The 144,179-nt window shown below is 39.0% G+C and overlaps 2 protein-coding genes and 1 pseudogene across 2 annotated transcripts; 2 read left to right on the top strand and 1 right to left on the bottom strand.

The window, feature by feature from the left end:
• Positions 1–33,809: 33,809 nt before the first annotated feature.
• Positions 33,810–33,903, top strand: LOC121485981 (annotated as a pseudogene).
• A 1,750-nt stretch (positions 33,904–35,653) lies between these two features.
• On the bottom strand, positions 35,654–85,483 carry CCDC186 (coiled-coil domain containing 186). Its single transcript, XM_041743806.1, has 16 exons — positions 85,300–85,483; positions 74,544–75,230; positions 69,818–69,944; positions 64,589–64,717; positions 60,112–60,324; positions 59,062–59,181; positions 51,208–51,312; positions 50,682–50,780; positions 50,424–50,510; positions 49,013–49,155; positions 46,094–46,349; positions 44,997–45,186; positions 43,965–44,045; positions 42,285–42,495; positions 40,533–40,752; positions 35,654–39,894 (listed from the first exon to the last, which is right to left on the bottom strand). Exons 2-16 carry the CDS (start codon positions 75,167–75,169, stop codon positions 39,811–39,813), a joined length of 2,691 nt encoding a protein of 896 aa, XP_041599740.1. The 5' UTR covers positions 75,170–75,230; positions 85,300–85,483; the 3' UTR covers positions 35,654–39,810.
• Positions 85,484–102,374: 16,891 nt separating this feature from the next.
• TDRD1 (tudor domain containing 1) lies at positions 102,375–143,395 on the top strand. Its single transcript, XM_041730868.1, has 24 exons — positions 102,375–102,503; positions 102,908–103,232; positions 105,641–105,699; positions 116,692–116,836; positions 119,077–119,182; positions 120,065–120,128; positions 121,123–121,227; positions 121,450–121,632; positions 122,122–122,265; positions 122,794–122,965; positions 124,032–124,118; positions 126,026–126,193; positions 126,317–126,424; positions 127,295–127,465; positions 129,430–129,672; positions 130,048–130,185; positions 132,922–133,032; positions 133,777–133,947; positions 135,659–135,931; positions 136,650–136,769; positions 137,848–137,964; positions 141,336–141,503; positions 143,174–143,220; positions 143,303–143,395. Exons 1-24 carry the CDS (start codon positions 102,375–102,377, stop codon positions 143,393–143,395), a joined length of 3,447 nt encoding a protein of 1,148 aa, XP_041586802.1.
• Positions 143,396–144,179: the final 784 nt, after the last annotated feature.

Below are 144,179 nucleotides of genomic sequence, written 5' to 3'. Positions count from 1 at the left end.
TTTTAAAAGTAGTAACAATAATTATTTTAAAAAAGAAAGATTTCCAGTTTCTCAGACTCCCAGTTTCCCAAGACTGGCTGGCTCAGTCAGAAGAACATATAATAACTCTTGATCTTGGGGGTTGTGAGATACACATTGGGTATAGAGATTACTCAAAAAATAATAAAATCTTTTTAAAAAGACTTCCAATTCTTTGACATCCTTGCCAGCATATCATATTGTCATTTAAAAAAAAATTAGCCATTTTTTACAGGTGGGAGGGAATATCTCATTACAGCTTCAGTTTCCATTTCCCTAATGACTAATGATGTTAGGCATCATCGCACTACATGTTTAGTTCACTACAGCTATAAGTAACCATTCCACCAGCAGTTCCCAACTGGGAGCAACATTTGGCAATATCGAAATATATTTTCCATTGTCACAACTGGGAGATGCTCTGGCATCTGGAGGGTAGAGGCCAGGGATAGTTGCTGTTAAGCATCTTACGATGGACAGGACAGCCTCCCATGACTCCAAAGAATTACCCATTCCAAAATGTCAGTAGTGCCAAGGATAAAAAACTCTGTACTTGGGGGTGGTGGGCCACCCTGAAGGCTATGGGAGCTCATCATGGTACATTACATTTATACTAAATAAAAAGGGACTCAGAAAATCATTTTCCAGGGGCATCTGGGTGGCACAGTTAAGCATCTGACTCTTAGTTTCAGCTCAGGTTGCGATCTCAGGGTTGTGAGATCAAGCCTTGCATCAGGCTATGTGCTCAACACAGAGTCTTCTTGGGATTCTCTACCCCGCCCTTCTCTCTCTCTCTAAAATAAATAAGTAAATATTTACAAGAAAGAAAGAAAAGAAAAGAATTTTCCAGTGGACCATGAACCTTTTTTTAACTGCCAGTGTGCCCTCTGACCCTGAGGTCAGTTTGCTAGTTACTACAATACGCATTCTCTCTCAGGTTGAGACGCACACTCTTGCCAACGTATGTTTTTGGCCTTCCTCTGACCTGAATAAACGTCAAATCACTAAGGTTTTCCTTTGCAACTGTGTTCATTTTAGTGGTAAGATTGCGTATTATTAAACTTTGGCCCAAAGTAAGTTATGTTTGCATCGTAAATCGTTGAAATGGGTTAAAATTTATAACCAGAAAGGCAAGTCACTTACTTTATCTGAATCTCAATTCCCCTGCCATGAAATCTGAGAATCAGAGAGGTGGGTGATTGCTGAGGCCACTTTGAGGCTTTGGTTCCTATCGGAGGCATTACTACTATCCAGCTGCATAGTGAAATCATTTCTGTGCCAACTGCTGGCACCAAAGGTATGTATTTTTTTGAGAACCCTTGACTCCAGTCACCAGCCACTTCCCCACCTCTAAAATTTTAAGATAATCCACAGATAAGCCAGACCACACGATTTGCCTAGCAAGAGTTTGGCTTCCTTCAAAGACTCCTTATAGAATCCAGACATTTTTAGATTTGGGTTGTTATTCAAGTTCAGAAGTAGAGTCATTTTCATTCCATATTTGTGATCACAAAAGCTTATCTTTAGAATGGGTATAGACAGAGTAGGGAGACGGAAAGGCAAGAAGCCACCTACTTGCTGTAGCCACACACAGCTGTCAAATTTTTATCTCATTTTTCTTACTATGATTGCAAAATAATAGCTTTATTCAACACATACTTATTGTGTGTCTACTTTGTTCTTGGCACTGTGCCAGAGGCTTAGGTGGACACCAAAGAAGATTGAGATGTGGCCTCTTTTCTCTGGAATCTACCTTGACACAAGGGAAGGCCAGACTACCACCCTCAAATCACTAGTTAGCCATACAAAGCCCAGACTGCCAACCCTAGAGCTGATACTGGGGCGCCATAGGCCCTAAGTAAACATTTTGTTGATGAGTGATAGAGCATGAGCAGCACTTCTTAAACTACTGTGAAAGGGGACCAGTTTTTTAAGTTTCCGATCCATTGGAAACCCAAGCTTTGGTAAAACACGATCACAATGCACTTGGATGTCACAGCAATGCCAGACTGTTATGCAAGTTTTTACAGACTTTATCCTAATTTCTGTGGTTATCTCATCGTGGGTCGTAAAAGAAAGAAACAAAATGAAGAACACCCTGCAGACCAGCACTGGTCTATAGACAGCACTTTGGGAATACAAGGGAAAGAGCAAAGAGGGGGATAAGGTGTCAGAAGTGAGCCCACAACTCACACTGATTTTACCTCTCTCTCTCGGCTGGATGACCTACCAGTGAAGTGATTAAAATGACTCCCCATCCTCAAACCTCACCCCGATTTCATCTTGCTTCTCACATCTTCCTTCTTTCAAATCCATTTTCTATTCAGACACTGGAGGAAAGGCAGGAAGGAAGAAAAGGAAGAAAAGTGGCTGTGGGGTGCTGGGGTAGCTAACATGCATTCAGAGTGATGTGCCGAACAGGTGTTCCCAGAGGCCCAGCTAGGCTCTCCCTACCTCAGTGTATTCCAATCCTCCTTGACAGACTCCGTTTTTGTGAACTCTCATCACACCACTGCCAGCTGCACTTGTAAACTGGAGCTTCTCACGCTTCCCTGACAAGTCACCAGGCAGTATCTGTCATATAACATCACAGTCAGGCCACTCTCTGAAGACATTCCAGCCACTGACCTACAACCTACTGGTTCTCTAATTAGTGCTTCTAGCTCACTGAAGCGGCCCGTTAGACTGATCAAAGACTCCTCTCCTCCCCTTCCATCTCACCCCCGGCCTCCACCAGCCATGGGCACCCTAAGGTGGCTTTGACTTTCCTTCCCTCTCAGTCTGGCCAGCTGTGAAGCTGTGACCAGGAGAGGAGTCACCACCTCCTAAGAGCAGCCCCAAGCATTCAGCTCTCAGTGGAAAGAGCACTTTCCTTTACGAAGCAGAGCAAACTGTCATTGTAAGAGCTCTTCCACAGTTCAGGGGGAAACTTCATCATGAAACCAAGTGCCTGGCAGGAATAAGAGATCAAGATTCTGAATTTCTTGGCCAGCCAGGTTTGGGTCGGGCCATCTCCTGATGGCTGAGAAAAAAAGTGGTATGAAAATTCTTGTTTCAATACTTGCATGGATGATGCTGCATATTTTGCAGGACATGGTACCAGAGACACTGCTAAGGGAGCCCTCCCCAAAACCAGTCTCATGCACAGAATGCAAAAACCAGACTTCGGTCACTGGTGCAATGTTTAGTAGAATGATGGCAGCAGCATGGCGGTTTTTTTGTTTTGGGTTTTTGTTTTTTTTTTTTAAGTTCTCAGGAAGACAGGAAATTAATTTGACCTAGAAACAAAGTTGACATATAGAGGGACCAAACTTCACACTTCCTGACACCGTGGCATCAAACTCTGAGTAAACAATATTAAAGTTGAATGATATTATTTTAAGAAACAGTTACTAGAATTGCCTCGTAGCTGTTCTTCCCAACTTGAGTCTCTTCCTACTTCAATCTACCCTGCATATTCAATTAATCTTCAAATACTCCTCTCATGTCCCACCATTGCCCATGAATCTGCTACAACAGCAGCCAATAATTTATCTTCCAAAGGCCACTGCCTTGCCAAGGAGAAGGAATCTTGACCATTCCATCCAGACTACTTATCTGCAAAGTGGTGAAGCAAAGGTCTGGGAAACATGATCTACTCAAGGTCACTCAGCTAGTAATTGACAGGAATAAGAACTAGAACTTCAAATCTGGGGCATGGTTGTTTTGTTTGCCTTAATTCCCCTGATAAACTTTCAAGGCGTAACCCGATCCTACATTCCCACAGAACATGGTTTCTCGGCCCATGTTCTCAGCTCTGCTGCACTACTGTGCTACGGACCTTCCCCTTTGCTTATGCTGGATCTTCTGCCAGAAGTCTCCATCACCCCTCCCCAACCTCCATGCTATGCCACCCACTTCCCCATGAAGCCCAACCCCAGGACTCTACTGCTGTTTACTTGGCTCCTTTGGCACTCATTGGCTATACTTCATCACATGTCGTTTTGTTCATTAAATGTTTCTTGGGGCTTATCTTCTTAATCAGCATCATAGAGTCATAGGAAATTAGAGGTGGAAGGTATCTGGAAGTGATACAGTGTGACTCCGCACCTGTTACATGATTGTCCTATACCATGGTGCTGGCCAGCTCTTCCAGCCCACTGCTGAGAAGATAATTAATACCCGATCCCAACTGGCCATTCCCAGATAGACAACTCTATTTGTCAGAAAGCCCTTCCTTAAACTGGGGCAAAGATGTCCCTTGCACCAATCTCCACCAAAATTGACCTTATGTCTGCTCCCTGGGAAGACGTAAAGTAAATCCAATCCTTCTTCCACATAGCATCTTTCCAGATATTTAAAGTCAATTGTTGTGCATCTTCTTTTCTCTTGGCCCCTTTCCCTCCCAGGGAATCTCTTTCAGTCCACCCAATCCCATTCATCCCATTCCGCTCATGGCAGGGTTTTGAGCATGTGGATCACAATTCTCTTAAATCATAGTCAAAAATATTTGAATACAATACCAAAAAAATCAAATATCAGGAAATAGTTTGCTGAAGGCAAATAGATTGCCTAAGCACCTCCTTTGTTCTAAACACTATACCTCTACTAGCATGTCCTGCAACCTTCCTTTCTGAAGGATATATCACACTATGGATCCACAGGGCGCTTATTAAAACCAAGATTTATCATTAAGGAACATCTGCCCTCTTTAGTATGTGTGCAGTCAGATTTTTGCGGAACACTGATTATTCTTGTTAAAATATTCCTTTCCTTCTTCATTGAACAAGTCATTATTGAATTCCTGGGTACCCTGTGAGAAACCAAGAAGGATCTGACATTGGTCCTTCATTAAAAAGTGCTTATATAAGGTAAGACACTCATATGTAACTTTATTCTAAGGCAAATGTTAATGTGTTTTTAGTGAATCTGTTATAGAACCATGGACATTCAGAGAAGAAATTACTCCTGGAGAGTAGAAGATAGAAACTTCTGTGGAGAAGAGGTAAGGTTTCAATATACCGAAGTGATGGGAAGGAAATTCTCTGTGACTGGAACAGGATGGATGGAGGTACAGAGGCAAGTGGTCCAAGAATAGAAACAGAAGCTCAAGGGTTAAGAGTAGAAATCACAGGTTTCACTGACACCCTGGATCCCAGACCCTTCTCAGAGCTCTTCCTTGCATTCCTCCATTCTGTATTTGCACACCCCTTTCTTCACCATGAGGCCTCTGACTCCTAAGATATTGACCTATTTACTCATTTGCTCAATTCCACACCCCACTACACAAAATAAATCTACTAAAAGGAGTTCAAGACTCATTGGCCATTCTTTTTTTTCCATCCTGGACTGGGGATAGGTAGTCAAAGTATGATGTTCCAAAATGACTTGTCCTCCTCCTCCCCCACATCTACTCAGTGGTGGTTGTGTTATTCCTTTGAAATACACTTGGGCTTATTTGTTTCTAGTTACATTTAGCTTCAGGTTCTTTCCTCTTATCGTTCTTGACTTTTTCCCCCACTAATATGTAGAACATTCATGTTCTTAACCAGAGACTTTATTTCATGCTTCTTTGATAGCTTACTACGCCTAGTAAACCAGATCATTCATAATAGGCTGTTGTTTTTGATTGACTCATTACTAATGATAATAAATAGATAGATGAAAATAGTGAGTAAGAGTCTCATTATTGAGGGGGTCTGATGATGAATGCCCAGAGGTCGTGTAAACTCAGGCTCTGATGTCCCACCGTGGCAGTCTGGAATGCCCAAAAGCCTCAAGTTAACCAAGGGCACACACCCAGAGGGCAGCCCCAGGACCCCCCAAAGGCAGGTACTCCATTTGGTATACCGTTCAATGTCACCCTGGGGAAACATGTCTGGGGCTTTCTCCTCACATCCTAGTAGCTGTTGAAAGATTTTTAGAAGGAGACCTGCACTACAAACTACCTCAGATGACTGCTATTACTTCTCTTGAGGGCAAGGCTGTAGGAAAGATGAAAAGGTTAGAACCTTCCTTAGAGGTTAAGACAGATCTGTGCATGCAAGGCATGTCTTGGGTGCAAGTAGGGCACCCATTTTTGAGAAACCTGACAACCAAACTGCAGCCAGATTGGCCTTTCCATGGAGAAGACATAAGAAAAACAGGATTCATCAAATAAATCATTTTGAGAAAAAAGGCTCTAGTTAACAGGACCTGTTTCATTTTTTTTGTTTCATTTTTTTAAATGATGCTTATTAATCATTATAAATATAAACATTAACAAATTACATAAGTAATTGGCTATAACATGCAAACGCAGGGTCAAAAGACAAAAAGCCTCTTTGAGAGTTACCCAAGACTATACTTTGAAATTTCAAACCTCTTCTCCCCCTGTACCCGCCCCTCCAAAAAAATTCAGAAGCAGTTCCATACCTTAGACATGACTTTCCTCCTTTCCTCTCCTCAGGAAGGGAGGAAAACATGCAAGTTCATCAGTGGCCTCTAGAAGCACTGCCTGGTAGGTTCTTGGGGAGGGACTCAGCCCAGGAGGCTTGGGGCTCCATGATATGAAATTTTTGGTAGTTCAACTGGGACCCAGGCTTTTCCCCCAAACTCCTCAAACTATCTCCCTGGAGAGAAGAACACAGAGAACTGGGTAAACTTCTCTCCTTTGGAAGTTGAAAATCCATTTCTGATCTCCTGGTGCAATTAGAGGAGAAACAGCATTTTTACCTAAACCTGGTGATGTTGGACCTCCAATCTAGAGATAAACTGGAGTCACAGGGAGATTAAATGCTTAACCCTAACTATACCGTACTATTTTTCATTCTCTTATCCTGTCCCTCTTTCAGTAAAACCTATAAGAGGATTGGTTTATTGGCAGAGCAAGGTGCTAAATGCAAGTGTAACAAGACATCTGACACCATGTACCAGTTGCATACTGCCACGTGATAAACCACCTGAGACTTTGTGGCTTAAAACAACCATTTAATTTTCTTAGGATTGTGTGTGTCAGCAGTTTGGGCTGGACCTAGCTAGTGCTGCTTCTGCGGATCCTACCTGAGTCATTCATGCTGCAAAAGGTATCTATCAGGCAGTTCAGCTGGGACAGGGTGGCCTAATATGGCCTTACGTGTCTGGAAGTTGGTATTGACCGTCAACTGGGTCCTGAACAAGCAAGCTTGGGTTGCTCCACATGGAGGTAACATTCTGAGATAGCATCCATATTTGCTGGTATCTCATGGGGTCAGATCTGGAGTCCCTATGGGAGGAGACTACCAAGAGCACAGACGTGGAAGTTTCTAAGGACAATTACTAGGGTGATCTACCACACATGGTCTTGTAAGGGGATGAACTGTATGAGTTAAAATCAAAACCACAGTACAAGGCTTACCTGGGCTTCTCAAGGCTGTGGGCCAGGACTCTTTCTCCACCTCCCACTTTCTCTGTCCTCACAGTCCCGCTCCTATGTCCTGGTGAATGTACCATTTACATCAGGCTCTGGTACGCAGGGATCTACAACACTTAAAGACCAAGTCTCCAAGCCTAGCACCTCTGTGTTCTTGGCCAGGAATCCCCCTTTGTTTTTGTTCTATTTTGCTTTTGTCTTGTTTCTAACCATCTTAAAAATACAGGAAAACAAAATATGTAGCTGACTGTTAAAAATCTAAATAATATACATATATATATGAATAAAAATTAAAGTGGGAGTTCCTCTATCCTTTCTATACAATCTGCTTTTCTAGATTTTCCTTCTGAAGACATTCCAGCATTATCTGAGCTCGCAAATGCTTCTCATTTCCTACTTAGGACTTCAAAGCTCCAGGAATTCTCTGGGTTTGCAAACGTGGGCAGGTTTTACCTCGAGTGGGTTTTCAAGCCTCTACAGATGTTCTGAATCTCCTGGTTAGGTCTTCATGACTGGCCACTAAGTCTGAGTTTGTTAAATTCAGAACTCCTGAGCAGGGAGTCACCTCCATCACCCTGGAGCTCATTCTCAAGGGGAGGGTGACAGGCTTTGGGTGCTGACGCAGCACTGAGGATGCTTCTGTATCCACGTGGACTCAGGCATGAGTTCCTCGTGGGAAACCCCAAGCTGCAGCAGCCTGGAGGCTGTTTTAAGATGCTACATGGGGAGCACAATGGAGCCCAGGTGTCTGCCACCTAGAGACACCTCTTCATCTCAGATTCCAATTAGGAATTTATTTCCCCCACCAAATGCTGCAGAGTTAACTCCTCCCATTGGCATAGTATACGCAGGAGGTAAAGAGCTAAATATTGCATCCTAGAGCAAGCGGGCGTGGGACAGAGCACCAGGGGAGCTTATGCACCCACAGGTGGAGACAGCAGGGACAGACAGGCCGGCACAGCACCCACCTTGGTGGGAGATTGTACCAAAAGAAACCCCGTGATTTATTTGATAACTGGACGTTCATCACTCTTAATCATCTTCACCTATTTTGCCCATATTTGGAAGCTGCAAAGAGAATAGATCTTGAAAGTTTTCATCACAAGGAAAAAACTTTTTTAAAAATTATATATATATATATATTTTTTTAACCATATAAGATGATAGATACTAGCCAGACTTACTGGGATGATCATAATGGATACAAATAGTGAATCATGATGTTGTACACCTGAAGCTAATACAATGTTATCTGTCAATTTTGTCACAGTTAAAAAAGAAAAGAATTGCTGTATCTCAACCCAGAACTGACGACAGGTAATATAATGCAAAAGGAGACTCTAGTGGGAGCACAGATCCTAATGACAACTTGCATGTGAAAAGCTTGAATAAAACAATCCCCTGGAATGTAAAAAAGAAAAAAAAATGACCTTGAATGAGGACATCAGAAACGATGACCATGGCCTCTCAGACCAGCACGGGACCTGCAGAAGCGAGGAGCAGCCACATCCTGTGGTCTTGGGCAGCAAAGGATCCGGACTAGAGCAAAACGAGTACTTTTCTCTCAGCCACACCAAACAGAGGGTTTTTGCCATTCCCCTGTGCTCAAGAAATTAATATAAGAATCATCTAAATCAGAAGTGCAGGTATACGTGTACATAAAATGCACGTGTGTAATATATATTTTTCTTCCATTCTTTGCAATAAACTGCAATTCTCAATAACAATGGATTCCAGTTATGCTTATCAGGTCCTTTTGATTGTCTTCTTGCTGCAGATTAGAGAACTTTTGCTGGTAGTGTTGGCGGAAAATGTGTGGGCTATATAGACCTCTCCAAATATTGCTGCTGGGCAGAGTGGGCTTGGGCCCAGGCAGGCCTCACTCTCTGCTGAATCTTGCTTTTAATAGGTTTATTTCCGCCTGTTCTCAGGACACGTTGTACTTCCTCATTAGGTCTGAATTCATCCTTTCTAGGAAGATCCTCATTCCCTTACTACCTTTTTTTTTTTTTTTTTTTTTTTTTAACTATAGCAGTTCTGGGTATCTTTCCCCATCCCTTTCTGCTTCCATTCCATGCTCTTCTACTCCCCAACCTCTTTTTGAAATAATATTTATTGTTATTAAACTTGCTCCCATAATCTCTCTCTCTCTCTCTCTCTCTCTCTTTTTTTTTTAATTTTTCCTCTGGGTTCTGGGAGAATGTCTCAATTTTATCTTCTTCACTGAATTGCAATTCTGTGGCATCCAGGGCCTCCACTGGGGGTTGGCAATGTGGCAATCACAGTTCTCATCTCCAGGTCTTCTCTCTTGCTCTCAGAAGCCTCCTTCTCAAGATCACCTGGGCTGTTGTCCCAGCAGTGGTGTCTTCTTGGACCTATTAGTAGAATTCAAATTAAACCTTTTTTTTTTTTTCTGCACTGAGTCTATTTTATTGTTTATTTTGCATGTTGGCTTGATTCCTCCAGTGGTTTCCCTTCTTTAAAACTTGGGGGTCCTCTGTGTCACATGTATCTACCTGTCTCTGGAGTCAACCCTTCCAAAGAGAGGTGGATGGGCTATTGGGAGTGGAGATGCAATCTTTCCAAAATGAAGGGGCTGCCTGTTGCATTTCTTACACAAGAGATTCAGTCCAGTTTCTCAGCGGTCCAGGAGCCTCGGCAGAGCATATGACAGGGCTGGGGACAAAGGCAGCATAGACTCTCGCGAAGAAGGCTTCACCTTCATGCCAGAGACTGTCCGTGACTATAGCATCACACATGCTTTGCCTGACGCCGTCTGCCTCTGAGCAAAGAGCCCTAGGGTCCCTGACTCTGCCTGGCACCACTGCCCACTCCACGTGCTGGTGCAAGAAAGTGCTGTTCCCCAAAGACTGGTGGGGGTCTATGCCTCTTCCATTTCCCAGAGAAGTGGCTCTGCCCCATGTGTGTGTAATAGTTGTGGGTGGGAGAGGTCGCATTGACCAGCCTAGACAGAGCCCTGTACTTAGAAGAAACAATTTGATGAGCTGCTTGGCAGAGTGGATTAAACTCCAAAGATATATTCATATCCCTAAAGGTGATGGCTTGACTGAAGACCATGAGGCAGGGAGAGGGATTTGTTTTGCTCCTGAGAAGTAAGGGGCTAGTGGAGGGGGCAAGGGGGGGCAGAGAAAAATAAAAGAAGGAAGTAAAGACAGAGAAATGACAGGAACCCATGCGCTGGCTGAGGTCACCAGCCTCACGACCTTCACATCTTTGGTTCGGGCACAGTTTCTCAACATCAACACTATTGACATTTGGGGTAAGATAATTCTTTGTCATGGTAGGCCAGCTACCCTCTAGATGCCACTGGCATCCCTCCCCCCGTGTGACAACCAAAACTGTCTCTACACACTCACAAATGTCCCCTGGGAGGCAAAACTGCCCCAGTTGGGGGAGCAACTGACTTAAAACAACTAAACTCATGACGTGCCTGGTCTGAGTGGATTCTCTGTGAAAAGTGTTGAAGGTTTGGAGTTTCTGGCCTGGCTGATATGGGGCCAATTAGGGGTGGTGTGAGGGCCAGAGCGGCCAGAGGGGCCAGAGGCAGAAGGGATCGTGAGAACATGAGCCCCAGGAATTCACAGATACAGGGAGTCGGGCTTTGAAGTTTTCTGGGCTGTGTTCTCGGGGGGCAGGGAGTTTGCCCAAGGTCTGCATTACACAGTCAGCCTCAGATGGACTCATCTCTCCCTTAATCTGCTCAAGTCTGAGTGAGTTGCAGAAGACAGAAATTCCTGCATGCTCCTGACACGGGGCAGCAAGTCTTCCTTAGTTTGCAGCCCCTAGGACTGGCTGTTCCCGTTTTTGTAATGGGAATCTGGGAGCAGCTGGACATCACCCCACCTGGGAGCTGTCCTGCTAACCAAGTCTCTACACCAGTTTTGAGTTTCCTCCATTAGGCAGAGACACCATGAGCCCTTACGTTGACAGAAGTGATTATGTCTCGCACAGGAAGATGGGCACTGCTGACTGTCGTCTCGGTTTTTTTCAGGCTAAGGTGGAGCAAGAGTTGTTGGTGGCTTCCTTCAAGATAGATATGCCCTGAAAACTTATATGGTTAATCTTTTTTTTTTTGCCTAGGCTGATCTGTACTTAGCTCTCAGGGGTCTAGAACTTCTATTTCCCACCAGGCTCTGCTTCCTTCTCCCGTGGGAGCACTTGGACTAGTTTCTACTGCATGGTGCCCACTTTGCTCCATCACGCACCAAGATCCTTCAAATTTTCCAAAATTCCTTCCTCTCTCCTCCTCTGCCAGATTCTTGTTCTCTCCCAGATTCCTAAATGGATAATAGTAGTTGCCCTGATTATTCAAATCAAATCAGCAAATGCATGTTGAAGAGTTGGATCAGAATGATGAGGACATGGAAACCATGACTCCACCACTCATTGAGCAATTATTATGTGCCCCCCCATACTTAAGAGAATTAATCTAACAACAAGATCTCATTTTAAAGATTAAGAAACTGAAGGTAAGAATGGTTAAGTAACTCTTCCTGTTGTTACTCTTTTAGTGACTCAATAATCTGACTACAACCCCCCCCCTTTTTTTTTACAATATTGTAAAATGATGTGAAAGAGAAGAGCTATAACTGGTAGGTTTACGCCCCACATACATTAATGGAAGGAGAGTTTGCTTTTAAAAATGGGGGTGTTGGGGCACCTGGGGGCTCAGTCGGTTGAGCACCCTGCTCTTGATTTCGTCTCAGGTCATGATCTCGGGGTTGTGAGATTGAGGCCCACATCCAGTTCTCCGCTCGGCGGGATGTCTGTTTAAGATTCTCTCCCTCTGCCCCTCCTCCCTCCATCCCTCCCTCTCTCTCTCTTTCTAAAATAAATTAATAAATCTTAACCAAAAAAAAAAAAACAGTTATAATTTTCAAAATTCTAGCCTTCAGATAGGTCTCTAAAGGTGTAATTTAGGGTCAAAGGTGATGAACACATTTTCACAGCTCATGGTATGTATTGCCGGAGTCCCTTCTTTTAAAATATTTGCTGCTTGGATAGGTGAAAATATGCTCTTTTCGTTTTATTTATTTTTATTTTTTTTTCTAAATTATTTTTTTTATTTTTTTATTTATTCATGAGAGACACAGAGAGAGACAGAGAGGCAGAGACAGAAGGAGAAGCAGGCTCAATACAGGGAGCCTGACATGGGACTCGATCCCAGGTCTCCAGGATCAGGCCCTGGGCTGAAAGTGGCGCTAAACCGCTGAGCCACCCGGGCTGCCCCCTCTTTTCATTTTATTGTGCATTCTCACATCATCTCCAACGTTGAACATCCTTTAACTTTTATTGGGTGTATACACTCCTGTTCGTGTCCTTTGCCTATTTCTCTGGTATATTTTGTAAAGTTTGCCTGTAAGAGAATACTATTAATCTTTTATCATAGCGTTAAAATATTTTTGCCAGCTTGTCATTTGCCTTTTTATTGCTGTTTCTTTAGATACATAAGAATTCCTTTTTGTTTTATTGATAAATCTCATTCTTCTTCATAACAATTTATTCTATCGAAGTGGTACTTAGAAAGTGCTCAATTCTGATATTTTCTTCTACATTTAAAAGGCTTCATGTTGGGGTTCCTGGGTGGCTCAGTGGTTGAGCATCTGCCTTCGGTTCAGGGCATGATCCCGGGGTCCTGGAATTGAGTCCCACATCGGGTCCCCCACAGGGAGCCTGCTGTTCCCTCTGCCTGTGTCTCTGTCTCTCTCTGTGTGTCTCTCACTAATAAATAAAATCTTTAAAAATAAGTAAATAAATAGAAAGCTTCATGTTAGGGGCACCTGGGTGGCTCAGTTGGTTAAGCATCTGCCTTTGGCTCAGGTCATGATCCTGGAATCCTGGGATCAGGCTTCCTGCTCAGCAGGGAGTCTGCTTCCGTCTCCTTCTATCCTTCCCCCTGCTTGTGCTCTCTCTCTCTCCGTCAAATCAATTAAATAACATCTTTTTTTTTAATTAAAAAAAAAGGCTTCATGTTTTATGCTAATCCAACTGTAACATATTTTAATATATCAGATGAGGCTGTAACTTCAATCTTTTACAAGTAACCAATTTCTCCACCACTTTTTGAATAATTCACATCTTCCTCCATTAATTCCTTATGATCTAGTAAGTACATAAATGTTCTGGGGTCTCTTTTAGGTTAACTGTTCTGTTCTATCTACTTATCAGTTCTTATGCCCAGAGCATAGTGTTTTAAAGCAGCTTTCTGGGAATGCCTGGCTGGCCCATCGGTTAAGCGTCTGCCTTCAGCTCAGGTCATGATCCTGGGGCTTGGGTTTGAGTCCCTCATCGGGCTCCCTGCTCAGCGAGGGTCTGCTTCTCCCTCTGCCACTCCCCCTGCTTGTGCTCTCTCTCTCTCTCTCTCTGACAAATAAATAAATAAATAAAAATCTTTTAAAAATATATAAAGCAGCGTTCTGATCTCCTTTAACATTTAAGGCCTCTTCCTCTTCCCGTTATTGTTTCTCCAGATTTCCTTAGCTTTGTTGGCATGTTAATTCCAAATGAACTTTAATGTGTTATGCCATTTTTTTTTTAAGAGAAGCAAAATCCCGTTGTTTCCATGGAAGCTGGTTAGTTTTAGTTACCTGCAGTTCTCCGAGCCCGCCTCTGAGCCTTTTAGCGCCCCCTGACTTTGCCTAGAATGCCCTTCCCGTCCCACTCCATCTCATCACCCGGTAATTCTGGCCAGTGTTCGTCCATCTGTCTCTCGTCCTCCTTCCCCTGTGGCCACCCCCTCCAAACTGTGAGCCTCTCAGGACTCAGAGGCAGAACCTCGTTCTAATCCTCTGCCCTGCAGTCCCATTTCCAGCAAAAGGGTTGAATAAAAGAAAAGGTTTAAAATGAGGTGGATGTGGGAGGCTTGCTTCACCCTTGATCTTGAGTTGACCCTAAGGTGCCTTTCTGGACTCAGAACCACCCCCCGCCCCACTGAGGCCACTTCCGAATCTTCAATCCCTTGAAAAACCTTCCATCAGATCTATGCTTTGCTCTCACCTCCTGCAGAACTGCTGTAACACAGCCCACGTGAAAGGATATTATGAGATGGTTTCTGTGAAGGACCCAAGTCGAAGGCTGATGGAACTGAATTTTAATTCTGACAGCACGAAGTGTGAACAAACATTACCATCCTTTATTGCTCTAAATCTGTTGCTAAATTCCTTGTTTCTCTACGAGTCAGAAGCCCAATAAACAACTTCTGCAATGTTCCAACAAGGACTTTGTCATTGCAGAGCTTCTGAATGATTCATAGTCTTTCTGCTGATCCCAACCACAGAAATACTTTCTGTCTCAAGCTTTAAACCTGAAAATCCATAACTCTCGGGGTCAAAGGAGGCAGTTGAGAAAATCAGAGATGCTTGAAGTCATATCCGCAGCTGAAACTGGCTGCAACAAGTTCAAAGGATAGACACAGCATCTTAGAGGGAGCATGAACACCAAACACCGAAGCTGGGGGTTATACGCTTGTTTCCATACCTATCTCCAATTTCAAAGATGGAAGGAAGTGCTTACTCTTGCAATGGAGTGACTGTCTCATTGGGAGCAAGCTGGACTTGAAATAGAAAGGGAACCATATTCCTCTCTAATTACGCTCTCGATCAAAGATTTGCCCTGAGTAAACAATCATCACCCCTTCTAAATCTGCATTTATCCCCTGTGTTAAAAAATAAGTGGTAGGATAGTCCCTCAAATGTGTGTGGGTGTGTTAAGTGTTCAAATCTGTACGAAGATTTTATGAACAGGCTACTCCATGCTCCGGTCCTATATATAGGCAGAGGAGCAGGGCACTGCCTGAGCGGTAGGATTGAGAACGCTGCTTGCATTTATCACCCAGGCCCACACGCCCACACCCAACTGTCACAGAGCCTGAAATTCCTACCATTAGAGTTGCTACTTTTGGTCGAGGCAGAGGGCTTCAAGAAAACCCTTGCTCAAATATAAATATAACAGGCAAGAACTGTTCCATGACACTCTGTTGCAAGTAGCATCATATTTCTTTGTTTTTCCATTGCAAATAAAAAAGGGCTGGGTGGCTTTAAAAGAATAGAACAGGGAAATGGGCTTCGTAACTTTACGGTGGTGAAAGCTGGCGACACCACGTCCACCAAGTAATGAAGGCTGACATGATTAGTGATGTCATGTGGGTGTCCTGGACCCTCTGATGTGAAGTGATGTGATGTGATGAAAAGAGCACTTCACCCTTGTGGTATTCTCCCCCAGATCCCACAACCCCAGTCTAATCATGAGAAAAATGTCTGACAAACTCAGTTTGCGAGACATTCTACAGGATAGTTGGCCAACACTCCTTAGGATCATTAAGGTCACAGAAAAATAGGGAAGACAGAAAAGCTGTCATACACTGGAGAAGACTGGAGAGACATGATGATTAAACTCTATGTGGTCCCTTTGATTGGATCCTGGAACAGAAAGAGGACATTAGTGGAAAAACTGGAGACATCCAAATAAAGTTTGGGGTTTACTTAGCATAACACGATGTATAAAGCAACAACATTAACTCTGTGGTGTCTTTGCAACATTTCTGTAAATCTAAAATTATTCCAAAATCAGATTTTGTGAGGGTCAGGGAGAAGTCCAATAACCATTTTATACTTTGGGCCTCCAGTCTTGGAGGTTCTGTAACCTCTTGGGAATATGATAGCGTCCAAACTAACTCTCTAAGTCTAGGGTCAATGCTCAGTTGGTTCACCTTATATCACCTTATATACAGTTGACTCTTGAACCAGGCAGATATTAGAGGTGTTGACCTCCCACCACTCAAAGATCATAGAAAAATTTTGATTCCTCCAAAACTTGACTACTAATAGCCTATTGCTGACCAAAAGCCTTACTGACAACATCAAAAGTCAATTAACAAATATTTTGTATGTTGTACACATTATGTACTATATCCTTACACTAAAGTAAGCTAGAGAAAATAAGATGTCATTGAGAAAATCATAAGGAAGAGAAAATACATTTACAATACTGTACTATATTTACTGAAAAATCTTCACATATGAATGGACTTGAGAAGCTCAAACCTGGGTTGTTCTAGGGTGCTTGTGCTTGTGGGTACGGTCTATGGCCATCTGTCCAGGGCTGCAATTCCATCTGAACCGAGCCCTGCTTACTCCATGAGGCCAGGTCAACTGGTGCAGGTGCTGGCAGGCAGTTAATGCCAAGTGCACCACTCCTTGCATGCCAGGCTCAGCACCAGGGGACACTCACCTTAGCTGTCAGAGCAATGCACAGCAGTACCTGATGTTTCACTGCCTCCAGGTGACCATCCCTTGTCCAAGGTGTCTCCTTGCAATGAGGTAGTGTCCGCAGGCTGGATGGGTCTTCACCATTTCAAGACCTCCCCTCCTTCCCTTGGGCCAGCCTTGGAGCTCCCCTTCAACCCACAGAGCCCTTGCTATACCAATGGGTTGAGTCCTGTCTCCTGGACCGTTGAAAATAAAGGCATCAAATGCTTCCCTGAGACAGGAGAAATCCTGACATCCAGAACACAGAACCTGGCTCCTCTGTTGGGAGAAGGGAAAAATACCTCTCATTCTTTCCTGATGAGCTTACGGCTGAGAAATATAGCTGTAGCCAATCCTCACGCTGGTTATTCTGCTACATTAAATGTTCAATATACAGCCTTGTGTCACTCATACATGGAGGGTGACACATGACACAGTAATGGGAAGAAGTAGCACCAGGCCCTGTACTGCCTTCCACCCCCAAGAGAGAGATGGAGAAGGACAAAGGGATGGATGAGTCCTTTCCATAAATGGTCAGCCAGGAGCTCTTGCCAGAATGGCAATGGGACTAGCCCACAGAAAGTACTGTGGGACCTTTACCTATCTTGGACTACTCCAAGGTGACCACTCAGCATAGAAATAAGGCTCACTGTGTCGGAAGGAAAAGAGCCTTGACATGTACATAAGAATTGTCTTTCTTACATGAGAGACTCCTAACTCTGGGAAACGAACAAGGGGTGGTGGGCTGGGGGTTGGGGTGACTGGGTCACAGGCACTGAGGGGGGCACTTGACGGGATGAGCACTGGGTGATATGCTATATGTTGGCAAATTGAACTCCAATTAAAAAAAAAAAAAGAACTGTGTTTCTTGCTAGGAGTCTACACTATTCGGCCCTGTAAGACTTATTACTTATCCAGTCTTCGGAGGTATGCATGAGCTTGCTCTAACAGGTCAGTAGTCAAAGAATCAGGAGTGCCTGCCATCCCCATGACAGACTGGGGACAAGGAGACCCAGCCTCAAAGATTCAGTGATCATGGGGTCTGGACCACCCTAGGTGGCTACTCCAGACAGAACAACTCCAACCTGAGAAAAAGCAACTGGGGTACATTGGGGTGGGTGGTTCCAGAGCACAAGCCCCTTTCCATTGGATAAGTTTGGGTTCCCCAAAAGGGGTTTGGGGCAGGGAGTAGATTTGCACAGAGATCTCTGGAGAAGGAGGAACAACCTGAGAACCAGAGGAGGCTTGTTAGGATTTGGGGGCATGCTGGCTAGGACGGTGGTCACTACAACCAACTTATAGATGATCCAGAAGTTTGCCTAGTGAGAGAAGAGGTCACAGCACAAGGAGCAATCTCTTGGCCCAGGGAGAAGGCAGTAGAACAGCCCCCAGAACAGCTCAAGAATTGATTTTGGGGATTGTTGTTGACTGCATAGCCTCCAGGCTTCATTCTCTGGCCCTCCTGGGATTCTAGAAGTTATCTAACACACTTCAATAAATTCCTTTCTGCTGTAAGGGACCAGATTTGGCCTCTGTTACTTGCCATTAGGAACCCTGATGGACACATGTTAACTCCTTTCATCCCAAATCTATGTAGATAAATGTCACAAGGATATAATTCCCTTGAGCCTGGAAACAGTAAATTAAATGGATGCAATAGAATCGGGCTGCTGTTTAGCAAAAGAGTAAAAATGTGTTTTTGTTTCCTCCCTCCGTAATACATATTAAATAAACCCATATTACATTACTTCTGAGCCTCAGAGACTCGGAAACCACTAGCAAGCACATGAAGGCTTGTGAGTTAATTATAACAGCCTTTGCTAAGTTCGGCCTGTGGTTTTCCTCTCATAATGAAATGTTAAGAATGGGGGAGGTGAGCTCTGTCGTGTGTTGCTGCTAATGTTTTTAACCAAGGATCTAAGGCTGTTTGATATTTTTGGCTTCATAATGTCCATTTCCAGTCCCGTTTTGGACATAAAGCAAGGTTGGAATCCAAAGAAAAGGAGTTTCTGGGCTACAAAATAGTCTGTTGGTCCAAAGTAAAAAGTTAAATTCCTTAGGTCCTTCTTCTTCCCATTCTTTTGAATTGGCTTTTTTCATGCAGCAAGCTATACTTTCCTGATGCTTTTTTGTTTTTTCCTTCCTGCCTTAGGGCTGGAGGCCCATTTCTGCCTCAGTTTATCACAGTATTTATTTTGTGGCTCTAGGCTTTGCATTTCTTCTTGGCACTCCTACACTTCAGAATGGGGACTGGGCACCAGAAAGAAACCAAGGTGTCACCGCTAGGCTTTTGGACATCCAAGGAGGGTATGGCTCCATTCCCCATCTTGCCCACACCCCATCATATGACATTGAAACCAACAGACAAGGGATTCTCATGGCTGACATAGCAGACTTGGGTATTATGCTCCTCATTTAGTGTTAAAGTTTCAAAATTTGAGGAAAAGAGATCCAGGGTGATGATGGTGTTATTTTACCCTCTACAGACTAAGGGCTTTCTTCGGCACAGGTTGGCAATCCCTAGTAGTAAAAAATAACCAATGCTACTTTCTTTATTCAAGGATAGTTGGTTTCTGTGCACGTGTGTGTGTGTGTGTGTGTGTGTGTGTGTGTGTGTAATGTATATAACCGGCCCTTGTTTTTCATAGAACCCAGGATTGCCTCATTGCATCAAATGTTCAGCCTCTAAGGCGGACAGAATCTGAATTTTTTTTCCAGCCTGAGTTTAGCCTGTCTGGCCCTAGTCTCAAACCCAGGGTGACCTCCAACTTTTTCTGAACCTTCAGATCCTCAATAGCCTCCTGTGATTGAGGAAGGAAGAGTCAGAGGGAAGTTGTTGGAGGCAAGAGATATTTTTGGCAAAGCTCCCCAGAAACTACATAGGAAGACAAATGAGGAGTCTTCTCCTGCTTAACAAAATATCCTATAAGATTCATCCGGCCAACTTGGTATTTTGCATCATCTGTAGGTAATGGATTACACTGACCCCATGCCCAGTGGAGTAAGTAGTTAAGTTAAAATGGGGTCTTGAGGGTCATCCTAATCCAGTAGGTTTGGTGTCCTTAAAAGCAGAGGACACTAGGACACAGAGAGAAAGGAAGCCATCAGGCTTGTGCACGCACATGAGAGACAGCAATAGGTGGATGCAGCAAGAAGGCGGCCATCAACAAGCCAAGGAGAGAGGCCTCAGAAAAGAAACAAACCTACTGGCCCCTTGATCGACTTTAGCATCCAAGACTGTGAGAAAACACATCTTGTTAATGGCAGCCCGAGCAAACTGAGACAGGCTCAGGGAGGTGAACGCAAGAGGCAGAGCGAACTGTAGTCCACATGCCCCAGTGTGAAAATCCTTTACAAAGAAAACCATTTACTTGGGGTGGAAAGCCCTGGCTTCAGAGCTGCTAATGGGTGATGGGATTCTGATTTACTATTTGCTTTCTGTTTAGTTGCCCGAGGGGTTATACACACAGACACAAATTCATGTTCTTTTCATTTCAGGTGCCTTTTGGTTCAATTCGTATTAATAGTAAAATGTTCCTTTGATCCTTGGCAGCAGTGGAAAATAATTCAGGGTCCCCTGTTCCCACTCTTTATCCCTCCCCTGCATGGGAAAGCTAACACGTCCCTCCTTATCTGTCTTGATTTACCCAATATTCACATCCCTATTTGAGAAATCGGGCAGAGAGTGAAATTCTGAGAAAAACTTGACCTCTTCTTCAGGTGGACCAAATTCCAATTCAAACAGACCCTTGGCTCCCACTCACTGCCTCTGGGGAGAACTGAAGTGCGCTGCCCCCGCTGCCCAAGCAGGAGGGGCTGTGCGCCTGGAGGGGCTGCCTTCTTGCTTCTCTTCTTGCTGCTCTCCGGGCCCCCCACCCCGGCCCCCAGTCCTCTCCGAGCCACCAGAGCACCCTCGCCTCCGTCGCTTCGCCTTCTGAAACGGAAGTGAAATCTGGGTGGGAGCAATGTTTTGCTCCACAAGTCATTTCCCCTTTCCTCCCTGCCTCTGGAGGGGACGCTCACCGAGTCCCAACTGGGCCTGACCTCTGGGGAAACTTCTCAAAGCAGAGGGAACAGAGCCCCCCAGTCACCAGGACAGCTTTGCAACTGGTGGCCCAGAAGCCAAGCCCTATTCTGGCCAGAATACTTCCTTGCCGAAAGGGCTGGAGGTGAATTTGTCACTCATGGGGGGGGGGGGGGGCAGGGGACAGGAAGGAAGGACACGGTGTGGCTGACTTTTCCAGCAGGCAGAAATCAGGCTACCTGGTTAAAATAGTAACTGCTGGACAGCCTGGGTGGCTCAGCGGTTTAGTGCTGCCTTTGGCCCAGGGTGTGATCCTGGAGACTTGGGATCGAGTCCCACGTCAGGCTCCCTGCATTGGGCCTGCTTCTCCCTCTGCCTGTGTCTCTGCCTCTCTCTCTCTCTCTCTCTCTCTCTCTCTCTCTCTCTCTCTGTCTCTCATGAATAAATAAATAAATAAAATATTTTTTTAAAAAAAGTAACTGCTGAAAGTGGCAGTGACACAGCCCATGTGTGCAGCCGCCAAGGGCGCCGTCACATGCTGGGTTCTCCATCTCCACCCTGGCTAAAGGGTGGGCCTCCATGAGGATTTCATACCCTGCCTGGTTCTAGAACCAAAACCCAAGAGTCCAGGCTCCTGGTCACTAACATTCGTACCACATGTTAGCTGGATTTATCAGAAATATGCCTTTGTGTTTTCTTTTGGGCCATCTCTGTAGCTTTCAGGATGATCACTAGGTCTTTATCAATACATGCACAACTGGCAAAGACTCCAATCATGCCAGTAAAGGCCAGCCTTAAACCTGCAAGCTTCGTGCCAAGGGAAGTCAGCATCCCCTACAGACCGTCACCTGGGGGCTCTTCCCCCTCCTCCAGGGGCAAGTTTAAGTCTGCTGGTCCCCCAGGCACCACAAAATGAGGCGTGGGGACCCCAGAGTGGTGGGCACTTGTCCATCCTCTAAAGAGCCCCCACCGAAGGGTGCACTACCCCTCCCAGGGCAGCGCAACAGAGCCCTTAACAGGAAAAACCATCTTTTTCACTCACCACTGAGAGCAAGTTTGCAAATTTCTGGGTAAGCACCAATATTCTTCTCAAAGCTTCAGAAGTGTACCTAGCTACAAAAGCAAGTGTTCTGGGACGCCTAGGTGGCTCAGCCATCGAGCAGCCACCTTGGGCTCAGGGCCTGAGTCCTGGGTTCGAGTCCCACCTGGGGCTCCCTACAGGGAGCCTGCTTCTCCCTCTGCCTCTGTCTCTGCCTCTCTCTGTGTGTCTCTCATGAATAAATAAATTTGAAAAAAAATGTTTAAGCCAATATTCTTTACGAGGAAGGGAAACAGCTCCTTGGGAAAATCTCTCCTACTAACCAAGGAGAAACCATCCAGCAGGGGAGGGACCGAAATGAGAAATGAGGGTGGCTTTCCTGTCCAGGGAGGCAAGCAGAGGGGAGAGACCTGGCTCCCAGGGGCGGGGAGGGAGCGTGGTCTCAGCTTGGGGAGGGAGGGGAGCTGCATGGGGATCCCCAGGGAAGAGATGGCTCCATGCGCAACCAGGGGGAGCTGGGCTCCAGAGGGAGAAGGCAGGCCGGGCGCCGGGTGCAGCCGTGGGGAGTGGGCCAGGGACGGAGGGGCAGGGACTAGTTGGGGGGGTACCGATCCAGTGCGCTCTCCCCTTCCAGGGCACCCTTCAAAGACACGCCTGGTGGCAGAGATGCGAGGCTCAGGAAGCAGGCTGTTCCCCTACCCCGGGCTCTCCACCCAGTAACCCCTTGTGGGATGCAGGGAGAGCCCAGCGCCCAGCTCCCCGCCTACAAGGACAGAGGATTTCTTTAGAGAAGAAAGGAGTGTGCAGGCATAATTTGGAAGCCCCTGAGTTTGATGTTTCCTTTATTGGAAAACTGGATTTTTCTCTCCCACTTTCTCCCCAAAGCCAAGAAATAGATCCTTTGCTGGAAAGCTCCACTCACAGAGCAAGCGAATGGCCACGGTGGCAGTCACCTGCAGAGATGCTGGATGGACATAAATGCTTTGCCAGCATCTCGGCTAACATCAGAGGCTACTGGCTCATCAGAAAGAGAACAAGCCTGTGTCTGGCAAAGGCCCTGGACAGATCTGGAACACGCAGAGGGCTTAGGACACAGGTGGGAGGAAGGGGGTCCTGTAGGAGGATACATTCTTACTTGTCACCTCTGAATCCAACTCCCTGTCACCTCGATAAGATGTCCTTTGAGACTGTGAGGTCCTCATCATATCTCTGCATGAATCCTTTTCAGGCCACATGCCCTGCTGTCATCTCAGCTGGCCCTGCTCAAATCTGCAGTAGGCATCTGCCATGTGGAAAGAAAAGGGGAAGACTTTTTTTCTGAAACCAAGGGCCTCAGTTAGCTACCTTTGGTTTCTCTCCAGAAATTATAACAATTACCTGGTTATAAGTAATAGAGGGAAAATATAGTTGTTACTATTAGCAAATTATATTGAATATAATAAAATTCCAAATCGTAAAGCAGAACCTGCTAGATTTCTGCTTCATGTGCTGGGCACATGACATTAAGGGGGCTCTTTTGGGTGCCTGGGTGGCTCAGTGGTTGAACATCTGCCTTTGGCTCAGATCGTGATCCTGGGGTCCTGGGATTGAGTCCTGCATCAGGTTCCCTGCAGGGAGTCTGCTTCTCCCTCTATGTCTCTGCTTCTCTGTGTCTCTCATGAATAAATAAATGAAATCCTTGTTGTTGTTGTTGTTGTTTTTAAAGAGCTCTTTTCCAGGAGGGTAGTTCCTTTCTGTTTATGAAGACTCCTTGATCAAACCCATCCTGAACTCCCTCCAGATAGGGTAAAACTGAGCTAGACCTCGGGATTAAAAAGAGTGCCTTTCATCTGAGACTCAGGACCTTATCTTTTAAAAAATGAAAATAAGGGCAGCCCTGGTGGCTCATCAGTTGAGCGTGTGCCTTCGGCCCAGGGCGTGATCCTGGTGTCCCGGGATCGAGTCCCACGTCAGGCTCCCTGCATGGAGCCTGCTCCTCCCTCTGCCTGCCTCTCTCTCTCTCTGTTTCTCAAGAATAAATAAATAAAATCTTAAAAAATAATAAAAATTAAATTAAATTAAAAATGAAAATAAGAGAAATTGATTAAATCATTTGTGCTTAGTCCAAAGCCTCCCGAATTTTGGAGCACCAGAAATGATGCTCTATAGCCCAAAAGAATGATTTCTGAAGTTAAGAAGTTAAAGATTTAGATAAAATAGAGTTCCTTGTCCCTCCTCAGAGTGGAAGAAAGGGAGGTTTGAGAAGTGGATCTGCGTGATGTAAGGAAGAAAGACAGTGTCCCAGTGTGTTGGGCTCATCCACTTTGACAAGTGTCCTGCAACGTGCCTGCAAGATTGTTGTCCTTTCTTCCAAATGTCCAGACTTGAAAATAAAATTTTCAAAGGTTGGGAAGCTTTTGCTATTTTTGGTTTAGGGATCTGGGCAACAGTAGAATTACACTCGTGATCTGCTAGATGATGCTAGTGCCTGCGGTCCAGAACCACAGACTCTTCTGAAGGCTGAGTATGTGGAAGAACAAGGAAGAAAAATCCACATTACAGAAAAGTTCTCTCAGGGTCCTGCGGACAGGCCACCCACCCAGTGATGAGAAGGAAGGGGGGATGCACCGTTCTCGGCTGGTGAGGGTTAGCTGGTTTCATAACATTCCTCTGCCACCTAGTGGCATTTAGAGCATAAACTTAAGTCCCTCAGAACTTTCTAGGAGCTTCCATGAGGATTAATCTGCAAGGCTTTTATGAATTATCTTTATTTTTCACATAAACAATTTCAAAAAACACCTCATGAGGCTCATCAGAGAGAAGGTGGATAAGAATGGACTCGGGTCTGTGCCAGTGTGTTGGGTGACGACCCCAAACCACTTTACCATGGGTACTGTGCCTGATAATTTGAGTGGGTAACAGCTTCTTCTTTCGCCATAATGTGATCCACAGTGCAGAGACCACACACACACACACACACACACACACACACACACACACATAAAAAAAATCCTTATTATCATTATCACTAGAGGCAAGGAGTTCTACAATAACTCTGTGACTATGCCTTTATAATTTGTGCTTCTTTGGGAATTCTTTTATAAGGATAAGGCCAAGTCTTTAATTTCATCATGCCATTTGCATGATTGCAGTCTTTTTCCTAGTGCCTGTGACCTTGCATTGTTCCCAAGCTTAGAAGAGCCATGTTTAATGCATGTGTTCTGAATTATATGTTACAACAGCTAACACTTGTTCAGTGCTCATGCTGTGTGACAGTACATGGCGTGCCGTATGCTATTATCTCATTTGGATCTCATGACAACACCACAATCTGCCTCTCTCACCATCATTAAGCATATGAGGAAACTGAGGCAACTAGATCAAACAGTTAGATCAAGTGATCAAACCCAGGTAGTCTGATTCCAGAATATATACTCTCTACCCATTTCACCATAGCTTCCTTCAAGTTCATATGAGATTCTTGCTGTTGGAGTTTTTGATGGTACAGAACTTCTCTTTATTTTTCTGGCTGGTTAAATTGTTTGTCCAAGCATGTCACTACACAAAAATATAAGCTCTTGCACCCTAAGAACTCCAACTTTATTCCAGGAGATGGCTGTCATATTTGTATCACATATCACATGATGTCAAGGTCTTCCTAGCACAAAATCAGTGGCCTGGAAATAAACAACACATGGGAAAGACTTGTTGCACATTTTCGACTAGCAAGACTGGCTTAAGATTTCCCAGAACCATTCCAGGGGAAGAACTTGTCAGTGGAAAATGGTGTAAGGAGCTGAAAATGAGCCCAGATCCGAAGTCAAACACTGAGTCCCTTGTATGCAAGCAAACAAATTAGGAACCTAACTTTTTTGATTACTAAAACCCATTCTTTTGACAAAACTAAAAAACAAAACAAATAAATATTAAAACTCAAAACCTTAAGCAAAGGGTGATAGCATAAGAATAATTATTCAATTTACACATTTTCAAGTAAGCACAGAATGGCTCTTTAATGATTTGACATAAATGAAATAATTCAGTTTTGTGCTTTTCAAACTTTTAAAGCCATTCGCGGGTTTAATGCCAAGTGTCACTAATTCTGTTAGATGGTCTTGTCATCTCAGGGTGCTCCTTAGACTGTCTGAAATTCATCTGCATTTAGAGAAAGTACGCTGAGGATAAAGTAACAAGAACAGTCAAAATTGATAATATTAAGGGGACCATACTCCAGAAAAACTTGTACTCCCATCATTTGAGGTTATTTAAAGGTGTTTTTTTTTTTCCCAAGTTTCCTCTTTAATGATTAGGTACCAGGCAGTAATTCGTTGCATTCATCTGATGAATCTGTAGCTCCCTACTTGACTATTTTTTTTTTTGTACTTTCCATGCATCTTTCAAAACAGGTATTTGATCCATGTCAATTAATTAGATTAGAATAAGAAATGTCAGTAAGTAAGCAACTGTACTTGGCCTCGAAATCCTGAGTCTATCTGGAGAATATTTTTATTTTACGACATGTAATGGAATTTAGAAATGATAAACCATACTCCTTTCACATCCAAAGAGCATTAAAGCTCAGAGAGTTTTTATCATGGGTGTTGGGAAATCAATCAACCAAAGTAGTCAACACAAAAATCTTTTCTATGTCACTGGATGTTTAGCAAAATTTCTGCCAAGGGAGTTTTCTGTCACAGGAAACAAATTTTTTTTAAATATAAAAATATATTTATAAGTAGAATATATCATTTAAAAATAGAACTTGAGGCAGTGCTAAGACAATATCGTTTTCTGAGATGCATTAAAATGTGGTGACGAAGCTCTGCTTCCTTTCAGTTAAAATGTGGCCAAATATCAAAAGGCAGTCCACTGCCAGGACAGGTCTTTGTCCTTGTGGAAACCAGTATCTACTTGCATATCCTTCTAGCGAAGAAACCGGCAAAGAGTGGAAAGCTTTCCTAGAGACTCTAATACACTGGCAAGAAATACATGCCATTTTTGTATATTATAATTATCATCATGTGGTATATTCTTTTTCAATCACCTGCAGAGTAAATTGTATCTTAGGCTGCTCAAATTAATCTGAACCACCCAGAGAATTTGTGACCAGTACAGAGATCTACTGTGATATTGCTTATGTGCTGTGTTACTTTTTCTTTGGCATTGTGTAGTTGGCCTTCCAACGGCTTAGACAAATGGTAGTTAAGAGAACACCGAATGATTTATAATTCATTCACTTACTCGACAAGTGGTGGTTGTGCATTCTTTTTTGTGCCCCGACTGTGTCAGGACTGAGGATCCTGTTGATTAGGAATTTGGTGTCCTGGCTGAGACCATGCAGTCTGTCTGAGGCCATGGTGCAAATTCTGACTCTGCCACTTGCTAGCTCGGTGACCTCAAGCACATTGCTTAAACTTACTTAGCTTGCTCATCTGTAAAATAGGTTTTTTGCATGAATCAAATGAGTTAGCAAACATAAGTTATTTTTAAAAATTGATTTATAGTAGTATCTGCTATTTGCATTAACACAGCAATGAAGTAGCCCAGTTGGAGGTAAGGCATTTATTTGCCTCTATCCTTGTGTAAGCCAGCAGAACACATAGGTAGATGTAAAATTGCTCCTAGTCCATTGTCAGAGGGGGTTCATTTGCTAGTGTTGTCATATTTACTGATTTTATTAAAATTGACCTGTTTAGAGAACCTGGGTGGCTCAGTTAGTTGGGTGTTGGGGCTCCTGATGTCAGCTCAGGTCGTGATCTTTGGGTTGTGGGATTGAGCTCTCATTTGGGCTGGCACTGGAGTCTGTTCGGGATTCCCTCTCTCCTTCTCCCTCTGCACCCCTCTTCAACTCACATGCACTCTCTCTCCCTAAAAAGAAACAAACAGGGGATCCCTGGGTGGCTCAGTGGTTTAGTGCCTGCCTTTGGCCTAGGGAGCGATCCTGGAGTCCCAGGATCGACCACGTTGAGCTTCCGGCATGGAGCCTGCTTCTCCCTCCTCCTGTGTCTTTGCCTCTCTCTCTCTCTATGTCTATCATGAAAAAATAAATAAATAAATAAATAAATCATTATAAATAAATTAAATAAATAAATAAATAAATAGAAACAAAAAACTATAATGGATCTGTTCAAGGCCTTGATCAATACCACTGGAGCTCTTATCTCACCCAAGTCTCTTAGGGTAGCGCCTGTGCCCTGGTGGACCTTGCAGGGTGAATTGGCTGCAGTTTGATCTGCCTGATTGATAGGTCACCTCAAAACGCCTTGTTCTGACTCCACTCCAGGCCATTTATTGAAGACACCACACTTGCTAAGTGCCATAATTTCTCACAACACATTTCTATTTGGCTCACATGCTTCCTAGATTTACCCAAATGCTGGTCCTTTTGCTTCATGGTCCTTAAGAAAGCAGTAAGGTGGAAGCATGCTCAGAGGCAGATTGTCAGAGGCTGGATTTCCTAACCTGGTCCTGTTACCTCTTTTACTGTTCTCTAGGTCCCCGCAGTCTAGATCCAAGTCACCTAATTGTCATCTTGGTTGTTACCATATTCACATTCTATCCTCATTTCTCCTTACCCCTACTCCCTGCTACTGAGCCACTTAGACTCTAGAAAACACTGAGCATTTAGACCTCACAGTTTCTTGGTATGTCAGATCAGTAAATGAAAGCAGCTCACGCAAGCACTCCACTTGACATGGGGTGACAACCAGTTTCCAACTAAACTTAGAAAAAAACAAATTCTTTGAGGCAAAAATATTTTGAAATAATTTCTCAAATTATTTTGAAATCACCCTTAGCCTGAATTTATTGCTTCATGCTAGTATTTTAATCTTTACTAAAAATGTCCACTGTTGGTATTCCCAGTATCTAGAACAGTGCCAGACATATTCGGTAAATATTTGTTGAATGAATTGAAGTGCAGTGTGCCTGGTTATGTCAGGTTGGAAATATAAGGTTGTTTGGAAAAGAGATGAAAAATTATATCAGGGATATAATCAGGCTCCTAATAGGAAGTGGATATGGAAGCGGATAGGAACCACATCCAGAGTAGAATTTACTCGTTCATTCATCCATACATGTATTCATTTAATAAACACATATAGTACTTAATATTTGCCAAGCATTATTAAAGGTGATTTATACATAGTAACTAATTTAGCCAATCCTTCCTCTCTATAGGGCTGAATAATCAGATCTTAGAAATTGAAATGAAGTTTGCAAAACAAGAGGTGTATAAGATTTCTATGGGTATCTGGGAAGAAATGTGTAACTGACGACTTGTTTCATAGTTATAACAACTTATTGTGGGCTTATTCATTCTAGCAGGCCCCATGCTCTGTTTTATATAATAAGCCCCTTTCATCCGCACAGCAAACATATGTTATAGGTGTTTTTACAGATACGAAAACTGGGGCTTAGAGTAGCTGTGGGTCCAAAGTCCAAAGTCAATTCTAAGAATTTGAACCCACATATATGTGGCACTGCAAAGGTTTTGCATACTTGGAAATCATCTGTTTTCTTATTTATTTCTTATTTTCTTTCTTCCTCTTCCCATCCTCAACTAGTTTGTCAGCTGTACTCACTGGCAGACAAAACCTATTCTTCTACTGCAGGATCTCAGTGTCTAGATCAGTGCCAGGCATTTGGCAGGCACTGGAGAAATATTTGTTCCATGAGTGAATAAATGGACTCCAAAGTCTTGCAGGGATGCCACACTGTCTTCTAATACCATCAACTTCCACCAAAGTAATTTATGATGACTTACAGGCTTATTTTCCCAATTTAGTCATTTTTATTAGGTAAAGCATATATTTGATATTAGAGACCTCCTTCAGACTTTTAGAAACCAGTCATGTTGAAAGAACATGGGCTTTGTGAAGGCATACGAATGGCTAACAGGTGCTCAACATTGCTAAACATCAGGGAAATGTAAATCAAAACCACAATGAGATATCACCTCACACCTGTCAGAATGGCTATTATCGAAAGGACAAAGAATAAGTGTTGGTAAGGATGTGGATAAAAGAGAGCCCTGGTGCATTGTTGGTGGGAATGTAAATTGGTACTGTCATTATGGAAAGCATGATGGAGTTTCCTCAAAAAGTTATAAATAGAACTACTGTTTGATCCAGCAATCCCACTTCTGGATATAGACCCAAGGAAGATATAATTGGGATCCCATGTTCACTGAAGCATTACTCACAAAGTTGAGGTATGGAAATAATCTAAATATCGATTGATGGAAAAATGCATAAAGAAAATATAAAATTCAGTGAAGTATTATTCAGCCTTAAAAAAGAAAAGAAGGAAATCCTCCAATTTGGGACAAAATAGATGAACTTGGAGGACATTATGCTAAGTGAAATAAGCCAGACACAGAAGACAAATACTGCATGATTCCACTTATATGTAGAATGTAAAATAATCAAATTCGTAGAAGCAGCAAGAAGGTGATGGTTGCCAGGGGCAGGTGGGGAAGGGGAAATGAGAAGATGTTGGTCAGAGGGCAAGGGTCTAGTTATGCAGGATGAACGAATTCTGATGACATAATAGCCATGTATAGCAGAGGGACGATAGTTAACAGTACTCCGTTGTACACAATTTGCTAAGAGGATAGATCTCGGGCAGCCCGGGTGGCTCAGCAGTTTAGTGCTGCCTTCAGCCCAGGGTCTCTAGGATCGAGTCCCGCATCGGGCTTCCTCCATGGAACCTGTTTCTCCCTCTGCCTGTGTCTCTGCCTCTCTGTCTCTCATGAATAAATAAAATCTTAAAAAAAAAAAAAAAAGAGGACAGATCTCAGATTAAATCTTCACACACACATACACACAATCGCAACAATGTGCAGGTGATGGATAAATTATTAAGCTTGATTGCACTGATCTCTCCACAATGTGTACATATATGGAAATAACAAGTTGAACACCTTAAATATATACAATTTTATATGTTGATATCTCCAAATGTTTAAAAAATAAAATTGATATATAAGCATAAAAATAAAAAGAATATGGGTTTTGAAAACAGGCCAACCTGGGATTAAGTCCTACCCTAACTTGACCAGCAGTAAATCCTGGGTGGGTCCTTGAACCTAGAGGGATTCCTGCTTTTCCATGGAGCCCAGAGACCGATCTAATCCCTCTTTACCTAGCAACTCTTCAGTTCTCTGCCAGACACAGTGCTCTTATCTCCCCAGAATTCTCCCTTTTCTAGGTTAAAAAAGCCCTTATTCTTTTCAATAATTTCTTAAGAACATGGTTTTCAGAGTCTTCCTCCGTTGGGTCACCCACTCTGATTGGCCCATACATTTCAGTGTCTCCTTTAAAAAAATAATATCTGTGCTTGGGGCCCCTGGAGGGCTCAGTTGGTTACACGTCTGCCTTCGGCTCAGGTCATGATCTCAGGGTCTAAGTCCTGCATCAGGCTCCCTGCTCAGAGGGGAATCTGCTTCTCTCTCTCCCTCTGCCCCTCCCCAACTCGTGTTCTCTCTCTCTCTCTCTAATAAATAAAATCTTTTAAAAAATTAATGTCTGTGCAAAATAAATGTTTGCTAGGATATAGAGCAACTGGGAATCTTATGCACAGCTAGTGAGTGTACAAATGGTACAACCATGCTGGGAAAATTGGGTAGTTCCTACTAAAAATAGACATGTGTGTATCTTGTGACTCAATATTCTAGTGCCAGGCATATGTGCACTAAATATATATCCATTTGCTTTATCAGAGACGTGTACAACAATATCATCGCAGCTTTGTTCCTAGGAGTCCCAAACTGGAAACTCCCCCAGAGCTCATCAATATTAGTCTGGATAAACTGTGATATACCCACACAATGAAGCACTGCACAGCAAAAGGAATAAATGACCTGCAACAATACCCAACAACATGGATGATCTTTTAAACAAAATGTTGACTCAAAAGAATACCTCCTGTATGGGTACATGCATATCGAGTCCCAAAAAGTGGGGTAAAATAAATCGATGTTATTAGAAGGAGAGTCATCCTTCCAAGATGGGTGATGACTGGGAGCATGAGGAGGGGTTTGGGGTGTATCAGTCAGGATCCAATCAGGAAAAATAAAGCACTGGGTGTTGATTGCACAGCTGTGTTTGGTTTAGCAATTTATTAAGCTGTATTATTTATGATATGTGCACTTTTCTGAAAGTATTATTATTATACCTGTCAATACAATGAGAAGTCAATATATTAGTGTGGATGGGACCCCAACCTGTGGCTTTCCATTGAAGCAACTGGGCAAACCCAGTTACTCTGTTTCTTTTGTGGGACACTCAAGGCTGTTCATGGCCTGGCTGTTGGTAGATACCTTCCTAAGGTCCCTTCCATTCCTATGGGTCTCACCATTGCTTGATAAAGGTTGAACATGATAAAGCCTGGCAATGCAAAATAGACTCATGTTTCTGTGCCAAGCACATGATCCAGATGAAGTGCTAGCCAAACAGAACCACTAGCTATTCCTTCTGCACGTTTCCTGTTACCATCTCTGAGACACCTACAGGACCCTGAGCAAAAAAGGCATGGAGGCTTCTTCCATCTGGACTTTTCTAGTTTTCCTTCCATATGTTGTGACCTATGCATGAAGGCCCTTCTCAAGTGATGTCTCTTCCAGCAGGAATCTTGTCCTCTTCCCACTACTATCAGGGCTATCTCAGGATGCTGGTTCCTTATCATCTTGTTCCAAGCAGGGGACTTGTCTTATCTCCCATGGTGCTTTGCATATAAATAATGATCCCGTATGAATTGTTAAATGATAGTAGAAGCAATGATATCTTTGGTGTGATAAACATTAGGTTTCTGAGGTCAACCTCTTCTCTTTGTGCCTTTTCAGGAGGTTCTACCACAGACGTCACTCTCACCTTCAGTAGCAGTCTGGGTCCAGTCAGGAGAAAGACACCACCTGGGAGGTTCAGCCAGAGTTGAAGACACAGAATCATTACCTATGGTAAAAGAGTAATTATAAGAAAAGTCTAAGTGGTACGCTAGGGCTGAGGAGGGCTACCTGAGGAAGCACAAACTTGGAAGCGGTTCAGATCTTGTTGGGGAAGCTGTGGATCAGCCCACCGGGTAGCAGAGATGTTAGCTGGTTTGGCCAGCCTGGAGCTGGTCTGGAGTTGCTTGGCAAGCAGTAACCAGGCTGCCCTCCGAAGTGCAGACAGCCAGGTGTGGAAGTGCAGTGGCTATGCTGTGGGTGACTCTCTGGACCACAAGTGACTGTGTGTAGTCACTTTAGTTTCCATGTTGAGAACCTTCCATGCAGGAAGGTTATCACCAAGTGCTAAAAGGTTGCAGAGGGATGGGTGGGGCAGGGTCCATGGGGTGTCCTCACAAGTCTGAAACCCAGTCCCTGCCAGAAATTTCCAGAAGCCTCTTCCTCCTGTGATGTACCTCCATTGCCCTCTACCGAGGAATCTTAATACCATGCTTACTTACAGGGAGAAATGGTTAAAGGAATTCTCTTGTTTATCACAGAGTAGAAATTAAAAAATGCATTGGGATCTGAGAGGTAATAAATCAATAGCCCACACACCTTCCATCTTCAGAACTTCTTGAATTCATTTGGTTCCAGGTAGGTACAGAAGCAGGACGGTGTGAGGATTAAATTAACTGTGTTTCAGGCACTATTAGAGTCAACAGTGGCTGAAACTGCAAGAGGCTTTTACTGAGGTGTCACCTCTGGTGAACGAATCACTTCCAGGCCCAAAGGCCTTTTTTCTGATTTTCAAATGAGGAGTTGCACTGGGCAGGGGAGGGTTTGCAACCCAGGCTATAGAGAGCTGAGAAAAACAAATAGAGTGTTTCAAAGAGCTACACTCTTTCAAAGTTTGAACTTTTCAACCACTTTTTATTTTAGTGATAAAGCATCTTGTCTTTTATGATACGATGCTGATAAGTGCCCATTCCTTTTGATCCTCACTTAGCAAATAAAAGTCAATAAGCTCAGAATTTTGTTTTTGAAATTTTACTAGTCTGTGGAACTCTGGGACTGGATGTTCTCTCTTGAAGCACTCTTTCATCTCTGGAATCTGTGCTTCTAAAAGGCCTACCAGTCTCTCCTGCTTTATCATCTATGCTAAAGTAGGCAGAAGAAATAGGAAAGGTGTTCCCTTTGGCAACAGTAAATGTGGGTCACAGAAGATGAGCATGGCCCCTGCACAATGAGGACTCAAAAATACATGAAGCAGTTCATATTTTAAAGATATTTTGTAAACCCTAGGACAACCACTAAAACATTTTAAAATGAGGCCTAACTCAGAAACCAACTGTAGAGATATAATTGCATCATACAAAATATTCAATTAATCCAAAGGTAGGAAGACTGTCTAGGAAAGGATGAAGAATTGACTTTACATGTGTGTCTTCCTGAGCAAAATGGACTAGTCTTAGCGTCAGCAAACAGCCTGAGTTCTATCAAGACACAAATTATTTGCATTAGGAGCAGTATTTGAGCTATCTATACTCAAGAAGAGTTTGTTGTGGGGGCATCTGGGTGGCTCAGTCCGTTAAGTGTCTGATTTTGGCTCAGGTCATGATCTCAGGGTCCTGGGATTGAGCCCCACAATGAGCTCTGCACTCAGTGGGAAGTGTACTGAAGTTTCTTTCTCCCTCTGCCTCTCACCCCACTGTGTCCTCTTCCTCTAAAAAATAAAATCTTAAAAAAATAATAAAATCCATCTGTGGCATTTGTGCTTGACAGCTTTTGGACTGGACCTGGTTTTTGGGGAGCTGAGACCTAAGGGGACTCTGGTGGAAGCCACTGAAAGTGTTTCTCCCATGTGGTTGGGCAGAAACAGCTCAAATCTGCAGCAAGAGTAACAGCAGTGATGGGCATTTCCGGTTGTCTCACCTAGTCAGAGCTCATAAAGGAAACCAGAAATAACAGGTAGTATGGCAAGATTAAGTGATATTTTCTGGGACCAGCAAAGTGGGAGGGTGCTGAAGATACACACACACACACACACACACACACACACACACACACACTACTTACTGCCCTTAGGCCATTATTTATTAAAAACAAAGACTACAGCCAAATGATGTGGAAAATCATTTCTGTATTTAATATATTCCCCAAATTATTGCAACTAGAAGCTGATCAGCAATAATTTACATTTTTTATTTCAGTGGATCCTAAATGGACAATAGGACTATTTTTGCAATGCATTAATGGTAGAGATTCCTCTCTTTTTTGGGAGTATAAATTAAGGGCAGTCAATCTGACAAACAGCATGGCCTTTGGGCATTCAAAAAGTAAAATAAGGCTGAAAATTCCTTAGGAATAGAATACTTAAATGCATGGTTTAAAAAAGAAAAAAAAGGAAAGAAAAACAAGAATCGAGTCTCTTACATATAATGTAGGAATTAAGGGTGCATCTGCCTACAGGGGCATGAACATCAAGTCTGTTCACATTGGTTCACATTGTTCTCAAAGAGAATCTCTAAAACAGCACTGGCACTTGTCAGCGAGAGGTATCCTCTTAAGCTTCTGGCCCTCAAGAAGTGTGTACTTGTTCTACATTCATTGACTGGAGCAGAGTTATTAAGAAAAAAAAAAAACAGATACAGATATAAGTTCAGTAGAATGGTCTTTCCCATCTCATGCTTGAGAGTCACACTGACCAGTTAAGAACTACAAGCCAAAACAAAACAAAAAACAAAAACAAAAAACCACCACAGCCAGTATCTGTTTTCCTCTCTTCCTGGATACATTCTTTTCCTTGCAAACAAATCCATAGGCCCCCCAGAAGCAGACTATCGAGGATGTTAGGCAAGTTTCCTCTATTCTATTAATTTTACTCCTCATTCCGAGGATCCTGATTTTAGGGGATTCTTTCCAGTAGTGAAGTCATTAAGGTATGTGGCAAAATTTAATTGTACCAGAACTGGGAGAGGAACAGAAACCAACACAGTGTGAAATGAAATAGCTACCACACATGCTGACTTCATGAAATTAATGCCATTTTGATCTTTTTATTGAACATATTCAATCTTTATTATTAAAGCTAGATCATTTGAGTGAGTATACAGTTTTGTGGAAAAACGTGAATATATTACTGGCTTTATCAGTACAGCCTATGTGAAAACAGGCATGTGAAAATCTGCCTTTTGTAAAATGCCTAATTTTGTTAGCAATAATTAAAACACAAATTTGGAATAGAACCTGGCATTCAATTTAATCCGCTTGCTATTGTTCATTGACTTTTAATAATAATTGGTATAATAAAGATAATTGTAGAAAGCAAAAATTCCTAGTGTGGTTTAAAAAAGAAAATTCAAGCAATCTGAAGCAGCCTTGCCAACAGTCTGGAGAATCAGTCTGTTTAGCAAGTGGTGTATGTAAATAAATAATCAAAGATGCTATTAAAATACAACTTGGTAAACAAGCATTACCTATTTAATAAGTACAATATATACATAGTTTTCTTGAAAAGCTTCATTTTATACAGAAACATTTACAAAATGAACAGTGTAATCAAATTAAAGATTATCTGTACAATGCACACACACACACATATATATATGTATATATATATATATATACACATATATATATATGAACTTCTGGAAGATAAACAAGTTTTATCATTGTAGTCAAAATGGAGAGCCATATGCATTTTAAAAAAGGATTCCATCCCAGAAAATACATCTTTAATATACAATTATATTTTTCATTTATTTTCCTGAAAATTCTTCGTATTTGGATTCTTTTTCAATTATTTTCTCTTGTTCGGAGCCTTGAATAATTTCAGGTTTCTAGTGCCACCAACTGGCGTTAAAAATTAACAATCTTAGTGTCAAAAAAAGATTGTTTTGTTAAAAAAAAAAAAGGATATTGAAAAACAAGACTACTAGAGTCAACATTCATAAGGCAAACTAACCATACTGAGTAGCAACATGATTGATAAAAATACTTTCACCACAGTAGCATATATAACATTACAATACTAATAGTTTTTAACATTTTGGATTTTTTCTACCAGTAAATCTTGGTCTACCTTTATATGAAAAAAATCTTTAGAAAATAATATACTGGTAAAACAAAGTTTAGGAACACACACGAAAACATGATTAGATTTAGCTTTATGAGCATCAAGTAGGCATTAACAATTTACTAAAATGGCAAAAATCAAATACCTTTTTATGGTCTTTGGATTTTTTCCCCCTTTTTTTCTTAAAGAATAATTAAACCTCAAACTGTGACAGTTAGGGAATGAATGTGTAGACCATGAAAACAGTAATCTGCTCTCAGCATACCCCAGAGCAAGGATTCATTTCCCAAAGTTGCATGCCACAGTGAGATTTCTGGGCCACTATTTGCACAAGTGGATTAACTTTTTTCTTACGAAGGCTGGCTGTAAGGCTGCAGAGGCTCAAAGGGCTGTTCCCACTGCCTCCCCACCACTGTCACTAGCTCCATGAGGACAGCAACCACCCTGTCTGATCTGATCCCCCAAAAGATCCCAATACTCTGGATGCTGCCTGGCAATAGCAGGTTTTCAATACATGTGTTTTTTTAAGTGAATAAATAAAATGCTGGTAGCCTGATAAAACTGAATTCAATATAAATCACTTTAAATGAAGATAGAAAGTTAAAAAAAAAAACACACCAAAGTTCAAATCCATTGCTTCACTCAAATTCACTATTTTCAATCCTTACCACTTAACAGGCTAGAGTTTGAAAAGGTATGGGGAAAAAGGGAGTCACAGTAAGAATTCACTTCAAAATTAAAACCTAGAAAAGCATATACAGATACACACACACAAAAAAGTAATTTCCTGCTCAAAGAAACCAAAATAGTGTAACTAAACAAAACAGCCTTCGATGTGTACAACTCAGAACAAATTTTCCCCCAAATCTCAGGTTTATCCGGACCATTTTTCCTTTTCCAGACACTCCATTCTTCTCTATATATATTCAATACATTAAGAGGAGAAGACTCTCTAAATCCTCACATTAGGAGCTTTTTGTGAATAAGTGTAAAGATCTGATATATGCACATCTTTGTATGTTACTACTTTGCTTGGTTCTAATCCATACACAAAAAGATACAGTAGAAACTGAAGGACAAAGGAAAATAAAGCATTTTCTTCAAAAATTTTCCATAGTTTCTGACATTTATGGGGGGGAGGGAGTAGCAGTGTCAGAATATATTTATAATAGCTTTCCTATAAAGTTGCATCACCATTTGACTACTCCAAATGAATGGTGGCACAAATGTTAATATTGGAATGTTTCACTTTTGTATATAGTAAATGTACATATTTTTTTAAAGTGTATAAACAAACATAGGACACTATAGATCTGATCATTATTTGGTCTCCATTCATATATTTTGTGTGTTGGAGGAAAAAACAAATATTGTAGTGTACAAATCTCCATCACAGAAGTAGCCATGAAATTTAGTTATGCTGGCTACTTTAAGTAGTCTTTAGGATGATCAATAGTATGTCTAGAAAATGGGAAAGTAATCCAGATTTGATTGCACTTACCCTCTTACTTTATTTTGATAAATTGTTATTGGTAAAAAGAACACCACACATTATGATAAGACTAACACTTGTTACAGCTATTTAAAAAGAGTTTTTTGAACTTATATATCCATTTTTAAAGGATTTTGGTTTTGGATGGCAAGACATAACTCGATATACAGAAAAAATAAGATGCTACATTGAATCCTCAGGAGAAAATTAGTAGATTATCTTTTTAAACAATGCTGATTAAAAAAAAATGTTAGAACACATTACTGGGACATTGCCACCATGAGCCCAGCTTTTAGAGCCATACAATTCTCTATAGTTTTTTAATTCATCATCCCAAAGCTTACTTCTCTGAAGGGAAGAAAAAAGGATGCAAAAATCCAAAACAAAAATGACGCTTGTGACAACATCTGCGTATCGGCCAAGGTATTCTATTAGAGAAATGATCTGAATATAATGAAATATGAAAAACCACACACAGAAATGGTAAGTGAAAAATTACAAGAGGAAGGAACAAAATTCAATGATGTGGAAATACTGATACTATGGCAACATTTAAGTGCACATCTTAGATAAATATTGTAAAAATCCAATAGGATACATTAATTTGGTTCTAAGATTCCTTTGGTTATAAAGATGTAATTATTTTGTATTTTAAATAAATACACTGAAACACATCACATTTGGGGATTGTAAGATCACTCCACTGGAATATATAATTGTGTCAATGCTAAAGAATGGTATTCAAATTAAATGGTTAACAGAGCCATATGCTGGATTCTCTTGGGAATTGCTTCTTCATAAATATCTTAAACATTTATCTTTACAGTTGATGTCAGTAAAACGAAAGCATTTCAGTTTCAAAGAATTATTTGCCTCTCTAATGACTAATCTATTTTACATTTTTAAATACAACTGAATTCCACATCTTCTAAATGAACATGTTATTTAAAATCATATTTTATGTAACTAAAAATTTTAAAAACTCAACTATTAACTCAAACAGTTTGAATCTGAAAAAATGTAACTAACACAGATAAGGAAACCTGACAGAGGCATGCAATATCTGATCACTGCTAGCTACCAAGAGCCAAATTTTCTATTAGCTTCCATTAAAATTAAAAGATTTAAGGACTCATTTGGCATCCCTAAAATGCAACCAAATGTTACTCGGGAATGTCAAATAAAATTTTCCTCACTTTAGTTTTCTTCCTGTTGGATTAATAGCATATTACTGAATGATTAACACATGTCCTTTCATGCGTAATTTTAAAAAGCTGAATCATTTTTGACATTATATATTTTAGAAGGAAAAAGATGGAGAAGGGGTTTTGAAAAGCCCTTGTAGTAATGTTCAGCACTTCAAAGGACTATTAGCAATTTCAGTTGTTCTGATTCAGTGACAGGTTGTCACTATACAAAAACAAATTTCATCAAAGTTTATACTCTTACAGTATACACAGCAATGCATTTGTATTGTAAAAGGATACTTTTTTTATACAGATGAAGGAAAACAATTTTTTACTGGCTGACACACAAAGCAGGGAGAAGTTTCCAATACTGGGCATGTGGCACCTGCTCCTTTTGTGTGGCTTTTGTCTGTTTAATGACCAAGAGCTCTGTGTTAGGTTTTCTTCGACCTCTGTTCTAGTTCATGCTGGTGTTTAATGAGACGTTCTATTTCTGTTCCAAGTGTCTGCAGATTTTCCTTTACCAATTAGTAAAAGGGGGAAAGAAAACAGAACTATTAAGTATCATAAGTATATAGATTGAGTTCGAACAGTTTCTGCTTAAATTTTGACACTGAGAGGGTGAAGATTAGTCTTCAATGCTTTGTGACATAAACGAGGTGCATGGTGGTTTTCAGTAAAGAAGTTCTGTAAATTTCAGGACCTTTTTACTGAAGCTACAGCAAATTTTGCTGCATTGGTTTGCTACTAGATTTACAATTTTATTTACTATCAAGACCCAAACACAGAACAAACAGAATAGTTGGGTCAGATAAAAGCTGCAGAAAGAAAGTTGGAAAATACATTAGAATATGAACACCTCAATTTTTAAAAACTGTCTCAGTGATCAATTTTAACTAATTAGAACATAAGTCAAAGGCCACACAATACAAAGTAAACAACTGTCCAATAGCTAGGCTGATTTTGTGCTTTTTTCCTTTCCTTGTTAAAAAAATTGTATTTTTCGATACGAAATACACAAAAATTTCATCTCCAGGTATAACGGCTACTTTGCATTACAGAACTCATCCATTTATATGCCAGCACATACTACAAAAGAGGCACCATTATGCCATACTTACTTATTGGTTGGTAAGTAAATGAGAAATACAAATACCTTCAAAGTAATGTTTTTTAGTAATGTATCCTCCAAAACAGCTTGTAATTTTCTGTTGATCTCCAAAGAGAGGTCCAATGTTAATCCACTATCAGCTGGATGGGATGTATATAAAGATGCCATAATGCCACCCCTTCTACTTAAATGGACTTTGTTAAAATCAGATGCCTCTGAAGAAAGTGTGCCTGATTCTTCCCGTAAAATGTAACTCTGAATTATCCTGCAAAATAAAATGACACTGTCAGTTATACGCTTGCAGAATTAAAAACATTAAAATTTACAAAAGCCAACTAATCCTAAGCATGAAGACGATTAGCATAAAACAAGTATCTATTAGGTTAGGAACAGTATCTGTTAGATACCTAAAGTATCTATTAGGTTAGGAACAGTAATATGTCCGAAAATAACTTTTCTTATTCAGATGGTGTCTTTTTTTTTTTAAGATTTTATTTATTTATTCATGACAGAGAGAGAGAAAAAAAGAGAGAGAGAGAGAGAGAGAGAGAGAGAGAGAGAGAGAGGCACAGAGGGAAAAGCAGGCTCCGTGCAGGGAGCCCAATGTGGGACTCGATCCTGGGTCTCCAGGATCACACCCTGGGCTGAAGGTGGCGCTAAACCGCTGGGCCACTGGGGCTGAACAGATGGTGTCTTTTTTAAAAAGATTTTACTTAAGAGAGGGAGAGAGCGTGTGCACAAGCAGGGGGGAGGGCCAAAGGGAGAAGGAGAAGCAGACTTCCCACTGTGTAGGGAGCTGGACTCAGAGCTCGATCCCAGACTCCTGAGATCATGACCTTAGCCAAAGGCAGACCCTTAACTGAGCCACCCAGACACCTCTTCTTTTTCTTTTAAAAATCATGGGCCAACTTTTTTCTAAGTCTAAAATTATTTCAAAATAAAAATTAAAAAGTCAGGGATCCCTGGGTGGCGCAGCGGTTTGGCGCCTGCCTTTGGCCCAGGGCGCGATCCTGGAGACCTGGGATCGAATCCCACGTTGGGCTCCCGGTGCATGGAGCCTGCTTTTCCCTCTGCCTATGTCTCTGCCTCTCTCTCTCTCTCTCTCTCTCTCTGTGTGTGGCTATCATAAAAAAAAAAAAAAAAAAAAAAAAAAGTCATAGGTAAAGAGCTGCAATATATTTTAAAAACCTCTTAAAAGAATATGGTATTTTTAAGACGGATTTTGCACAGCACAGGCTCTGGAGTGAGAGCTGGGCCCAGATTCCCAGCTCTTGGTCTGTCACTTACTGGATTAGTGGTGACTCTGGAACATTTTGTAGTTTGACCTGACCACCACCAGTTAATTTATTTATCCCTGAGTTGTAAGAAACCAATGAAATTTTGTTAAGTCACAGGCACAAAATCTTGGTACTTGGCAGGTGCCCCCAAAATTACCCAGTATGTCCTCCCCAACAGGAAAGAAAATCTACAACCCCATCTCTCTCTTAGAGCCACAGTCATGAAAACCAAAAGCTAAGTACAGTACTTTTATTAAATCCAAAGTTATTTTAGCATCTTAAAAAAACTAACATCTATTTAACTCTAGATCATCTTAAAGACCTGTGTTTTCTTCCATCTCTATATTCCCACAACCTAGAACATAGTAAGTGATCAATAAAAGACTGGGCACTTAATGGCTAAAATTAGACTTAGTTCTTGAAAGATGGGTTCTTGATATGATTGATTTTTAAAACAGTAACTTTATCATACAAATAATGGTATTTCGAATACAGATTCTATTATCATACTAATACATACTTTGTTTTTTTCCTAATTTCTTCCACCAATTGTTTGATATGATCCTCCATAAATTCTATCTTTTCATTTTTCCGGGCATGTGCTTTCTGCAGCCTTACTATCCTCTCAATCAACATGGCCTTGTCCACTTCTGGAAAGTTATCCACAGCTACCGATGAGCCAGTATTTTCTGGAGATCGATCTTCTGTACCACTTCGAGCATTGAGGGACCCTGAAGTCAAAGAAATCAGTTTAGATGTTATACTCAGCCTAGAGTCATCTCTAATCTTACATATTTTTTCTTCTAGTATGACTTCCAAATACTCAATCTAACAGACTCGGGCAGATAACACAAGTCATACCTGGCCTGAGTTCTTATTTCTGAATACATGAATGACAGAAGTACCAAAAAGGGCCAATTTATGTCTCTCAGGAACAGGATGAGGAAGTGGCAATAGAGAAACAAGAAACTCAACAAAACGTCAGAATAAGTGTGAAGTGAAACTGAGAGCCATAGACAGACAGAAAAGACAGAATATAGCCAGTGGGTTAAGCTCTGAAGCTAGTCTCCTAAGGTTCAAATCCTACTCCTCTGCTTTCTTGCTCCGTGACGCTGGACAAGTTATTTACCTCTCTGCGCCTTGATTACTTATTCTTAAAATAAGAATAATATCATTATTTACCCCACAGGATTGTTATCCTCATTTAAATGAGTTAATATATGTCAATATGCATATAAGTAAGCACTCAGTAAATGTCAGCTATTAATCAACATTAGTTGAGAAAAATTTCTGATTGTCTTTATCCTACAAACAAGTCTTTTTTTAATACCATTTTGTAGACTTATGACAAGTAATATACCCTTATCCAAAGTCACACACTAATAAATGACAGACCTGGGTTCTAAATACCTGTATGTAATTTCAACCCATGTTCTTCCTACTGTGGCATCTTCCACTACTGTAATAGTTGATGTTTTTCCCCTAATGTGCAATTCCTGGGAGGGAGTGTAGTGTCATGGCATGCAAGGACTCTAGAGTCTGAGAGTTCTATCACTGTAGATTTGGGGCAAGTCATGGAATCATTCATTTCCTCATCACTAAAATGTGAATTTTAATACCACGCAAAACTATTCTGAAGAGTAAATAATATGTTTAAAGTTCTCAGCATGGTTCCTGGCATTCCAAAATGACAAATACACTGATATTTTCCTAATTAGCATTTCCACAGTGATATCAATCATAATTTTATGGGCTCTATTCATTTTCACTTTAGACCACAGGCTTTTTTACCATGGGAAAAACTGAAAGGTTTAAAAATGCATGTATACATAAAGAATCTTGATATATAATGATGATCATTACATTAGTTTTCAGGTACTAAAAGTAATATAAAAGTAAAAAAAAAAGGACCATATTATAATAAATCTCTATATGGATTGATATAAATCTAAATTTAAACATGGAAGAAGAAATTGTCATATAGAATAAAGAAGCAGGTAAGATAATAGGGTAGGGAGACAAATCATCCAGAACCCATGACAAACATGAAACTCTGGGTAATAATAAAAACTTATTTAACTAGAAATAATACCTTTTATAACTCAAAATGGAAAAAAAAAAAAAGCTTATCAACACTTTTTAACACATAAAAAGGAACTTTTTTTTACAGTCACTAGATAACTGAAACGAGGTTTTTTACCTGATGAACTAGAACGACTCCCCATGCTGCTAACTTCTTTATCATAGCTTCCATTCTCAATCTGATCTAATTTTCTTCGTGCTACAGGAAAAAGAAACAAACTACTTGTGACAATTACCACGCAACCATTTGCCCCACTATCTCTGATTTTAATTGTTAAAATCATTTTGGCAAAAATGGGTTAAATATAAGAGAAATTTATGGAATGCATACTTTAGACAGGAGGACTATAGTTGTCATTCATATAAAATGATATCTAGAAATATACAGGTACATGTAACCTGTCTGGGTCTCAGTTTCCTATAAAAAGAACGGTTAGAGGAGCCTGGGTGGCTCAGTCGGTTAAGTGTCTGCTTTTGAATCAGATCATGACCCAAGGGTCCTGGGACTGAGCCCGCGCCAGGCTCCCTGCTCAGTGGGAGGTCTGCTTATCCCTCTGCTACTCCTTCCTGCTCCACTGTATCTCACTATCTCTCTCAAATAAATAAACAAAACAAAACAAAAAAGATGAAGGGTTAGGGCTCAATGATCTCTAAGAGGTCTACAAAGTGGGGTGCAAGAATCCCAGATCCTGTACAAAATAACTCATAGCATGTATAGGGAGAAAATATTAGAACTTCCATTTGTACTTACATTTCATCTGATATTTTCATATTTCTATTTTTCTTTAATGTAGAGTAATATATGTTTAAAATTTATAAATAAACATATATAAATCTGAGAACAAACAAATATTTTTTACTGATTGGGGTAAGTGATCAAAAAAGTTTAGACACTATTGCCCTCAAGTATATTCCCTACTCTCACATTTTGGGATTCTGTGAATAAATGTCCTTTAGCATAGAAGATGTTATGGACTATCCATGGAACTACAAGAGGTTTAGTGATTTGGTTTATAAACTTTAATACATTAAAAAGAACATACGGAACAAATCAGTGTGGTACAATCTGACGTAAAATGTATTTTTTCTATAAATCCTTAAAGAATAAAAGAATGCCACATTAAGGTCTAGGTGGGAAAGAATTTTATACCTTGCTGGAGTTGTTTGGTAAGATCTTTGACACTGGAGGCATGTTTACGTCTTTGAGTCACTAATTCATCTTTTAGTTCTTCGACCTGGGTACTCAATGCTTTAACTTCTGTTTGTCTACAAGTGAGTTCTGCCTGCAGGGTCTGGACCTCCTCTTTTCGCAGTTCTTCCTCTTTCAACAATCTGCTTTCCTAAATAAAACAAAAAACCCCCACCAATTTTAATACCTGTTTGTTTCCATTATTGTTCACAGTTTGAAACCCGAAAATACAAGGTCCTTGATGGTGCATTCTTCTAGAATTGCTCCTTACCAGGTTTTGTTTCCTGTGTTCCTCAAATTCCTTGTATAGGAATGGAGGGGGGCATATTAATGCATCTGCCATTTTATACATGCAACACAGTCTGTCAGAGGGCTCTGTATATTTTGAACTGAAATCTCAAATCATTTTTATGAGTAACTTGAAGACACTCTTATAATGTAGAAATATTAAACCACTTTTAAACTATAAAAATACAGAAATTTGAAACACTTTTAAAAATATATAGTAATTCCAGGGGTACCTGGGTGGCTCCATCAGTTGAGTGCCCAACTCTTGATTTAGGCTGAGGTCATGATATCAGGGTCATGAGATGAAGCCTCATGTCAGGCACCACACAGTGAGAGTCTGCTTGAGATCCTTTCCCTCTTCCCGCCACCCCCTCTCAAATAAAGAAATCTTAAAAATACACACACACATACACACAGTAATTCCAGTTAGGAATGACAACCCCCCACCCAAAATAAATTAATAAATAAATAATAAATTAAAAATAAAAAATGAATGACAAAGACCATGGTTTTCTTACTTTTAAAAGTGAAATATTTTTTCATAAGCATTTTAGGAAGATATTTTAATACAAATTATATAAATAGGAAGGGAAAAGGACATTTTAAGTTGGAACGAAAAACTGACACTTCTCAAAGCATTTGAAATTACCAGAAAATCAGGCCAATAAAAGAGAGCGCTCAACTTAACTACCAGTACATTTATACTAACAGGAAAATTTAACTTGTGCTTCATATGTTGCTTTAAAAATTAAATATAAATGTATACTTACCAGATTAGTATTTGTCTGTTTCATTTGTTCACACTGGCTTTGTAACTGACTTTCACTACAGGAAAGCTTATCAAATTGTGACTGCAAAGAATTTGATTCAGATTGGAGTTGTGCATTCTTACTAGTGAGCTTTTCTGTAAATAGTAGTAACTCAGATTCTCTTTTTCTACTGCCTTCGATGTCTTTTTGTAGGTCATTAATCAAAGAATTAAGACTTTCCACTTCTTCTTTCAAATTTTCAATTTCTTGTTTACCTCTAAAAAACAAAGTTTATATTTAAGAAAAAAATAAACTATTAAATAAAAGACAGTAAATTAGTGATTTTGGATTCTCATAAAATAAAATACTTTATAAAGGTACTTTTATTCATTTACTTAAATTATTTATTTGGATTTGTGGAACTAAGCGTGAATATGTAAGACTGACACAGGCCCTGCTTTCAGAGTTTTCAAGTCACTAAGGAAATTACACATGTGGTGAAACATTTTTGATGAGGAAAGCACAGAGCGGATTGCCTAACTAGTATAAGTGATGTTTAAACTAATACTTAAAGTAGGGGTTAGCAAATTTTTCTGGTGAAAGGCCCAGACGGTAAACGATTTAAGTTTCTATGGCATATGGTCTTTGCGGCAACTGCTCAACCCTGCTGCTGCAGTGTGAAAGCAGCCATAGATAATTCACGAAGGAATGAGAGAGCTGTGTCCCAAAAAAAATTATTTACAGAAAAAGGCAGTGTGGGCTGGATTTGGCTCCTGGGCCACAGTTTGCTACTTCCTGATCTGAAGAAAAGTAGGAGTGAGTGGGACAACAAAATATGTTCCAGGTAGAAGAAACAGTACGTGCTAGATCTGGGAAGGGAATGAGAATGACTTTCTTGGTACTAACGAACACATGTTCAACACTGATGACAATCAGGACAGCACTACATCCCCAGCACCTAACACAGCGCATGCACATAGGAGACAATCCATCCACATTTGTAAATACCTACTGCTGAAACCCAAGAGTGTGAAAAGAGAAGGCACAGAGGGAGAAGCAAGATCACTAATGATCTTCCAAGCCATCCTGTGGCATCTGAACTTACTGGCTAGTCCCTGAGGCAATGGGAAATAACTGAAAAGTTTTGAGATTTCCTTTTGAAAAAGACTATGCTAACCGATAGTGTAGGAAATGGACAAGGGAAGTAAAAAACAAAACAAAACAAAACCAGTTTAGAAATTGTGGCAGTTTTCCAGATGAAAGGACAATGTTGGCAGTGGTGGGAGTGTGAAAAATAAATGGACTTGAAAGATCCTGAAGAGTTAGCATCAATAATACTCTGTGAGTGGTTAGATATGTGATGGAAAAGAGGAACACCAAGGAGGACGCCCAGGTTCCTGGGATGGAAAATCATGTAGATGCTATACTCACCACTCATCTGAGGAACATCAAAGGAGTATATGGGTAGGATGAATCAGTATGGGACATGTTAAAGAAAGAGGTGCTTTGACACCTGTGTGACTGGGGCTGAGCGAAAAGGGCTGAAGATAATGACATGAGGCCCTACAGCATACTACAGGAATAGTTAGCATCACTCAGGAGTATCATAAAATAATAACAAAAGAGTTTTATGATAAAGAGAAGGCTGCCAAGGAGGCTGAGAAAAGGAGTAGCCAGAAAATGGGGAGGAACACCAGGAAAGCATGATAGGAAATGAAGCCACAGGGACAAAGCATGTCAAGAAAGACAATGCGCTTAATGGTTTTAATACTGAAAATCCAAGAAAGGCTTAGTCTGAGAAGTGACTGTTAGATTTAAGAGGTATTAGCAGTTTTTAATGGGATGCTGGCATAGAAGCTAGACTGCAGTGGAGAAGGATAGAAGGAGAAAGGAAGGGAAGGCAAGGGGGAAGAGTTTAGATGATTCTACAAGGATGTCTGGTTGTGAAGGACAGGAAAAAGGTGAGGTAATGTTATAGGAGTTTTGACGTTTTTAATATTGATATGTAGAAAAAACAAAAAGTTAAGTAGAGAGAGGTAAGAGATAAAGGATAAAGAAGAAATAATCCAGAAAGACCCTGAGAAGGCAGAAGAGCATAGGATACACAGAAGTAGAGAGAACAATTCAGTTCAGAGGGGAACAGGAATATTCCTTATAATAAAGAAAGAAGAGAAAAAAGAATGGTTGCAAGTTCATAGAACAGACAGAAAGAGGTTATGAAGAATAGATACCTGCAGCTCCTGTTTCTTCTCAATAAGAGGTAATCACCTGCAAAGAGTAAATAGCAAGGGGAGGGAGACCAGAAGTGAAAACAAAGCAGGAGGATGTGAAATAGATGCTTCAAGGTTGTGGAGAGGCTGTGACTAAGGACATATGGATGGATTAGAGGTCATTAACATTTCCAGTTGAGGCTCTAACCATGGATTTATCACAGCACCAACCTGGATGATGGTGAGATTTTTAGCAATACTGAGCAGCAGACATTGGTACAGTATGAAAAAGAAGGATTCAGGCTGAATCCAGGCTTTGCCAGGTGATATCATGGTAGAATTTAGCTAACTGGTTTTACAAGAAGCCAAGGAATAACGTCAGCTCCTGCTTTGCTCTACAATATATGCAAAGATACAGATTATCTATATCTATATATACCTTTTAGAAGAAGTACTTTAAGTAGCATAATTTGAATATTAAAGAATGGATTAAGAAAAAACCATTGTGTTTTGCAAATTGCTACTTCCAATATTTAGAGAATATAAACTTGGATTTTTAGAAGCCATAAAGCCAAAAAAGTTCAAATGAAGATAGAAATTTAAAATTTTTTAGTTAGTAAAATTATAAAATTATTCCTGTTTAATGCAATAATTACATTTAATAACAGAATCTTGAGATAGAATTAAAAAGCCTATTGATTAGCATAAACAGAAGTTGCTTGGTTTATACCTTTGATGCTGCTCCTGTATCTGATCCACAATTTTTACTTTGTCCAATAAATTCTGAATTTCAGCTTTTTGTCGATTAATAATTTCCTTATATTTTGATAACTCATCTTCTGTTCTTAATCGTTCATCTTCTAGACATTTCACCTATCAAAAATCATAACCAAGTTAGACTAAAAACAAAATTTACTTGTTCCTTAACTATTTCATATAGTGATTATATATTAATAATCCAAGCTAGGAGCACATGGGTGGTACAGTCGGTTAAGCACCTGACTCCTGATTTTGGCTTAGGTCATGATCTCAGAGTCATGGGGTCGACCCCCAATCAGGCTCCACACTACTATCTACTATGCAGGAAACCTGCTTAAGATTCTCCCTCTCGGGATCCCTGGGTGGCGCAGCGGTTTAGCGCCTGCCTTTGGCCCAGGGTGCGATCCTGTTGACCCAGGATCGAATCTCATGTCGGGCTCCCGGTGCATGGAGCCTGCTTCTCCCTCTGCCTATGTCTCTGCCTCTCTCTCTCTCTCGCTCGCTCTCTCTCTCTCTCTGTGACTATCATAAATAAATAAAAATTAAAAAAAAAAAAAAAGATTCTCCCTCTCCCCCTGCTCCTCCTCCACCACTTATGAGCTCACACATGCATTCTCTCTCTTGCTCAAAACAAAACAAAACAAACACCTAAATTAAATTCTGGAGCAGAATTAATTAATGTGAAGAAAACATAATGGGATGATAAGAATGCCGGGGTTCGTTCAGTCTCAGATTTCTCATGATTTAGTCACGGGACTTTTAGCATGTCATGTTGTTTTGGCTAAATCTCCATTTCTTAACCTGCCAACAGGATATACCTTCCCCACATATCTCAAAGAACTGTCACAGAGAACAAATGGAAGGGCACATGAAGGACACTTTGAAAATTGTTAAATGATGGCAAAGTCAAGGTGGCTACTTAAAAGGCTATTTCTAAATAAATGAATGATATACAATGATATTTCACATTCATATTAAAAGGGATACTATTTTTACAATGAAGACTATACTAGATTGTTAGAAATTAAAACTGTACAAGACTATACAGGAGAAATATAAAATCCATTAACTTCTGTCACTCAGTTCTAGTGTCCAACTATCTTTCCAATACAACTGCCTTACATGAGAGGCCCAAGGATAAGTGACAGAAACAGCAAATGTGCTATATAACAGGAACTTTTGGCAAATACTTCAAAGGGACCAAAGTAGAAGACATTTTCATTTCAATAAGAGTCCATTTTATTGCTAGAAAATCGATATTCTACTCCTCTGAGTTCTTTCATTTTGGAATGAAAGTGTTTCCCTAACACTTAAAAAAATCAGGAGTCCAAAATTGAAGCTATTTACCCTTCCTTTGAAATCCTGACTATAGATTTCCTCACCTTTGTTCTCAGTGTTCGAAGTTCATCCATGCCCTCCTTAAATGTCCTCTTCAGATCTTCCAGTTCTTTTATTTTGGCATGATGCATCTTTTAAAAAGTTTAAAAGAAACCACAAATCATTATGTACTAAAAAAAAGACCTAAAGTTTATTGCCTGTTCCTTCGAAAGGGCCTTTAAAACGGGAGACAGTATTCATCCCTTCTCTCCTCCTCAATTTATTACCCAATCCAGGGTAATGAAAAGGCCAGAGCCACTCACCTCTAGCTGGTCAGACTTTTCTTGCATTTGTTTCTCCAGTTCTCCTTTTGTGACTCTAAGCTTGGCATCGAGCTCATTTGATTTAATTTCTTCTGACTCCTAATGTAAAGGAAATGAAAAAAGTATGACTGAATTTTTCAAGTTTTATACTTTGGAAAGCTTTTGCAGTTAACTTTACAGATTGTGAAATGCAAACCTTAGATATCTAAAAATGACTGCATTGAAAGATCTTAAATATGTCAATTCTGCATGAACAAGAATAGTACTTAAGATATGCAACATAATACAGAGTTCCTTGTACTCTTTATTCTTCTGACACTTTCTAGTGTTTTTATTTAGTTAATTTCTCTAAGGTCTTTAGTTAAGCTATATGTACTTTAACACAGAAAAAAACCTGTAATTTATTTAACTGCCCTACCAAATCCATTCCATGCTTCAAATGTTACAGATACAAAATATTAATGAAGCAAGGGTACTGACATTTGGTGTAATTTTGCTACTAGTCTCTTTGAAAAGTTAAGCATACCTGATATGTTTTTATCATGTCCTGACAGTTTTTCCGTATCTGATCAGCTTCTTCTTTTGCTTGAGTTAGCTTTGTTGTTGTTTCTTTGAGTTTATCTTTGGTTTCCTGCATTGACAAAAAGATACTGTGAGATAAAGAAAAACATATATTGGTTTCTTCCCCTGGTCCCTGACACAAAACTCCTCTAAAACTCTTGTAATTTTCTAAGTCACAAGAACACTAGGAGCATCTCTGGTTGCAATATCGATTTTGACCTCTGTTCCTGACACAGAGCTCTTGAAACTCTTGTAATTTCCCAAGTGACAGGAGTATCTTTTCTTCTAATGAGGCGACTCTGGGTGAACTCCTGGATGAGAGCTGGTCACCAGAAAGACCAAGTCATGATTAGCAGTCTTGAATTTTCAGTCCCCAAAGAAGGCCAGAAGATGGAGTTGATTGATCATGCCTTCATAACGAATCTTCCATAAAATCCCAAAGAATGGGGCTTAGAGAGCTTCCAGGCTGTCAAGTATAACCACATTGAGAGGGTGATGCACCCCAACTCAATGGGGACAGAGGCTCCTACACCTGGGACCCACCTAGACCTCGCCCTATATATCTCTTCATTCGGCTGTTCGTCTATATCCTTTATCATATCCTTTAATAACATGATAAACATTGTTTCCCTGAGTTCTTTAAGCAAATCCTTCAAACCCAAGGAGGGGATCCCTGGAACTTCTGATCTATAGCTGGTTGGTCACAAGCACACCTGGGCTTATGGCTGGCATCTGTAATGTGTGTTGTGTGTGTGGTGCAGAACAGGGGGCATTCTTATAGGACTGAGCCCTTAATCTGTGGGATTCGATGCTATCTTCAGGTAGGTATGTCAGAGTCGAGTGAAACTGTAGGTGGTATTGCAGAGAATTACTTGTCGTGGGGGAAAACCTGCACACATCTGATGACCAGAAGTGTCAGAGGTGAAGTGTTCTGCGTAAAAATAAACTAGACTTAAAGGGATGAAACATAGTAAGGAGAACTGGGTTCTTTCCTACACTTGAGGAGGAGAACAGTTTTTCCTTCACAGACAGTGACATGACTGGTCTCAATAATGTGATAAATGGTAAGAACAATGACCAGAGTAACCTTGGTACTGCCACTGAGTGGTTGGATACTATTCTAGAAATAACACTTCATGCTCTGACAAAAAACTAAAGTAGCCTGTGCAGTTAATTCATAGCCATTAAATAAAGTTAAATTTGATAGTTTTCAGTAAATCACTACAAGTCATTAACCCGGTAAGACAAGAGGAAGAAAGTGTTAAACAGCTCTTTGTACACACATAAAAGATAATTCTTTGTTTTATGGCCATGGTATCTATTCAAAACTGTCTTATAGGTCCATGCTACAATTTGGTTTCTGTTCCTAACCACACTCCTAAAATAGCAATTCTACAGGTTTGCAGTGACTATTCTCTCATCAAATCCAATGACTTTCTCTCATTTTCTATTCTTGACTTACTTGCTCCAGTTCTGACCACTCCGGACTCTCTGGATAGCCTTCCTCTGTTCCTATTACAAGACAACATACTACTGTTTTTCCCCTTTCCACTGTTGTCTTCTCTGTCTCAATTGGCTTCCTGTTTCCTGTGGCAATTTTCCAGATAAAGCCCTGTTCTGTAGCTCTTTTTCCAAAGTTCTTCAGACCTATCCAGTCCCATGGCCTGGGCTATTATTTGGATTTGAAATGAGGGTTTAGGTATCTTCTCCTAGTAGCTGCTTTTCAGAAAAGGGCAGAAGCTACTATCTTGCTTTCCTATAGGCAGAGTCCAGGGCATTCCTGGATCATAACAACTGATACTTTGTCTGTAGCTTACATGTTTCCCCCCTTGAGAACATAGTTTCTGAACAATACTTAGCTTAGCACTTGCCATATGTTAATTATTCACATAATATTTGCTGAATCTATGAAGGAATCACTAATATAAACATCCCCTCTAAGAAGGCTTGTTTTCCTAAATATGAAATACTCATCTCCTGTTTTTCCTTTTTTCTTGCTATTCCTCCACTTGAAATGTTTCTCTTCATCTTTTGAACCATCTAAATTGCATCTATCTTCACACACTACTTCTTTTACATCATTTTTGGATAACTCTATCATATAATTAAGTACTTAGCTATATATATCTAGCTGCTGGTTTTTAAATAAGAACTTGATTTGTTTTTTGTTTAAAGATTTTGTTCAGGGACGCCTGGGTGGCTCAGTGGTTGAGCATCTGCCTCCGGCTCAGGGTGTGATCCCAGAGTCCCGGGATCGAGTTCCACATCAGGCTCCTTGCAGGAAGCCTGCTTCTCTCCCTCTGCCTGTGTCTTTGCCACTCTGTGTATCTCTCATGAATAAATAAATAAAATCTTTAAAAAAAAAAAAAAAAGGATTTTATTTATTTGGGACGCCTGGGTGGCTCAGTGTTTGAGCATCTGCCTTTGGCTGAGGGGGTGATCCTGGGGTCCAGGGATGGAGTCCCGCATCAGGCTCCCTGTGAAGAGCCTGCTTTACCCTCTGCCTACATCTCTGCCTCTCTTTCTGTGTCTCTCATTAACAAAAAAAATAAAATCTTAAATAAAAGAAAAAAGAAAACTTTATTTATTTGAGAGAGAGAGTGCACACAAGCAGGGGGAGGGGCAATGGGAAAGGGAGAAGCAGACTCCCTGATGAGCAGGGATGCCAATACTTGATCTAGGACCTTGAGATGAAGACAGACACTTAACTGACTAAACCACATAGGTGCCCCAAATCTTTTAGGGTCCCCTACTTCTATACCATCAATAACTGAAACAGCTTGGTACACAGTAGGTATTCACTCTATTCATTAAAAAAATAGCAACTGAGAGATTCCCATAATGCTAAATATATATTAAGTAAATAACCAAATAAAAGAAAAGTTTTGGTTAAGGAACTATGTTTCATTTATTCCCTGAGCACCTGTCATGTCAGACACTGTTCAAAGCTTTGAAGAAATATTACTAAGAAGACAGATAAAATCTCTACTCTCGGGATGCCTGGGTGGCTCAGTGGCTGAGTGTCTGTCTGCCTTTGGCTCAGGGCATGATTCCAGAGTCCTGGGATCGAGTTCCACATCTGGTTCCCCGCAGGGAGCCTGCTTCTCCCTCTATGTCTCTGTCCCTCTTTCTGTGTCTCTTGTGAATAAATAAATAAAATCTTAAAAAAATAGATCTCTACTCTCAAAGCTGATAATCTAGTGATGATCACAGATAATACATAAAATATCTAAGTAAAAATATGTTATATTAGATAATGACAAATGTTAAGGAGTCAAAATAAAGTTAGGACACAAGGGGGTTTGAGGGGAGGTATGCAAATTTAGAGAGCCAGGGAAAGTGTCACTGAGAGGTGACAGATGGTAAAGACCTGAAAGAAGTGAGCAAGAAGATTTGCTAAGGGACTGGATATGGTGACTGAGAACCATAGGTTTATCAAGGATAAACCTAAGATTTCTGGCCAGGGCAACTAAAAGGATGAATTGCGATTTCTTGAGATGGAGGAGTAATGGAGGGCCAGCACATTTTCTATTCTGTTTTAGATATGCTCAGTTGAAGATGCCTGTAAGTCATCCAAGATGTCAGAGGTCAAGTAGCCAAGTGAATATATGAATCTGGAATTCTGTGTATAAGTTATAAATCTAGGTATCCCTAGCATAATTTTTTATGCTATATTTTCATATGTTTTTAAAGTTTCATGTTTTTCAAGTTCACTAATCTTGTCTTCTAGAACATCTAATCTTCTGTTAATTCTATCCAATGTATTTTTCATTTCAAACATTATATCAATTTGGCCTTTTAAAAATCTTTTATGTTTCTCCTTAACATATTCCCACTTTCACTCATCTTCTTGAACATATGGAGTATATTTTTATAATAGCTGTTTTAACATCTTTACCTACTTCTTTCATCTGTGTTTATTTCTGGCTTTGTTTTTATCAACTGATTTTTCTTTTCATCTCATTATAGGCTATATTTTCCTCCTTCTCTTCCTGTCTCTTAATTTTTTATTAGATACTAAACATTGTGAATTTATGTTCTTAGATCCTGGAGATTCTTTAACTCACTTGAATATTTTGGCTTTCTTCTGGGACATGGTTATTGAAACAATTTGGAGGCTTTCTTTCAAAGTTTTGTAAATGGGTCCATAACAGACTGGAGTCTCGCTGAAGTAACACCCTTCTGAGGACCACTGGATGCCCTGTATCTTAAGATGGCTTCTCTTGGCTGGGGGAAACATGAACGATTTCCATTAGCCCTCTGGGAGCCCCAGGAACTGTTGCGCCTACTCCTTTCTGATAGTCCTTTCTCCACCTCTAACTTTCTCACACACACACACTCATCAGTGAGTAGTGAGCTGAATGAAGAGCTGAGGGGAACACACTGCAGATCTCCAAACCTTTCTCTTCTCTGGTACTCTGCCATATTTTCTATACTTCAGTTTGTCTCCTCAATTCCTGGAGACTGCTGGGATCTGGCTGGGGTCCTCTTCTTTTGCTGCAATCTGGAAACTGCAGGCATTACATCTTGCTTATTTTCCCAATCTCAGAGATCACTGTCCTGTCCTGCCTTTGTTGCCCAAGCCTAAAAACCTTCATTTCATACATTTTGTCTTTTTTTTTTTTAAGTTTTTAAGATGGGAGGGTAAACCTGGACCTTGTTACTCCATAATGCAATAGACTATAGTTATGGAAGAGTTATAGAACTGAACATATAGTTTTACTAAGTGAGGTAACAGCAAAGCTAATTAAAAGTGAGCTCTAGCTTCTAATCAGTGGGCTTTATGAGTAAACCATTTAAGAATGAGGTTATTGTTGACAATGTGATAACTTTTGAAGAAAAGCATAGATAGTAAGTAGCAGAGTCTTGTTGAAGGAATACATCATAAAATATACCAACCCCTAGTTGCACATTAGGTCTGCAGTGTATTATAGTCTCTTACTTCCTACTGGTCTAGATGCTGCCTTGATACCCAAGACCCTATTTCTCAAGCTTTCTCTGAAGCAAAAATGACTGGCAAGCACCCAGCAGAGTCAAACCACAGTCTACTACCACATCCGTTACTGGCCACATCTATGCTCCCAGTGAGATTATTTTATCCTGGGACCCAAAGGTAGCAACCAGATAGGTCAACAAGTATATAAGGTTTACACTGTGGGGGAAGTCCTTTACTACACTCAATAGTCTTGTTTTTAGAAGCTATGTGTTAAAAACACATTTTAGTTTAACTACTGAGGGAGTTTAGGAAAGGGAATAAATGAAATTGTTCCTATTGTTTGGTCCAACTGATAATTCTACTGATGATGGAGCAAACCAACCTACTTAGTCTGAGACTTAAATTCTGGAAATCAGGCCTGGAGTCCTGATCAGAAGCTAATGTTCACAATGAATCCAATACCTTCCAGAACTTTAGTATTAATGCCTAGGACTAGGTGCGCAGGGACTAGAAGTTGGAAAGGGTACCTGGAGAAAAACTTACAAGAGTCCTAGCTCTTGTCCATATTTTAGCAGGTGGCCAACACTGTGTGGATAGTCACTAAATCTTGTACCCTTTGATCCAGATACTCTTCCTCACATCAACTAGGTTAAATACATATAACTGGTCACCAGGATCTCATCCCAGATACTCTCAGAGCAATCAAGACCCCTACTATTCACTATATACAAACTATTTAATACAATGCTGTGCACAGAGGAAAGCCCAATGAAACACTTGCTGGTTAAAAAATGTCTTTAAAAAGAACTGGTAAAGGGGTGCTTGAGTGGTTCAGTTGTTTAAACAGCCAACTCTTGATTTCAGCTCAAATCATGATCTCAAGTTTCCTGGAATCAAGGCCCATGTTGGGCTCCATACTTGGTGTGGAGTTGGCTTGAGGAGTACAGTTGTCCTTCCCAACTCCCTCTCTCCCTCTGCCCTTCCCTGCCACAAGTGTGCACACACTTTCTCTCTCAAATAAATAAATAAATCTTTTTAAAAATGTAAAGAAAAGAGACGCCTGGGTGGCTCAGTGGTTGAGCATCTGCCTTTGGCTCAGGTCGTGATCCCAGAGCCCTGGGATTGAGTCCTGCATCAGGCTCCCCACGGGGAGTCTGCTTCTCCCTCTACCTGTATCTCTGCTTCTCTCTATTTGTCTGCCATGAATGAACAAATAAACCTTTACAAAAATAAATGTAAAGAAAAAAAAGAACTGGTAAATTTCTGATTTTCACATACTAGGACAAAATACATGTTATTTTCATTTTCTAGCAATCCAAACCATGTAACTTTAGTGTCTCAGCCTTAAACCATTTCTCTAACCTACTTAGAGTATCCAGTTTCATCTGACCTCAAAACTGCCATTAAATATCTATTATCACCCATATTTTTTAACACATGTGGTCACAGAAGACCAAGTATTAGTCTTTCACTCTCCAGTGCTAGCAAATAGGTTTCAAGCTCCTGTCTCTTAGGGCTATAGAAGATGAGCAGAAAAGTACCACAGACATTAGTTATGACCCAGTATTATGGTCAGATCCTGAAGCAACTCAGGCAGTTTAGAAATCATTACCATGATCTAGGATTTGGAATTTTAATTCTTCATTCTGTAACTGAAAGTAACAGGAAATTTTAAACGATTTATAGCCCTATGTGAACTGCAAAGATTTTTGCTCATATTCCCTTCTGGCAATTCCTTCTCTACATGTGTGGCTCCCTAACACTTGGGTGCAGATCAACAGTTAGCTCAGAACTTGAGGAGAGCTGCTAGTCTCTATTCTTTGACCACTGTCAACACAGACACCTCTCCCTACAGTTTTCTCTGATAATATATGTAAATATCCAAAGGTTATTCTACTAACTTAGAATTATTTAATGAGATAACTTATGATTATGGTTTTAAACACTAACATTAAGTCTATTTTTGAAAACCTGGAATCTGTTATAAATAACATTGCTTTTCTATTTAAGTATTTCAGAGTTGTTATTTTACTTCACATTCTATCATATTCAGATTTTTATAACTCTTATACCAGTACAGTTAGTGCTTAAAATTATGGCATCATAATTTAAAGGTACCAGGCTTTATGATCACTTTTCATTAATTTTTTTTTAAAAAAATGATATTCATTAGGCATAATATCAATGGAATTATATCGTAACAAATAGATATGGAAACTCTTAAGATCTTTATTACACTCTTAAATAAGAATTTATATTTCTTGATTATAAGAATCTTAGTAGCACTGTTTTTTTTTTTAATTTCCAGAGTTTACTTTCAATTTTGATAACATACAGACTATGCTTCTCCCCCTAAATTTCTGACAATGTATAATATCAAATATAGCTACCAAAAATATCCTTGAACAACAAAATCAATTTTGGAGTTGTTAGCAATGAATGATAAGATTCAATATTTTTTAAAATTCATGATAAAATTTAGCATTCTAATTTAATATGTAAATCACACAAGGAAATTATCTTCTCACATTCATCAAATATTCAGGCCCAACCTATCCCACAGAAGTCACAAAATTAAGCTTTATGTCTCATTAACTATTACTTCATTTGCTCTCTTTTTTAAAAGATTTATTTTTTATTTATTTTAGAGAGAGAGCAAGAGCACGCGTGCACGTGCAGTGGGGAGGAGCAGAGAGAGAGAGGGAGAGAGCCCTAAGCAGACCTTGCATTAAGTGCAGAGCCCAATGGAGGATTCAATCACATGACCCTGATATTATGGCCTGAGCTAAAGCCAAGAGTCACTCATGCAAGTGACCTACCCAGGTGCCCCTGTATTTGCTTTTAAAACTGAATCTAATATCCCCTGCAATATATAGTACTTACCTTGTGTGAATCCATTTCTGCTTTTAATTTGTTTTGTGCCCATTTTACTTTAATGACATGAGAATTGATATCTTCCTTTAGTTTGTCAATTTCTCTGATGAGTCTAGTAGTTTCACTTTCCTAAAACAGTAATACTAGGTCATATTTTTTCATCTGAACAATCAACTAGTTATTTATGTATCTTTTGTACCTCCTCAAAACAATCAATTCAGTAACACAATATTTTAGGGTTTAGTATATTATAACGTACATAAACCTAATTCAAAGTTCAAATGAAAGAGAGGACCAAAATCCTAAATCAAATTAACAGACATAAGATGATTAACATTTATATTTCAGCCAACTAGATATGTTGCAAGCAAGCATTAAGTATGATTCTTCTCAACTGGCTGGCATTAAGAGGAAATACAAATTAAAATCTTCCAGAATTTCTGAGAACAATGAAAACATTCCTGAACTAAAAGTTAATGAAAAAATAACATTCATTACCAAGAAATGATAATGGACTAGAAATAAGACCATGCTATGAGGCTGCTAGTTAACACCAAGGACTCTGAATAGCTCAGTAATTAAATTTCTTTGGGCAGCATCTAAAGAGAACATGTTTTTCTACAAGAAAAATGTAAGTTCTATCCTATAACAAATAAGTATTACATTAAGATTCTAGTCAAATTACATAGTTCTGGCTGAGAAACTATTCACATCTTGATCCCACTATGCATGTATTTTACCAAAATAAAATGTTCTTTTGAAGCAGAAACTCATTTCTTCAAAGTACAGATATTAAAAGGTTTAAAAAAATATCAGGAAAAAGTTATTTAATAAACAACATGTGTCGATATCTTGTTTTTTTTCCTAGCAAAGACTTTTTTTGCAGACAGGTAATGAGATACTAAGACTTTTAAAGCATTCATGTTCTTAGAAGGTAAACTAACAAAAACAACTTTATGCTTAATAGTGACTTTAACCACATTAATTATGATTGTTTGATACGATAAGGAAAAGCAAAAGGAATGAATTTCAACTATAGTACAATAGCACAAATTATACCTTGGTCTCATATAGCTGGTGCAACCGTCCTTTCTCCTGAGAAAGCTGCTTAATTTTGTTAGTGTTTTTCTCAGACTCTTTATTCGCATCTCTGAGTTTCCTTTCAAGTATCTCTTTTTCCTTTCGAAGGTCTAAAGATTCCTTCTCACCTCTTACATACTTCATTACCATTGCTTCTTTTTCCTGGCGTGCCTCTTCACATTTTTTGTTGGCCTTTGAAAAAATATCCAGCATTAATAAAAAATTTTTTAAATCAAAATCAAAATAAATATTTTTCTATAATGTTACCAATGTATTTTCTGTTTTTCTTTCTTTTTTTTTTTTTTTTTTGCACAACATCTCCAGGACCTGTGTCAGGAAATTTTTAAATGAAAGGAAATATTCAAAATTAGAGAAAAATGATACAGTAAACAAATTAGTATCACTAGTATTTGCTTTTATGCTTTCCTATTTCTTCTACTTTGGCTGACATAATTGCCACTTTGTTTACTCCTCCAGATCTACTTTTCCACTCTATCCTATCCCACCCTGTGCTTTGGGGAAATGACTATCATGGACTATAATTAAGTTTCCTTGCCCAGAACTTCCAGTTAGATTCGGCCACCGACAGGAGGCACTTGGCAGACCACAAGTACAGGCAGAGTGACATCTGGCTTCTCCAATCACCACAGGCTGGCTGAAGGCCACTGCTCACATCAGGTGCCCTCATTATATAATTAGCCCCTCTGAACCGCACTACTGGTTCCCTCTTCTCATTCCTTTAGCTTGAAGAGTTTTAATGGTTTCTCAAGGGGCACTTGGGTGGCTCAGGTTGTGATCCCAGAGTCCTGGGATCAAGTTTGGGATCAAGTTCAGGATCAAGTTCTTGCAAAAAGTAATCATATGAAAGCTAATTAATCATTTGATTTTCTGTATATGAAAAGGTTTCTAAAGTATTTCACTTCATTGGGTGCTTGGGTGGCCCAGTCGGTTAAGCAGCTGTGTTTGGCTCAGGTCATAATCTCAGGGTCCTAAGATCAAGCCTGCATTAGGCTCCCTGCTCAGTAGGGGAGTCTGCTTCTCCCTCTCCCTCTGCCTCTCCCCACACGCTCACCCTCTCTCTCAAATAAGTAAAATCCTTAAAAAAGAAAAAATATTTTACTTAAAAAATACCTAACTGGACTAAGTGTGACAATCTATATGGCCTCAAAATTCTCTATTAATATAAGCTGGTACTCCATATTCTGAAGTTTCATGCAATGAAAACTTTTACAGATAGCCTTTCATTTAAGTAAATTTAAATTCACAATTTGCAAATATGATGCAGCACATATTCATGTTATAAAAGATGGAACCTTAAATTTTAGGGATTTTCAGTGGTATCTAGTGGTAAATGCCAACTGATACTATAATTGAATTGAAGATGTATAATGTTAAGAGAATGTAGGAAAAGCTCTCATGCTCTGATGAAAATTAACTGACTAAGAATGTTTCATGAAGTTCTGGAACAGCTGATAAGTACATCTAATAGACACTCAGAATACTATACAAACACTTTTTAAAATTGCCCAATTGGGATTTTTTCCCCCCCACTGAAACAGTCTGCTAATTTTCAAGAGAAATTAAGGGAATCACTAGAATAGGAATATCAGAGATCCCTGAGGGTTTCACAATGTAATTGTGGACAAGGACTGAGAAAATTGTACTGGAATTGGTTAACTGAATTAGCTATACTTTTAGATAACTGAATAACTGTTCTTAGAAAAGGCAATTAATGGCAACATTCACTTCAAAAGAAGTCTGGTTTAAAAAAAAAAAACAAAAAAAAAAAAACAAAAGAAGTCTGGTTTCATAAGTTAGTCCTCAGACAACATATTGGCTTTTAGAAATACAAAAAGTGTGGCTTCTGTCCCAGAAGAGCTCACTACCTAGTATGAACAACATATAAACAAAACATTTATACATTACCTTAACATATATACATACAATATATAAAGAAATGTGCAAATACCTACGGGTATAAAATAGCATGATTTTTTTGGAGGCTATCAAGACATTTTATAGGATTTAAATTTGGCATGCTGGTTGGACTGGGGAGGAAGTAGTTATGAAATAGACTGGTAGAGATTAAATCTTCAAAGGAAGAAGGGCTTCTCTTATCACGCTTATGAGGTGAGATTTTATCCTACAGGCAATGGGAAGCCAAAAGATTTATACATCGGAACCTTTTATTAAACGTGTGTTTAAGTAAGATAACTAACTGATGGCAGGATGGAAGCTTCACTGAAATTGAGAGATGAGAAGTGGAAAAACCAGAAAAGAGACAAAGTAGATAAAGTTAAACACTGTAAGGTTTTTTCTTTCTTTTTTTTTTTTTTTTTTTTTAAGATTTTATTCATTCATGAGAGACACACACACAGAGAGAGAGAGAGAGAAAGGCAGAGACACAGGCAGAGGGAGAAGCAGGCTCCATACAGGGAGCCTGATGTGGGACTCAATCCGGGGTCTCCAAGGATCACGCCCTGGGCTGAAGGCAGCGCTAAACTGCGAAGCCACTGGTGCTGCCCAAAACTGTAAGGTTCTTGACTATAGCAGGGATGTCCTGTTACTCAGTCATCTGTGGATCAGCTGCAAAGGAATAACCTGGGGTGCTTAAAGTTCATGTTTCTAGGTCTCAACCCAGACCATGGCAGCACTTGCTTCCCAGAACTGCTGGGAGCATTAAACAAGATAATATAGTATAGTATTACTATACAGTAATATAGTAATTACTACTTAAGCTTCCCTAGAAAGTCCATTTATGGCATAGATAAAGGAAGAAAAGCCAGTAAGTCTTTGCATTTGACCAGTTTAAGATGTTTATCATTGACTTGGATGAACATAAAGAAAGCATGAATAAGATAATCAAGATACAACAGTCTGGGACACCTGGGTGCTCAGCGACAGAGCATCTGGCTTCAGCACAGGGCGTGATCCCAGGGTGCAGGATCGAGTCCCACATCAGGCTACCTGCGAGGAGCCTGCCTCTAACCTGTGCCTAGGTTTCTGCCTCTCTCTCTCTCTCTCTCTGGTGTCTTTCATGAATAAATAAAAATCTTTAAAAAAAATACAACAGCCTGCTAAAATTAAAACATAAGAAGTACTGCTTTTTGAAACATGGCAGATAAATTATCCCCATCCAAAATCCAAAATATTTAGATGAAATCCAACAGATATCCTTTTATTTTTTAAAGGTTTCTTTACTTGGGAGAGCAAGCAAGCAAGCATACAGAGAGGGGAGGGGCAGATGGAAAGGGAGAGTAGACTCCCCACTGAGCCTGGAGCCCCCTTGGGGCTTCATCCCACAATCTCATATCCCTGAGACCACAACCTGAGCTGAAACCAAGAGTTGGATGCTCAACAGACTGAGCCATCCAGGTGCCCCACAAACATCCTTTTAATAAACAGGTAAGTTCTCAAGAAAGTATGAGAAACTCCCCAGGGCCAAAGAAGCTAAGGGGAAGCAGGAATCCAGAGCGGTATGTTAAGCTTGAACTGCCCTGTAGACATTTCCCAATACCAGGCCATGAGGATATGGCGGGAGGAAACATGCTGTAAATTACCTGAGAATTTGTAAATCTATCCTCTTACAAGTATAAGGTTCAAATTCATTCTACCTATATAGTCAGTTAATACTTCCTGATTCAATTCATCATAACAACCAATAGTCAGGCACTATGCTAGGAAATGAAGTTGACTGTAAGTAAGATTCCATACTTGAGAAGGAGTTCAGGGCCACCCAGTGGCTCAGTAGGTTGAGCATCTGCCTTAGTCTCAGGTCATGATCTCAGGATCCTGGGATCAAGCCCTGCTGCCTCTGGCTCTCTGCTTAGCTGGGAGTCCACTTCTCCCTCTGCACTCCCCTCTGCCCAGCCCCATACTCATGTCCTCACATATGCTCTCTTAAATAAATAAATAAATCTTAAAAAAAAAAAAGAAAAGAAAAAAGAGCTCAGGTAGTAATACAAAAACAATGCTTAAATGCTCTCTTCTGAAATCTATATATACCTCTCAAGGAGATGATCAGGTATACCAAGTAGGAAAAAAAAAAATCCAACAAGATGCACAGTAAGATTCTAATTAAGTAGGAAGAATATGTTTATGAATACATACACATAAGCTTCTGTGCCTTATACATGTATACATGATAAGATACATAACCAAAATATCAACAGTTAACCTTGGAACAAGGAATGGGATACCAAGGATTTGGGCACAGGAAGAGAGAAGTACAAATGAAGGAGGATTTTCACTTTTTGTTCTGTATACTTCCTCAATTTATTAAAAAAATATTTTTGTAGTTAGCATGTATTTATGTGTTGCTTTAGCATTTTTTTAAAAAAATTACCCATTCTTAAGATACTACTGATACCCGAAATAGTCTAACAGATTAGTTTATAATAAACAAGAAAAAGTCACCAGAATATAAAGCTAATAATGATAATGATTTGAAAAATACCTGTTCCATTCGATGGGCCATCTCTTTATGCAACTGCTGAACTGCATTTTTAGCTGCAATGTCTTGAGCTACTAGTTTTTCTTTGGAAGTTTTAACTTCTTTACTAAGTTCCTCTATTCTTGATTCTAACTGTAAAGAAAATTATTTCCAGATTATTTTTATAGCTATACCAAAGAGACTACCAACACTTTAAATAAATATAAACAATGAAAGGGAACATAAAGAATGTAATGAATAGGGATCCCTGGGTGGCGCAGCGGTTTGGCGCCTGCCTTTGGCCCAGGGCGCGATCCTGGAGACCCGGGATCGAATCCCATATCAGGTTCCCGGTGCATGGAGCCTGCTTCTCCCTCCGCCTGTGTCTCTGCCTCTCTCTCTCTCTCTGTGACTATCATAAATAAATAAAAATTAAAAAAAAAAAAAAAAAAAAGGAATGTAATGAATATACTTCAAACAGAAATCAAAAGTAAATGTTAGCAATGTTTCTAAATCTTTTTTTTTTTTTTTAAGATTTTATTTATTTATTCATGAGAGACACAGAGGCAGAGACATAGAAAGAGGGAGAAGCAGGCTCCTCACAGGGAGCCTGATGTGGGAGTCGATCTCTGGACCCAGGGTCATGCCCTAGGCTAAAAGCAGACGCTCAACCGCTGAGCCACCCAGGTGTCCTCCTTCTAAATCTTATTAGAATTAAGGTATAAAGCTGATGCAGTTTCTGGTAAGATGTATGTGGCAAGCTCTAGAACAATCACCAGGTAAATAACTCAAAAATATACTGAAAATATGAAAGAGATTTATTTATTTATTTTTTAATGAAAGAAATTTAAATGTTAGATATTTACTTAATGCAAAAGAAAGCAGTAAGAGAGGAATAGGGGAACAAAAAGACATGAGACATATGAAAAAAAATGGCAGACATATGGGATGCCTGGATGGCTCAGCGGTTCAGGGTCTGCCTTCAGCTCAGGTCATGATCCTGGAGTCCCAGGATCAAGTCCCACATTGGGCTCCCTGTGAGGAGCCTGCTTTTCCCTCTGCCTATGTCTCTGCCTCTCTCTCTCCCTCTCTCTCTCTGTCTCTCATGAATAAAATCTTAAAAAAAAATGGCAGACATAAATCTACTGTCAATAACAGCATTAAATGAGATTATATTAACTATTTATATCAAAACCCAGAGATTATCAGATATAATTAAAAACACAATCCAACAAGACACGATATGTAAGACATGCTTTAGATTCAAAGATAGAGACTGAAAGAGAAAGAATGGAAAAAGATCCAGCAAGCAAATAACCATAAAAAAATAGGAGTGGCTATACTAATATACAAAATAAACTACAAAAAAAAAAAAAATGTTACCAGAGAGAAAGAGAGAGAGAGAGAGAGATTTTATAATGATTAAATGGTCGATCAATAATTCTAAGTATATATGTACCTAATAACATAGCACAAAAATACATGAACCAAAAGCTGATAGAAATGAAGGAGGCAATTCATAGTTGGGAGACTTCAATACCTCACTTTTAATAACGGACAAAACCAGATAGAAGATTAACAAGGAAACAGGTGACTTGAGCAGAACTATAAAACAACTGGATCTAACACATCTATACATTCCATCCAACAACAGGAGAATATACATGCTCATCAAGTGGACATGGAATATTCTCTAGGACTGAACATATGCCTGGTCATAAAATAAATCTCAATAAGCTTAAAAGATTGAAATCTTATAAAATATGTTCTTAAACTATAATGAAATGAAACTAGAATTGGTAACAGCAAGAAATCTCAGATTCTCACAAATACGTTAAAATTAACACTTCAATAAACAATGGGAAAAATCACAAGGAGAATTAGAAAATATGAGGAAATTAGGAATACAAAGACACAACATACACAACTTAGGGGATATACCTAAAGCAGTGCTTAGAGGGAAATTCACAGCTATAACTATATTAAAAAAAAAAAAAGAAATCTCTCAAGTCAACAACCAAACTTTCATCTTAAGGCACTGGAAAAAGAGAAGCAAACTAAACCTAAAGCCAGCAAGAGGAAGAAAATAATAAATATTAGAATGAAAATTAAATAGAAAATAAACAGAAAATTCAACAAAACGGTTCTTTGAAAAGATTGACAAAATTGACAAACCTTTAGGCAAAAAAGGAGGTGTGGGAGAAAGACTCAAATTACTCAAATGGAAATAAAAAAGAGACACACTAACCTTATAGAAATAAAAACAGTATAAATGAATACTATGACCAATTTAACTTGGATGAAATAAAAGGACAATTCCTAGAAAGGCACAAACTACCAAAACTGGCTCAAGAAGAGAGAATCTGAGCAGACCTATAAGTAGATTTAATTAGTAAAAAAATAATAATAAACAACAAAACCTACCAAGAAATATTTAAGCCCAGGAGACTGCACAGATAAATTCTACCATGCATTTAAAGAATACCTAGTCTTTTTTTTTAAGACTTTATTTTTAAGTAATCTCTATTCCCAACATGGGGCTCAATCAAACTCATGACCCTAAGATCAAGAGTCACACACTCCCCTCAGACTGAGCCAGCCAGATGCCCTGAATTAATACCATATCAATTCTTCACAAACTTCCCCCCAAAAGAAACACTTCCCAACTCATTTTATGACTTCAGTATTACCCTGACACTAAGACCAAGAAAATCACAAGAAAAAGAACTATAAGACCAGTATCTCTTCTGAATATAGACAAATTCTCAATCAATGGAAATTACAGCACTAGCAAACCAATCCTGAAATATATAAAAAGAATCATATACCATGACCCAAAGCTATTTATTCTAGCAATGCAAGGCTGGCTTAACATCCAGAAACCAATTAATGTAATGTATATCAACAGAACAAAAACATATGATAACCTCGATAAATGCAGAAAAAGCATTTGATAAAATTCAGCACTCTTTCATAATAAAAACACTAAGCAAAGTAGGAATAAAAATGTACTTCTTCAACCTGATAAAGAGCATCTGTGAATGCTAGCACAGCTAGTATAGTACTTAATGGTGACAAGCTAAATGTTTTCTCCCTAAGATCAAGAACAAGAACAAGATATCCATTCTTGCCACTTTTATTCAACCCCATATTGGAGGGTCCAGGCCAGACAATTAGGTAAGAAATGAAATAAAAGGCACTTGGAGGGATCCCTGGGTGGCGCAGCGGTTTGGCGCCTGCCTTTGGCCCAGGGCGCGATCCTGGAGACCCGGGATCGAATCCCACATCAGGCTCCCGGTGCATGGACCTGCTTCTCCCTCTGCCTATGTCTCTGCCTCTCTCTCTCTCTCTGTGACTATCATAAATAAATAAAAAAAATTAAAAAAAACAAAAAAAAAAAAACAAAAAAAGGCACTTGGAAAGGATAAGTAAAACTCTCTATTTGCAGATGACATGATCTTATATACAGAAAATCCTAAGGACTACCAATGGATATGGGGTTTCTTTGGGGGTAGTTGATAAATGTTCTAAAATTGTGGTGAAGGTTGTACTACTAAAAACCATTAAGCTGTATACTTAAAATGGGTGAACTACATGGTATGTAAATTATATCTCAATAAAGCTGCTGAAAAAACCCTAAGTGTTAGCTTATATTGGGATCCCTGGGTGGCTCAGCAGTTTAGTGTCTGCCTCCGGCCCAGGGCATGATCCTGGAGTACTGGGATCGAGTCCCACATCGGGCTCCCGGCATGGAGCCTGTTTCTCCCTCTGCCTGTGTCTCTGCCTCTCTTTCTCTCTGTGTCTTTCATGAATAAGTAAATAAAACCTCTTAAAAAAATAAATAAAATGTTAGCTCATAGAACATGTGTATAATTTCCCTTATGACAAAATTACCTAGAGTGACAGTGTCCAATTCAAGCCACATGTGTAATTTATATTTTCTAGTAGACACATTTTAAGAAGCAAAACGTGAAATTAATATTAAACTTAATATATCCAAAATATTAACACTTTGACACATAATCAATTTACTTTAGAAATGGAGATATTTTACTTTTTTTATACTAAGTCCACAAAATTGTGTATTTCATAAAGTATTTAATTTGGACTAGCCACCTTTCAAGTACTCAATAGCTATATGTGGCTAGTGGCTGCCATATTGAAAGGTGAAGATCTAGAGATTAATCTAAGAAAAAAGAATCCTGCTATATTGGCTAGCAAAAGAAACTAGAATCCAATTTTCTCCTTTAAAAAGGCACAACCACTAACAAGCTCATGAAAAGAACAGCTTGGGTTCTCTCCCCTATTTTTGGTCTTTAGTTTCTGATCATCAGCAGTGACCTGCCTACTAAAAGCTGGCTTCTGTCCATTTGTAAGCCTCCCTTACACTTTAAAGTTTTAAGTTTGTTTTTACTATGGTATAGCTCTAAAGTACATAAAAGTGAGGATTAAGCAAGTAAAATTTATAAATACTATCACCTTCCAACTATGTAATGGTACATTAAATATACCAAGACATAAGCAAGTAAAACTTGGTTTAATTTTTTTATTATCAATTGTTTATTGTTTTTTTTTTTCATTATATAGTTTTTGGTGATGGATGAGACAAAAGGAAAGACTTTTAAGGTTAAAATGCTTCTAATCCTGTCTACAGAAGAAAAAAAGCAGCTCAATAAGATAAAGAGCAGCTCAGCTTTGCCACAAGTCTGAATATTCACTTTGTTGATCCATACATCAGAATTCATTTTTTAAAAATTTAAAAAGGAAAGAAAAAGAGGAAAGACAAACTGGAGAAGCTAGCTAGCCAGATAAAATTCTGAAAGAGAGCCAGTTTTCCAGTATAGTACACAATAACACTGAGAATGGAATCATCTTAAACTATAAGCTTAAAAATATTCTAATGCTGGATATATATATATATATATATATACATATATATAAGGTATAAGGTATATATTGCTTCTTCTTTAAGTAGTGGAAAGTCTATTTGCCAAATCAAATCTTTTCTTCCTCAGATTTCTATTACATATAGAATACACTCACACATATCCTATAAAAATATAAATTTTTACACGAGAAAAAAAATCAGATGATTCCCATTTCAAAAAAAAAAGAATGCTTTATATACCAAGCAATCCTCTGAATTTAAAATACAATTTAGCTTACAGAATTTCAATTTATACATAGATTTTTCAGGAAGGCATTTATTTTACAAATTGAAGTATAGTGTTTAAAGATTTTTTGCCTTTTTACCTGTTTAATTGTGCTCATATGCTGCTTCTCTGTTTCTGTTCTTTTTTTTAGTTCTTCTCTTAAATTGTCTTTTTCTGAACAAATGTCTAAGATGAGCTCCTGATGCTTCTTATTTTCTTTAATTAACCTAAATACAAAAACAGCAGTATAAGTAAAACACAATTAAAAATGGAGATGTGAAATACAGTGTTTGCAGATTAGATATACTTCTGATTAATATATCAACATTCCTAAGTAATCCTTTTGTAATGAGACATTGTATTTTATAGAACATTCTCTGGTGGTCAGGGTATTAACTTCTTGCAGAAATTTGCATATTTCAAATCAAGTGAAATATAATCAGATAAAGAAAACCACATTCTTTTAAGTTTACCACTTTGGGTATCTCAGCTATTTACTTCATCCCGTCTGTATTTGAATTCCTCCAGGTCAGTGGTTCTCAACCTGAGGCAAAGTCCTTCCAGGCATTTGCCTGGAAACATTTTTGGTTGTCACAACAGAGGTGGGGGGATTGCTACTAGATTCTTTTGGATGGAGGTCAGGGATGCTGCTAAACATTTTATAATGCACAGTACAGCACCCCCCACCACCAAAGAGTGATCTCCTAAATGTCAATAATGCTGAGGGTGAAAAATCTTGCTTTATTTAGATTTTAAGAATATTTCAACGATGTTCTAATGATAGTTACAAGAGACACTGAAATAAAATTAAAAAATATAAAAGTTCAAGCAGAAATTTCATTTTGAGTCCCCTAGAAAAATATAAATAAAGCCTTAAAAGTTACCTGTGCAGTATTCAGGACTTTGACATAAGATACCTCAAGAAGTTAACAACTAGTATTTTTGAATTATTAATAGCAATAACTATTACTTAATACTTATTGCACAATTACTATTCACTAGGTTTATCCTTAAGTGCATAATTTCATTTAATATTCAGGTTTATGAAATTACGAAGCCTATGAAATTATCTATTTTATGAATTTTAAGAAATAAAAAAAGCAAAAAACCTGAAGCCCTGCACTTGTTCCAGGTCACACAGCTACTAAGTGGCTGAAGTGAGATTTGGACCCAGGTCTAATTCCATAGTCTAGGCCTTTCCCTTCTTTGAAGATGCTCATTCACTGGACAAATGCTTATTGGGTACCTACTATGTACCTATATTCTTCAGTGTGCTAAAAGTTATGTCAGCAAACCATCCCTGCCCTCACGGTAGTTATATTCAAAGGGAGAAAATGAAAATAAACACAATACAATAAAATGTCAGGCAGTGATCATGTCCTATTAGGTAAAAAAGAAAAAAAAGTAAAGGAGGGCAAGAGGACAGAGAGCGACTTGAGCAGTGATTTTATTTTATTTTTTTAAGATGTATTTATTTGAGAGAGAGAGCGAGAGAGAGAGAGAGAGAGAGAGACTGCGCAGGATGCTGCGGCAGGGCAGAGGAGGGCAGAGGCAGAGAATCTCCAGCAGACTTCCCACTGAGCTCAGAGCTGGATAACAGGCTCTATATCACCACCCTGAGATCACCAGTGCAGCCTAGGGTCAGACGCTCACCTGACTGAGCTCCTCAGGCGCCCTTAGGCAGTGAATGTAGATAAGGTAGTCCGGATGGCCCTCTCTGAGGAGCACAGGACCACAGCAAGAAAGCAAATCATGCAAATACTTGGGAAGGAGAAAAACATACCATGCAAGTTTCTTCAAGCCTTTTTGGCACAGTGGTTTAACTTAGATTATTTATTTGATTTGGTGTACACTCAAGCTGTTGCAGAAAACTACCTGAAGCAAAGGATCCTGGCTGCAGTTTACAAGTAAGCAATCTAGGAAGGCAGAAGTGGAAAAGCAGCGAACCCTCAAACTGTCACATCCGATGCACAACTAACCGTTCTTAATTAAGAATTCTGGTTGGGTCTTTGGACAACACACTGATGCTAGGAAATAGAGGAATGGGGGGATCCCTGGGTGGCGCAGCGGTTTAGCGCTTGCCTTTGGCCCAGGGCGCGATCCTGGAGACCCGGGATTGAATCCCACGTCGGGCTCCCGGTGCATGGAGCCTGCTTCTCCCTCGGCCTGTGTCTTTGTCTCTCTCAATTTCTCTCTGTGTGACTATCATAAATAAAAAAAATTAAAAAATAAAAAAATTAATAAAAAAAAAGAAAATAGAGGAATGGATGTGTAAATAGTGATGCTAGGAAATAGATGCACTCATGAAAATTTAAGCCAAACAAACTAAAAGATAGTTTTCTTTATAGAATATTAAGTGAAGGCAAAAGAAAAAAAAATGCGTGTTCTACAGCTAACCTGAGTCACAAAGCATTGTATTTGGAATTAAAAGTATTCTGTGCATAACAAAAGACTAACTTAGTTAAAAAAAAATATTTTTATAATGCCTTAATGTCTATAAAACAATTCAGGTATCGTCCCCCTCACTGAGATGAAAAATGTTTGATTCATAGAGGCTGATGTGAACCACAAAACAGTTTTGCACATGGAAGTGGGACTCTTCCAACTGCAGGCTTCTGGAAACTGCCTACACCCCAGTGTACCATGCTGCCACCGTTCTGACAGCCTGCGGCAAGAAAGACTTTTTTATTGCATTCCTAATATTTTTAGATAAATTTAACAACTTCTAACTAGTTCATTTCAGATAACCACGTTGAAAAAAACTATCTTGGCTCAGATTTTAACTTGGGCATTTACTAACATGTGACCTTGAGCAAATTACTTAATTTTTCCATGCTTCAGGTACCTCATCTGTAAAACAGGAGTAATAGTTCACACCACAGGGGACTGTTGTGATTCCATGAGTTAATACATGTATATGAAGTGCCAGGCACATAATTAACAACATATAGGTATTTGCTGTTATTATTCAGTGTACATCTGACAATTTACAAGAAAAGCAAAAGATGAGTACAGATCTAAGGTGAATGGGAAGAAGCATCAGACAGTCTCAAAAAAAAAAAAAAAAGGATCTGGAAGAACAGGTACAAATAGAAAAATGAGGAAATTACCCTAAAAAATTCAACAATGGTGAAAGCACCAATGCTCTAAGTAAAAAAAAAACAAAACAGTTTATTTATAATAGCAGCATTCCAGTAAGGATAGGAGTAGAAGTGGCAGCCACTAGTTTTGGGGCAGCAGTAAGTAGGGCCTTGAGTCTCAAGAGATATTTATATACTCACATTCACAGTATTATTCACAATAGTCAAAATGTGGAAGCAACTCAAATGTCCATTGACAAATGAATGGATAAGGAAAATATGGCATATACATAAAATATTATTTGTCCTTAAAAAGGCATTTCTGACAGGTGCTACAACTTGGGTGACCCTTGAAGACATCTGCTAAGTGAAATTAACCAGTTATAAAAAGACAAATACTATATGATTCCACTTTATATAAAGTACCAAGAATAAACTTTTAGAAGCAGAAAGTAGAACAGTGGTTGTCAGGCAGGGGACTGGGAGTTGAATGGTATGAAGCTTCAGTTTGCAAAATGAAAAAGCTGTGGAGATTGCACAAAAATGTGAATAAACCTAACACTACTGAACAGTACATTTAAAAACAAGATGGTAAATTTTATGTGTATTTTGTCATCATCTAAAATAAAAACAAAAAATAGAAAAAAAGAAGGGCTCTGGACACCTAAGAGATTAAAGTTCACTGGATAAACCAATGAAGGCTAAGCTGGTTTGGGGAAGACTGATCCACTGAACAAGAAAGTCTAGCAGAGGGGCACCTGGGTGGCTCAGCAGTTGATCATCTGCTTTTGGCTCAGGGAGTGATCTTGGGAGTCCCGGGATCAAGCCCCACATCAGGCTCCCTGCATGGAGCCTGCTTCTCCCTCTGCCTACATCTCTGCCTCTCTCTGTGTCTCTCAAGAATAAATAAATAAAATCTTTTTTTTTTAAAGAAAGGAAAGAAAGTCTAGAAGAGTAAACACTAGTAGCAAGGAGATCATTAAAAGCCAGTTACATATCTAGCAACAGTTGGATTATGGTTTATTTTTTTGTCACCCTCCTCTAGTATAGAGACTTTCTCCTCCCCTTTTTCTATGTACAGACATCGCACTACAAGTTTCTTCTTAAATACCATTTTTAAAAAAGAGAAACAGTCTGTATTTTATAGTGAAGGTCAGTACATTTTATTTTCCTTTAAAGGTTATAAAAGACTACCCAAACATCTGAAACACTTAGATACAAAATCTAGAATAAAAGTAGAGGATATAATACCATTAGGAAAAGATGAAACAAAATTGAACTATCATTAACTCTATAAATCCAAGGGAAGTCTAGAAGTAACTACATTCTCATTACTAATAACCAAACAATTCTTCTCTAAATTTTAATTTGTAAAACCAATGAATTTAAAACGAGAATTTTAAGAAAATCTTTTTGAATTCTATGACTCTCATTTTCTTTTGAATTTCTCATAGTTTTGACACTATTCTGCTCCATATTCTTTCAAAACTGAAAAACATGAGTTGTCTTTATGAATACTTCTAGATCTTTAATGAATCACATTAGTATTTATTCACTTAGACATATATTAAATCATCAAACTTAACATTTGCTGAATTATTTGGTAATTACATATTTGTTGATCAACTACAACATACATGTCCATTGATTGTGGAATTAAAAATGGACAAAATGATACCTTCCTTTAAAGAATTCAATCTTTAATCCTGGCAGGGGAAAAAAAAACCCTCAAAATTAAAAACTTACTTCTTTATGGTGTGTTCCTGCTGTAAATACTTCTCTTGCACACACTTTTCAAACATAACTAATGCACGTTCTCCCTTATTCATTCCATTTGGTACTCGGTGTTCTGCAAACTCTGTAGATAAGAGCTCAGATTCTATTTCTTCCAACAAATCCTCTGATGCTGAAACATTTTTGATTTTTGAAATAAGTTTCTTGGTGCAGTCTGTATCATAGGGACTTTCTGAGTAAGTCTTTTGATTTGCTGCTTCTGTAAATGTAGATGACCTTAATTCTGCCAATATTTGTGTTACTGTCTGCTCGGTTTCATTTGTTTTCAAAACTTGCTTTGTAAAATCTCCACCAGGAAAACTGGCTATTTGTTCAGAATTTTCTGGGCATATGTCTGTTTTAGCACAAGAATCCACACCTCCACTATGATCCTGAATATAATTTTCCTGTGCTTCAATTTCATTATATTCATTAGGCTGACATGAAGTTTTATCAAAGTTTAATGATGACAGTTTAGATTCATTTTCTAAGCTGCTTTCATCACCAGAAAATGAGTTGCTGGAGTCTTCCTTTAATTCAAATGTTTTCCCAATATTTTTATCAGAGGAAATGGAGGCTATGTGCTCTGTCTCTGACATGCTGATTGACACCACCTCACTCTGCACTTCTTCAAATTTGTTCCTGATCTTCGTTTGACATCTAAAAAAAGTCAAAATATCAAAATTTTAAAAAGTTAAAGTTTTTTCAAACCAAGACCTCATATGTATTTGCACAAACTCCATGATGTGGAATAACTAAGACTACAAATTTTACCACTAGTAACTCTTTTAAGACTTCGAGAGCGGAAAAATCCAAAACCTGAGTAACACAGTCAATCCGAGTGTGCTGCAATCAGTAGGGTGCTACAAAGTCTTACTCTTTCTCCTTTAATTGAGTCACACAACTTCACTTTAGCTACAATTTGGCATTTCTTAACACCCCCATAAGATGTTGGGTATGAAATAGCTAGAGTTTAAATTGTTAGAATTCAATTGACTTGTTTAGAATTCCTTCAACTCCATGAGGGGAAAAAGACTATCTCAAAAGTCTATAAGAAAATATTGAGGAAATACGACAGCAGTAGACACACAAGAGAATGATTATAAAACAATACACATTAATGATAATAAAAATTTACTGAGAAGGAAAATAACAAAACACAAGTATCAGCTCAGGCACCTGAAGCTGAGCTAAAAGAAGTCTGGACGTTAAAGATCCCTGATAGGAATTTGGTTTTTTTTATCCAGGCAAAAATCTAGGAAAATACCATGGTGACTTTCAAACATTCTCATCAAGAATACATAATTTTCAGGGTAACTCAAATGGAGCCCACATACACTGCCCAGATCATAAAAGAAATACTGACAAAACTAATTTAACAACTAGAATACATTTTTAGGCTGTTTATGAAGGTTACTATTTTAGCTACTTTCTGAAAATTAGTCAACTCCAAAAATTATCCCAAGACAGATAAATATAAAATATTCCAGCAATCTTGATGAAAAACAATTGTCAACTTCTTTCAACACATACCAAAAAGCATATATAGGGGTGGTTATCAATGTCATATAAGGTTGGATTAAAAAAAGAGGGGACATCATAGTTCTGACAAACTAGAAAAGAAATAATTTCAAATGGAAGATGTACTTATGAAAAAGAAACAAATATAAAATTTTTGAGTAACAGAAAGATATACATTTACATCGGTCTGTGATAGAAATGCTGGTCTGGTCAGAGGGAGAGAGAAGACCATCACGTAGAATGCTTTGATTTGCAGGAGTGAATTTTGTGACAATAAATCATGATAGACTTGGATACTTTTGTACTATAGTTTCTAGCACATAGTAGATTCTCAAGTATTGAATTAAAGTACAGAAGTGATGTGATAAAACTGTTACTTGAGGAACATTATTCTAGGAATGCAAAAAATGGGGAAGAATAATACTAAGAAAGACAGACCAGTTTGTTAAACACCTCGTTTTTAGTTTAGTCTGTCCTTTGGGGTATCAGCTAGGATGGACCTTGGCCCTACTACCACAAACTACCCATCTGTATTAACATATTTCCAAACCACTAAATAGAAATTATCATTATCTTACTGCATACATGTTATATATAAGACGAAGCCCACAGTAGTGTTAAAGGCTTGGTTTACACAATACAAATTAATGCAGCAAATTAATAAAAGGCCTCATAGAATGCTGCATTCCAAAATCTAGAACAAAGTAAAATAATTCTCATATAGGGATATTAGCCACTTATATAGTTCTCCCTAAACTAAGTCACTTTAAGATATAACTTGTAAATGTGTTGCTGAATTTGAAATCTTAATTTAGAAATCAATCAAAAAATGGTTTTAAACATAACCAGTAAATGTTAGCAACTGACCAAAATGATAATCTATTTAAATGAGAATACATAAAGGTATTATGACTCTCCAGCATAGAGAAGAAACTTTATCATTAGAGACTGTGTGCCATGCTTTGTCAAGAGAAAGGCACTAATTGTCGAGAATTATCCTTTTATCCAGCTTTCATATTCTCCACAATTCAGTCTTCAACATTTATTTTCCCTCTTAGAATGCAAGCACTTTGATAATTTCAACAGCTCTTCACTGATACCCACATTAGTTACTTTCAGTCCTGTGTTGAGTTACAGATAACAAATCTTCACCTGAATATAGACATTTCGAATGGATGTTCCACCATAACCTCAAACTCAAAATAGCATAAAATCCAAATCAAAATGATAGCTCCTATAATTGAGTATTCCCAGTTAATCCCATTTGTCAATGGTATCATTTTTCTTGGTTATGATTTCTTCCTTTCCTTTGTCCTCATATTCTTTTACCAATTTCATGTCTCCAATTATACCCTCCTTTCTACTGCCACTGTCCTCTACCTGCAACCCAAACCAGATGTAATCACTTCATATCTGTAACACTTGAAATGTTAGTTTCTCAATCTCACTGCATGAAATGGGCAAGTGATTTGAGACAGCACCAGGTCAAGTGTCACCCAATCCAGAGAAAGGGTTGGATTATATACTATAATAACTCTGCCAAAGAGGAATAGCAGCTGCCCTATGAAGTGGGCCGGCCCTAGATGGCAGAAGGGACCAGGAAGCTACAATACTGCCCCTAAAAAATCCACACACTACCTCCACAGAGACCACCACCAAATGCAACCAGATGAATCAGACTGAGGCCCTATCTCTTCCCTTTTTAGAGGTTTCTGAATTAAGAATTCTGCCTCCACTGGGTGGTCTCCTTCCCCCAACTCCAAAAGGGCTAGCTAGAGGGAAAAAAAGGGACATATTTTGGAGCCAAATTACCTCTTCTTTAATCCAAGCAGCTAGAAGCTAATACCTTCAACCTTTCTTCAGGTAGAACAAGGAGTCTGTGATTAATGTTTTGTGTTGCTTATTTTATTTTTCAAATGATTGAAACCTGTCTTAATTTCTGGAATAAATTTTCTCTAGTAATCAAAAGTGGCAGAAAGATACAACATCAAACTAGTACATTATTAGGGGACTGTACTTCAAAGGGAAGTGGAAAGGATGAGAGCATTTTACACAGTACGATGAGAGACCCAATAAGGAAAAACTAAAACCATTTTATGCTGCAATCCCTCAGTAAACCAGTCATCCTACTTTCCCAATCTTATCTCTCAACACATTTCTAAAACCCTAGGCCTTCACCATAATCTACCAGTCTCTGAGCTGTCTACTCAAGATTTCTCCAATCTACACATTAACATTTCCATGGCTTTGCTCCCATCTACAATGTCATTCTCTTCAGTCTATCCAGAGCCAAATTATATTCAAAGGTCCAATTTTAAAGCCACATCTTCCTCCAAATTTACTCTCACTTTAAGTACAAAAATACTCTCATGTAAATGAAAACATACTGAGTTTATACTCATTAAGCACACAGCCACAGCCTTCCTTGTGACATTTCTGATCAGTCTTCAGCTTTTTAAATGATCTCGTACTTGCAAGAAGGAACATCACTCTGAACTAAACAAACCTCTTAAATCTCTAGCAATATGATCCTGATAATAAAACAAATATAATCTCTACTACATTTACATTCATTCTTGCAAATGTTAAATGCTGTTCAGTAGTTCTCAATGAGGGTGGGGTCCACTGAGTTTATACAATGATCTGAGACTCAATGTACAAACAGTGCAAAACAATAGAAGTTTGTCTCATTCCGAATATTCGTCTACGTTAAAAAAAAAAAAAAGCCTGTTTTTATAACCTTAGCTTAAACTGTTTTATATATTATTCTCCTGTAAATTAAAGAAAGCTGTTCAACCTCAAAAAATAAGTACTTTCTATACTGTTGCTCAATAATACGCCAGGCTTTGAAAAAATCTTCACATAAATTGATATCTGGTATCCACTTAGCTTGCAAACTTAGTTTTCTGAAACTCAAATGAATACTAATTGGACACAAAAGAAAAGGAAATGGATTATGGAAAATCTATGTATACATGTGCAACAAAGCCATCACCAAAGATTAAGTGTAAAAGATTGGTGGGGAGGAGGGGCACCATAATGAGCTTGATTGTGTGCACTATTAACCAGGTAACTAGAGGGGGAAAAAACCAAAACAGTCAGCTGAGCCCTCTTGCAGGCCTCCAGTTAGCCATACAGATGTAGGACAGTTTGGTTGTTGTCCAAGTTTTTTCTTTGGGGGTAGTTATCAAAATCACTGAAGATCCAACAGCCTAAGAGTAGTTTAAAGGAAGAGGATATAAAACTAGACACTTGCTTACAAGACTGTTTTAAATAAGTGCTTCTACAAATGGAATCCACATTCACATATGAAGATGTAGTGATGATATAGATTACAACATCTATTCCTTTTTGGAGGTTAAAAAAAAAAACAAGCCACAGGTTATTTGACTTTTTAGCAACTCTTACTCATTAGGGAAAAATGCTATATTTAAAACTTAACAGTCACAAAATTCCTTTCAATTTAAGCACTTTTTTTCAGAGTTGTTTCTGACAGTACTACAGGACCAATTCACACTTCAATACTGTTTCAGTAAAGTGAGAATTGGTTTCGCTCTTACTGGAGCTCATCAGCTGTAGGCAACTGGTCAAGAAACATTTATCTGCCTTAAAGCCAACCGTTATCACCCTTTATTTTTTTCATGAAAAAACTCACATTTCTACAAAATTATTTCCATATTAAGAGCCTTACAAATAAAAACATTATCTTTAACAGCTTTTAGTACTAATACTTGTTCTCTTAGTAGTTAGCAGTATATATAAACAATAAAAAACTTACTCAAGAAACTGCAAATACAAATGAATCCAATCCACAGATATTTGGCAACAGCCTCATACAAAGCCTCATACAAAAATACCAAGTCACAAATATATTTCCCAACTATTAATTCATTCCCCAAACATGTATTAAACATGCATTGTGCACAGGCAGTGTTCTAGGTGTTGGGAACATGGCAGTGAAGAAAACATGCATCCCTCAGGGAATTTACCTTCTGGTATTGTGGACCAATACATATAAAAGCTCCATGTTTAAAAAAAAAAAAAAAAGCTCTATGTTAAATTTTTTATTCTTTGTGGTCACAGTATTTTAATATTAACATCTGTCAGTGTTGCCTCAGAAGCTATAAAAGATATGCGTAAATGTTTTAAATCCAATAGAAAAATTTGGCTCTGTACAGCATAAATATTATTTACAACAAACTATAAATTTTTAAATTACAAACTATATCATGTGAATCTCAAATACCACCTGTATATTTCTCAAATAACATCCAATAAGCAAGTTGAGTCTGTGAGACTGGTCCTGTTCTTCAATATAATGGCTTCCTGTCCTTTGCAGGCAAAGTACATTGACAAGTTTTTCACATATTCCCTAAATACACTTTGAAAGCAACATGAACAAAATAATTTATCTGTCTGACCAGTTCTTTTTTTTTTTTTTAATTTTTATTTACTTATGATAGTCACAGAGAGAGAGAGAGAGAGAGGCAGAGACACAGGCAGAGGGAGAAGCAGGCTCCATGCACCGGGAGCCCGATGTGGGATTCGATCCTGGGTCTCCAGGATCGCGCCCTGGGCCAAAGGCAGGCGCCAAACCGCTGCGCCACCCAGGGATCCCATGTCTGACCAGTTCTGATGACAATTAAAATCAGAATGAATATATTACATCAAAAATGCATCTATAATCCAACATAATCTGACCATAATCCTGAGTAACTGATTTTTGATGAACATTACCTTTAAAATAGAAACACTTTCTGGATAAGGTTTTAAACAGAATAAACTAATAGAATAGAAAGGAACCTGTGTAAGATACCTGAAAACTTTGTTTCATGTGATGAAAATATCAGACACTGAAGTTCACAGAAAGTGAATCTATGCAAATCAGATTAAAAAAAAAAAAGACTTAAAAACTAAACTAGTTTTTTTTTTTTTTTTTAAGATTTTATTTATTTGCTCACGAGGGACACAGAGTGAGAGGCAGAAGAAGCAGGCTCCCTCTGAGGAGCCTGATGTGGGACTCGATCCCAGGACTACAGGATCACGATCTGAGCCAAAAGCAGATGCTCAATCACTGAGCCATCCAGTTGCCCCTAAATTACCTATTTCAAAGAACTCTAGGTTAAATTCTATCAAAAGGGAGAAATATTTTGTACAGTACTCACATTCTAATTAAGTTCGTAGGTAAAATTTAACCTTAATACCTTGAGCTTCCTTTACATGAAACATCACTAAATTTTAAAAGTTGCCTTTATTCTACTAGTTTAAAGAGTATGAAGCCAAGGTCAATTATCCCTGTGGGGGATTGTTTAGCTTTGCACGAAAGACTCAGAGTAGATTTTGTGGTTATGTGCACTACATTACCGAAAAAAGATATTAAAAAGACAGACTCGGGGCACCTGGGTGGTGCAGTTGGTTGAAGGTCTGACTTGTGGTTTCAGCTCAGGTTGTGATTTCAGAGCCCTGAGACCAAGCCCCAAGTCAGGCTCCACACTCAGTGAGGAGTCTGCTTGAGATTCTATCTTCCTCTCCTGTTTGTGCTTTATCTTGTTCTCTTAAATATTAAGTCTTTAAAAAACAAAAAACAACAAAACCCCAGACAGACTCAGGGCATTAGATGCAGGAGTCCCTGAAAATAGTACCAAATCCCGTAACAGAATAACAGGAAAAAGAGCAATTATGGCTCATCAGAATTCCAGGAAAAAAAGGAGCCACACCATCTATCACAGTATCAAACCATGTATCATATTATCATTTTACTTACTTAGACCCATCCAATAAGTTTAAAAGCAAAAAGCTGTTAATAAAGATATTTTTAAGCTATCTACAGAGAGATCACTATACAAACTTTAACAAGTCTCAGAAAATATAAAAAGTATTTTTGGCTAATTTTTTCCCAAATCTGAAAATAAAAGGAAAACAAATGACCTATAGTTCCCTTTTCAAAAAGGAAGACTAATAAAAAATTAAAGGTAAGTTGTAAATCTGACTTCTATTAAGAGGTTCTGGTTAATGTTTAAATTTTGAAACCACCTTTGGCCTGCGTTCAGTTAATAAGGCATGATAAAGTTTACCAAAAAAATTATTCATTAAGTAATTACTCCATAATCATCCCTATACCAGCCTATCAGTTCATGTGTCTTAATGACAAATACACTCACAATCCAATCAACACTTTCCTTTGCTGGGTTTAATTTTGACTTTGTGTCTATTGCCCCTAATGCCGCTATCTTTCCTTCTGTTTAATTCTTAGCCTAATAGATTTTTTAAATCTCAGTAGCTAAGAAATAAAGTTCAAGAAGTCTGAAAAAAATAAGATTAGAGGATTATTTGTAAATGTAAATGATCTATAACTCCCAGTGTTGCGCTAGAACACTAAATATTAACATTTGCAATATCCCAAACCCAGTGAACGTTTATGAGAAATTCAAGAATCAGCTTAACTTTTTTAAGATTTTATTTTAGAGAGAGAGAGATGAGAGTGGGTGCACGCATGTGCACGAGCGAGGGAAGGGGCAGAGGGAGCAGCAGACTCCTCTTGCTGCTGAGTAGGGAGTCAGATGCTGGCTCAATTTCAAGACCCTGAGATCATGACCTGAGCATGAAGGGGCAGAGGGAGCAGCAGACTCCTCTTGCTGCTGAGTAGGGAGTCAGATGCTGGCTCAATTTCAAGACCCTGAGATCATGACCTGAGCATAAGTCAGATGCTTTAACCCACATAGCCGCCCAAGTGCCCCTCAGTTTTATTATTTAAAGCAGGAAATAAGGGATAAAAGAAAAACCTAAATTTTACTGAAAGAAAAAAACAAACAGAATTTGAGGTCAAGGATTCTCACTTTAACCTGAAATTATTAGTGGAAGGACAGTGGGTGGCTCAGCAGTTGAGCTTCTGTCTTTGGCTCAGCACGTGATCCCAGAGTCCCGGGATCAGGACTTCCTGCATGGAGCCTGCATCTCCCTCTGCCTATGTCTCTCTGCCTCTCTCTCTCTGTGTCTCTCATGAATAAATAATTAAAAAAAAAATTGTTAGTGGAAAACTTCTACAGATTACCATTCTTCAAAGGCAAAGATGATTTTTCTAAATTTCTATATGAGGCTGCTTCAACCTATTATCTCTTCGTTTGCATCAACATGGATGGAACTAGAGGGTATAATGCGGAGTGAAATAAGTCAATCAGAGAAAGACAATTATCATATGGTTTCACTCATATATGAAATATAAGAAATGCTGAAAGGGACCATAATGGAAGGGAGGGAAACTGAGCGGGTAAAAATTAGAAAGACAATCCATGAAAGACTCCTAACTCTGGGAAACAAAGGGTTGCAGAAGGGCAGGTGGGTGGAGAGATACGGTAACTGGGTGACGGGCATTAAGGAGGGCATGTGATGAGTGCTGAGCGTTATACTGTAAGTTGGCAAATTGAATTTAAGTAAAAAAAAAAAAAAGTATTCTGTGCTGTTTTACCTTCACTTGATGATTTTTAAACATGTTTTAACTTACATGTAGCTGTAAACATGTTTTTAAACTTAATATACAAAGCGACTGCCATCAGTTAGGCTCTCACTGAATAGCACTAAAGGAAAACTCTTGCATTTATGGACGAAAGAACTAAAAGTTTACAAAGTAGTTACTGTGCTATATACTGTGTTAGCAGTAAGACTGGAACACACCAATGACACTCTCTCTCGAACTTTCACTGATTAAAGAAATCTCCACGTTTATATGCTGGTATTCTGAACTTGACAATGTTTCAAGAATAACAACATTGACATAAACACTATCCATGCATTTCCAGGAAAAACGAAATTTCCAGGTAGATTCTTCAGTGTTTATACATGTTTGCCTGCTGCAATGTAAAAAGGAATTTTAGTTCTTTGTAAGATTTGCGAATTACTCAACACCTTCACTGAACTTAAAATGAAAGACTGAAAAAGAAAGAAAAAAAAAAAAAAAACGAGGCCAATCATCACTTTTCTATTTTTGTAATGATGAATAAAAGTTGAAAAGTAGTTGTACAGAGACTAAACCGGCCTTATTCACACGGAGATTGTTCAGTTTTATTGTCAACGTCTCTTGAACCTTAATCTTTCCCACGAGATCAACTGCGCAAATAGAAAGTTGTAGTCTGTAGTCGGGAAAGCTAAGCTACACCCACGATTAGTGTACCAACACATTCTCTTTTATTTTATTTTTTTAATTTTTTGATTACCAGCACATCTTTTGAAATACTGTTCCACGGATTTACGGCACGCTTTTCTTACAAAAAAACTTCCAGCCCATCATTCGGTAACAAGTAAAAAACGCTCTAGCATCAAGGCACATCACACACAGACGGAGGAAACTGGCAAGAGCCTGGCACTGTGCACCACTATCTTTATTAGACTAACCCCCATAAGGTAACAAAACGAGCAGGTCAAGGGGGTGGGGTGTGGGGGGCAGATTCTAATCCAGGCGCTCCGAATCCAAATCCAGGCTTCTTTACTCGAGACAAGAACCAAGACCTAAGTCAACGTTAGCTGCAGTTGTTCAATTGCTAACAGCTAAGCGCTCGTGGCACCTGCGCTCTACCCGGGCTTGCGGGGGGGCGGGGGTAGGGACGTGCCAGACCAGGCTTTCCCATTCCCCTCCTCGCTCGGAGTTTGATAGGCACGAATCTGAAATGTCCTTACCGGCCAGGGCGCGTCGGATCCCTCGATGTCCTTGGAAGTAAAGGCAACATAACAACCAAGAACACTCATTTCTCGGGAGACTCCCCCCCCCCAAAAAAAATCCCAAAGAACCGTCTTTAAGTTACTTAAGATCACAGAGACGGAAGAAGTGTTTGTAAAGAGTCGCCCCAACAGTTAAAACACAGACCCACAGTCAACCTGGGGAGAGAGAGAGAGACAGAGACGGGCGATGCAGTACACGAAATCTGGCCGAGCAGGTGGGGCTCGGCCGCCGCTCGCGCCGGGAGGGGCCAGGCCATCGGCCCCCGTGCGGCGGCCCTCCGAGCCCCGCTCCCCGCTCCCCGCTCCCCGCTCCCGGCCGCGGCCCCGAGGGAGGACGGACTCCTAACTGCGCCCCCCAGCGCTCGCCGGCCTCCCAGCCCCGGGGCAGGCCGGCCGGGCGCCGAGCCGAGCCGGGACCCGCCGAGCCGCGGGGGCGGTGAGCATCCCTCCGCCCAGACCCCGCGACTCTGGCGCCGGGCGGCCGACAAGCACTCACCCCACTTCTCCGAGCCCCGGGCCGCGCCCCTAACGAGGCCGCTGAAGCTCCGGCTGAACGCCTAATCTCTCCATTGTGGGCTCCGGTAGACAGGAGGCGGGGAACCGGGCGCCGGGAACAGCGACCAGGGGCAGGGCCGACACCGCGCTCCCTCCGTCTCCGCGTCCCCAAACCCCCGCGGAGCTGACACATCAACAAAGATGGCGGCGACGCCGAAGCCGGCCCCGCTACAGCTGAGGGGGCGGGGCTCCCTGGAGGAGCCAATCGGCGAGTCGCGGGCGGTGTGACGCAACGCACCTTCGGTGGGCGGGGCCAGGGCGGCACCGCCTCCGGCCCCCGGAGTCCCCATCCCGGCGCTCAGACGCGCTGGGCATCCACGCCCGGGCTGAGTCGGCTCGCGGGCGATCCTGCTAGTCCTGTCCTGTCTGTCCCGCCCCAAGCCAGGACGCTCTCATTGGATAGAAGCCCACCTCACCCTTGACCCCTCTCGTATTAGTCAGGGGCATAAAGCAATAAAAGAATTCGAAATTGTGACTTCCTTGCTCCGATGCGCAAACCTTGCACCTGACCTAGGCGGCATCAGCAGGAGCAGTTTACCTGGTCGCCTGACAGTGCATCCCTGGGACAGCTTCTGAGGGTTTCCGTAACACCGCGTTCCTGTCTACAGCCTGGCGCCCACTGCCATTGTTTAATAATAAACTATTCGTGCATTCGTCTCTGGCACCAGACTGTGAGAGCCTTGAGCGCAGGAAGCGTCCTCGCCTGGCTGGGTGTGATCCTGGAGACCCGGGGTCGAGTCCCGCATCGGGATCCCTGCACGGAGCCTGCTTCTGCCTCTGCCTGTGCCTCTGCCTCTCTCCCTCTAAGTGTGTCTCTCATGATATAAAATATCAAAAAAAAAAAAAAAAGAATGGGGACTGACATGCAGGAGCTGCTCAGTAATTACCAACAAAAAGTGTATTGTATACTGTTGCCTAATCAGGTCCATATAAGTAAGGGGAACAGTTTCATTCTGTGAGGGTTTTGCAAATCTGCGCTGTCCAGTGGTGATGTTCTCTGGTTTAGGGCTTCCTACTCACAACTCATGAGTGAAAATAGTAATTCTGTCAAGTTGTCAACGTGAGAGTTTGTAAAGCAAAGCTTGTTCCTGTTATGTGAAGCTTCTTTGATACCAACTGCTGGGAGAAAAAAAAATCACTAGAAAAGTTCAACATTGTGTAACTTTGTTCCTCTTTCCTTTTCAACAGGAAATCGCGCCTCCCTCCTTAAATGAAAATACTGCAGTAAAACACACTTTGCAGTTAAAACTGTTTTTCACGGTGAAGAAATGATTTGACTTTAAATTTGACCAAACATTCCCTGTGAGATATATTATTCCAAGGGGGGAAAAAGTAAGCCTTTTACTCAGCACATAGTTTCAGTAATAACATCCATATTGTTATTTTTGAAATATATATATTAGTATAAGCATATAAGTAATTATGGTTCTGGGAACCAAGATTTTCAGTATTAGATAAAGGAAATATAAATACAAAATCAAAGGAGTAAAAATTCTGAAATCCTAAATTTGAATTTAGATATATCAGTATGAACTCATGGTCCTTTTTTTTCTTTTTCTTTTTTTTTATTTTTTATTTTTTTTAAATTTATGATAGTCACATACAGAGAGAGAGAGAGAGAGGCAGAGACACAGGCAGAGGGAGAAGCAGGCTCCATGCACCGGGAGCCCGATGTGGGATTCGATGCCGGGTCTCCAGGATCGCGCCCTGGGCCAAAGGCAGGCGCCAAACCGCTGCGCCACCCAGGGATCCCCCTTTTTTTTCTTTTTAAAGATTTTATTTATTTATTCATGAGAGAGAGAGAGAGAGAGAGGCAGAGACACAGGCAGAGGGAGAAGCAGGCTCCATGCAGGGAGCCCCATGTGGGACTCAAACCTAGGTATCCGGGATCATACCCTGGGCCCAAGACAGGTGCTCAAATGCTGAGCCACTCAGGTGTCCCATACTTTTTTTAAAATTAGAAGTCTGTCCACTGAAAAGGCCTGGAATATCATTCAACATAATGCACACCCTTTTCTCCATCATTTCTAAGTATATTTTCCCACAAAAAGTCACTTGGACTCCCCTTGTAAAATCAAGGGCAGATTCTTAGTCTGGGGCAGGAAAGGTGCAAGAAAATCTACGACATGTTGGTTGTATCAGAAAGCAAAGAAGAAAAATAATAGTTGTGTCAAAGACTCAGGAGCCAATTCAAAAGTGTGCCCACGGGCCAAAAGACAATATAGCATTAAAAAAATAATAGCAATTGAGACTCCTCTACTATGTCAAAAATTAATGTGTATTGGGATTCCCTGGGTGGCTCAGCGGTTTGGCGCCAGCCTTCGGCCCAGGGCGTGATCCTGGAGTCCTGGAATCAAGTCCCACATCAGGCTCCCTACATGGAGCCTGCTTCTCCCTCTGCCTGTGTCTCTGCCTCTCTCTCTCTCTCTGTCTCTCTCTCTGTCTCTCAGGAATAAATAAATAAAATCTTTAAAAAAAATTAATGTGTATTGATTTTTCAAAACATCATTGGTCCCCTTGGGAGGATGCCAAAGAATCATCACAGTCGGGATCTATAGGTGGTGCAGCGCTTTAGCGCCTGCCTTTGGCCCACGGCGCGATCCTGGAGACCCTGGATCGAATCCCACGTGGGGCTCCTGGTGCATGGAGCCTGCTTCTCCCTCTGCCTATGTCTCTGCCTCTCTCTCTCTCTCTCTATCATAAATAATAAATAAAAAGTTAAAAAAAGAATCATCGCAGTCTGAAAAGTAAAAGAATCACTGTTACAAACTGAATCTCACTCAGAAAGTCAATGTGGAAAGGTTATTTAAAGAATTCCAGATAATAAATGCAGAAAATAGACTACCAGGAATTTGCAACCCCTTTGAAATAATGGATCTAGGATCGAAAGGATCCGGCTGTAACACTGTAAATGTCAATATCCCAACGAGTGGGGCTGAGATTGGAGGTGCATTTGGAGGAGAAAAGCACACTGGTGGTGGTCCGGAGTCCGGGAGTGATGCCTGGAAACAGTACATGAGAAGATCCACTTGTACTATCAACTACAATAAGGACCTTTCTCTGGCTCAAGGAATCAAGTTTCAATAAAGGTGACGGTAAATCAGCATTACTTCAAGTCTTCTAGGCATTCTTGCAGTTCTTTGTTCTGGAGAAGACAAAGAAAATTAAGATTTGCCCTGAATAAATGCATAATTTTGATTAAAAAAAATGGATCATCAGATTGTCTAGAATCATTAGACAAAAAGCCAGTGGAAAACTTTATAATGGATTGATGGGGCTGACAACACTGGAACCTGTTAGATGAATTTTAATAATTCCCCAAAGAGAAACAATGAGATATTAAGTATCTTCTGATGTGATGCACTAGAGGAACACAATACCACCTGTGAAATATTCTTGCCACAGGGGACATGCTCAAAATTTAAGAAAAACTGCCATTACTTCAACATATAAATTGTAAGAAAGGGATTAAAAGTAAATCTCTTTTTAAAATACATCACTGAATACAAAATAGGATCTTGCTTGGAGCCTGACTTGAGCATACCAATTATTAAAAATCATCTGAGACTCTGGAAATTTTAAATATTAATGATATTAAGAAATTGTTAAAGGTGGAATAGGTTTTGATGATGTTTTTTAAAGTTATGATCTTTGAAAGATACATATGTATAAAGATACAATGTCCCAAAAAGGAAAAGTGATTTTAAAAAACCCAAATAAATAAAAATAACCCCACATTGATGGGAATATGTCAAAAGATAACAAGAGCCAACTAAAAGAGCTCCCAATGGCCAAAGTTGGAAAAATTTGAGCAAGGAAATAAGGTAGTGTTGGATTACAACCCAAAGCATAAAATAAACACCAGTTCATACTAATATATTTACAGTATATATGGTCATATATATAACGGAGAAGAGACAAATCTCCCATGCAAACAAATTTGAAATAATTCCAATATCCAGCCCTCAAAGAGGGGGAGCATAACTTCTTTCTTAGGTGTAAACTGTGTTTAATGACTTCCTACCAAAGTATATAATAGGCAAATGGAGGGAAAACGCAACTAACTTTAGAAACTGAAGAACACCAGTCAGGTGGTGGTGTCTTGAGCATGTTTTAAAGGTGTGTGTAAAAAAAAAAAATTAAAAAAAAAAAAAAAGGTGTGTGTAAAAGTTGTGTCTTTCCACAATGTCAGCTTTATTCAATCATAAAATACGGTTAGATGAGAGATCTAAATGTGAGACAAGATTCCATCAAAATCCTAGAGGAGAACACAGGAAACACCCTTTTTGAACTTGGCCACAGTAACTTCTTGCAAGATACATCCACGAAGGCAAAAGAAACAAAAGCAAAAATGAACTATTGGGACTTCATCAAGATAAGAAGCTTTTGCACAGCAAAGGATACAGTCAACAAAACTAAAAGACAACCTACAGAATGGGAGAAGATATTTGCAAATGACCTATCAGATAAAGGGCTAGTTTCCAAAATCTATAAAGAACTTATTAAACTCAACACCAAAGAAACAAACAATCCAATCATGAAATGGGCAAAAGACATGAAGAGAAATCTCACAGAGGAAGACATGGACATGGCCAACATGCACATGAGAAAATGCTCTGCATCACTTGCCATCAGGGAAATACAAATCAAAACCACAATGAGATACCACCTCACACCAGTGAGAATGGGGAAAATTAACAAGGCAGGAAACAACAAATGTTGGAGAGGATGCGGAGAAAAGGGAACCCTCTTACACTGTTGGTGGGAATGTGAACTGGTGCAGCCACTCTGGAAAACTGTGTGGAGGTTCCTCAAAGAGTTAAAAATAGACCTGCCCTACGACCCAGCAATTGCACTGTTGGGGATTTACCCCAAAGATTCAGATGCAATGAAACGTCGGGACACCTGCACCCCGATGTTTCTATCAGCAATGGCCACAATAGCCAAACTGTGGAAGGAGCCTCGGTGTCCATCGAAAGATGAATGGATAAAGAAGATGTGGTTTATGTATACAATGGAATATTACTCAGCAATTAGAAACGACAAATACCCACCATTTGCTTCAACGTGGATGGAACTGGAGGGTATTATGCTGAGTGAAATAAGTCAATCGGAGAAGGACAAACAGTGTATGTTCTCATTCATTTGGGGAATATGAATAATAGTGAAAGGGAATATAAAGGAAGGGAAAAGAAATGTTGGGAAATATCAGGAAGGGAGACAGAACATAAAGACTCCTAACTCGGGGAAACGAACTAGGGGTGGTGGAAGGGGAGGAGGGCGGGTGTTGGAGGGGAATGGGTGACGGGCACTGAGGTGGACACTTGACGGGATGAGCACTGGGTGTTTTTCTGTATGTTGGTAAATTAAACACCAATAAAAGTTAATTAAAAAAATAAAATAAAATAAAATACGGTTAGTACAATAGCAAGCAGGTTCAGGATTCTAAACTCAATGACATTTCACTATGTATTTAACTTGGCTTCATATACATTACACAAAGTACAATACAAAGTTATGCAACAAACAAGATACAATAAGGGTAAGAAGTTAATGAAACAAAGCAAGTCAGTCTGTGAGCACAGTTAAGATGAGGACTTGGTCAGGTGTGGGCCAGCTCTAGGCACTTACTGCTTAATGTTTAAAAAGTGGAGCAGCTTTATTATGTTGGGAGATCAATCAGGCAGTCTTCAGCAGCAGTTGCCTTTTGATGTGGTCAGATGAGGAAGGGTCAGCACTCAGAGAGTCTGGCAGTTTGCTGCAGAAATCCTCCCTTTTTACAGTTTATTTATTTATGTATTTATTAATGTTTTTTCCTTTTTACAGTTTAATCAGTCTTGAGCTTTGCAGGCCTCTTTTGTTTTTTTTAAATATTTTTTTAAATTTTTTTTATTTATTTATGATAGTCACACAGAGAGAGAGGGAGGCAGAGACATAGGCAGAGGGAGAAGCAGGCCCCATGCACCAGGAGCCCGACGTGGGATTCGATCCCGGGTCTCCAGGATCGCGCCCTGGGCCAAAGGCAGGCGCCAAACCGCTGCGCCACCCAGGGATCCCTGCAGGCCTCTTTTGGTTCTAGTGATTATCAGCTCCTAGTTCTTCCAGGCCTTATGGGTTATTAGTCCTTAGTACTCCCAGTCTATACTAGTTTTGGTGATATCTGGTCATAGCTGCTTTTCTGATTATGTCACTACTTGACACGAGGGACACCATCTTGCTCCCTACAGGTGGAAAACATCAACTGTCATGAATCATGTACTTAATACCATGCTATACAGATGGCACTTTACCTCTATAGCCTTCCTTCCAAAAACCCTTACCTCCAGTCTTACCATGAGAAAAACCTCAAACTCCAACAGTGGAGCATCTTACAAAATACCTGACAAGTATTTCTGGAATCTATCAAGATCATCAAAACAGGGAAAGTCTGAAAAACTGCCATAGCCAAGAAAAGCCTAAGGAGACATGACAACTAAATGTAATAATGTGGCATCCTGAATGGAATTCTGGCTCAGGAGAACAATAGGTAAAGCCTCCGGAAATCTACATAAACTCTGGACTTTAGTAATAATGTATCAATATTGGTTCCTTCGTCGTAGTTAATGTATCCTACTAATGAAATACGAATAATAGAGGAACCTGGGTGTGGTTAATGTGGGGAAACTGCGCCCTCTTAATTTATTCTGTGAATCTAATACTGTTCTTAAAAAAAAAAAAATCTATTACAAAGAAAAAAAGATGCAGGCCAGAGATTGCTTCCGAACAACGGGAACAACGTGTTTTGAAGTATAGACGCGAGCAAGAGTGATGCTGGTGAATTGACAATGTTGAAATTAGGTGAGAAGTTTTTCTCTTGACTTTGAAAGGTTCCTAGTCCGAAAGGAAAGGAAAGGAAAGGAAAGGAAAGGAAAGGAAAGGAAAGGAAAGGAAAGGAAGGGGGAAAGGGGAAAGGAAAGGAAAGGAAAGTTAGAAAGGAAGAAAGAAAAAGAAAAGAAAGAAAGAAAAAGAAAAGAAAGAAAAGAAAAAGAAAGAAAGAAAAGAGAGAAAGGAAGAAAGGAAAGAAAGGGAAGGAAGGAAGGAAAGGAAAGGAAAGAAAGGAAGAAAGGAAGAAAGAAAGAGAAAGAAAGAAAGAAAGAAAGAAAAGAAAGAAAGGAAGAAAGGAAGAAAGAAAGAGAAAGAAAGAAAGAAAGAAAGAAAAGAAAAGAAAAGAAAAGAAAAGAAAAGAAAGAAAGAAAAAGTTTGGGGATCCCTGGGTGGCTCAGCGGTTTAGCGCCTGCCTTTGGCCCAGGGCACGATCCTGGAGACCCGGGATCGAATCCCACATCGGGCTCCCAGTGCATGGAGCCTGCTTCTCCCTCTGCCTGTGTCTCTGCCTCTCTCTCTCTCTCTCTCTCTCTCTCTGTGACTATCATAAATAGTAAAATAAAAAAAAAATTAAAAAAAAAAAGAAAGAAAAAGTTTTACAAATATTTGAGCAGCATCAACATAGAACCAGGTGCCGTAGTCAGGGGGAAAGCCATCACCTGTGCCTAGTTTGCGGGCGGAGGTAGGTTATTTGGAAAGCCTCGTAAGATGTTAAGTGGCTAATGCAACCCAAGTGACCATTGCAGAGAGTCTGCGTCCTTGCGCTCAAAACTCGGCCCCGGGAGCCGCAGGGCCACCTACCTGGGAGCAGCCCGGATTGCTCCGCGCTCGGTTCTCTGGGCGGAGGAACTCGGAGCGCGCAGCCCTGGGGCACAGCGCGGAGGCCGCAGCGCGCGGGGGGCGCGCGAGGGCCTCGCAGGGCGCACGTGGGCGCGGACTGCGCAGGCGCAGCGCTGGCGCGGGGCTGGCCATTGGAGGCGAGGTGAGCGCGGGGAGCGCCTCCGGCCGGCGAGGCTGCAGGGCCCGGGGCGGGCGCCACCACGGCCGGGCTGCAGAGGCGGCTCGGGGGCAGCGGCCCTCCTGCCTCTTACCAGGTCAGGGTTCCTGGGCGCGTGGGGCGCGTGGGGCGCGGGGAGTGGAAGGGGCTGCGTGAGGGCTGCGGGGCTTCGGTCGTTGGGGGCTGGACGTTGGGCGCCGGACGTTGGGGTCGGGCGTTGAGGTCGGGCGTTGAGCGGGCACCGGGGGCCTGGACGTGGGAGACAGGATGGAAGGGTGGAGGAGCCCTTGGAGCCGGGCTGGGAAGGGCAGGCCTAGGGTTGGAGGTTGTGGTGGGGGAGGGGCGAAAGGAAAAAGAACTGAGCCCCCTGGGCCTGGGGGGGGGCGGGGGCGGGAAGGGGGGGCTGTCGCAGGTTTGGAAACTACTTTGTACTTCCAGGCATGACTTTGCAAAGTGTGGACGTCCGCTGGCATCCCAGCAGAGGAGCTCTTTGCTCTCTTGTGCCTGAAAGAAACTAGCTTGTGGATTCGGTCAGTGCTTGCGTTTTAACCCAGAGCTGCAGTGCAAACAACACTAACACTTAACAGTGTCCTTAACTTCCTACCTTCTGTAGGAGAGGCAGATGCACCACGGCTTTAGCTAGATACGGTAAGCCGGCTCTGGTTCATTTTGCAAGTGTTTGTAGCGTGTCTGCTGCTGTGTGCCAGGCGGATTTTTTTTTACTTGGGCTCCTGCTATAAATATGCTGGCCCTGTTTGGCCTCTGGAGTAGGAGAGGATGCTTCTAGTTCCCTTGTTGAGTCCTCCAGGTACTGCATGGGAAAGGACCTGGATTTTCAGCTCAGCTGTGCAAGAGCGCTCGCCCTGGTGGGGTTTGGCAAGTTCCTCCACCTGCTCAGGTCTCCCTTACTTACGTGGACGAGTAAAGGAAATAGGAATATTTTATTTTTTACTACTATTTTTCAGGAATACTTTAATCCTCGTTATTTCAGTGTGCCAAAGTAGTTACGCATGAGTGGAGGAAATTCTTTGTGGGAATGGCAGAAAAGTAAAGTTTGAAATGCTAGCTGCCTCTTAAGAACTTAGTAAGCACCAGCTGCTGTGCTAAGTAGTTTACATACATTCTTGAATTTAATCATCACAGTTAAGTGTTATGAGGAAGTTACTAAGATTGGGCCGCGTTTTACAGAAACTCAAACCGAGAAAGATGAAGTGTTTTTTTTTTTTTTTTTTTTTTTTTTGCCTCAGATAACATAGCTGAATGAGGAAGATGAGACTCTGCTTACATTTGGGTATGACCCATTTTAAAGCTCACGTGTTGCTGAACCTTTGAGCTCCATAGCTTTAAAACTGAATGCTTCCTTAGGTGTGGGGTTTGATAAGTTCTTTATAGATTTTGGATACCAGCCCCATATCTGATAAAGCATTTGCAAATATCTTTTCCCATTCTTGTTTTTGTCGATTATTTCTTTTGCTGTGCAAAAAGCTTTTTATCTTGAAAGATAAATGAACTATTGGACTTAGTTCATTTCTGCCTGTTTCCCTCGCCTTTGGAGACATATCTAGTAAGTTGCTGTGGCTCAGGTCACAGAGATTGCTGCCTGTGTTCTGTAGGATTTTGAAGATTCCTATCTCACATTTGTCTTTCATGCATTTTGAGCCTATTTTTGTGTATGCAGTTTCATCCTGCATGTGGCTGTCCAATTTTTCCAACACCGTTTGTTGAAGAGACCATCTTTTTTCCTTTGGATATTCTTTCCTGTTTTGTCGAAGATGAGTTGACCATAGAGTTGAGGGTCCATTTCTGGGTTCTCATTCTGTTTCATTGGTTTATGTGTCTGTTTTTGTGCCAGGACCATACTGTGTTGATGACTACAGCTTTGTAATGTACCTTGAAGTCTGCAATATAGTTTGTGATGCATCCAGCTTTGGTTTTCTTTTTCAACATTCCTTTGGCTATTCGGGATCTTTTCTGGTTCCATAAAAATTTTAGGATAATTTGCTCAGCTCTGGGAAAAATGTTAATGGTATTTTGATAGGAATTGCATTGAATGTGTAGATTGCTCTAGGTAGATATTTGTTCTTCCAATCCATGAGCATGGAACGTTTTTCCATTTTTTCGGGTCTTCCTCGATTTCTCTAATAAGTGTTTTATAGTTTTCAGAGTACAGATCCTTTACCTCTTCGGTTAGCAGCAATGTCCACAATAGCAAACTATGGAGAGAGCCCAGATGTCCATTGACATTTGAATGGATAAAGAAGATGTGGGAGGTGTGCGTGTGTATGTATATACATATATATTTGCAGTGAATATTAACCATCAAAAAAAGAAATCCTGCCATTGGATCAAACTACAGGGTATTATGTTAGTGAAATAAGTGAATCAGAGAAAAATAATTATGCTTTCACTCATGTGGAATTTAAGAAACAGGAGTATAGGTGAAGGGAGGCGAAAAAAAATAGAACAAGGTGAAATCAAAGAGGGAGACAAACCATAAGAGACCCTGAACCATAGGAAGCAAACTGAGGATTGCCAGGTTAGGTGTTAGGGGGATGAGGTAACTGGGTGATGGGCGTTAAGGAGGGCACGTGATATGAGAGCTGGGTGTTATATGCAACTGATGAATCACTGAACTCTACCTCTGAAACTAATAATACACTATATGTTAATTGAATTTAAATAAAGAAATAAAAACCTCAATCAACTGAATGTTTCCTTTGAGTAGCCATTCTCACTGAATGCGTGTGGTTACCAGAAAAACAAAAAACATTAGAGAAGAAAAAAATCATAGCTGAGTGTCTGCTGCAAGTACTTTTGGTGGTAAAAGAATTAACTCACCATGGTAAAAATTAACTTTAGCTTCTAGTCTTCTGGGAAAGAAGGAGAAGGCTTACAGTCACTGGTTGCAGGTGTATCCTGGATGCTTTTGACCAGATGGAGGAGGGGGAACAGGATTCCAAGGGAGTAAAAGACAAGGTTTGCCCCTTAGCTTCATGTTTTGTTGGTGTCAAATCATGAAGCACAGAACAAAAGTCAAGACCTTATTTTTGCCAGCAGAACTATGATAGTTACTTCCATTCCACTGGTCTTTTATTACATCAGTGATTCCTTTAACATGAAGAAATTTGGGGACCCTCCTAATTAAGCTCTTATGTTAAATAACTAATCATTGTGGATTTGGGGATAAGTATTCATCACCAGTAGCATGTAAAAAAAATAGTAGATTGTATATGAGGGAACTGTTTTAAAACTGAGTAGGATTAGCCTATGAGGTATCATGACTCTTGCAGCAATGTCTGTAACACCCCTATACCTGTATACCAGAAGGAAGCAGCCCAAGGTGGGAAAGCACAGCATTATGGAATAGTGTCTGTCCATTCCAGATTCAGATATGCCCAGTGGCTGACATAGGATAAAGCCAAGCAGGGATCATTTCAATTTCTTACAGGTGTTTAATGTTGAAATACATTTTAGAATTCAGAGGACTGTAAAAAGAAAAAAAAGGCAATTTTTATGTGATAAACACATTTTAAAATTCCAAAAGAGGGGTGTGATCCTGGAGACCCGGGATTGAGTCCCACGTCAGGTTCCCTGCATGGAGCCTGCTTCTCCCTCTGCCTGTGTCTCTGCCTCTCTCTCTCTGTATCTCTCATGAATGAATAAATAAAATCTTAAAAAAAATTCCAAAAGATGTTAGGTTAACTGCAAGTTTTATGTATACTCACAGTAGTCCTGGCTGCTATTCCAGAAGCTGGTGCATAAGGGGAAATAGTGTTCAAAGTAAGGGGTAGTATAATGATTATTCTGATTGGCTGTTGGCTCACATCTGCAGTCCAGTGTTCAGTTAGGAGAAGGATGTCTATGTGAGGGTTTCTAATGAACTAGAGAAAGTCCAGACTTGTGAGGACTCTCAAAGATGTTTATAACAGCTGGTGAAGGACCTGCAGCAAAGTGGAAATGGTAGATATCTCAGATATTTGAAAGGTTATGGTTATAGGGCAGCAACAGGAGTCAGTCAATTGGGAAGTGAACCATTTTATAAAAATGCAGTACAGTTGGCTGTCTAAAGTTGAAGTTATAAGCTTCTAGCTATAGAACAGGTCTACATGTCTATTTGCCCTGGGCGTTGTAATGAAAATTCCTGACTAGGGTGAGGCAAGTGAGGTGTCTTTCTAACCTACATATTTCCACTCTAGGTGGAGCTTCTTTTAAGCTTAAATCTTTTTTATTTGGTGCTTAAACTTCTACATTGGGTTTAAGACTGATTTTGGGTTTTTTTTCTGAGTCAAACTTACTAATTTTTGGACTTTGGAGGAGTGGATTTAAGACTTGAAATTCTGCTATTAAATTGGAGAAAACCTCATAAGGTGATGTAATTCTCTATTTAAGATTGCCACATGTAACTTTAGACCGTGAATTTCATTTTCACTCTCCAGATTGTCATGAAGACAGTGCAATAATGCACTTTAAATAGTTTCATCATATAATTATCTTTTTAATGCCTCATTGTACAAAACACTATGTTAGGTGCTATGGGAAACCAGGGTTTTTGTTGTTAATGTTTTTAGTGAGACCTGGTTCCTGCACAAGCTACTTAAAATCTAGCATGTAGACATAACTGTCTATTGCTATGATACAGGATAGAAAGCTGTGAATTGCCTTTCCATCAGCCTTACTGAATAAAGACAAAGGAAAGGCTATTTCAAGAGTTACGTGTTGAGGGTCCCAATGGTGTCTTGAAGAGGACTATACCCTAATTTTGTGTGTGTGTTTTTTTAAAAGATTTATTTATTTATTTATCATAGACAGAGGCAGAGACACAGGAGGAGGGAGAAGCAGGCTCCATGCAGGGAAGCCCGACGTGGGACTCGATCCCGGGACTCCAGGATCGTGCCCTGGGCCAAAGGCAGATGCTAAACCGCTGAGCCACCCAGGGATCCCCTAATTTTGTGGCTTTAATATTACTTAATCCTTCACTTGGTTTATTTTTTTAAAGATTTTATTTATTCATGAGAGATAAAGAGGCAGAATCATAGGCAGAGGGAGAAACAGACTTCCTGTGGGGAGAGCCTGATGTGGGACTCCATCCCAGGGCCCCAGGATCACGACGTGAGCCAAAGGCAGAGGCTCAACCACTGAGTCACCCAGGTGTCCCCTTTACTTGGTTTGAAATTAACAACACTTAAGGGAAAATAGCTTACTTTAAATGTAATATTAATATTTTAGTCTTTAAAATGCCTTTTTCTATAAGAGTAATCTTTAAACACTTGGAAAATGAAAAAGACTGTAAAAAAGATTCATCAGCCTACTTACCCATTAACACTCGTCGTTATTTAAAATTTGATGTGTTTCATTGATCTTGCTTACATGGAGAGGTTTTCTTTTTTTGCAGTTATTCTGAAAATAGCGTTTCTGATTTTCTTCATTTCTATTCTAACATATTGTATAATTTTGGAAACTAGGATTCTAAATGGTAGTGTTAATATTTCTCTGGTAGAGATATCACAGTTAACCTTTTTCTTCAATTTTTCTTTTACTATATTAAATAGGATCTTTAGATGTTCAGGATTATTATTATTTTTGATGAGGGGCAGGGTGGAGGGGCAGAGGGACAGGGAGAGAGAGAATCTTAAGTAGGCTTCATGCCCCAGGAGCTCCATCTCACAACCCTGAGATCATGACCTGAGCGGAAATCAAGAGTTGGACACTTAACCAACCAAGCCACCCAGGCACCCCGATTTTAATGGGATGATTTCTAGATGTAGAGTTACCAGATGAGTGGCTAGGAACATTTTTAAGAATACACGTATACCTGGGGTGACTGGGTGGCATGATCCGTTAAGTGTGCAACTCTTGGTTGCATCTCAGGTGGTGAGATCCAGCCCCTTGTCGAACTCCCTGTCAAGTGTGGGGTCTGCTTAAGGTTATCCCTCTCCCTCTGCCCTTTGTGTGCTGTCTCTCTCTCTCTCTTGCACGCGTGCTCTCAAGAAATTAAAAAGAATACATGTATACCTTAAGTGTATATATCTATTGGGCCCCGAGGTGGCTCAGTTAGTCGAGTGTCTGCTTTCGGCTCAGGTCATGATCCCAGGGTCCTGAGATCTAGCCCTGCATCCTGCTTTTTGTTCTGTGAGGAGCCTGTTTCTCCCTCTCCCTGCTGTTCCTGCTGCTTGTGTGTACACATGTGCTCTCTAGCAAATAAATATTTTAAAAAATATATATATCTATAGACGTGCAGATGTGTGTATGTACATCCAAACTCTCTTCCCATAAGAACATATTTATATTCCCTGCAATGAGTGTCCATTTTACTTTCCAAAGATTTTTATCTATTTTTTAAAGATTTTATTTATTTGAGAGAGAAGGAGCATGAGCAGAAAGGAGGGGAGAGGGAGAGGGAGAAGCAGGCTCCCTGGGAGCAGGGAGCCTGACTTGGGGCTCTATCCCAGGACCCGAGGATCATGACCTGAGCTGAAGGCAGATACTTAATCAACTAAGCCACCCAGGTGCCCCTTATCTATTTATTTGAAAGAGAGCCTGTGCATGAGAGGGGTGGGAGGAGGGAGGGAGGGAGACAATCTCAAGCCAACTCTGCCCTGAGCATGGAGCTCAACACAGGGCTCAATCTCATAACCCTGAGATCATGACCCGAGCTGAAATCAAGAGTTGGTCACTTAACTGACTTTGCCGCCCAGGCTCCCTGATGGTGTCCTTCTTAATTACACCCATGCTGAGCAGAAAATAATAGTCATTTAATTTGAAATTTTTTTTATTACAGATGATGTTGAATATTTTCCCCATATGTTTATCAAGTAATCTTCATGTTTTGTGCATTCTGTTCATGCCTCTTGCTCACATTTTAGTGGTATCTGTATCAATTGGGCTGCAAATAGCAGAAAACTTATGGGTTTATTTGATGCCACAGTGAGTCTATGCATAGACAGATCAGGGCTGGTGTAGCAACTCAAGGACACTGCCAGAGACATCAGGTGCTCTTTTTGGTTCTACTATCCTTAGGGTGTGCTCTCTTCCTTTTTGTTTATTGCTTCCTGATTGTGTTACAGGAAGAAAGGGGTAAATGCAGCCAAAAATGTTCCTGTTCATCAGGAAAGGACAGAGCTTTCTGAGAAATTCTGCTCAGGAGAATTGATTATGGGCAGTATTGTCTCTAACTCAAGCTGCTAAATCAGAGGTAGAAGATGGCCTTTGGGTCACATAGTCTGCTATAGTATCTGAATGTTTTTACTATTTATCCTTTTTAAAAAATTTGATACCGAATTTTCTGTCTTTTGTTGATCTTTATTTTCTGGCTTATTTGCTGTTTTTTTGTGATTTTTTTTTTTTTTTTGGTGTTTTCCGTAGTCATGTTTGATATTTCCTTTGTGATATTTTACCACCTTTAAAAAAAAACCCCAAAACCCTTCACCCACTAATGTGGTTGTTGTAGGCTGATTCTCTGGGAAACAAAACTTGAGATGGAGGTTTGTGTACTGTGGCAAGTGAATGTGTTTTGCATGGCATTAGTGTTTTTGGAGTTAGTTGAGGTGGCTTTTCTAGTCTAGTGTATGCCCAGTGTTGGAAAAAATGAATGTTCTTGATTGTATTGGTCCCTACTAGATCAAGTTTATTGTGGTACTAAAATATCACCACTTGTTTTCTGTTGACAACTGTCTAAGGCATGTGTGTCCTCACTGTGGACTGAATTTCTCCTCTTTCGCTTTGTTTTATAGATCTGGGGACATTGGCTGCTCTCTCTCCTCCAGTAGTCATCAACGTAAAAAAATCTTTGCCCCAATTGAGTTCTGTTTTATCAGTTATTAATATTAGTATTCCATCTTTTTTGGTTATTTACATAGCACATGTTTTAGTTGTTATTTCCAAGCTTGCCATATCATTTTGTTTTATTTGTGCTGCTTGTGTGTAACATCTAGCAGGATGTTTTTCCTCCCTAAGTCTTTTTCTCTTTTGAGACTAAATCATTGATAACTGGATTACTTGGGTTTGGTTCTGTCATCTTATTTGTTTTCCATTGACCATACTTGGATTTTTTTTCCTGTTAGTCTGAGTTTTTTTTTCTGTAATTTTAAAATTATGCATTGTTTTGTTCTGATAGTTACCCTAATATTTTAATGCACATTCTTTGTATTTCTTTTACAGAGTCTGGAGTTACTCAGTATTCTTAACCCCACCAGTTATCCCCTAGAAGTTATTTTCCTTTTGTAACTTCACAGTATTTCTTGCTCACTGCGCCCAACATTCTCATTCTCACTCACTCTGATTCTTCGGTGTAGGTGTGTTCATTGCCACACATGTCCTTTTCCTGAGCTGCAGGATCTCCCACCATAACTGCCTGTCTACAGACCTTCAATTAGGGATTTTTCCAAGATCTGGCCCACTGAGAGTTCCATACCTTTGAGTGTGCCTGTGCATTTCTTTATTATTTCACTCTCTTTTCTGTATTGTCATGGATTAGGCTAGACCTAATTTAAATTGAGAAATTAGAAGAAAATTTTAGGACACCAGGAAGAAGGATGTTTTTGCTATTTGTTTATCTTCTATTTATTTATTAATGAATTAATTAATTAATGAGAGACAGAGACACAGGCAGAGGGAGAAGCAGACTCCACGCAGGGAGCCCAGTGTGGGACTCGATCTCGGGACTCTGGGACCACACTCTGGGCCGAAGGCAGACGCCCAACCGCTGAGCCACCTAGGCATCCCTGTCTTCCCTTTAAAACAATGTTAAATCACTTTTAGATGCTACATATTCCAGTTTAGCTTTCTGTGGCTCTTTTAATTTTTTTCCCCTGAGCAGTTTTGGGACAATAGGCAGTTTTACCTGCTGCCTACAGACAAAGCTGTAGGTCACAACCTCAGAAAAGTTGTTTGTCCGCTTTTATTACTTCCCTTGGGCAGGACACTTAGTATTTAAGAGTAATAGAAAAACAAGCTAGCATAGGGTCTGGATAGAGATTTCTCAAAGGCAATTTGTAACAATACATGTACCTTATTTTCAGAGAAAGGTGCATAAAGTTAGGTCTTTAAAAGCAGTAGCTACAAGTTATAATTTATGGAAGCTCAGCTGGAGATGATCAAAGCAAAGGACTTGGGAAAAACAGACCAAACAGAGGTCAGCTGAGGCAAAAACCTAAGGGATGACTGGGAAGGAAGGAGTTTACCAGGCCAGTGAGGAAGAGAGAGGGCACTGGGGAGCTGGATTCAGCGTATACAAGATCTTAGTGTTGAAAGTAGGAGTCGTAGAGGGATTCTGGAAGGCTAGAAAGGTAGGTGATGACCTGATGAAGACAATACCCTCTATTGTATTTCACCATTAAGTTACATGCTCTGGGTTGGAAATATTTCTTTTAAAACATGAAAGTCCTTTTTATTCCTGTTGTTTGAAAAGCTTTTTAAAGTAAAAAATGGTGTCGAACTCTGAGATTACTCTTTTGATGTCTCTTGAGTTAGCCTTTTGTCTGTAGTTGAATTGTGTGAAACTTGGGAGTTTATACTTACCAATAGAGAATCATTCTGTTTGTGTCTTTAGGCCAGGCTGTGATATCATGGTTACCTCTGCTTTGGAATTATTCATGAGCATTACTTGTTACATAAAAAGAAATCACCTGGGCCTGCAGTGCTTCTACTTTTGTCATTAAAAATTGCCTTTTAAATACACTTCTTCCCATAGACTTCTGTGAATGTTAAATTGCCACATAATATGATCTCAAGAAATAATTTGGAGGCATCTACATGTAAAATGACAGAGCCATTTAATTTCGAGAAAAATGAAAACCAACTTCCAGCACCTGATTCTTTAAGAAGTCCTGGAGGACATGCTAACCACCCTAATTTCCGGTTGAAAAGCCCAGACAATGGAAATAAAAACAATTTTTTGCTTTGTGAGCAAACCAAACAGTATTTGGCTAGTCAAGAAGACAGTTCAGTATCTTCAAACCCTAACAGCATCAATGGAGAGGTGGTTGGATCCAAAGGAGATAGGAAGATGTCAGCAGGTGAGTGAAAACTATAGGTTTACTAATTCTTGAGTCTGATAATTTCTTTGGCTTATCACAGGTATATAATCACATATCCGTGGGCTATTAACAACTAAATGGCTACCTTACAGTATTTGCATTTAAAGATTTAGAAAGCCACATGCCAAATAGCTTTCTTTGACTAGTTTCATCACAAAAAGGATTTAGGAGAAGAGAATGTTTACAGATGAGCTTTCTCCCCACAGTGGGAGAACTAACTCTACTAGGGATATAAAAAGGACATACTATGGCTTTCTAAAGATTGGCCGTATTTTTAAAATGCTGTACAAATTATATGCATACAGTAGCTCACAAAGATATATGTAAGACGTTAAATTGTTTCATTAGATTTTTAAGAATTGTTCCTTTAGTCCTAATTCCAAAACCCTGGTTTTTAAGGAAGCTGGGCCTTCAGTGAATATATATATCAGATGGGATCTTTTTTTTTTTTTTTTTAAAGATTTTATTTATTTATTCATGATAGAGAGAGAGAGAGAGAGAGAGAGAGGCAGAGACACAGGCAGAGGGAGAAGCAGGCTCCATGCACCGGGAGCCTGACGTGGGATTCGATCCCGGGTCTCCAGGATCGCGCCCTGGGCCAAAGGCAGGCGCCAAACCGCTGCGCCACCCAGGGATCCCTCAGATGGGATCTTTTAATGTAATGGTGATTGTAGTTCACTTGTGTGGCCCTTGGGCCTCTGGGGTTTCCCAAGAAAGGGGTCAAAACTGTTTTCCCAATAATATTAAAATATCATTGTGCTGACTTTACAGTGATGGTGCAGAAGCAAAGGTGAGTAAACCACTGATGCTTCATTAACTCCATTGTAGGTAGGGATACCTGCCTGGGCTAGTGGTCTTTGGGTTTTTCATTGCTGTGAACTTGTAGTTAAGACAAAGCCAGAAATGCCTTTTTTAGGGATGTCCTTGACAGAACTCTAAGAATTATTACTAAATATCGATACTTGTTACAGTTTGGTATTTTGTGTAACACAATGGGAATTACCCCTAACTTCTGCTTTATAGGCAAGTATGAAAAGCATGTGTGTGATTGAGCTGTGAGCTATATGGAAACTTTTTGTTGAAACATCATTTTTACTTGAAAAGAATGATAAAGTTGGTTATTCAGATTTAGATATCTGGCTTTCATTTTCTCAAAAATGAACAAAGGGAGGCTGTTACTTCAAGGAAAATACTTGATAGTATTTTGTTGCTAATGATAAAATTCAAGATTTCCAGCGAACATGAGAATTTCAGAAAACCCATTTCTGCCACTCCATTCTGACAGCTTTTCAATACTTAAACTTTTCTGGTGAGATGCAGTGGTGATCTTGCAGTGGTGATCTTAACTAACACACATGATTTTTAAAATATATAATGAAATCTGTCCACATTTGGAAGATCTGCATAACTCAGAGTTTCTTAGTATTTTCCAAATGACCAATGCAGGATGCATAGTCATGCATGGGTAAAAATCCACTCAAAGTGCAGGATAGATCAGTGGATTCCAGTGTCACATTATGAACAAGTTTTAGGTTCCACATTGCAACTACCAATTAAACTATCACTTGAGTTTTGGCATGATGTTAAAGGAAAATATCTGTAATTATCTGAGAAAGCCATTAAATACTTCTTTTTGCAACTACGTATCTGTGAGAGGCCAGATTTTATTCATATGCTTCAACAAAAGCAACACAGAGGATTGAATGCAAAAGCAGGTATGTGAACCAACTACCATTAGTTATACCTAAAGAGATGTGTAAAAACGTAAAACAATGATACTCAATTTTTTTTTTTCCTTTGGAAAATGTAGTTGTTTTAAAAACCATGTCAATGTAATGCATTTATTTTTAAATGTATTTAATTTTTAAAAGTTTAAAAGTTTAAAATTTATAATTTTAATTTGTTTTTAACATTTTGGGGGGCACAGAGGGAATGAGAAAATCTTAAGCAGGCTCCACACCTAGCACAGAGCCCCACATAGTGTTCAGTCTCAGGACCCCTAAAATCATGACCTGAGCTAAAATTGGGAGTTGGATGCTTAACTGACTGACCCACCCAGGTGGCCCTTAATTTCTAATATTAGTAAATATTTACAGACATATACCATATAAATGAAATCTCTTTAAGGTTCTCAATTTCTAAGTGTATAAATGAGTCCAAGTTCAAAAAAGTCTGAGAACTTAGTGAATGGAGAAAAATTCACAGTAAGAGGAGTAGTAATTAAGTTTCAAACAAATCCTTATTTCTCATTAGGAAAATTAGGATGTTGCTTATTTCTAATGTAGGTTTAAGGCTATTTTGGTATAGCTTTCTTATTTGAATATCTAATTACAGTATTATACATTTTTAGGAATAAAGTAATTTGCTTTTATGTTTTCTATCTTCAGGAAACTCAGTGTCACCATTAAATGTTGGAAACCGTTCCCCACCCAAAGAAGTAAATAATGTAAGATTTTTTGGTTTTTTTTTTTTTTTCTATTTTGTGTTTTTGTTTGGGTAAAAGATTCTAAGCATGTATTCTGTTAATGTAGAATTACTCAATTTTCAGATATTATTCAAGGTCAAGCTTCCTTTTCTTTATCCTAGTATCTTATAAAAACCGTTCTTTTTAGGTAATTGTAGTAATGCTATACAGTTGTAAATGCAGCCTTATTTGACATGCAGAAATATTACTGATCCTGTGTAGCTATTCCCAGTTTCTCCCTGTGTGACATGCTGCAGAATTTAGTGTTTAACAGTCAGGATGTTGATGGTGATAACAGTCAAGATACAGAATATTTCCATCTTTCCCTTACATGCTGTTTATGGTTACGTCCATTTCCCTCTTGCCCCTACCACCTCCTTAAGCCATGGAGCTACTAATCTAATCCACATCCAAAAGTTTGTCATTTCAAGGATGTTATATAAATGGAATCCTTTTCAGTGTAACCTTTTGGGATTGGATATATTCACTCAGCATAATTCTCTGGAGATTCATCTAGGGTTGTTGTATCAATAGTTTTATTTTTATTGCTGAGAAGTAGTCCATGGTTTAACATTCACATATTGAAGTACATCTGCAGGGTTTTCAGTTTTTGATTATTACAGCTAAAACTCATAAACATTCCTGTCCAAGGTTTATGTGAACATAAGTTTTTTGTTTTTGTTTTTGCTCTGGGATAAATGCCCAGGGGTGCAATTTCTGGTTCATGTAGTATTGCATATTTAGTTTTTTTAAGAAGCTATTAAAGCGTTTTCCAGCATACCTATACTATTCTATGTTCCTACAGAGAATATTTGCAGTATCACACCAGCATTTGGTGGTGGTGGTGGTTTTTATTGTCCCCATTCTTAGAGGTGTGTGGTGATATTTTGTAGTTGTTTTAATCATGTTCCCCTAATTGTTTATAAACATCTCATGCATATTTGCCATCTCTGTGTCCTTTTTGGTGAGCTGTTTATTCATGTCTTTTGTCCATTTTCTTTTTTTTTTTCTATTAACATTTATAGAATCTCCTTTATTTTTTTTACTTGGAGTTCAATTTGCCAACATATAGCATAACACCCAGTGCTCATCCCATCAAGTGCCCCCCTTGGTGCCCGTCACCCAGTAACCGCCACCCCCCACCCACCTCCCTTTCCACCACCCCTTGTTCGTTTCCCAGAGTTAGGAGTCTCTCATGTTCTGTCTCCCTCTCTGATACTTCCCACTCATTTTCTCTCCTTTCCTCTTTATTCACCTTCACTATTTTTTATATTCCCGAAATGAATGAGACCATATAATGTTTGTCCTTCTCTGATTGACTTATTTCACTCAGCATAATACCCTCCAGTTCCATCCACGTCGAAGCAAATGGTGGGTATTTGTTGTTTCTAATGACTGAGTAATATTCCATTATATACATAGACCACATCTTCTTTATCCATTCATCTTTTGATGGACACCGAGGCTCCTTCCACAGTTTGGCTATTGTGGACATTACTGCTAAAATATAAACGCTTGGTGTCCCAGCATTTCACTGCATCTGTATCTTTGGGGTAAATCCCCAGCAGTGCAATTGCTGGGTTGTAGGGCAGATATATTTTTAACTCTTTGAGGAACCTCCACACAGTTTTCCAGAGTGGCTGCACCAGTTCCCATTCCCACCAACAGTGCAAGAGGGTTCCCCTCTCTCCACATCCTCTCCAACATTTGTTGTTTCCTGTCTTGTTAATTTTCCCCATTCTCACTGGTGTGAGGTGGTATCTCATTGTGGTTTTGATTTGTATTTCCCTGATGTCCAGTGATGCGGAGCATTTTCTCATGTGCTTGTTGGCCATGTGTAGGTCTTCCTCTGTGAGATTTCTGTTCATGTCTTTTGCCCATTTCATGATTGGATTGTTTCTTTGCTGTTGAGTTTAATAAGTTCTTCATAGATCTTGGATACTAGCCCTTTATCTGATAGGTCATTTGCAAATATCTTCTCCCATTCTGTAGGTTGTCTTTTAGTTTTGTTGACTGTTTCTTTTGCTGTGCAAAAGCTTCTTATCTTGATGAAGTCCCAATAATTCATTTTTGGTTTTTTTTTTTCTCTTGCCTTCATGGATGTATCTTGCAAGAAGTTACTGTGGCCGAGTTCAAAAAGGGTGTTGCCTGTGTTCTCCTCTAGGATTTTGATGGAATCTTGTCTCACGTTTAGATCTTTCATCCATTTTGAGTTTATCTTCGTGTATGGTGCAAGAGAGTGGTTTAGTTTCATTCTTCTGCATGTGGATGTCCAATTTTCCCAGCACCATTTATTGAAGAGACTGTCTTTCTTCCAGTGGATAGTCTTTCCTGCTTTGTCGAATATTAGTTGACCATAAAGTTGAGGGTCCACTTCTGGATTCTCTATTCTGTTCCATTGATCTATGTGTCTGTTGTTGTGCCAGTACCACACTGTCTTGATGACCACAGCTTTGTAGTACAACCTGAAATCTGGCATTGTGATGCCCCCCAGATACGGTTTTCTTTTTTAAAATTCCCCTGGCTATTCGGGGTCTTTTCTGATTCCACACAAATCTTAAGATGATTTGTTCCAACTCTCTGAAGAAAGTCCATGGTATTTTGATAGGGATTGCATTAAATGTGTAAATTGCCCTGGGTAACATTGACATTTTCACAATATTAATTCTTCCAATCCATGAGCATGAAATATTTTTCCATCTCTTTGTGTCTTCCTCCATTTCTTTCAGAAGTGTTCTGTAGTTTGTAGGGTATAGATCCTTTACCTCTTTGGTTAGGTTTATTCCTAGGTATCCTATGCTTTTGGGTGCAATTGTAAATGGGATTGACTCCTTAATTTCTCTTTCTTCAGTCTCATTGTTAGTGTATAGAAATGCCACTGACTTCTGGGCATTGATTTTTGTATCCTGCCACGCTGCCAAATTGCTGTATGAGTTCTAGCAATCTTGGGGTGGAGTCTTTTGGGTTTTCTATGTAGAGTATCATGTCATCTGTGAAGAGGGAGAGTTTGACTTCTTCTTTGCCAATTTGAATGCCTTTTATGTCTTTTTGTTGTCTGATTGCTGAGGCTAGGACTTCTAGTACTATGTTGAATAGCAGTGGTGAGAGTGGACATCCCTGTCTTGTTCCTGATATTAGGGGAAAGGCTCCCAGTGTTTTCCCATTGAGAATGATATTTGCTGTGGGCTTTTCATAGATGGCTTTTAAGATGCTGAGGAATGTTCCCTCTATCCCTACACTCTGAAGAGTTTTGATCAGGAATGGATGCTGTATTTTGTCAAATGCTTTCTCTGCATCTATTCAAAGGATCATATGGTTCTTGTTTTTTCTCTTTCTGATATGATGAATCACATTGATTGTTTTACGAGTGTTGAACCAGCCTTGCATCCTGGGGATAAATCCCACTTGGTCATGGTGAATAATCTTCTTAATGTATTGATGGATCCTACTGGCTAGTATCTTGTTGAGATTTTTTGCATCCATGTTCATCAGGGATATTGGTCTATAATTCTTTTTGGTGGGGTCTTTGTCTGGTTTTGGAATTAAGGTGATGCTGGCCTCATAGAATGAATTTGGAAGTACTCCATCTCTGTCTATCTTTCCAAACAGCTTTAGTAGAATAGGTATGGTTTCTTCTTTAAATGTTTGATAGAATTCCCCAGGGAAGCCATCTGGCCCTGGACTTTTGTGTCTTGGGAGGTTTTTGATGACTGCTTCAATTTCCTCCCTGGTTATTGGCCTGTTCAGGTTTTCTATTTCTTTCTGATCCACTTTTGGTAATTTGTGGTTTTCCAGAAATGCGTCCATTTCTTCTAGATTGCCTAATTTATTGGCGTAAAGCTGTTCATAATAAGTTTTTAAGACCATTTGTATTTCCTTGATAATGGTGGTGATCTCTCCTTTCTCATTCATGATTTTATTAATTTGAGTCTTTTCTCTCTTCTTTTTAATAAGACTGGCTAATGGTTTATCTATCTTACTAATTCTCTCAAAGAACCAACTCCTGGTTTTCTTAATCTGTTCCACAGTTCTTCTGGTCTCTGTTTCATTGAGTTCTGCTCAAATCTTTATTAACTCTCTTCTTCTACTGGGAGTAGGATCTATTTCCTGTTTTTTCTCCAGCTCCTTTAGGTGCAAGGTTAACTTTTGTATTTGAGTTCTTTCCAGTTTTTGGATGGATGCTTATATTGCGATGTATTTTCCCCTCAGGACTGCTTTTGCTGTATCACAAAGATTTTGAACAGTTGTATCTTCATTCTCATTAGTTTCCATGAATCTTTTTAAATTCTTCTCTAATTTCCTGATTGACCCTTTCATCTTTTAGCAGGATGGTCCTTAACCCTCACGTGTTTAAAATCCTTCCAAACTTCTTGTTGTGATTTAGTTCTAATTTCAAGGCATTGTGGTCTGAAAATATGCAGGGGACGATCCCAATCTTTTGGTATCAGTTAAGACCTGATTTGTGACCCAGTATGTGGTCTATTCTGGAGAAAGTTCCATGTGCACTTGAGAAGAATGTGTATTCAGTTGCGTTTGGATGTAAAGTTCTGTAAATATCTGTGTGAAGTCCATCTGGTCCAGTGTATCATTTAAAGCTCTTGTTTCTTTGGAGATATTGTGCTTAGAATACCTGTTGATTGTAGAAAGTGCTACATTCAAGTCACCAAGTATAAGTGTATTATTATCTAAGTATGTCTTAACTTTGGTTATTAATTGATATACTTGACAGCTCCCACATTCAGGGCATAAATATTCATGATTGTTAGGTCCTCTTGTTGGATAGATCCTTTAAGTATGATATAGTGTCCCTCTTCATCTCTTACTACGGACTTTGGGATAAACTTTAATTTATCTGATATAAGGATGGCTACCCCTGCTTTCTTTTGAGGACCATTTGAATGGTAAATGGTCCTCCAACCTTTTATTTTCAGGCTGTAGGTGTCCTTATGTCTAAAAATGAGTCTCTTGTAGACAGCAAATAGATGGGTCCTGCTTTTTTATCCAGTCTGAAACCCTGCACCTTTTCATGGGGTCATTAATCCCATTCACGTTCAGAGTTACTATTGAAAGATATGAATTTAGTATCATCATAATACCTATTCAGTCCCTGTTTTTGTGGATTGTTTGCCTATCTTGGAAGCTCTTTATCTCTCCTTCCATTCTGAATGAAAGCCTTGCTGGATAGAGTATTCTTGGCTGCATTTCTTCTCATTTAGGACCCTGAATATATCTTGCCAGCCCTTTCTGGCCTGCCAGGTCTCTGTGGAGAGGTCTGCTGTTAATCTAATATTTCTCCCCATAAAAGTTAGAGATTTCTTGTCTCTTGCTGCTTTAAGGATCTTCTCTTTATCTTTGGAATTTGCAAGTTTCACTATTAAATGTCGAGGTGTTGAGAGGTTTTTGCTGATTTTAGGGGGGATCTCTCTATTTCCTGGATCTGAATGCCTGTTTCCCTTCCCAAGTTAGGAAAGTTCTCAGCTATGATTTGTTCAAATAATATTCTGGACCTCTGTCCTTTTCGGCGCCCTCAGGAACCCCAATTAAATGTAGATTTTTTCCTTCTGAGGGTGTCATTTATTTCCCTTAACCTATCCTCATGATCTTTTAATTATTTTTCTTTTTTCCTCAGTTTCCCTCCTTGCCATCAACTTGTCTTCTATGGCACTCACTCGTTCTTCTACTTCGTTAACCCTTGTCGTTAGGACCTCTAGTTTGGATTGCATCTCATTTAATTGATTTTTAATTTCTGCCTGATTAGATCTAAATTTTGCAGTCATGAAGTCTCTTGAATCCTTTATGCTTTTTTCTAGAGCCACCAGTAGCTTTATAATTGTGCTTCTGAATTGACTTTCTGACATTGAATTGTAATCCAAATTTTGTAACTCTGTGGGAGAGAGGACTGTTTCTGATTCTTTCTTTTGAGGTGAGTTTTTCCTTCTAGTTATTTTGCTCAGTGCAGAGTGGCCAAAACCAAGTTGTACTTGATAGAAGCGCAAACTCTTCTCACTGTAGCATTCCAGCTGTTCTCACTTTAAATCTCAGACCGAATTAGTAGGTTTTCAGGATGATTTGAAAATTATCTAGGTAATTTGATGGGGACAGGTGATTGCGGACCGTACTCTTCTGCCATCTTGCCCCCTCCTCCTTTTGTCCATTTTCTAATTTGGATTTTTTTTTCTTTTTTTTTTTTTTTATTGCTCAGCTTTGGAAGTTCTTTATATATTCCGGGTTCTAGTCTTTTGTCAAATATGTGATTCAAAAATGATTTCTCCAGTCTGTAGCTTGTTTTTTCTTTCTTTTAAAGATTTTATTTATTCGTGAGAGACAGAGAGAGAGAGAGAGAGAGAGAGGCAGAGACACAGGCAGAGGGAGAAGCAGGCTCCATGCAGGGAGCCCGATGTGGGACTTGATCCCTGGACTCCAGGATCATGCCCTGGGCCGAAGGCAGGTGCTAAACCGCTGAGCCACCCGGGCAGCCCTGTAGCTTGTCTTTTCATTCTCTTACCAGGGTGTTTAGCAGAGCACAAGTTTTCATTTTAATGATGTCCTGACCACTTTTTCTTTTATGAGTTATGCTTTTGGTGTCTAGAAATTATTTGCTTCTTCAGATCTAGAAAATTTGGGTTTTTTTTCCCCATAAGTTTTATACTTTTACATTTAGATTTGTGGTCTACTTTGAGTTAATTTGAAGTTTTATTTTTTATGTCTAATTTCTCCAGCACCATTTGTTAAAAATTCTATATTTCCTCTACTGAATTGCTTTTGCACTTTTGTCAAAAAATTAGTTGGGCAAATTTGTATGTGTCTATTCTGGGTTGTCTATTCTTTTCCATTGATCTATGTATCCCTCCTCCAGTATCACACAATACTGGAGCTAAGTCCTAAGTCTTGAAGTTGGGTACAGTGATTTCTCCCACTGTTTTTTTTTTTCTTTTCCAAAATTGTTTTAGCTACTATAGTTCCTGTGCCTTCCAATGTTCCAGTGTACATTCTAGAATAATGTTGTCCGTAGCTGCAAAAAGTCTGGCTGAGATTTTGATAGTAATTGCATTAAACTTGCATATCAACTTGAGGATTATAGGTATCTTTGCTGTGTTGAATTTTTGAGCCCATGAATGTAATATCTCCATTTATTTAGCTCTTCTTTGATTTCCGTCACTTTGTATTTTTCAGCTTGTTATATTTACATCTGGATTTGGATTTGGGTTCTTTTTTTTTTTTTGTCATTGTAAATATTTTATTTTTTTATTCCCATGTGTCCTCATGTTCATTGTTAATATATATAAATATGGTTTTGCATGTGTCTCTTGTATCCTGTGACGTTGCTAAAGTCACTTATTCAATGAATTTTTTGTAGATTCCTTGGGATTTTCTATGTAGACAGTTGTATCTTCTGCAAAAAGGAACAGTTTCTTTTCAATATATTTTATATTTCCTTTTTTTGCCATATTGCACGGGCTAGAACTTCTAGCACTGGTGATGGTGGGTATTGTGCTTTACTTCCAAACTCAGTGGGAAAGCATTGAGCCTTTCACTATTAAGTGTAATCTTAGCTATGGGATTTTTATAGATGATCCTTATCAACTTGGTGAAATTTTCTTTTGCTACTTTTTTTTGATGGTTTTGATCATGCATAGGTGTTGTTCTTCTAAATGTTTTTCCTTCATCCATCAATAATTGATCTTTAACCTATTACTATAGTGGATTACATTGATGTTTTAAAATATTTAACCAGCCTTACATCCCTGGAATAAACACTCTGTCATGGTGTATAGTTAATTTTGTATGTTGCTGAATTATATCTGGTATCATTTTGAGTAGAATTTTTACATCTGTTTTTATGAGCAGTTTGTAATATTCTCTTTTTAACTACCTTCATATGGGTGGGGAACCAAGGTAATATTACCTTTCTGAGAGGTTGTATAGGATTGGTATTAATTCTTTAAGCATTTGGTACTGTTCTCCAGTGAAAACCATGTTAAGTGTGAAGGTTTCTTTTTTAGGAGTTTCCATTTCTTTAACATTTATAGGACTATTCACATTATCTGTTTCATATTGTGTTAATTTGTAATTTTTGAAGAATTGGTCTGTTTGTCAACATCATGAAATCTGTATGTATATAGTTCAGAGCACAGAGTATTCTATTATTATCATTTTTATGTCTTCAGGGTCTGTAATAAGGTATATTTTGTTTCATTCCTGATATTGGTAATTTCTGTCTTATTTTTCAAACAGTCTTGCTAGATCAATTTTATTTTTTTTTTTGAAGATTATATTTAGTTGAGAGAGCTTGTGTATGCAAGCTGGAGTAGGGCAGATAGAGGGGGGATCCTGACCACCATGGCTTGGTCCTAGGACCCTGGGATTGTGACCTGAGCTGAAGTCAGACACTTATCCAACTGAGCCATCCACTTTACCACTTGTTGATCTTATCAAAGAACTAGGTCTTTGTTTCATTGATTTCCACCCCCCCCCCTTTCATTTCCTTGATTTCTCCTTTTATCTTTAATGTTTCCTTGGGCATGTTTTTGTCTTATTTTTTAGGTTCTTAGGATGGGAATTTAGAAAGGAGACTTTCTCTTTTTTCTAATGTGTGAACTTAGTGCTATAAATTTACCTGTTGGCAATGCTTTACCTGTGTCCTACAAATTTTGAATTGTTAAACTTTCATTTTATTTTCACTTTTTAAAAAATTTCCTTTGAGACTTCCTCTTTGATTGAGTTTAGAAGTGTATTGTTTTCAAATGTATAGAGATTATTTATCATTTATTTCTAGTTTGAGTCAGCTGTGGTTGAAAAACATCTTCTGTGTGATTGAAATTCTTTTAAATTTGTTGAGCTTTGTTTTCTGGCCCAGTGTGTGGTCTTAGTGTATGTTCTGTTAGCACTTGAAAAGAATGTCCTTTCTGTTGTTGGGTAGAATGATCTGTGAATGTCTAACAGAATCTGTTGGTTAATGGGGTGATCTTGAGTTCTTCTGTATTCTTGCTGATTTTCTGTGTAGTTCTATTAATTGTTGAGAGAAGGATGTTAAAGTCCCTAGCTATGATTATATTGTCTCCTTTCAGTTTCATTTTGCTTCACAGTTTTTTCTATTCTATGAATCTGTAGTGCTTGTTGTATTTTTGCTTAATGTGTTCTTTTCTTTTGTTCAGACATTTTCATTATTTCCTTTACGTTTAGAGAATTTTCTTTAGCCATTTTTCTAGGATAGGTCTGCTGGTGACAACTTCTTAGTTTTCTTTCATTCAAGAATTCTTGATTTCTTCATTCCTACAGGACACTTTTCCTGGATAAGTTTCTCAGCTAACAGTTTTCTTTTAGCACTTGAAGAATGTTGTGTGACTTCCTCCTGCTCTGCATGGGATCTGTTGAGAAATCTATTCTCTTCTGAATTACTTTTTCCCCTGTAGATAAAACATCGTTTTCCTCTCTCTGCTTTTAAGCTTTTCTGTCTTTAGCTTGAAGAAGTTTGACTATATGCATCTTGGTGTGGATTTATTTGATTTGGTTTGGGATTTGCTCAGCTTGAATTTGTAGATTTATACTTTTGCCAAATTTTATAAGTTTGGGGTAATTTTTTTGTTGTTGGAGAACTTCTCTACCCTACCTTCTTTCTCCTCTCCCGGGACTCCAAAGACATGGATGTTAAATATTTTGTGATAGTGTCATAGGTCTCTGAGGCTCTTTTAATTTAGTTTTTTCTTCACTTTTTCTCTCTTTTGTTAGATTAGGCAGTTTCTGTTGTTTAGTCTTCAAGTATACTGATCCTTTCCTCTGTTGCCTCCATTCTGCTATTGAGTCATTATATTTTTAATGTTTGTTACTTTACTTTTTAGTTGTAAAGCTTATATTTGGCTCTTCTTTATATCCTCTGTTGCTTTGTTGAGACTCTTTTCATTTGCTTCCAGTGTGCTTATAATTGCTTATTGAAGTATCAATGGCTGCTTTAAAATAAACTCATCTTGGTGTTGGCATCCTTTTCTTTAAATTCAGTTATGATTTTCCTGTTTCCTAGTATGACAAGTTACTTTCTATTGAAACTTGGACATTTGGGCTATTATGTTAATGAAATTCTGTATCTTAAACTTTGTTTTGGCCAGCTTCCTCTGACCCTATATCAGAGGAAAGTGGGTGCTTCCAGGTAGGAGTCAATGTCTAGGTTCCCCATTCAGTCTCATTTGGCACTCAAGGACCAAGCTTCCTTGTGTTTGGTTGAGGGTGGGAGTTCCAGCTTCCTGGTAGGCCTCATGTGATACCATTTCCCTGCCTGGGAATGATTAGTGCCTCTTTACTGATAAAGGAGTGGGATGGAGTGGGGAGAGAGTAGGTGTTCCAGGGAGGAGAATTAGAGTCTTTGGAGACACTCATTACCTTTGAATAGTGATGAAAAGTCCTGACTCTCTACAAGGCCTCCTCTTCCACCACCCCAGCAATGGTTGAGGGAGGGGGAAGTACTTGCTGGGTAGAAGTCAGGTTCCCTATATGGGCTTTATGAGGACACTCCCAGGGATGAAGTGCCAGGTCCCTACTCTAGAACAGGGCCACGGTTTTTTCTGTGGTGTTTGTCTAGGGTAGAACACTTATTAAATTTTTCTATATTGTTGGGCTGCCCTTTTCCTGGTCTTTTGGCTAAAGGGAAAAGACTTTCTATTGGGGGTTTTATTGCCTGTACCTTTTGGCATTTCTGGGTTGCTGGCTTCTCCAGAACCATGTCTGGGGTATGTGAGGCAAAAAGAAAACTGAAGAAACTCATTATCTTCTCTGGGTCCCAAGTTTGTAGGCTACCTGCTGACTTATTTCAAAGTGAACTTATATTTGTTTAACCACAAGTTGAGGGTTTTTTAGTTGCACTTAATGGGAGGATAGAGAAAGGTACATCTATTTTATCTGCCCAAAAAAGGAAATCCCAAATACGGTATTTAAAAACAATTGCTACCAAGTTTTAATATTACTATTCTTTTTTCTTAATAGAAGCCTAGCAATAATGTGCCTCCTGCAAAATCAAAAAAAGTACACAAGTTGGTTGAGAATTCCTTGTCCATAAATAATTCAGCACTCTTCAACTCCTTAGGACCTCCTCTTCGGTCAACAACTTGCCATCGCTGTGGCCTATTTGGTAAGCATATTTCCCTCACGTGTCTGGATTATTTTTTCACACATTTGAAAAATATTTTTATTATTAAAGGTTTTAAAACATATTAAGTATGAAGAGTATGTACTATATACCCATCTCAACTTCAGCTACCAACACCATACAGTTCTTGTTCATCTGTACCTTTCCACTCTCGCTGCTTCCTTCTTATTGCCTATAGTTTTGTTTGTGATAAAATTTACATGCATTGGCATGCACCAACTTACATGCCTATCAAGATACAGAATATTTCCATCTTCTTAGAAAGTTCCCTCCTAGCCCCTTCCAGATTCTCTATACCCGCTAGAGACGACCATGCTGTTTTTTTACACCATAAATTAACTTTGCCAGTTTGATTTTAAAACATTTTTTATATTTATTTTTTATTGGTGTTCAATTTGCCAACATTTAGCATAACACCCAGTGCTCATCCCATCAAGTGCCCCCCTCAGTGCCCGTCACCCAGTCACCGCCACCCCCCGCCCACCTCCCTTTCCACCACCCCTTGTTCGTTTCCCAGAGTTAGGAGTCTCTCATGTTCTGTCTCCCTTTCTGATATTTCCCACTCATTTTTTCTCCTTTCCCCTTTATTCCCTTTCACTATTATTTATATTCCCCAAATGAATGAGACCGTATAATGTCTGTCCTTCTCTGATTGACTTGTTTCACTCAGCATAATACCCTCCAGTTCCATCCACGCCGAAACTTTGCCAGTTTTAGAATTACGTATAAATGGAATCTTATAGTATCGACTCTTTTGTATAAAGCTTTTTATAATTTAAAACAATATTTTTTGAGATTGATCCATGTTCTATACACAGTATTATTTGTTGCTGAGTAATATTTGTATGATTATATCACAATTTATCTGGTTTTATGTTGAACATTTTGCTTGTGTTTAGCTTTTAGCTATTATGAATAGAGCTCTCTACACATTTTTGTACAAGTCCTTGGGTGGGTATAGGTTTTCCTTTCTCTTGGGTACATACCTAGGAGTATAATTGCTGAGTCAAAGGTTAGATATATGTTTAACTTTAGAGGAAACAGCCAAACCATTTTCCAAAGTACTTGTCCCATTTTACCTTCCCAGTGATAATGGGTCCACATTATCTTTATGACAAGATGTGGTGGTTCCACATCTTTGTCATTTGGTTTTGTTGGTCTTTTCAACTTTAGCCCTTCTCTTGGTTGTTTAGTGGTATCTCATTGTGGTTTTAACTTGCATTTCCCTTATGATCAGTGAATGATCTTGAGTATTTCATTGCTTACTGGCTATTTGGATATTTAGCTCCTTTTTTTCTTTTTATAAAGATTTTATTTCAGAGAAAGTGCACAAGCATGAGCAGGGGGAGGGGGAGAAGCAGACTCCCTGCTGAGCAGAGAGCTTAAGAGGGGGAGGGCTTGATCCCAGCACTACAGGATCATGACCTAAGCAGAAGGCAGCCTCCTAACTGACTGAGCCATCTAGGCACTCCTCCTTTTTTTCCTTCTGTTTAGAGTAGAAGCATTCAAGGCCGGCCTGGATTTTTGTTACGTGTTTTTTTTTGTTTGTTTCATTTTTTTTTTTCTGCCTGTATATTCATAGGATTTTTTTAGTACTTTATTTTTAAAACTTCTGGGTTTTTGGGGATCCCTGGGTGGCGCAGCGGTTTGGCGCCTGCCTTTGGCCCAGGGCGCGATCCTGGAGACCCGGGATCGAATCCCACATCAGGCTCCCGGTGCATGGAGCCTGCTTCTCCCTCTGCCTGTGTCTCTGCCTCTCTCTCTTTCTCTCTGTATGACTATCATAAATAAATAAAAAAATAAAAAAAAAAAACTTCTGGGTTTTTCTGGGTGTGATTTCTCTTCGTTGGTTTTTTTGGTTTTTGTCTTATATATATTTTTTAATAGTGTGAAGTGGTAAGCTATGTCTGAGTCTGCTTGCACAAGTCTGTTTTCACTACCACACATTTTATATTTCCTTTGTTCCTTTTATAAGGTGTTCTGGACTCTAAGAAAGTCAGTTATGTTTTCATTCTGTCTTCATTTTCATCTGTGCATTCCTATTTGCAGTTTGAGAAAGCTGCAAAAATTTAGTCTTAGCACCTAGTCATAAACAGCATAATCTTTTTCAAGTGATCTTCTTGATGTGGTTAATAGAATGGTGTTTGATATGTCTGGTCTTTGAAAATGTCTTGCTCTCAGCAACAAATCCTTGGAATAAAACACTGGGCTGTGTTCTGTAGGATCGCTGAGGTGTTCACAGTGCAAGCAGACATACTATTGCTCCATAGCATGCCAGAGAAGGGACTGGTCGGCACACAGCATTGTGTGCAAACCTGTTCAACAAAAGTAAGTGTAATTTTTTTATTCATTAGAAAATATTTAAAAGGGTTGTGGGGTTTTTTTAATAGTGTAAGGATCAAATGAGGTAAGCAGGCCTATCTATGTAAAAGTTGTCACTTTTTATTTGAGGTGTAACATAAAGGGTTCAAATCTGAAATGAACAGCTTACAAACTCAGGACTGAGTTCTCATGAATATAATTTTATTAGCACATATTCATGGTTAGAAGTTTGAGTTTGTAATCATCAGAGCTTTAGAATGCCTTTTTTAAAAATAAGATTTTATTTACTTATTCATGAGAGACGCAGAGAGAGAGGCAGAGGGAGAAGCAGGCTCCCTGCAGGGACCCCGAGGTGGGACTTGATCCTGGGTCTCCAGGATCAGGCCCTGGGCCGAAGGTGGTGCTCAACCGCTGAGACACCAAGTGTCCCTAGAATGCCTTACTTTTTAACCTGTTCTTTCCTGAAGTTTGGGAAGGTAGAACTCTCACAGTGCCTCTTGAGTTGTGATTTTAAAATACGAAATTCTTCCAGGCATGGCATTTACCAGTTTAGACAGCAATTTCACATCTGTAACCTCATTTGATCCTCAAAACTGTTGAGAACCTGTCGCGATTATCTCCATTTTGCAGATAGGAAAGCTGGGGCCTGGAGATTGTGGCCCTGTATATCCCTTTAATTAGGTGGCTGTGGGCGAGGCCAGCCCACACACAGGGTAGACTGTCCCATGGCTAGCTGTGTACTATTTTGTTTTGTTACTACTGTGATTCTCTCTGAAGGAAGCTGTTTTTCTCCTTCCTGGGTTTTGTTGATTGAGAATTTAGCATCATGTGGCCCCTACTCTTAACTGACTCTGTACTATAGTATTATAATCAGCTGCTTTATTTCAGTTTCCATAAACATGAAGCTAGTAAATCACCTTTTGAAACAAAGAAAATGGAAGTGAAAAATGAGGTATGATGTATTTTTTGCCTTTACAGTAAATTTTGAATGACTTCCTTTTATTGAATTAAGAAGACTTAAGCTAAATAAAATATGTATTGCTTATTTCTGCATTTCACCAATGTTTATTCAAGTAATATCCAGTCTCAACATGTGGCTCAAACTCAACAACCCTGAGATCCAAGAATGAGTTGCAGGCTCCTCTCACTGAGCCAACCAGGCACCCCTGTACCAGTGTTTATTTAAAAACAAAAGTTTCCTGTTGAATAAATCTATACACCTTAATAACCAATTGGGTGACTTTTTAGGGTTTTTGAGCATTGTGTGTGACCAGCACTTTTCCCAGAAGGACTTGGGATGCTTGTGTCTTAGTGTAAAATCATTTGGACTCCTGAGAAAGAGCCCCTGTCTGTAATCCCAGATGAACACATTCTTGGGCTTTGTGTACTGTGTTCTAATAGGTTCCTATTATCAAAGCATTTTTTTCTGTAATACCCCTCTTCCATTTAGATGACTATATGGGCTTAATCATTCATAATCTGAAAAATATCACTAGTGCTTGTCTAATTTTTAGCCTTCTTTAGCTGGTTCTAGCTTCTGCTTAAGATCTGACTTCCTTAAATATTTATTCTTACAAAATGTTAACAAGTACAAAATAACCCCCCTTTTTTATTTTATTTTTTAAAAGATTTAATTTATCTACTCATGAGAGACAGAGGCAGAAACAGAGAGAGAAGCAGGCTCCCTGGGGAGCCTGATGTGGAACTCAGTCCCAGGACCCTGGGCTCATGACCTGAGCTAAAGACACACACTCATCCACTGAGCCACCCAGGTGCCCCCCACCCCCTCTTTTTATTTTATACTCAACATTATTAGCCCATTATGGCCTTATTCTTGAGTGATGCCAGTGCTATGTACATTGCCTATGGACAGTGGCTTTTATCAGCTCTCAAAGGTATACACTATTTCTTTGACTCACGTGTTTTGTTTTTTTTTTAAACCCTAGAGTGACTACCCTCTTGGAGTTACTAAAGAAATAGCCATTTGTACTGATAAAATAATGTTTTCTGATTTGAGAAGTCTACAGCTCAGGAAAACCATGGAAATAAAGGTATTTAATTTCTATAGACAGAGATCCAAAGAACTATAGATTTTTATTCCTTGTTTCCTGTTTTTAGTTTGAGTTTATAAGATAGCTACAGAATGTAACTGATTAAATTGATAAAGATTGCAAAAACTGTCTTGTAATACCTTTTTTAAATCATTAGAAAGTGTTAAGTTCACATTTGCTTGTGTTCTCCGTGAATTATTGCACCTTTCTATCTTTTGAAAGGGTACAGTTACTGAATTCAAACACCCAAGTGACTTTCACGTGCAGTTATATTCTTCAGAAGTTTTAGAATACATGAACCAACTATCTAGGAGCTTCAAGGAAACATATGCAAATATGACTCAGAAGGAAGATTACATTCCTGTTAAGGGGGAAGTTTGTGTTGCCAAGTACACTGTTGATCAGGTAACGGCTGATGAAATTAATTATTTAATACACTGTTTTAATTTACTTTGGTCATATAAACTTGACACCAGAGCTTTTAATAATGCATTTGACAGCTTAATAAGAGGCTATCTCATCCTCAGTCAGTAATCTAGGTCTGTTGGGTCACCTCCTGCCTGCCCTTGCCCCCTCCAGCTCTGTTTGTAGGCTCCCCTGCTGCCAGTTACAGACTGATGGTGAGTCCTGGAGCTTGTGTTTATTTTTGTAGTGAGGCATTGTGTGTCATAGTATCTCCTGGGTTAGAATAACCCAGGGATAATTGTGCATATTAAAGTCTCCTAAATTGACAAATTTAGGGATTTCTTAGTCAGATTCTTAGAAAATTAACTTGACTATGTCAGAACAGAGCTGTAGCCTTTCCCTTGCATGTTCTGTAGATTGGCTGAGAGTTTGTAAGCCTAAGATTGTGAAATACTGTTTTGACGTGAGCACCTTATATTCCACTTTCAGACCTGGAACAGAGTAATAATACAAGAAATTGATATGCTACAGAAGAAGGCACAAGTCTTATATATTGATTATGGAAATGAAGAAATAATTCCAATAAACAGAATTCACCAACTAAACAGAAACATTGGTTTATTTCCTCCATGTGTAAGTCTTTCACTTCCTAAATGCCTAATAGTGTCCCCAAAGAGCCCATTTTGATGGGCACAGTATTTGCCTGTTCTATTCTGGATGGTTATTATGAAAAAGTACCTATTGGTATATTTTTCATCTTTTATTATGTAGATAAGTACTCAATGGCTTTCTTGTCTCCATTTAATAAGCATTATTTAGTTAAATACTTTCTTAGATGAGAAACTTAGCATTTTTAGGGACATCTTTTAAAACAGTCATTTCTATGTTGATTACATTGTCTGGAAGCAACCTGAATTTATATGTATTTGAGGGATAATTATTATCCTTTTATGAGTTTCTCAAGCTTCAGGTCCCAAAAGGAAAAGCACTGTGGATAGAGTAACACAAGAGACCGATACTTACACATAAGATTGTTCATTTGGTTAGTTCTTGAAGACTTCTAATTAATTTTCAGCATGAAATATATTTTCTTCACATTATTAATTAGTAAAAATCATTTTCAAACACTAATTTTTTAGTAATTCATGTAAAATCTTTCAGGCCATAAAGTGCTTTGTTGCCAGTGTTATCCCAGCAGAGGGGAATTGGAGCAATGAATGTGTCAAAACTATTAAATCGCTGTTAATGGAGCAGTATTGCTCTATAAAGATTGTCGACATCTTGAAAGAAGAAGTGGTTACCTTTGCTGTGGATGTTATGCTGCCAAGTTCAGGTAAGATCAAAATCTTTCTTTTTCACATGGAGCATTTAATATGTTAAGTCTTCACCCATTAATGCAGAGAAAAAATAGAAACAAGAAGTGAGGCCAAGTAAGCTCCACTCGGAAGTCATTCAGGTTGTGATGAAAGTATGGCTTTAGCCCTGCTCCTGCGGTTGTTCAGAGACCCGGCACAGGTTCATGGAGCTGGATGGGTTAAGAGGCTAGGTGCAGACTTAGTGTGGGGATGACTGTGTTAACCTTTTGATATTGACGTTACGGTTTCTTTTCCTGACTTCTACCCATTTATGGAGAAAAACTCAAGAATTTATGTATATGTCCATGGTTTCACCACAAAGTGCATTTTTCTTGAAGAAATTTTACAGAACTGCATTTGGTTAGTATTGAGCCCATAAGTGCCTAGTATTTAAGTGTGAGATGGAAATGCCTTGGAAACCTACTCTTCTGTTCCAGCTATCTGTATGTTTGAAAAGTGACTTCTGACCGTATGCTTATAATCGCTTCTCAGTTTCCAAAGTATTAATCTTTTGCTTTTAGAGACCCCACATCACTTGGTGACTTGCTAGAAAATTCAGTTAAGCCATTTGTGAAATTAAGTATAAAATCTATTTTCTTTCTTTGTATGTTTTGTGTTAGGACTCTGGCTTCTGGATGCTGTTTCAAGGAACTTGAAGTTTATGCCATGCTGGCTACCCCTTGTTTCAGCCAGGCTTTATGTCTGAGAAAAGTAGTCTTGGTTTAACACTAAATTTATTTTTTCTCCTAAATGGTGGCCATATTCATGCCAGTGAGGTGGTAACTAAATCTTTCATGTTACCTAGAATTTGAGGTGAAATATTTTTATAAAATTTCCTGCCACATGACAATTGGAATTTTGACTCAGTTTTTAAGTTTGAACATTAGTAAACTGTATTTTGCACACAGAAGCTGAATTGAGAAATAGGGCAGTATATTAATAGCTATAGTCTCTAGATCAGATGATTGTGATTCATTTGTTTCATGTTTATGCCTAATACTTGGTATAATATCAATTATGACACATTTTCTTAATCATTTTTAGGAAAACTCTTAGATGATGTGCTCATAGAAATGGGATATGGCTTGAAACCCAAGGCACAAAATTCTAAGAAGCAAAGTGCAGATCCAAGTGAGTATACAGATTAATATTGAACAGTATAGTGACTGCAGGTACTAAAGAATATCTTCTCTACTGAACAACAACAAAAAAAAAGGCAGAGCTATCACACTGCCAGATTTAATGGAAATGAAATCCATTCTTTGATACTTTTTCATTTAGTAGTACATTATGTCTAATCTTAGTCTTTCCTGCCTGTTTTCCTTCCCTGTCTTCCATGTTCATCTTGACATTATCAGAAATCTCTAAAGTAGTAAATATTGTGACATTTTGAGTTAAATTTTTCCTTCTTTTTTGGGTATGCCAGCAGTAATAATAGGGGTATAACATTCTATTCTGGTAAGATGGTATTTCTTCTTAAAGTTTTTATTTCTCATGTGTGGTTTTTCATTTAGTATAGTGAGAATCAAGAAGGTTTGTTTTTTTGGTTTTGTTTTTAAAGTTCTATTTATTTGACAGAGAGAGTACATGTGCACATGAGCAGGGGGGAGCGGCAGAGGGAGAAGCAGACTCCACGCTGAGCAGGGAGCCAGCCATGGGGTTCCATCCCAGGACCCTGGGATCATGACCTGAGCTAAAAGCAGCCGCTTAACTGAATGAGCCAATCAGGCACCCCCCCCCCAAGAAGTTTTGCTACCAACATTTCATTTTCTCATTGCCTAGTTTTATGTGTTACTGTAGTGTTTTTTTCTTTATTCCTTTTGCCATTTACTTTGGATGTGAACATACCTCATCGTCTCTTGCTTATTCATCCCGAGGTGATTGCCAGGTTAATGGTGCTGTGATTAGATGCATCCTTTTATTATTTTTTAAAAGATTTTTAAAATTATTCATGAGAGACAGAGAGAGAGAGGCAGAGACACAGGGAGAAGATGCAGGATCCATTCAGGGAGCCTGACATGGGACTCAATCCCAGGTCTCCAGGATCACATCCTGGGCTGAAGGCGGCGCTAAACCACTGAGCCACTGGGGCTGCCCAGATACATCCTTTTATATAAAAAAGGTTGATTCATCTTTAAATCTACCTTATTCCTACCTCTTGTCCTTTGCTTTGTCTGATTGGTTGACAAGTCTTTAGTGGTGCTTCTTCCTGAATATCTTTTGTATAAGACTTTTCTCTTTTAAAATACTTGTTTTCTTACTATTTTTCTAGTTGAGGAATCCTTACCATTTATGGATAATTGCAAGAACCTTCTGACTTAACCTTTTGTCTCCTGTCTGTATTATTACAGTACTACATACATGATATCCCCCAAAATACAAATCTTGGTATGATGGCTCTCCTGAAAAGCTTTCAGTAATTCTTTGCCATTTAGAGAAAACCAAATACTTACTGGTCTGATAGTAGTCATAGTTGAAACCATAAATGATGTCATCTTAGGGTGAGTGTGGAGAGAGGGGGAAAAAGGGAGATAAATCTGGGGCATACAACATCAAGTGAGAATCCATGATGGGAGAGGTGGACAAAGGATGGGGAAGAAGTTGCCAGAGCAACAGGAGGGTGAGTGCTTCTAGGAGTCAGTCATCAGTAATAGTAGCAAGTGTTGCAGAGGTATCCCGTGGAAGGAACAAAAATCTTCTGGGCAGCATTTACTGCACTGAGGGACTGTTGAGGTGCCTTCATGGCGGTTATTCTGTGGTCAGTGCAGACATAGAAGAGATTATAATAAAATGGTATGAGGAAGAAGTTCATGCAGAGTACAGTGGGAGCACCTGGGACAGGCACCTAACCTGGGTTTGGAGAGAAGCCTTCTAAGGTGACACCACACTGAGCAGGAAATGATGAAGTTGCTGGGGGATTGGGAGTGTGTTCTGGGAAGGAAGAGTAGCTTATAGTATGGAAGGAGCCTGATTGGGCCTGAAAAACTCCACATGTTGATTAATGAAACCAAAATGCCTTGTTTTTGTTTTCTGTTAAGATGAGCTTGAGGATGTTGGAAAAATGACAGCTGAAAACAAAATTGTTGTAGACAGAAGTGATCTAATCCCAAAAGTGTTAACTTTGAATGTAGGCGATGAGTTCTGTGGTGTGGTTGCCCACATTCAGACTCCAGAAGACTTTTTTTGTCAACAGCTACAGAGTGGACGTAAGTAAAGTTTCTTGTTTTGTGCTATCAGTATAGCCTTATATACTTCAAGAGAGTGAAAAAGTGAAAGGGAAGTTAACTTACAGATTTGTATTTATTTTAAGATGTGATCTATATCTGCAGATAAGCTCGCTGAACTTCAGGCATCCCTTAGCGAGTACTGTGGTCAAGTGTCTCCACGCTCAGATTTTTATCCAACCATTGGTGATATCTGTTGTGCGCGATTCTCAGGTAACGGAAGAGTATTACTGAATTTTTTTTTAACTTAACAAAGTAAAAAGAAATGAAACAATCTTCAGTTTGCGTTGGGTGGCTGCATTCGAAGTCTGAGTATTAAAGTGCACCAATCATATTTTTAAATATGTACAGTGAAACAAATTTCTGTAATAGAAGAAGGCCTGTAAATGCTGGAGAAGTTGGTAAAGGAAGTTTCTATTGTTTCATTAACACTTTAGTTTTTGTGGACTTTTGCAGATAATTCCATTTATATCAGAATATAACATGTAATCTTCCAAGGTCATGTGTTCACCAGTTTTCTTGGGACTAGCAAGAGGGCCTGGAAGCATGGAGCTGTCATGGCACAGCTATGATGACTGGGTTCATTTTTTCTCTGCTGAAGGGAAAGAAGTCATTGGCCTCACAGAGGGGAGATACAAGAAGGGGAGACACAAATGTGCCTCCATTAAGTTGATTGCCTGGTCAGTGGAGTCTAGTTGACTCCTACTGCCAGGTATTCTAAAATTAGCCCTGCTTGATGCTTAGCAAATTGTTCCTGTATTGATTAGGCATCATTGTGGACTCATTCACAAGATCTGGACATGCTCTCTGTCCTAAGGAGTTAAGTGTCTGTGGGGAAGACAAAGCATGTTGTAAGGCATGACTGCCAAGGACGTGAGTGGTCTAGTAAGATATACATAAAGGTGAGATTTTAGGAGTTGAAGGCTTGTGAGAAGCACAAGTAGCAATGTTGACTAAGCATATGTTGTTCTATAAAGCTTAATATTCTGTTAAAGACCTACAGAAGACTATGTCAAAATTTGAGAGGGAAAGTTTTTGTATCTGCACTGAAAAGTCATCTGAGATGGAGTATCTTTTTTTCAGAGGATGATCAGTGGTACCGTGCCTCTGTTTTAGCTTATGCTTCTGAACAATCTGTACTGGTTGGATATGTAGATTATGGAAACTTTGAAATCCTTAGTTTGACGAGACTTTGTCCCATAACTCCAAAACTGTTGGAATTGCCAATGCAAGCTATAAAGTGTGTGCTGGCAGGTAAGACGTTTTTTGTGACCCCATATTCTTAAAATATTAAAACCTAAAGTAAGAGCATTAGAATTGAGATTAAACTACCCAGAAAATAAAAGAATGTGTTTAGATATAACTTCCCTTAATGCAAAAATAATCCTTAATAGAACATTTCAAATACACAGGACTATTTTGCTCTCTCTAATAAATAAGTTTAATGTATCTGTGGTTATGAAGTTATTTTCTGCTATTCGTAGAGTCTGCATTATTGATAAATATCATAGAAGCTGACTCATTACATAAAGTAGGACAAAACCTTATTAATACAGCATGAACATTATGAACATATGTTTAGGATTATTTTGTTTTGAGATTTTTATTCATGAGAGACACAGAGTCAGGGACATAGACAGAGGGAGGAGCAGGCTCCCTATAGGGAGCCTGATATAAGTCTCAACCCTGGGAACTCTGGAATCACAACCTGAGCTGAAGGCCACTCAGGTGTCCCTGCTTAGTATTATTGTATATAAAATTTATCCCACCAGGAGCCAGAGCTTTTTTTCCATGTTAATAAATTGACTTCTATAACCTTCATTCAGATATACCAAAATTAAAGTACTTTCTGATTATCAGAAGGATATTTCCAAGGCTTTGCTACTAGCAGTGATTTTTTTTTTTAAGATTTTATTTATTTCAGGGATCCCTGGGTGGTGCAGTGGTTTGGCGCTGCCTTTGGCCCAGGGCGCGAACCTGGAGACCCGGGATCAAATCCCACATCGGGCTCCCGGTGCATGGAGCCTGCTTCTCCCTCTGCCTGTGTCTCTGCGCCTCTCTCTCTCTCTCTCTCTCTCTCTCTATCATAAATAAATTTAAAAAAAAAGATTTTATTTATTTCAGACAGAGAACAAGGAAGAGGGAGCAAGCATGAGCGGGTGGGGCGGTGTTGTTGGTGGCACAGAGGGAGATGCAGACTCCCTGCTGAGCAGGGAGCCCGACGTGGGCCCCTATTCCAGGACCCTGGGGTCATGACCTGAGCCAAAGGCAGACACTTCACTGACTGAGCCACCCAAGCGTCCCATAGCAGTGGTGTTCTAACTACATTTTGCAACCTGTCCAAGATCCTTTTGTTAGGATTGGCTGCAAAATGTCGTTCTACAAAATTCCTCCTTAGGTGAAATGAAGGTGTCTGGTGATATGTTTCTTTTCACGTTTCTGATATATATTATGATTGTTCTCCAAAAAGGGTAGAACTAGTTTATACATCTACCAGAAAGGTAGCAAGCAGGGTGCCCGTTCCTTCATGTGTTTGTACACCAAATAGATACACCTCTTTGTTGTTTCATGTTGGCAGTTTTGGGAAGTTAAAACTAAATCATTTCAATTACTTTATTACTGTGAGGCTGAACGTTTTTTTTCCTGAGTTACTTGTATTCTTATGAAAAGACTAGGCATAACCTTGGGTTATTGATTTGCGAGTGCCTTTGCAATAATTGCTGCAGATGTTTTTTATGTCATGTAAGGACCAGTATTTCTTCCTGGACTGTTTGATATTTTTGTTAATAACTTTCTAAACTTCTTGAGATATAATCTATATACCTATGATTCTCAGTCTTAGGTATACAATTCAATAATTTTTAGTAAATTTACTGAGTTGTATAGACATTACCCTGATGAAATTTCTTGTGCCAGGTGGTAGTTAATCCTAGCACCCCAGGAAATCACTCATCTATTGTCTTCGAGATTTGCTTTTCTGGACATTTTATATCGATGGAATTACAGTTTGTTTACATAGAAGTACAACAGTTTTCTATAGGCTTTTTCTTTGTAATTTTGCCTTCATTTTAATTAGAAAATCCTTCTGCTCAGGTGGGACTTTTTGGTTTTGATGTTTGTCAGATTCCTTAGGTTTAACTTTTTGGAAACTAGGATCTAAATTTCTAAATGCCTGTTATAAGAAGGATTTTAATATTCTTTTAAAAATTCCTTGCTAGGAGTAAAGCCATCATTAGGAATTTGGACTCCAGAAGCTATTTGTTTGATGAAAAAAATTGTGCAGAACAAAATAATCATGGTGAGAGTGGCAGACAAGCTGGAAAACAGCTCCCTGGTGGAGCTCGTAGATAAATCTGTTACGCCTCACGTCAGCATTGCTCAGGCTCTTAGAGATGCTGGCTTTGCTGTTGGGGAGACAGGGACGTTGGCAGAAAAACCCAGTGTCATGAAAGAAGCCAACGGTAAGTAAAATGTCTACTTGATGATGTCTGTGCTGGAGTTCAGATGGTTTTGTGTATGTGTGGATTCTCACACTCTCAGAAAGAATGGATGTTGTCTTTTTGAATCAAGCCTTCATTTAAATACATTATGAGTATGTTGGAAAACTGAAAAAAGCAAAACAACTGTGGGTCACTGGAGCTGAAGGATCAGTCAGAAATGTGAATTTGAAATTCAGTGAGGTGTAGTTATGGCTAACTGTAATACCAATGAACTTTCCTGTAAAGTCACTAAAAAAAATCACTGGAAATTCAGTTCTTCAAAAGCAGGTTCCTCACCAGCCCCATCTCTTATCCTCACTTTGACCCTGTTTTGCATAAGTTCACTTATTTTCACAGCTCCCTTGGGTGTAGAAGAAAAACTAAATCCATTGGAGTGGACATGGGTTGAACTTGCTGTTGACCAAACAGTAGATGTTGTGGTCTGTATGATGTACAGTCCTGGAGAATTTTATTGCCATGTGCTTCAAGAGGATGGTAAGTGGACTCTTCTCATTTATTTTTTCTTACAAATACAGTGGTATAGCTTCTAACTGAAGAGGAGTTTACTGAATAATAGAAGTACTGTCTTTTCAAGAAGGGTCAAGTGGGTATTTCTACTTCCAAGAAAGATTTGGTTATACGTAATTGCTTTTTATCCCGTTTTAAGCCATTATTTCTATTTTCAAAAATCTCTTAATAATCAGGGCACCCCAGGTGGCTCAGTGGCTTAGCACCGCCTTCGGCCCAGGGTGTGATCCTGGAGACCCAGGATTGAGTCCCACGTCAGGTTCCCTGCATGGAGCCTGCTTCTCCCTCTGCCTGTGTCTCTGCCTCTCTTTCTCTCTCTGTTTCTCATGAATAAATAAATAAAAATCTTTAAAAAAAATCTCCTAGTAATCAAATCAGTTTGGATTCCACAGAATGTCTTTTAAATTCTTTATTTTTTTTAATTCATGAGAGACCCAGAGAGAAGGGCAGAGACATAGGCAGAGGGAGAAGCAGGTTCCCTGTGGAGAACCTGATGCGGGATTCAATTTCAGGACCCTGGGACCACACCCTGAGCCAAAGGCGGATGCTCAACCACTGAGCCACCCAGGTGTCCCTTAAATTCATTTTTGAAAATTAAATATAATGGTTGATTTTATTAAAGCATAATGTTCATATATATAAGTGCACATTGTGATAATGTGTTATTACACACTAAGGCAAAACCCTGAATAACCAATATCTTGGTCAAGAAGTGAAGCATTACCAGTAATCCAGAAGTTTCAAACCTCATTTATTTTTTCTTTTGATGTGCCTCTTTTGATGACTACACCTTCACTTTAAAAAGTTAATACTCTCCTGCCTTCTAATAGCATAGTTTTTCCTGGTTTTGAGCTTTACATAAATGTAGTCATACAATACGTACTCCTGTGTGCCTTGTCATCTTTTTTCACATTGTGAGGTCATTTCTTCATTTTTACATGTAGCAGTATCCTGTTTCTTGTCACATTGACTATATTGCAAATTTGTTTCTTTTATAAAGTTAGACATGTGGGTTATTTCTAGTTCTGAGCTATAAAATGATATTGGTGTAAACATTTCCATGTAAATTTGGTGCATGTGTGTATGTGTTTCTTTTGAATATATACCCAGGAATGAAATTACTGGCCATATCCTAAAGGGCATATATATTTTCAGCTTTGACCAATGAATGCTAAAAAGTTTCCATGGTGATTATGACAGTTGTCAGTTTGAGAGTTTTAGCTGCTCCACATTCTCACACTTGTATTTTTTTTTACTTGAGGTATTCTGATGGGCATTATTTTTTACTTGAGGTATTCTGATGGGCATTATTAATTTTAACATTTCTAAACCTTGATTTTCTTCTCTGTCACTTGGGGACTTTAAACTAGGTGCCTACGTTCCTATATGGTTCCCAGTTTGTGAGATTGTCATTCCTCCTTTTGGAATCATCTGGTAGATAGGCCATGATTTCATATAAAATTAAAATTTTTTGAAGGTTTTATTTTCATAGGTGATTATACAAGCATAGTGTACGAAATTCAAAAATTAAAAAGAGTGTATAGTGGGAAGTAAGTTTCTCAGTCCCTCTCTCAATTTTCTAAATATCTTTTTAGAAGTAGTCTATGAGGGCAGTCCGGATGGCTCAGCAGTTTAGCGCCGCCTTCAGCCTAGGGTGTGATCCTGGAGACCGGGGATCGACTCCCACATCAGGCTCCCTCTTTGGAGGGAGCTTCTCCCTCTGCCTGTGTCTCTGCCTCTTTCTCTCTGTGTCTGTCATGAATGAATAAATAAATTTTTTTAAAAATCTATGCAAAAAAAAAAAAATAGAAGGGTAGTCTATGCATATGCTTGTGTGAATGTATGTATCCCTGTTTGCTTAAATGGTAAAATACTGTAAATGACTTATGCACTTTCGTTCTCCACTAGGTCTTGGACTGAGAGGCAAATTTACATAGTTTTTTCTTTTCTTTTTTTTTTAAAGATTAATTTTTAAATTTACTTTGAGAAAGTGTGTGTGAGCCAGGTGAGGGGCAGAGGGAGAAGAAGAGGGAGAGAAGCATTCTCTGAGCTGAACAGGGAGCCAGAAGGGGGGAGGGAGGATCTGTCTTAAGACCCTGAGATAACGACCTGAGCTGAAATCAAGAATTGGATGCTTAACTGACTGAGCCACCTAGGCACCCCTCAGCATTTTAAAGCTCTCCAGCTTCTGGCTGGTGTGTTTGAGTGATTCACCTTCTATTTCCCTACTTTGCCAAACTGCTCCCTCCGAGTAAGTTTTGACTGCTTAATTGTATACTTTACCTCAGAGCCATTTCTTCCTTCTGGAGTACCCTCTCCTTGTCTCTCCTATTTCCTATAAAAGCTTAGCACACATAGGTCATCCCTCTAAATTTCCTTAGCAGACATCTGTGTGTCCACATAGTAATTTTGTGTCCTCCTTCAGGACAGCTTGTATGTCACATTCTGTACAGGCTTGTGTGCATGCTCTGATAGGCTGGTAATAGTGCCATAGTAGGGGGTTACCAAGAGCATGAACTAATAATGACTTATTTTCCCAGTTAACTTTTTAATAAGGAAAAGAGAAAAGCATCTCGTCTATACATAATAGTTGTTTGGGAATGTACCTGAGATTGTATGATCAAAACATTTCCTAACTTTAAAGGAAAATCTGTATTCTGCATGCTTTTTAAACATTGAATGTGATATGTGTATTGTTTTCAGCCTTAAAGAAACTCAATGATTTGAACAAGTCATTAGCAGAATATTGCCAGCAGAAGGTGCCCAGTGATTTTAAGGCAGAAATAGGGAGACCATGTTGTGCTTCTTTTGCAGGTAAGTTGCAGTTGAAACAGTCTTGATTTTGATAGAAATTGTTGTTTCCTGACATTCAGCTCTTATTTTTAATGCGTATTTTCCTCCTTATATTTAAGCAAATATTTCTCACAATCAAGACTAAATGAATGTTTAGAATACCATGTTTTGTCTTCTCTTTGTAACAAATGAAATTTTATTACCTCAACTCTGTTAAATTTTGTTAAATGCTTTTCTTTCAAAATTTCTGATATTAAAGTTAGGTAACAGGGAACCTGTTCACTGCAGGTTCATTGTTTCTTCTGGTCACACCATGCATGTTTAGTGTGAAAGTATATTTTATTAAACACTTTAATTTCACTGTATGAGTTTTTGTATTATTTTACTAAAACCGGTAAAAAAAAAAATTGTCCTTAGTTACAAGAGTATTATAAGGCGTCCAGATGACAGATATGTTCAAGGTTATGAAGTCTTCCATTCACTCTCATGTTCTTAATTATTGGATGAATGATAAATGAAATATTTAATTTATATCTGATGTTAAAGTTGTGGTGCTGTAAATATTTTGGATGTATTCTAAAAATGGATTTTGAGAACTCTCCTGGGGATTTCTGAATGAAAAATAAAGCCATCATCTGGAGAAGAGAGCAACTTTATTTGGTTACTTTAGACACAAGTTTTTTTTGTTGTTGTTGAAGATTGAAAGTTCAAATGTTAATAGAAGGGAAATAATGTTCCATGTTACAAACTTTGTGTTAAATATAGGTGATGGTAATTGGTATCGTGCTTTAGTCAAGGAAATCTTAGCAGATGGAAACATTAAGGTCCATTTTGTGGATTATGGGAACATGGAAGAAGTTACTGCAGATGAACTCCAAATGATCCCATCCAAATTTTTAAAACTTCCATTTCAAGGGATACGGTGCTGGTTAGTAGGTATGGTGCATAATAAGAAACTTTCTCAACTGTTTTCTAATTCTTAGAGTATATGCACTTTTAAGTATTAACATTTATAATTTTACATTTTTTTTAATAATTTTACATTTGAATTAGAAGATCCTGCTTCATATTATAACATTTAGAAATGTGTTTTTGAAGGTATTTGCTGAAATGTTCAGTATTGATGTTAAAGTAGGGAAGCAGCTACTTTTCTGTGCTTGAGAGTAAAAACCAGTGTGTTTTCTTGCAGGCATTTTGCAGGATTTAAGAGTTTCAAATATTCCTTTTTGTTTCCACATTTTTACTCATAACAATTTATCCCAAAGACATGATCTTGGAATTTCACAAAGTTTACCTACAAGGAAATTCATTATACGTCTGTTAATAATATCAAAACCACCTAAAAAGCCAATTACAGAGGATTGGTTAGATGATGATCCATATAATTGACAATAGTAACACCTATTTCAGTTGATTGTTTTGAGGGCTAAATGAATGCTTAGAAACCATTTTTCTGGCATGCAGAGTTTGATTTTAATTGTTTCCTCTTACCCAGAAATTAAAGGGATGTTAACCAAGTATTATTAATGTAAAGAATTGTTCATGAGGTACATGAAGCATGCAAGTTACAAAAGAGATACAGGACAGCATTATAATTATAAGGACAGGCTCTGGAACCTACTCTCCTACCTACTGTGAGAATCTTAGCAAGTGATTCAAAGTCTCTGGTGCATCTGTTTTCTCATCTGTTTCTATCCTCTTCCTCAAAGAGTTATTAAGAATAGAAGAGATAAAAATATAAAGCACTTAACGCTACCTGGCATTATATCCATAATAGCTGTTATTATTGCAAAGGTTTCTTTATAAAAGATGTATGTATGTGCTTGTGGATCTTTGCATATGCACATGAAAATTATGGAAGATTGGATAGCAAAATGTTAATAGTGCTTATGTCTGGAAGCATAGATGCTTTTTATCTTTCCTTTTGAGTGTTTTCTTTCTACTTAACTAAATATGTTTCAGATTATTTTTAATTACCATGTTTTATGTCTGTGCTTAAGATGTGGCCTCCATGTTAAAAAAAAAAAAAAAAAATGTGGCCTCCAGACAAGCAGCATCAACTTGAGAACTTAAACTGCAGATTCTTAGTTCCCAACCAAGATCCGCTAAATTGGAAATTCTAGAATATGGCCCTGAAATCTGTTTTAATGAGCCCTGTAGGTAATTCAGATGCACATTCAAGTTTGAGGATTGCTATTATAAAAATAAGGGGATAAACCAAAATTATCAGAAAAATAATTTTTGGTTAAGTTGTTTAACATTTTGAAATCATTAGAAAACTGTTCAGAGAAGTGAAAATATATGGCTGATGTCTTCTACCAGAATAATTAGTAACTCATCATTGTCTGTGTAACAGAATACAGTGATGGCTTTTAACCATATTTTTTACCTATTGGAAAAATGCCAGGTAAAGATACACTAGTGGGGAAAGTAAGGGAAGTTTTTGAGCCTCCTAAAACTCTAGTTAGTATGTTTACAAATGTGTTATCTGTAACTCAGGCATGAAAGGTGTAGAAATGTAATTGAACATTGAAAAAAGATATTCAAAATGCCTGGCCCAAACTGGTCAAGGCCAGTTCCAGACACTGTTGAAGCAAAAATGCAGCTTGGGCACAGAATTCTTTTTAATGCTATTCTTATTTGCCAGATATACAGCCTAGAAACAAGCATTGGACTGAAGAAGCCATAGCAAGATTTCAGACATGCGTTGCAGGGATAAAACTCCAAGCCCGAGTGGTTGAAATCACTGGACAGGGATTGGGAATCGAGCTCACTGATCTCTCCACTTCTTACCCCAGAATAATTAATGATGTTCTGATTGATGAATATCTGGTTTTAAGAACTAGTTCACCACATAAAGACTTGACAAATAATAGATCTGTGGGTAAACATAATCTTCAAGTTGATGTCGGGCTTCAAGGTAACATTTAAACCATTGATTTGTTATTTAAATTTATGTTATCCTTTGCTTTTGGAGGCTACAAAACTTTTTCTATCCAAGTGATGCAGTTTTTCCATAGGAATACATGCTTGTGGAAGTAGGTTAATAATAGGTTATTAAAATTAGTATTTATTTGGGTGGCTGAGTGGTACAGTCGGTTGAGCATTTGACTCTTGTTTTCAGCTCTGGCTGGGAGGGATCTCAGGGCCTGGATATTAAGTCCTACATTGGGCTCTGTGCTCAGCATGGAGTCTCCTCCTCTGCTCCTCTTGCACATGCACATTCTCTCTCAGATTAATAAGTCTTTAAAAAATAGTATTTATTGAAACATGGCTTTATTAAACACTGTAATTATTTATCAGATAATCTTGCATCATACAGTTATATAGCCCCTAAAGTGAATCATTTATAAGAGTTAAATTAAATATACTTACAGAAATGGAAATATACTACATTAAATATACTTACAGAAATGGAGTGTGGTAGGTCAAAGATTCTCATTCTAGGTTGGACTTTTTTTTTTTTTTTAACAGAATCCCTCAAATTGAATAGATTGTTTTTGTGAAAATACAGATTGTCATTTTAGAGATTTGTGAGCGTTATCAGTTGATGAATAAATTAAGTGATTAAATATATAACTGGGAGAGAATAACAACGTTGATCTGTTTTATACAACATCTGTTTTGTATGTTTTCAGCCATCTCTTTAGCTGAGCAGTGGAGGACGATAGAATTGCCAGTTAATAAAACTGTACAAGCAAGCATATTAGAAATTGTAAGCCCACATTTATTTTATGCTCTACCAAGTGAGATACCAGGTAAGAAACCAAAATTTGAGACACATTTATGCTCATCTTTTTAACTGTATAATAAAATGCTTATCTGAACCCTTTAGGAAGTGATAGAGAAGGGAAGGCTAGTGATTTTTGTTTTGTTCAGTGTTATAAGGAAAAATTGACCATTATAACATTTCAGGCATATTTAGTTATACAAACACAAATGAGAGCATGAAGGGAAATGCTTTTGCATTTAGCACCTACCCAACACAGTCAAATCTACAGCTTTTTATAAGGAAATGGTGTCCTTAACCACTGTATAATTTATTTTTTAAAAATATACCACCACAAAAATAGATACTATCTATATTGAATTGCATTTACAAAGCTAACTTTCTATGACCTTTTAAAAAATTTTTGGTATATTGAAAATGCTTTGTAATCAGTCTATAATCAGTGTTTTTATAGCTTAGAAACTTAGAGAAATGTTTTATACTGGACCTACTCCTTAGTAAAGTAGCATATAAATGTTTTCTTTCTTGTTTCATGGAAGTTTATAATTAAGAAATCTCTTCAATATATTTGAGTTTATCCTAGTAGTGTCAGAAGGAGAGTTAATGCAAGGTGGATGATGGCTATTCGACATAATTGCAGGTACCTGAAGGCTGAGAAAGTGAATCTTTGTTTCAAATGGTCAAACCACAAATCGTGATGCCAACAAGTGCTCTTAAATCTATCTCTGGGATCCAAATCATCATCTTTAATTTGTGTAGTGGAAAGCAGGGACTTAGGGTTATTGAATCCTGATGAATTGGAAATATTTCATTTTGTCTTATTAACTGTAACATACCAAAATGAAAAGTATACTGAAAAATTGTCAAATGATGACTTAATAAGTTTCTGTAGTGTGAACACACACTGTACAACCACCTTGATCTAGAAGTTAGCTGTCCAGAGGGTTCCTTCTTATTCCCTCCCAGTATTACATCCCTTTTGTATAAGGTAAGCACTATTGGTTTTATATATTCTTAAAATATAAATGTAAACAGATTTTTTTTTAGTGATTCAATTTGACAGCACTGCAAATTTCTTCACAAAAGATTGCCTTCTTATGTTTCAGGAGATCAGGAAAGATTGAATATATTGACAGCTGAATTGTTAGAATATTGCAATACTCAGAAAAGCCAATTGTCTTACAGACCCAAAATTGGAGATGTGTGCTGTGCCAAATACACAAGTAAGGTTCTTTTAGGTAAAATATTAAAGAGGAATTATTTGGTTCTCTTTTACATGAAATTATGTGTATTTCGTTAGATTAACAGCAAGATTGTAGGTTTGATTCATGTATTGGGGTCATTTAGCTTTTCTGTTCTTATAATTATAGATTATATTTAGGTAAGGATATAGGTAGATATCTACAAATCTATCAGTATTTCTAGATAATTAGCTTTAGATAACTCTATATGGTGGACTGATAATATATGTGGAGGAATTGCAAATAATTTATAGAACTTTATGAATTTACTAAAAAAGGAGTGAGTGCCTTAGACTTGTTAAATCAGGTATGCTTTAGCCGTTATCCTGTTGTTTAATATTTCATATTAAAAGTTAACAAATATGTTTTAGGAATAAAAATAATACTTAGAGTAAAAATTCTTGGACAGAAATTTGGGGAATTCCTGAGTCAAAGGATGTAAATTGTTTTGTAAGTTTCAGAAGCATATTGGTCTGTAGGCATCTTAAAGAAATGTCCATATGTACCAAAAGTTTGTGAGTGGGCCCATGTCATCTTTCTCTTGCCAGCAATGGATTTAAAATGCTTTTGATCTGTTGCCCACATGGAATTCATTTAAAAAATCTTTAAATTTACATACACAGTTAAATGTATTTTTAGTTTTGCTTTTCTTTTGTATGATACCTGGATCTATACTTTCCCTCCCTTTCTTCCTGATAGAAATGTGTCACAATTTTTGGTTAGATGAGTATTTACAATTACTTTATTGGAATTGCATAAACACTATTCACAGCCTAGCTACATAGTATACCATGACCTATGAGATTCATGGTTACGTATCTCTTTTGCAGCCTTTGTTGTTATTAGTGTTTTGTATATTCTCACTGATTATCTCCAGTTCTCTGCATTGGTATAAATTCTCCTAGTGAGGGCAGCCCAGGTGGCTCAGCGGTTTAGTGCTGCCTTGAACCCAGGGCCTGATCCTGGAGACCCGGGATCGAGTCCCATGTCGGGCTCCCTGCATGGAACTTGCTTCTCTCTCTCTCTTTCTCTCTCTCTCTCTCTCTCTGTGTGTGTGTGTCTTTAATAAATAAATAAAATAACTTAAAAAATAAATTCTCCTAGTGAACACTTCATGTACTTTGTCAGCTTTTATTACATTGCTAGTGCTTGCAGCCTTCTGACCTCCTATCTAGACTGCTTATTCTCCAGACTTGAGTGATCACCCTGGAAGTTTTCCTTCATCATCATATTGGGGTTGTTTCAACACCACTCCCTTGTGTTTAGATTTCTCTCCCATCCCACCATGTTGGCTCCGTTTCTCCCTTCCTCGTGTCACCTTGTTTTCTGAAATCCTTACTTTGGATTTATTATAATATTTGGTTATATCCCATCCTCCAGAACCTGTGAAAAAAGGTACGTGTAAGATAAATTTTCTTTATCTCCCCATGTACTTCCATGTTTGAAAAAATGTTGATTTTACCCTGATAGTTAATTGATAGCTTGCCTAGATACAGAATTCTAGATTGGAAATCATCTTTCCCTTAAAATTTTGAAAACATTGCTTTTGTTATTTTAAGATTTTTTATTTTTAAGTAATCTCTACACCCAGCATGGGGCTCGAAATCACAACCCCAAGATCCGGAGCCTCAAGCTCCACTAACTCAGCCAGCCATGTGTCCTGCTTTTATTGTTTTTTAGCTGTTGATGTTGCTGGTCAGGAGAGAGGTCATTTAGAGTCTCCAAACTTTGTATTTTATTTTCCCCTTTCTGGAACTGTTGGTAATATCTTTATTACATGTTTTGAAATTCATAATGTGACTTGGTACTAGTTTTCACTATTGTTTTGGGCACTCATACTGGGTGGGCCCTTAAGTCTAGAAATTGATGAGCTTCGGTTTTGAGAAATTTTTCTGAAATTTTTTTTATTACCTTCTTTCATTTCCTATTCTGTTAGAAACTCCAGATAATCTTTTTTTTTTTTAAGATTTATTTTGGAGAGAGAACAATGGGGAGGGAGTAGAGGGAGAGAGGGATAGAGAATCTCAAGCAGACCCCCTGCTGAGCATGGAGCCCACACAGGGCTCAATCTCAAGACCCTGAGATTGTGACCTGAGTTAAAAACCAAGAGTCAGATATTTAACTGACTGAGCCACCCAGGTACCCCAAGGAACTCCAAATATTCTAATATTGGACTTGAAATTCTTCTGCTAAGTTTCCTGTTCTCTTTCAATTTTTTTGTTTTTTATAAGAGTTCCTTGATTCTATCTTCCAATTTATTGAGTTTTTCACTTTTGATACCACATATCTAGTTTCAGTAGCTTTTTTGTTTCTTTATTCAGATGTGTGTCTTTAATGCTGACTTGCTCTTATTTCAAGGATGGAAGGCGATTTTGTTAGCAGATTTTAGTATCATTCTTCTAATTGTCCCTGTCTTCTCCCTGTTTTCTTGAGTTCCTGTTTTGTTCTACTCTGTCACGTTGGAAGCTTTCTTCAAATGTCTGGTGATCCTTTGCTGTTGACTTGCAGTGGGGCACTTAAAAGTTAATTGGAAGCTTCTTTGTGGGCAGAGCTTGTACACTGCTGGCCTTCACTGTTGGGTCATGAAGCTGTGCCATTTCACTGAGGCTCCTGCTGTTGGTATCTTGAAGTGCATTTCACTTGGTGGAATCATTGTCTCCTGGTTGGTGTGCATAGCTTGCCCAACAGTGTTCTTGGTAAATTTCTTCCTCTTATTGACTCTAGTAGTCTATCTGGTTCATCCTCTCTGGAGAAGAAACCTCTAGTCTTCTGCCCTTGAGTAGGAGCAGATGCCTGGAAATGGGGAGGACATTCTAAGCTTTATTAAAACACGTGAACATAAAACTGATCGTCCTCTTTAGCAGCTTTAAAAATAAGTATGTGTTTATAAACTATTCAGATGTCTTGGGAAGTAAGTTTGCTTTCTTTACTCAGCCCTCATTTTCAGCTCCATCCTCACTACTATCTTGGAATGCATTAATTATTAGGGCTTGGGATTCAGGATGCAAATGAAGATGCCTCTTTGCTTCCTCATAGCCAGCTTTGGTTGAACTCTGCTAAATCCTTTCCATTCCTGCCATCTGCTTTCCAGCTTCCAATATTATATTGTCTTCTCTCTTGTCCTCTATATCATATCCTTGTGGTTTTGTGCCATTTTCTTTTTAATCATGTAGTTATCTTTTTAGTAGCATCTGGAAAGAATGGAGGTGATGCTTGTGTTTTATCTGGACTGTAACCAGAAATGTTGGCATGAATTTCTCACTGATGTAAATGTAACTGTGAATAACCATCTTAAGGGAGGGGAGGGGGTCATTGTATCTAACTTCTTACCTGAGCTTCCATCATATTTTCAGATGATGATTTCTGGTACCGTGCCATTGTTCTGGGGACATCAGATGCCGAAGTGAAAGTGCTCTATGCAGATTATGGAAACCTTGAAACTCTGCCTCTTTCCAGAGTGCAACCAATTTCTATCAGCCACCTGGAGCTTCCTTTCCAAATTATTAAATGTTCACTTGAAGGTAGGCAGTCAAGTCACTTTCCGGTTGGGATATCTGTGTGATTTTTCTTTTTTCTCCTCTGTTTTGTAGCCTCTGTCTGAATCAAATGGGCATTTCAGAAACTGCTCAGACTTCTGAATATCAAGCAGAGCTAACAAAAAAAACCAAAAACAACAACAAAAAAAAAACCCTATCTTTCATCCTTTATTTCATTGTCACAGAAATTACATTGGTAGCTCATTTGTTGTTCAGAGATTGTTTGGCCCCAGATTGCACAGCTAGAAGTGGCAAGGCCAGCGAGAAGTAGGCCATCTGAGCCTTACCCAAGAGCTTCTAGGCTCTGTCACGGTGCTCTCTTTGGAGACAGAGATAATACCACTTGGGACTACTTTACTGTGTACTCTATCTGCACACGTTTAGCTCTTTAGTTGGTGGTTGAATAAAGTGAATGAGTTTTAAAGTAGCTTTTCACTCTTACTCCTGATTTCATTACATAGGGGTCCTAGCAGATAAAAACTCACTCGTTGCCTCTTAGTTTGCTTGGTTTTGACTCAGGGAGAGAGTTGGAACATATTATTATTGTTGCTTCTCCCATTATGATGGACATAGGTCCACGGCAACAGACAGTTGTCTGTTTTATTCCCTCTAGACCTAGATTAGTGTTTGACAGGTAATAGGGACCAATGAGTATTTATTGAGTGATTTTTTTTTTAATGCAACAGCAGTAGTACATCAAAGCTTACTCAAGCCAGCTAAAGTGAGACTTTTGCTTATTATCTTTAGATGATATATGTAAATATTTATCTTTTTTAAAGGGGCTCGAAGATTAATATCCAGGTTTTTTTCCCCAGGACTGATGGAATTGAATGGAAGCTGCTCTCAATTAGTAATGGAACTACTAAAAAATTTCATGTTGAATCAGAGTGTAATGCTTTCTGTAAAAGGAATTACCAAGAATGTGCATACAGTGTCAGTTGAGAAATTCTCTGGAAATGTTACTGTCAATCTAGCTGATAAGCTGGTGACATATGGTCTGGCAAAAAGCATCACGTCTAAAAAGCAAAGTACTTTAAGTACGTATATTTTTTCCAGTTTAATGACAAATATAAGTCTAATTAAGAACAGATGTAATCAGTGTAGGTGACTTGGTTTTTCCTTAGTCTCTGTGGTCATGTTTCTTTCATCCTCCCCCTTTGTAAGACTCATGCTGCCACCTCAGGGGACCCACTGGATAGAAGCAGGCCTCCCAGTCCAGATTTTCCTTAGCTTAGGCTCAGCAGAGTTGAGTGATCCCATTGGAGATAGCATGGATTCTGAGAGTTTTAGAAATGTCTAGCATTCAGAATGACTTCCAACTACATTCGATCCTGACCAAAGTGAGAAGAGTTTGTATGTTTGAGATTGGATCTCATAGTTATCTCTTAAGATGATTATTTGGAAGGCTTGCCCTTGGCTGAAGAGATATCCCACATATGATAGGCAAAAGACCTAGAATTTTGGAGATGGGGACGTTACTTTGGTGAAACCCAGGGCTTAGTAGTAGAAAATATTAAAGCCCAAGGGAGAAGTTAATTAAGTCTTTTATAGTTAGAACCCATGCCTAAGGGGTAGAGCTGTGTTTATTCAGACGACTCAGTTTTTTAATTCATTATGGTGTATATTCTTTAATAGTCTTTTGTACTTGCTTTTAGAAAAGACATGCAGGATGAATTGCTGTTGCACAGAGTTACAGAAACAAGTGGGTAGAATTTCCTTGAAGTGAAATTAATACTTGTTACATTTTTAGAAATGAAATAATACTATTTTTTCTTCTTCCATAGGTTGAAAAACATGAACAGATTCTTCTCTTCCTCTTAAATAATCCAACAAATCAAAATAAATTTATTGAAATGAAAAAATTGTTAAAAAGTTAAGTAAGTTAAGTTTAATGTTTTCACCACTTCTGTAACCATCAACAGGACATGTCCAGGCATGTCAGGGTAGAATTGATGGTGTGAAACACATCATGCAGCGGTTCTTTATTTTGTGACCTAATGATCTGAGGTCTGGTTGTAATGTTTTTGCTATCTTCTAGATTTTGATACTCTTACTTTGGCACTGCTAATGGGATTGGGTCCAGGGCTGTTCAGGTTGCAGCCACTCACCTTACTGTTGTTTAATTTTGAATGCTCACATTACTGATAAACCTGGAGGGACTTGTAAACATTGTGAGATGAAGCTCTGCCTTAAATTCTGTGTATCTAGGTGTGGAATTAACTCTCACTTGTGCATACTGCTATAAAAATGTTTAGCACTTAAAAAAAGATTTATGTATTAGCATGGAAGTGGGAAGGGGAAGGGGCAAAGGGAGAAAGTAATTCTCCAGAAGATTTCCTACAGAGTTTAGCGCCGGACTGGGGGCTCAGTCTTAACAATCCTGAGATCATGACCTGAGCCAAAACCAAGAGTTGGACTCTTAACCCAGGCACCCCCTGTTTAGCACTTTTTGTGAAGCAGTTCTAAAGGGCCAAGAATAGAAAGGGGGCTGCACTGATAGTGTATTTCATTTCCAAACAAAACTTCTTCGCCTTTGGCCATGGTGATTCTGGTGCTTACAGGCAATAATTAGTGTGTTTTAAACAAGAGTTCCCCTGCTTTTGTACTGTTTGGGATGCTTTGTTCCAAGATAGCCCTCAGAAAGTACTTTGTGATCAGTTA

Source organism: Vulpes lagopus, chromosome 2 (genome assembly GCF_018345385.1).
Source record: "Vulpes lagopus strain Blue_001 chromosome 2, ASM1834538v1, whole genome shotgun sequence".
NCBI lineage: Eukaryota > Metazoa > Chordata > Mammalia > Carnivora > Canidae > Vulpes > Vulpes lagopus.
This window is presented reverse-complemented; position numbering and strand designations above follow the sequence as displayed.

Excerpts from the sequence above, each read along its gene's own strand:
- CCDC186 (XM_041743806.1), bottom strand. The coding sequence starts at position 75,169 with ATGTCAGAGACAGAGCACATAGCCTCCATTTCCTCTGATAAAAATATT. Across the intron at positions 69,945-74,543 it reads CAGGAACACACCATAAAGAA|GTTAATTAAAGAAAATAAGA; the intron begins GTAAGTTTTTAA and ends TTTTGTATTTAG. Across the intron at positions 46,350-49,012 it reads ATACAGGAGCAGCATCAAAG|AGGTAAACAAGAAATTGAAA; the intron begins GTATAAACCAAG and ends TTTGTTTTTTAG.
- TDRD1 (XM_041730868.1), top strand. The coding sequence starts at position 102,375 with ATGACTGGGAAGGAAGGAGTTTACCAGGCCAGTGAGGAAGAGAGAGGG. Across the intron at positions 120,129-121,122 it reads AAATGGAAGTGAAAAATGAG|AGTGACTACCCTCTTGGAGT; the intron begins GTATGATGTATT and ends TTTAAACCCTAG. Across the intron at positions 141,504-143,173 it reads TATTAAATGTTCACTTGAAG|AAAAGACATGCAGGATGAAT; the intron begins GTAGGCAGTCAA and ends ACTTGCTTTTAG.